A 144,179-nucleotide genomic window follows, 5' to 3' on the forward strand; every position below is an offset into this window, starting at 1 on the left:
GGCCCACAAAGCAAGCCATCACCATGAGCAGAACTACTGTATACTCCATTGCTCACTATGCAAAGTAAAATCAATGATGCAGTACAAGGCTATTTCTTTCTCGCCACCCGTAAGGTATTTATATCTTACAAAGAGGATATTGCCACCAACTCTGATGGATAGCGTACCGACTGATGCAAACTCCGATTTAATGCCGACGAGACTGCATGGTAATCAATTTTTAGCTAAGAGAATTTTGCATCGTACTGCGGGAAAGGAAGATATGAGATTTGGAGCACATCTCGATGCAGCGCTACCTTGTCAAGTAAGGCAGTCATTTGCCTCCTAATCAATCCTCTTGCTCGCACTTCATTAACCAGCCCTGCACACGGCTCGTGGGTAAGGCCATGCGGCCCAAGGAGGCACGGCTGCGTGGTGGCGTAAGTTAGGGACCGAGCAGTGTGGATGCAAGGTGTTACAATCAAAGGTTAATGGTTAATAGTTTAACGAACAATTAATAATAATGTGAGGAGAGGTGAAGATCTAACAATCCATAGACAATGTAGACCATCAATGAGATCACTATATCCCAGGCAATATGGCTTGGACATATTGTCCAAGTATGGTATAACAAATAGATCTCAAGCTTATTTGAGTGCTATTAGAGTAGAACACTAAGCTTTCCATTAATACAAGTGAGCTTTTAAAGGAACCCACTATGTACAGGTGCATAGTACAAGGTAGTTTGATTTACATACCATTACTAGGCTAGATTTGAGCTATGTTGTTGGACTTATAAGTGAGTTTGTGTAGAGCCTCAGGATGCCACACTTGGATGTGGCTAGACAGATTATGAGAGATACATAAAGTCCACTATTGATAATGGACTTTTCTATGAGGCTGGAAGAAACATACAGCTACATGGGTATATACATGTTGATTGGGACTGGCAGTGAAGATCTACCACCGGCTTTATGTTCTCTTTTGGGAGTGCTATTGTGAGTTGGAAAAGCAAGAAGTTCCTTATCGCGTAAGAGACAGAGTATAGGGATGCTACTATCGCGCAGCTTGTGAGGTAGCTTAGTTTCAGAAGCTATTTAGTGATATGGAGAAGACACTGTGTATAGAGAAGCTTCACAAGTTTAGGAGCTTACTTAGAGTGCACTGTGTAGAATTGAGCTTGAGGAGGAGTATTAAGATATCGAGCTCAACTAGTGTTATGGTAATAGCTTCCACACTCATGTCACTGGTATGGTTAGTAAGATTATGGGTGATATGTTGCCAGTGGTTTTACAAGCTATGTGACAGTCACTTTGGTGTACTAGAGTTATGGCATAGTTATAGCACCAGTTCACAATATGGACAGATCATTGTATGTCATAGTAGGAGAGTAATTTCTCTCATAGCGTATCTCTTTATGTTATGGATGTAGAGAAGGGAAGAGAAGAGAAGAAAATTTAGCCATCCATCTCTCGTGTATGCTTGTCTACTTTTGTGTGTGTATGTGTCTTGCAACGAGGAGCTCAAGATCATCTTCTCTCCTATATTCTTCTCACTAAAGCACTAGTCCTTTTAGAGTTTCTATGTAATAACATAAATTTGTATGGTGGAGAAAAGATTGGGGGAGGAGAGAGAGCTTGAGCTCTTGCAACAAGCACACATAACAAAGGATAAGACACACACAGAGATGGAAAGTTAAAATATTCTTCTCCTTGTTACTCTCAAAAGATGTCTATAAAAGATAAGTAAAAACCAACATAAGTACTAGAGTACTATGTACAAGTAGTCCATAATGTAAGCATGCCAAGTAAGTGAGCTGGCAAGATAAGTATGCCATAACTCGATTAGACTAGGTAGGTGCAGTCTGATTGTAGAATCTTTGGCGAATATCAATCGTGTCTAGCTACCAAACGCGCCCGTTGTGTAAAGATAGAACAGTCACCTAGGCACATCATGAGTGTTAGCTCGTGTTGAGCTTGATATCTCAACACTCACCCTCAAGCTCAACTCTATCTCCAAGACTCTAAGCATAGTACAGAATCTGCAAAGCTTCTCTGCTCCCAAGGCCTTGATAAAATGTCAACTACCTACGCCTATGTGCTGACATATACATGAGATCAATATCTCCTACCAAGACCTTCTCTCTAATGAAGTGATAATGGACCTCTATATGTTTGGTCTACATATGAAACATTAGGTTCTTGGACCAACTATATACTACTAAGATTGTCACAATAGATGACAGCCTGCTTGTCCACATGTAGTCTCAAATCTCCAAGTAGCTTACATAACCAAGCTACCTCACATGATGCCATAGCACCCCTACACTCTACCTTTGTACTCGATAAGTAATTGTCGACTTCTTGCTACTCTATGTAATAGCACCACTCTCTATTGGAAGCTCACGGTTGGCCCTCTATTAAAAATCAACTTGAAAGAAATACTCAAGCTCAAAATAGAAGAAAACTATGCATGCGACACAAGAATGGGTTAAATTTTCCCCGCCATGAGAGTGGATCGTGTCCTCTTCATGGTGTATTTAAATATATTTCCTTGTACAAAATCAAGAGCCAAAAATGCATGTAGCCAAAAAAATGGATCTCCACATTGGGCTTCCATAAGCCTAAATACAAAAATATGAACACTCTAAGGTTCACTCATGAAATAGAACTAACTTATATTCTCCTTCACCTAAACCAGGCTTTGATACCATGAAAAGATTAGGGGAGGAGAGAGAGCTTGAGCTCTTATAAGCACATACACACACACTCTCATAACACTGGGATAAGACATACAATGGCTACATGCGATGAAAAAGCATTTGCCATCAAAGCACTTGTGACACTTATATTCACCATATGACTAATGCAAAGAGTGCAACTTGTAAGGTTCCTCCTTAGCCCCTAAAAGATATATAAGTTCTCCCCTCAGTCCCTTGTAATCATCCCCTATTTCAGAATGCAAGAAAATATTCTTTTCTTTTGTTTTTGGTCTAGAGAGAGAAAATATTCTAGAGAGAGATAATACATTTTTGAGATATTTTTGGATATAAAGTTATCCCTTTTATTAGGATAAATTTTCCTGAAACAAAAGTTTAAAAAGAGTTTTCTAATATGCATTAAAAATTAATTGAATATGTGCATTAGACACCTTAGCCTAAGGGTCCACTTTTCATGCACAATAGGAGAAAGAATGGTCCTAGGGCCATTCTTGCGTGGCCCCAAGGCATCAAGGTCATTTTGGGATGGACATGGAGGCATCCAAGAATGGCCATAGGGCCATTCTTTTCATGCACTAGAAGTGTAAGAATCATTCCTACATAACCCCAAGGCCTCAAATATCCACCATTTTACTTTAAAAAGTATCACAGTGCGTAGAGTAGTGGCCACTAAGAGTGTTCTAAAGGGCCAATGGAGTTAATCCAAGTGTCAGAATAAGAAAAATGCAAGAACAAAAGAAAATCCACCAAAAATGAGTAAATTCTCACATAAGATGAAGAGTTGACTAGTATAGGTACTTTTAATAGTAAAAAAATGAGGATTTATTAGTAAAAATTTAGAATTTGGACACCTCTGGAGCTCATGAAGGAGGCACCTAGAATCTCATCATTATCTCTAATTTTTAATTCAAAAAAATAAGATATTTTATCTCTCCTCTCTCCTCTTTCAAACTAGATCAGAAAAGTGAGCCTAACTGGTCCAAAACTTGTCCAAATTGGATCAAACTGAAGCTGGAAGCCTCTAGATCCTAATTGGACTTGGTTGGTGGCCTCCCTCTCCTATAAATAGAACCTCATTCCTTTGTATTTTTATCTTAGAGTATTTACATGCTAATGTAATTTTTAATTTAGTGTAGTTCTATTATCCCTCTACCTTGCCTCTCCATTGTGAAGCTTTGGAGCTTCACTAATCCTCTTCTTTTCTTGGAGATTACCCTCTTCTACTTAGTGGCCAAGCTTCTTCTTGAGGGCTTCACTTCTTTCTAAAGAATCAAGCCAAAAACTAAGGGTAAGCCTAAAACAATGGTGTTTTACTCTCTTCTTGAATGGTAATCTTCTTCCCAACCTCTCTAATGCTTGGGAAGCTTTTTAATCCATGGTTTCTTCTTAAAACCATTCTTTTATTGATTTATGTTGTTTAAATGCATTAATGTTAATCTCTTATGCTTAAAAATAATATTTTTGAATTGTAAATCTCTCTTTTTGAAAGAATACTCACCTATATGGCTAAATCCTTCTTGGAAGGATAGATCTTAGTCCTAATCTCAATTTCTTACCCAAAACTCTAGGCTTAACAAGCTAGAGATGGAGATTAAGCATTTTTATGATTTTTAATCTAATGAAAATGAGGATTAATTCATTTAAGCTTGTTTTATATTTAAAAAATTCATATTTATTCATTTTAAGTTGAAAGAGAGTTTATGCTAACATTCTTGTAAATATTTTCATATGGGAAGTGATAATTGGATATTTTTAAAAATAAACAAGATGCTTAAATGTAATTATGCTTATAATTATGCTTAGGATTATGCATAAGAATTTTTATATTAAAAGAGGAAGTCTCACCATATTTTTATGTAATTATGGCTATGCATAAATTTGATAATACAAAAAGAGAAATTTTCATCATATTCTATGCATGAATATTTTAATGCTAAAAGAAGGATTTTTGTTACATTTTTTCATAGTATGTGCATGCATAAAAATCTAGATGCAAAAAGAGGAATTTTCATGATATAATGCATAAACATTTTAAATATTAAAAGAGGAATTTTTGTCATATTTTAAATAGGTATATATTCATGGTATGTACATACACGGGTATTTTTATTTATCAAGAGAGGAATTTCCATCATATCTTTAAATAGGAAAATGCATAAATTAATTTTGGTATCAAAAGAGAAAGTTTCATCCAAAATAGAAAGGATAATTAAGGCTCTTGACCCCGTTAGATAAATTCTCGTTAGAAGATTTTCTTGGAGGAATCGCCCGTGCTTTCTGAAGAGGAAAGTTTTTTCGGTCTTGGTATTGGAAGAACCGCCAAACTAGTCCCTTGCCCGGACATCGGGTGGGAAGTTCTGCCCTACGACGTGAGGTTGCTACTTCCGTTGCTAGCAATCCTGAGTTCAATGCACAGAGGGGGCAAGGGTCTCACACAATTGAAGCTTGGGACACATTAGATAGGATCTTTGGGACTAAGGAAAAACATTCAAAGATAAGCTTAAAGATTTAAAAAAATAAAATTAAAATTAACTCCACTCACACCACCTTTCCAGAGTACTTGAACACAACATGAACACACCACCTTTCCAGAGTACTTGAACACAACATGAAGAGCCTAGGACTCAATTAATAGGAATTAGTGCTACAACTAATGAAGAAGATGCCATAGCAATACTCTTAAAGAGTATGCCTAGTGAACACTATAGTCAACTTGTCACCACCTTGCAAAACTTGCAAAAGATGCATTATATGAAGAGAACAAAAGAAAGATGTAGCTCACCAACTCATCCTACATCTACAACAATGAAGTGTAAGAATATGGCACAGTGGAAAGAGATAGCAAGACAATGGAATAGATACACAATGGAGAGAATTTAAAATTCTGATTATACCAAAGAGGTACAAGTGATGGTGTTGTCCACCCGTGCGCTCTCAAGTAGAGCTTAGATGGCGATCTAGAAAGACTTTGGATGGAGTATGTATGAAGTTAGAAGGGGGTGGATACTCATAAGCATTGGATACCTTAGCTCATGGCAACCATGTCCATATATAGTACTGTAGGTGGTGTGGTAGATGCATATACAACGAGGGCAGTTACACTGCATAGACACGATCACCACCCGCATATCAAGAACGCAGTCCACCGACCACTGCCCACGAATGCTGGACCTAGTATCCGAGGTAATATTCTAGGAAATATTCCTCGTACTTTCGCCTCGGGTCATCCCAGAAGTGAATCATCTATTTGCATGTCTGAGATGATTCTTCTTCGATAGACTCTAGTATGGTTTCTCTCTCAAAATTTGCTAGTTCCGGTCTCTCTTGAATAGTAGCAAATTCTTCTAATGTTGTTTCCTTAATTTAAATAAGACACTGAGGGCCTTAGATGTACCAACATAATTTTGTGTATCTGTGTCCAAAAAAGAGAATTCGGTCTTAAAATCCTTCTAATCTTCCACATCTCTAGTCACATATGTGCAATAATAGCAAAATAGTAATCTCCCTTATATTGTTCATATATTTGATAGCAAGACAAAGTCGTTGTCATTGATACTAAATGATGGTAGCAATGGCAAATTCAATTATCTTTCTAATTCTTGCCCACTAACATTCTCCTCCTTAATTATTATGTTTACTTTAAGTTCTGCAAAAGTCAAGTCCTTTATTGAGATCTGTCTCCACTTCAAGCTTCTTCAGAGTGTTCACTCTCTCCTCATCTTCTACTACATATCTAGTACATACATTAGTTTGGAGAAGCATAGTGGCGTCTATATTATTATCACTATTTTCATCTCTCATTAACTTTCAAGTATACTAGTATTGCACCCGCGCATTGCTGCAGCCAAGGTTCCAGAAAAGAACTATTCCCTCTCTACAACCATCTCTCTCTCTCTCTCTCTCTCTCTCTCTCTCTCTCTCTCTCTCACACACACACACATGCACATGCACATGACCCTCTCCCTCTCTCTGTCACGTACACACACTCTCAAATGTTAAAACTCTCTCTCTCTCTCTCTCTCTCTCTCTCTCTCTCTCTCTCTCTCTCTCACATGCACACACATATACACATCTGCTCTCTCTCTCTCTCTCTCTCTCTCTCTCTCTCTCTCACACACACACACACATACACACACACACACACACATGCACACACTCCCTCTCTCTTCTTACACTCTCCCCCACACATAGAAGCTCTCTCTCTCTCTCTCTCTCTCTCTCTCTCTCTCTCTCACGCACACATACACATACACATATGTAAATATATAGTATATACAATATTATGTTTTAGATACATAAACCTATACATAGACACATATAATTATACATATATACATGTATTTAAAAATATAAATACAAACATCGACATAATTTAATTAATTTTGATTAAATTTTAATGTGCTATATATATATATATATATATATATATATATATATATATATATATATATACACATATGTATGTATGTATATATAAATGTAAATAAAAACACACACACACACACATGCATACACACATATACATATATGTTTTCTATTTAATTTATATTTTATTAAAAGATACTTTTTATTCTCTATCTCTCACTCTCTTTCTCTCTCTCTTTTCACCCTCCCTCATTACATCTCTCTCTCTCTCTCTCTCTCTCTCTCTCTCTCTCTCTCTCTCTCCAGGTCTGCCCCATCTCACTCTCTCTCTCAAGCACATTCTACACATAGATGCAGATGTACGCACATGCATGCATATACTCTCTCTCTCTCTCTCTCTCTCTCTCTCTCTCTCTCTCTCTCTCTCACACACACACACACACACACACTCTTCACGCACACTCTCTCACATAGAAACTCTCTCTCTCTCTCTCTCTCTCTCTCTCTCTCTCTCTCTCTCACACACACACACACACACACTTAAATAGATTTACACACATATATATAATTTTAATTAATTAAATTTTAATGGTAGGGATGAGTGGTGAGGTGTGCTCACTCTCAAATAAATGCATCTTACATGTAATCTCTCTCTCTCTCTCTCTCTCTCTCTCTCTCTCTCTCTCTCTCTCTCTCTCCTCTCTCTCTCTCTCTCTCTCTCACACACACACACACACACACATGCACATGCACATGCACACTATTTATATATACATGCTTACATACCTATAGATACACATACATACATAATATATATAAGTGTGTGTATCTATAGGTATGTAAGCATGTATACAAAGATTTCATTGAAAGATGTGAGATGAGATCTTCTTAGATTCAAATTCAAAATTGCATTGGAAGATGTGAGATTTGGCTCCTCCTCACGCTTGCAGGAGGAGTGGTTATTTTGAATTAGCCCCACCTCCTTTGCCCACGTGGAGGGAGGTGGGGCTGTCGTTAATCCTGTATAGATGTAGCACATTAGTGCTACATCCTCCAATAGAAACTTGCACCTTCTACCTCCATGTGCAATACATGTTTGTGTACACTTGTTGACATCCTCCAGCAAGAAAATATATCTTTTTTTTATTCTTAACTTCTCATTACTAGTCTGAAATCAGTAACATGAACATATTCCTTAGGTTCAATAATGAATGACCATATGTAATCCTATGAAAATTTGAAAAGAGGTTTCATAGTAAGAAAATTTTTTGTTATTAGCTCAACAAGATTAATCTTAGAATTGAATATAATTTCTCTCATAGTTGTAAACCTTTTTTTTGCCCCAACTTTGTAAATCCCCCCACAAGTCTCTTTTTCGATTAATTCTTTAATATCCTCCGACTCCATCATGTAAAGCATCACACTATCACACTAAACCTATGTTTAAACAAATGTTTTATATTGTTCGTATCTTTCACTTGAAGGAGGTGTCACCATCTAAAAAGAAGAATTTAAAGGAACCCATGGGCCTTCTCTTTACAATGGTATAGTACCCATATTATCTTTAGGACTAGATGACCCATTGTGCAGAGAGGATGCCTCCAAGCTTTATAACATCCTCTTTGCATGATAGGGTATCCATAGAGTGAAGTGCATCAAACTCATATATTAAAGTGCCTACCAAAACGAGCGAAAAAAAGGACTTCAAAATTAAAAATCGCATACCTTATCCATACAAAGTGGATGAATATTTATGATTTGACCTCCTATACAAAGTGTGGATGTTCATAGTCTGAGTTTTCATGAAGCAAATTTAGTGAAATTAGGCCAAGACTCTTGAAAGCCTGGAGTACAAACAATAAATAAAATCCAAATCATGAAAGTTGTGATACACACACACTGACACAAGTTTTAAAAAACTTGCAAGAGTAAAAACATGACATGTTTTATGCATAGTAAACACAGCTCATAAAACAAAATTCCGTTATGGTAGATTATAACAAATTATAGGCTAAGGTTTAAGGTTCACATAACTATGGTTACTTTGTGGTACCATGGTTAGTTAGGTCCACTTAAGCATTCATGGCACCTCTAGTTGGTGGAGAGCACATGGCCAAGTGGGCAAGGCAAGTGGATCTAGGCACCTCATCTTGGTGAGCATATATATGTGAGAGTAGATGTTTCATATGTGTGATTTCTCTAGCTTTTATAATCTCTCTTTGTGAGATATTCTAAGTGGTCTTTTATGGATATCTTGTCTCTTGAATGTTGCTAAGCTTTAAATCTTGTTGAGTGTGATGCTTAGTTCTAATCGTATAGTTACCATCTCTCTAGTTGGTTGTCAAGGAATGCTAATGACTCATGTCTAATTAATGATTGGGTCATTTGGCATGCAATAATCTTAGTGATTATATTTTAAAACTCCCACCTCGAGCTCCATCCAGTAAGATGTTCTCTTGTTTTGCTTAAGTTAGTCCAAAAAAGGATATTCAAAAGTTACATACACAACTATTTTCTAGGAGGTTCCACTCTCTTGTTTTGCATTATGTTAGACTAGAAAAGTATGTTCAAATTTCCATATTTTGGCCAATTCAGGCTCCCCAAAAAAATACTAGCACCCTCAACATGAATATATAAATCTAATTGTATGTAGATAATAGAACTCAAAATAGAGGATACTAATGCAACAAAATCTTAGAATGCAAGTAACAATTTTTTCATGAAACAACATTGTAGCCTAAAATGTGGGTTTGTGCAACTCATCACAACACCAAATTCTCTAAATTTTAGAGCCCTTGGATTTTGAATGAAGCCCTCTACACTTTCACTACACTTTGCCTTTCTCCAAACTATCTTTTCCCTCTTACAATTATTAAAAATAAAGATGTTATAGTTTTTAAAATTTTTCTTTTTAGTAATCAAAATTAACCATAGTGTATTTTTATGATGCGGTTTAAGTCATAATATAGAGAATAAAAGAGTTAACATGTGAAAGAGGATGAAAGAGTTAGCATATGAAAGAGTTAGCATGTAAAAATTCAAAATCAAAAGTCAACTTGTGAAAATTCTTCAACGATTGCCATTAAACATTAAAAAAATATCCCATGATAACCAAACCAGTGTTAATTAAATTAATAAACTAGATTTGTGAGGAGCCCTTGAAATATCCAACATCACAAAGTCTTGAGGGGGTTCACCTAAAAATATGTAAGTATAGCACGTGAGTTCAAATGAAGGGGTTTTTAATTCAGAATTTTAAGGTAAATTTACAAAAATACATTTACAGAAGGGGTTTTTAAATCAATTTTGAAAAAAAACGTTAAGTCCATAAGAATAAGGGGTCATTTTATTCATAAAAAATTCACAGGTAAGGGGTTTTTTAAATAGCTCTTGAACGCATGTGATAAATAGGGTTTCTTAGTAGTGTACCCCTCAAACATTGTACCAACATTATACCAATAATATTAAGAGGTTATAGTGAGGTTTTTGCAACAAATTTACAAAAAGCATAAAAGCTTCACTATTTACCAAGATTTAGTAAGGCATGTCATTTCTCACCTTAAAACTTGGCCATCTTTTTATAACGATCACCAAAATCATCCTACCCACAAGCATTATAGTAGGTTTGTTGAGGGAAAAATGTCAAGAACACAAAATTCTTGGGTTCAATCCCCTCCCATGACCACACACGTATTTCTTTTAATACCCTCTCCTTCAATGCCTCTCCTTCAATGCAATGCTTACAAGCTAAATAGATTTTTTTTAAGGCACATATTTTGTGATGAAAGTTATCTCCTATAAATCCACAAACACTTTTGACCATGTATAACATAATGTCATCAACTCTTAGAGACTAACCATGTAGACTAATGTCATCAACTCTTAGAGACTAACCATGTAGACTACTAATAGTGTACAACACAATGTAAATGAGTGGTCATCAACTCTTAGAGACTAATCATGTAGACTAATAGTGTACAACACAATGTAAATGAGTGGTCATCAAATCTTAGAGACTAATCATGTAGACTAATAGTGTACAACACAATGTAAATGAGTGGTCATCAAATCTTAGAGACTAATCGTGTAGACTAACAGTGTACAAATCACAATGTAAATGAGTGGTCAACAACTCTTGAGAAATTGTGTTTAAATGGTCATAAAAAAGTAGGAAGAGAGATTTCAATGCCTAGATAGAGGCAAGAAGAAATGGTCCTTTGTGATGATTCTCTCTCACAAAGGTGGGGGAAGAAGAAGAATCTACTTCAAGAAGAAAACCTACAATCAAACCTATTTAGCATGCTTCAATCAAGCAAGAAGAAGCTATTGCAAGAAGAAAACCTACAATCAAACCTTTCTAGCATGGTTCCATCAAGCAAGAAAGATTCAAAAGCATACAAGAAAGCCAGAAGAGGGAAGAAGGAGAGCTCACAATTAAACTCTTGCAAGGGAATGACTATTTCTTTCTTATTGTAAAAAATAACTTATATATAAGAGACTAGTTTTCACAATCAAACTTAAAAATAACTTATATACAAGAGACTAGTTTTCACACTAGAACAATCAAACTTAAAGGTGGTTCGGCCCCTATTACTAGTCTTAAGTAAGTATGTACACTAAGTCCAAATACTTCCCTTTTTGACATTAAGCTTATGGTAAGGCTGCTTTATATGTTCCAGCGCTGTTTACAAAAGTCAAGTGCATGTACTTTTATGCGGATAAGATGGCAAAACGCCTTATGGTAGGTGGAGCAAGTAAAAACATGTTAACCAATGGATTAATTAACATTAACATATCTCCCTTGCTAATGGTGACCACATCCTTACATCACCCAAGTCGATAACCCAAGAAGTGGATGTGTGGATGGTTCAAGATATGCCATGGAGTTGGCGGTCAAGGCTATATGGCTAGGTCGGTACCGATCTACATAACAGCAAGCCAAGTGCAGGACAAATTGATGGAAATCTTTGGGTAGCCTTGATCCACAGCCAAATGCAAGACAGAGTGATGGCAAAGTGATGGTAGGGTGGCATGGGAAGTGATAGGCGATGTAGAGGTGCTTCATGTTGGTGTGCTTCATGTTGGTGGGCCTCCGTTGGTTGTGGCAATAGTGTGTGGACCCTTTAACATGAGGTAGTAGAAGCAATCCACACCTTGTGTCCTAGCGCAATAGGGTAGTATGCTCGAATCTCATAGCGTGATAAGGTATTATGCTTGCATCTCATAGCATGATAGGGTATTATGCTTGCATCTCATAGCATGATGCTTAGATATTGGGCTTTTTCATGGCAAATATGTCAGGTTTAAGATTTTGTTGGGTTGAATTGCAGTCAAAGCAATGGAGAATATAGGCATGAAAGCTCATGGGACTCGGTACCTACAAGGTCAAGTATTCTCCAAACGATGGGTTGTACCATGGGGCACGCTTCACTTGTGCCACCGTGGTCCCCCCATCCAGAGATGTACCTAGAGGATTAGCATTGACAAGGTTAGTTGAAGTGCATGTATTTGTGGGTGCCATGAGATGCAAGAAGTGAAAAAAAAAATGTGATGCTTGTCACGAAATATTCAAGTGACATGCATGGGTAATGGGCAGAAGATGTGCCCATATGTGTACACTTCTCCAAACAAAGACTTCTCCAACTCGAGTGCTTTCTTTGATTGCCTTTGTTATTTCTTAGACGTGTACTTGATATCCCTTTTCTTGGGGAGTCAATGTCATTACTTTGATAGGGGCATGGCATGGACATGGTTGTGATCATAGCTATAAGGGAGTTGGGCGACCTCTATGGCTTGAGGGATTCAGTGGTGTCGAGCACTTGGGATAGAGCTAGGGTGGATTGAATGGGTGGTGGTGTTAAAGACAAGGCCATGGAAGGTTTTTGCTGATTTTGGGAAGGTCCAAGCCATGGGTCATACCATGAGCCAAGCCTACTGCCCCCTTACACTGCCATGGTCCCCCCATCCAGAGATGTACCTAGAGGGGTTGGGATTAATGAGCTTCACTGTAGATTTGTGTATGAATAGTGCCTACATGTGTCTATTACATGTAGAGCCTATTGGATATTATAGGTGATGCATGGGCTTTAAGGTAAAAAGTGAGCCCATGTAGAAGCTTCATTCGGTGAAAACTCCAACACACTGCTTTCTTTGACATTTTTTGTATGCTTTCTTTGACTCTTATAGATGGTTTGAGATAGGGAATTGGTGGTGGATGTGTATTGAGGTTGGGCAATACGAGACATATAGAAATGACAACAAACTTTCTAAGTAGTGAAAGGATTTCATGAGAGTCATGGAAGCCAAGGATAAAACCATTGCTCAACTGGAACGGCAACTTACAGAAAGGAAAGCCAGGCCACAACTCGTGTCTGACTTGTCTTTTCCAAAGTACCTATCCAGAGATCAGAGAAAGAAGTTGACTCATTCATGGCGGTGGCTGGGCAGCTCTACATGATGGGTGTTAACCAGATACTGAGCAGATGCGTCCCCGAACACTAGCAACAGGTTGTGCTATGGCAGAAGCACACCAAGGCATAAGCGGTGGGAATTTTTCTAGAGAGGTTACAGGGCATAAGGTGTTCTAAGCAGATCTATGGTGGTCAATTGCATTAAAAGACGCGCACAAGTTTGCAAAGGAATGCGATATGTGTCAAAGGCTGAGGCAACTAAATGATGTAGATATAATGCCACACACCCCAGTGTTGCCCCTAGAGCCGTTCCAAAAATGGGATCTAGATTTTGTGGGCCCATTCAAGCCAACAACGCAAACAATAGGAAACAGATACATCCTTGTAACAACGGATTATTGCACCAAATGGGTAGAGGCCAAGGCCTTCAAAGACTGTAAGGCATCATCGGTCTATAAAACCATAATGACAAGATTTGGATGCCCAATTAAGATAGTCAGTGATGACCAAGGGACCCATTTCCTTAATAATGTGATCATCATGAAACTGACAGAGTAGCACATGATAATACATAAAAAGTCAACAATCTACTATCCATAAGCAAATGGGCAAGCAGAGTCCATAAACAAAATCCTGAAGGGGATACTAATCAAGATAGTGAATGAGAATAGGAACGATTGGGGCACAAAACTGCACTTAGTGTTGTGGGCAGTCCAGATAGTATACAAGAATGCGATAGGACTTACACCTTTCAGCATGGCGTATGGACTGGAGGCATTGGTGCCCATGGAGTTCCTAACATAGAGCCTTAGGATAGTTGTAGCAGAAAGACTCTCTCGAATAAGAGGTGCACAGGATCAAACAACTCCTCAAGATGGATGAAAGGAGACTGCACAACGCATGGACGATCAAGATCATGTAGAAAAGGAGAAAGTTGCAGGTGGACAGGAACACTAAATTTAGGATCTTCGAAGAAGGAGATGCAGTCTTGCTGTTCTCATCCTCCAAAATGTGACCCCACCCAAGAAAGTTAAAAATGAGATGGACTGGCCCATTTTGAATTGTCTGAAAAATGGGAACAAGAACATTTGAGCTGGCAAGTCTGGATGGGCAGAGCTTAAGGAAACTGGTGAATGGGTATAGGCTGAAGCCTCATTATGAAAAAATGCCAGAAATAGCAAGAAAATCTTGTCTCTTGAAGAAAGAACATGTCTAGATCTAGATTCAAATCTAGAGAACAGAAGGGGAGTGTGCCCAGATCCAGATTTGGAGAACAGAGGGGAAGGGGGTCCAAATGAAGATCCAGATTTGGAGACTGTCCACCAACAAGTTGAAATGTCCAATCAGGATTTGGAAGGTGCCCAAGAGAAAGAGCCCGAGTTCTATCAGGATGATCAGAAATCACAACAGGATTTTGGAGAAAATAAAAATAGAAGAAAAAATCCAAAATTAGGATGTGCATATGTAAATATGATTTCGGTATGCACAAAAATAGAGGAGCCAACTGGTATAGCAACCTGGATATAGCACGAAAAGCGAGGCTGCCACCCTGAAAAGGGCGCATGAATGGAAAGTGACATGTGTCATGTCGTCGTCGCCTTCTCCCAATCCAACAATTAATGACCTCGTAAAGGGCGTCGCAAGAACTCACGGCCAAATTGTGAAAGCGATTTAGGAAAATTGTGGAGAAGCCGAGCAGTTATGGTCGTACCCAGGGGAAGCGTGCACCACAACAAGCCGACTCCGCCTCTTCACCGACAGCCCAATTCAAAAAAATTTGTACAACAAGTTCTTACTACCTTATGCTATGAACCACGATGCTTCTGAGCTCTGCTTCCACCCTTCTCTCTCTAAAACCTAATGCAACCAAAGCAGATAGAATGGTCAAGTTTGACTACCCCCCTTCCACCCTATACAAGGAGACAGACAAGCGCGCCCAATAACTGGAGAAAATGGGCTTAAAAGAATTTGCAGAACTACCTTGGGAGGAGCTCCAACACAACTTTAAGGCCGTCGAGCAGCTAAAGCAATTACAAAAGTCCACTGTCATAACACTCCCATCAAATGAGAAGAGAACCTTTGACCCCCTATATGTAGGTGAGGTGTTCAAATTACTACGGCTGAATGAGAGACTAAGGTCAAGCCAGCTGAGGATGATGATTTGGTAAAGAAGTGTGGCCCGTTGAAGGGGAAGGCCAAAGAATTCAAGATAATAGGCAATGCAAATGAGGAGCGACAGAAGCATATGTGCTTCGTGGGTGGAGATGAATGTCAAGAAAAGCATATGGAATAGTGAAGGCAGTAGAAGCAGGAACCAAGGTGGCATGGGCTGAAGAATCGTATAATAACCTAAAAGATTAGATTGGAAAGATCAACCACTCGAATACCAGAACTAAGATTGGCCCATACTTAACAGCTTTGTTCAATGGACAATCAAGAGCCAAAAAGAAGGAGGAGAGCCAAAAAGAGATGACAAAATAGAAAGAGGAGGCAAAGCCTAGAGAGGAAGAAGAAGTTGAGAAGCCCTAGGGGTCAAGCTTTCGGATGAAAGGAATAGGCTGTAGGGAAAAAGAGGATCGTGGAGTTTGGAGAGAAAAGTCCGAAAAGAAGGGAACGATAGGCAAGGAGGGGAGCAGTGGGCCGGCTGAAGCAAAGAGTGGAAAACAGCTTAAGGAAGACTTGGCCAACATTTAACACAAGGTGGAGGTTTGGAAGCACCAATTCACACTCCTGAAGGCAGATGGGAAAAAGATAGTTGCATCAACAGGCAGGAAGGGGAAGGAGATGGTGATCTACAAAGGGTCATCCATGGACCTAATCCCTGTTAACGAGCTAAAAGAGCATGCATGGGCTCAACAAAGAAGCTAGAGGAGCAGGAGAACCATGAAAGCATAGATCAAAGAATTGGATGGCCTCATGGAGGAGTTCAAGGAACAACAAAGATAGGATGAGCTTACCATAAAGACCCTCAAGAAGGAGGTGGAATCTACAACCCCTACCAAGAATACAAGAGCAAAAGAAGGAAGAATGACAGTCACAACAAGCTGAACATCACTGTGACAACAGCACATGCTGACCTCCGGAAGAGATAGGATCAACTGGATGCCATGAGGAAGGGGCATACCAAGGAGATCAGGGCCAAAAGGGAAAAAAGGGATAAGGAAGAGTTGCAGAAGAGGGTCCACAAAGAACTAGGACAGCAAAGCATGGGCATTTAGAAGGGCACTATCCTGAACTACATGTAGACTTTAATCCAGACAGCCGATAGGCAGGTGCCCTGAGCCCTTCCAATTGGGAGGAGATTGTGAGATTCATGAACCACTTGGAAGGGTTGAGGGCCAGCAGTCAGGGGCAGGGCAGCTCACAGGTAGGTGTTGCATGACAAGGAAGAAGCCCCTCCCCCGGATCCATAGTGGTACGTGGAAGCAACAGTCTCTTATGACTCGCCGAAAGCAGTGGTCTCTCATGACTCGCCGGAAGCAGTGGTCTCTCATGACTCGCCGAAAGCAACAGTCTCTTATGACTTGCCGGAAGCAACAGTCTCTTATGACTTGCCGGAAGCAGTGGTCTCTTATGACTCACCAACGAACATGCCAAGGGAGATGCCAAGGCCCAAGCCTATAGGAAAACCATCGTATGGGTGGAAATGGGATCGGGGTAGGAAGAGAAGGCCCAAGGAACCAGAACAGACGGTGTTCGAAGAGGACCTCATCACCCCCGAACAGACAGAGCCTCATGCCTTTGCTCTGCAGGAATGGCAATGGAAACAATGCAAAGAGCAAGGGCAAGGCATCCGCATGCAAGGCCCATTAAAGTGCAGTTTTGGAAAGCTGACGAAAGAATCGACACAGGGAACACTTTAGTGAGCAACATAAAGAGAGCTTACGAGCCGGTATGCCCCCAATCACCCAATGTTAATCCAATTATAGAATTAACAAGAGCTACCACCATTATCTTATATCAAAGAGTCACAGTAGATACACCAAAGGGTCATACATTCATGATATGAAGCAATAATGTCCAAAGCTATAACTTGGACGGGCACCCGAAATGGTATGACGGAGTATTTATGGCCATTCCCACTTCAAGAGCGTGTGGTAGTAAGCTAGGATGAAGTCCTAAGTGATGTACTTCATGGATATATTATGAGAGTAGTCATTGTAATAGCATTAGGCCTCTTATGAGCCCAAAGTGCCTGGTCGGCCATAGTTTAAGTAAGTGTGAACAATTATGGCCATGTATATAAGTGAATTTCTCTTATAATACAACATACTCTCTCATTGTGTAATTGAGTCTTGCTCTTTCTAATCCTCTTACTGATCTCTCTCCCTAATGCATGCTAGTGAGTGTGTGTGAGTGAAGTGAGGTGAGAGGAGGGACGAGAACCCGTAATGCAACGCGGCAGTGTGACAATGCTCACGAGAGACGTGGTGGAATTGCTTCTCAAGGAGTTGTGGAGCTTGGAGACCTCAAGGGTTATGAGCTCGGCCATTGGAAAGATCCTCATCACGACAGTTGCGGTTCACTAGGTAATCTCTTTTTGGATAAGGAGGGTTAGGGTGAGCATAACATTTTTGGTGCCACTGTCGGGGAGCCATCCCTTGGCTTTTTCCATCATTTTGCCTCTAATCTACGCATAACCCATTTTCCATTATCTTGATTAATGGTTTCCCATGAAAAAGATGTGGATTTGATGGTGATTTGATGGTTTCCCATGAAAAAGACGTGGATTTGATGGTGATTTGTGTGAGATTTGGTGTAAAATAGCTCTCTTTTTTGTTTTTGAAAAGAATGCTTTTTGCTTAATTTTTAGATTAATTTGTTGTTTTTGTTGTTGTTTTGGTGGGTTTTCATGTTCTTAGGGCTTACACATAGTTTGTATTAGGCTTACACAGTTTGTATTAGGCTTACACATAGTTTGTATTAGGCTTAGTTTGCATCCATTGCATCAAACAATGCAATAGAATGCAATTTTTAGTGAATGTTAGCTCTCTTTAGTTTAAACATAGATCTAAGATCATTAATTCTAGTTTAATTATGTATTTTTTGTTGAAATTGTTTAGATTAGAGTGTTAGCAAGCATTAAGAGTAGCTTAATCTTTCAAAAAATTTCTTAAAACCATTAAAAAAAACCTTGAATTTGACTAAATCCTCTTAATGGACTGGTTTTTGTCATTAAGGGTTATTAATCCTATTCAAGAGGCTAAAATTTTAGAAAATATGTTAATTGCGGTTTAAATTGATCATATGAGTAGTCAAATTGAGATTTTTGAGTGTTTTGAGAGCATTTAGATGCATCAGAACATCTAATCACATCAATTTTTTGATCAATTGGAGAAATTTGACTCTCTTTGCTTAATTTTGCCTTAAAGAGGAGACTATAATTAAGAGTCTAATTAATTTCTTAAATTAGATTAATTTACACCATTGTTGATAGACAAAGATTAGCATTCCCATTCTCTATCCAATGATGTGCTCAATTGTGTGAATTAATTGGAGATTAATGGTTAATTAGAGTCCTTGATTAGTGTAAAAGAGGAAAAGATTAGTGAAAGGATTAATCTTGGATTAATACTGAATCACTTTTTTACATAACTCATTAAGCCTAATGAGCATTCAATGAGAAGATGCTCATGAGTTGTCAATTTGTCCATTTTGGGAGTCATTTATGAAGGGTGTAAAGGGTGTCATTAAAAGGTTGACTTTTTTTATTCCACTTACCTGGGAAAATGCCCATATCCCTTCCATTTTAAATTAAAAAAATATTTCCCCTCAAAAGAGAAATTCGTATTTTCCACTAGACTCCAAAAAAAAATTTAATTTCCACGTGAAGTCCAGTTCACACATGAAAACCATTTTACGACGTGAAATACCAGTTCATGCGATTTAAAAAAAACAAAATTTAAATTCCACGTGAAGTCCGGTTCACCCGTGAAACACCAGTTCACGCGATAAAAAATAAAATCAAAATTTAATTTCCATGTAAAGTCCGGTTCACGCGTGAACCGTTTCAAGGCGTGAAACACCAGTTCACGTGGCCAAAAAAAATCAAAATTTAATTTCCACGTGAAGTTCAGTTCACACATGAAAACCGTTTCACAGCGTGAAACACCAGTTCATGCAGGCAAAGTAATAATAATAATAATTTCCACGTGAAGTCCGGTTCACGCGTGAAAACCGTTTCACAACGTGAAACACAGTTCACGCGTGAAAACCGTTTCACGGCGTGAAACACCAGTTCACTCGGCAAAAAAAATGAAATTTAATTTTTCGTGAAGTCCAATGTAAAACACCAGATTCACATGAAAAAAAAATCAAAATTTAATTTCCACGTGAAGTCCGATTCACGCATAAAAACCGTTTCACGGCATGAAACACCAGTTCACACGGTAAAAAATAATAATAAATAATAAAAGTATATATATATATCGAAATTTAATTTCCATGTGAAGTCCGATTCACGCGTGAAAACCGTTTCAACACGTGAAACACCAGTTCACGCGGTTTTTAAAAAAAACAAAAAATAAATTTAATTTTTCGTGAAGTCAGACGTGAAACATCAAAGTTTCACCTAGGGAAAAAAAACTCTGGAAAACACCCCTGTTTGGAGGCCCGTATCTCCTAAACCTTATATCCGATGAGGCGCTCTAAGGCTCATCGAAAAGCGGACATCAAGCTCTTCGACTTTGGACTTGGTCGTCCGAATTCAAAATCGACCATTTTGACGTCCGACCAGCAGCCTCAAAATTTGACCCGACAATCAAGGCAAAAAACAATCCAAAAACCACGAAAAATCGTTTTAAAAAAACAGCGCGATGACGAGCCATATTCGAGCTACTTTTTGAGGGTCTAGAGACGACAAAATCACAGACGACTCAGGGAAACAAAGTTGTAGTACTCTAAAAATACAACTCCCTTATACATAGTTTTTCAAAATTCCTTTTGGAACACCCTACAAAAGGTGTGAAACAGGGAAAAAATTCTCGAAAATTTTTTCATCTTGAGACATGATGGAAAATAAGTTTTAAGACCTCCTCTTCCATCTGGGAAGTTCTTAGCATATGCTTTTTTCGAAAAAATATCTCAGAGGTCGTTCACGTGCGTATAGTACCTAAGCTAATTAGGGCAAACAAACACCCGTTTGATCCAACGAAGAGTACGCCAAGCCTCTTAAGGCTATAACGGGCTGTGGGAAAGTATAAAAATTTTTAAAAAAACTATGATTGCTCATTAAGGAGCATTTAGGCACTCTAACATGGCCACGATAGAGGGATTACTAGAGATCACACAAGGACTCAACCCAATGGCTGACATCTTCAAGCCATTGAGATCTATGCCACCAATTCACCTCCCCATACCATTGGCCATGCCTATAACACATGTGTCATTGGGTTTTACATCCCCTGTCACTTCGATTCAATTGGTCTTTGGTCCATTGCCTAACATTCCCGCAAATCCTATAAGTACCAACCCTTTCCTGGATGCCCACACCTTGGACATACTGACTACTCTAGGAAGGGGAATGGCCCAAGGACTCACTGAGTCTCTTCCAACAAGGGCACTCACATACGGCCTCAATGATTTATACAAAAATACGACTATACAAATTTTCAAAATTATGGGTAAATATGACAGAACAACCAACCCTGTTCAATTCATTCAAATGTTTGAATAGAGATGTGAAGCCTTTGGAAATCCCAACTACCCCACTAAGGTACATGTGTTGAACTTATGCTTAGAGAGAAAAGCTAGTCGATGGTTCATCACATTGATGCCGGCGATCAAGACCAACTTCAAAACCTTGAAATTAGCCTTTTCCGGACAAGGTGATCAATGGAGTGCAGTAACAGAATCTATTCAATTGAGCGTCAACCAAATGAATCCATTAGAGACTTAATCCTTCGGATAAAACTCTTGGACTCACGTTGTGAGTCATAGGAAAAATTAAACAACGTTCAATTGAGGAGATGTTTCATGATGGGCTTGAAGAATAACAGCTTACACAACTTGATCATTGTATCCAATCCGGAAACATTCGATCAATGTTGTAAAGAAGCAATACATTTAGATGACAACATGCTAGAAGATGATCATGCTACGAGGTGTTCCTCATCTAAACCAAGTGAAGCAATGGCAAAAGAAAGATCGATCTTGAAATTAACATTCTCAGAATTTTATACAGCCTTGCTTAAAACATTACAACAGACATCTATAAGACATGATGAAAACCTTCAAAACCAGACATCCTTAATGCCTCTAATAGTGAGGAGCGAAATGCCTTGTGTTGAATGCAATCAATATGACCATCCCAATCCTCATTGTGCATACAAGGCACCTGTTCTTCTATACTGCATATATTGTAAAACCTTTGACCATGATAGTAAAAAGTATCCCGCTTCATCCACAATGGACTCAAAACCTCCATCTCCCGTGCACCAAATAAAAACAGTCCAAAGGGTAGAAACTACTCAGGAAGCAGTTAACCGGACACTTCAGTGTTTCTATTGTCGTGGACCTCACTAGGTGGCAGACTGCATAGTTTGGAATACTTCCATGCCCATAGTCAATTGTTGGATAAATGTAATCCCAACTCCTTAGTCCAATTTAATATGTTGTTGATAGGCTAATGGTCAGTGGTTGGTGTGTAAAGCCTACAAATGGTTGGTGCATGTTGTTCATGCAACTCATGCAACTAAAAATAGGGTAGAGGAGTCTCTAAATAAGGTACAAGTCGTGATCAAGTGATTATGTAAGTTTGGTTCATGTCTAATCATAATTAGTGTCTTCTTGTGTTAATCTCATATCAATTTTCTGCATATACCAGATTTTTATCCCTCATATTCATGATGTTTTGTACAATCTTTGATCCACCTTGAGTATGTTTTGATCAATCTTCATAGCTTAGTTATCATATCCAACATCAATGACACCTTGTGACCAATGTGTGAACAGTGGGCATTGATCACATGTTCCAAGATTGCCCAAGACGAGTTGCTTCAATGCAACTTGTCTCACAAAATACAACTCTTAACATCAGTCAAAAAGAATGTAAAAGAGGACACCTCAACATGGGTACAAAACAGGCAATTGTCCACGGTACCCTTGAATGTGCTTACACGTTTACAAGCCAAGGCATGACAAACAGTCAAAAAGAATGTAAAAGACAACACCTCAACATGGGTAGAAGAACATGTTTTAAAATAGAACCCAAAAGAGAAAACAAAACCTTCTAAACCCAAGAAAAACAAGGGACAAAAAATTATCAAAACCAAGGTTGAGTTAGAAGACAGAGAAAAGGGGCCTGTAGTAGAGGACATAAACCCAAAAAGGGACATAAACATGAAAGAGCCAAAAGCTATACATGATGCAGAAGCATCCACCTCAAAGACCACCACGCAAACCACAACACCCATACGTGCAACACAGGATACAAAAATCCAAAAGAAAATCTGATCTCATCGCATGGGTAAACATAATGAAAAACTGACAAACCAAAGAAAGTCAGAAAATGAAACAAGTTCTAGTACATCACTAAGTGAGGATGAAACAAGTTCTTACTCTTCACTCAGTGCGCTACAAAGACCAATCAAGAAACTAGAGCCCACCAACCACCCCAAATGGATAATAATAATCACATGACATATACGAAAGGCAAAGAGCAAGCTCCTCATGAGAGCATGCTTAGCTTGGTTGAAAGTCTTACAGGGTCACCGGTTGTGATTGAACCTCATAATGCCAAACCTAAAACATCAACCAAGACAAAGCCTACAGGAGTACCACTTTTCCTTTCAAAAGGAATGCATACTCTCTACAGAAGAGTCATTTAAAATAGACTATACGAACTATAGGCTTGAGAAAGCACATGAGGAATTCGATAATTCTCTTACAAGATTAAAACAGTCTCTCAAAACCTCATTCGGAGGAATGCTCTTCTCTAATAATAAAGCCAGCATCACATCAACACTTGCACCTTTAATGGCTTAACCTGAGTTATACAAGGACATAACAAACTACATAAACTAGGATTGTGAGGATTCGCAAGTTTCCAAACAGCCCTCATTAAGAATTGTCAGAGGGCCAAGTGTGTCATTGTCATATTGGGTACTCTTGAAAAAGCTGAGACACAAACAGAGGATGAAAGTGAATGGGAATATGAAACAGACACAAGATCTGAAGCTAAGACAATAACTAAAACACCCATGGTTCCTTTGGAAGATTCTATCATGGTGTGGTTGGATGTCCCTACCGGAAATGATGTTTAGCGCCCGCAAACGCGCATTGATTAGCCCTCGAGCTAGTCATAACATCGTGACAATAGACACTTGGGTGTCATTGGGACAACCTAAACTCATTCCTGCAAGCAATAGTCTTGCAAAAGGAGCCAATGAATAAAACATCAAAGTTCCAGGTTACTTTAGATATGCTACTCAAACATGTTACCATATATATATAGGCAGTGATGTGTGTGAACACACTTAGGACCGCCGGGGCACTTTTTCCCTCTTTAGGAGGTTTTTTCCCCCGGCTTGTATATACGCCCATCCTTCCAGGGCTAACTTATCTTTGTACATTGACACAATCTAATACACTTTGTGTTGTGTGCATTCTTGCTTCTTCTTCTCCAAGCTTTGTGTGCTTTCCTGCAACCCTAATTCCAACAATTGGTATCAGAGCAGGCATCGGCTCCCAGGGCTACACCGTCTTGCAGGTCTCTATACTCTGCAAATAAGCCCGTAGGGCTTTTGCGTTCTCAGAATTTGCATCTGAGGCCGTTTCGGGCTCCGTTTTTGCATTTCAAGTTCTGCACAGGTGTTTTCGTCATTTTCTGCAGAAATTTCGACAGTGCAGTTTTCTGCAAAACAGGCATACGTACTCTATTGTGGACTGTGCTACATAGCACGAGTTGTTTTCTATTCAGTCTTTGCTTCATTACAGGCAGCTTTTGCATCAGTTTCAGTCAGTGGCCATGGCTGATAACAGCAATGATGTATTTCGCATGTTGTCTGCTGAAGACAAACTGGATGGAGACAGCAACTACCCACTTTGGGCATACATGATGCAGCATGTTTTGGTTGCAAAAGGAGTGTGGAACATTGTGCAGGGTATGGATGTACGTCCAGGTTCTGTGGATGTAGGATCTGTTGAGGATGTTGCAGGTTCTAGCAGCTCTACTGTTGGTGCTGTTTTACCCACTGCTGAACAAGCTCGTTGGGATGGTAAAGATGCGCAGGCTCATGCCTTGATTGCACTTTCTGTCAAACGTAACATCACCCCACATATTCGTTCAGCTAAAACAGCAAAACAGGCTTGGGATATTCTAGCTGGTTTGTATGCAGGTCATAACGAGGCAAAAATCGCTTACCTGCGTAAAGAGCTAGAATTGAAGATTATGCAAGAAGATGATGACATGAATGTTTTTCTTGCTGAGATTAAAGATCTCAAAGAACAATTGATTTCTGCAGGTGAGATTATTCCTGATCATTCTCTTGTGCAGACTGTTCTTGATGCTTTACCTGAGACATATCAGACTTTTGCTTCCACATGGAGACTTCTTAATGAGGACAGACCTGATGCTGTCAAGTATGATACTTTAGTCAACAAGCTCTTGCAAGAAGCGCAGTCCAGGCAAAACAGGGCCAGGCAGCGTGCAGTTGATCAAGCATTTATTACTGCCCAGCAGCAGAGAAGAAGTGGTAAGGCAGCCCCTTCCACTGTTTCTTCTCCTATTAGTAGGTCTGCAACTTCTTCTCCTTCCACAGGTAGTAACAATAAGTCTGAGAAGGCTCTTGATAAAGGCAAGAAAAAGACCAGGTGCAACTATTGTAAGGCAAATGATCATGTCATTAAGAATTGCCCTAAGCTAAAGGCTAAAGAGGCAAAGAAGAAAGCATCAAATGCAGCCACAATAGCGGATGCTTCTACAAATGCAGATTCTGCAAATGTTGTGCAGGATACAGAATGGGCGTTTAGCGTGTATTGCCAGTATGACCCATCTGTACATGATGCATGTTTGGCAGTTTCTGTTGACTCTCATGTTTGGTATTTTGACAGTGGTGCTACAAAGCACATTACCTCGCATCGTGATATGTTCACTTCTCTTGAGGCTGTCCCTAATGGGAATACTGTCACATGTGCCAATAATGCTTCTTACCCAGTGAAGGGCGTTGGTAAAATTATGCTTACTGCTGCAAATGGCAGCGCTTTCACACTTTCAGATGCTTTGTATGTGCCAGGGATAAAGAAGAATCTATTGTCTGTCTCTTCGCTTGCTAGACTTGGATTTGTAGTCAAATTTGTGGATGACAGATGTACTGTTCATGATTTGACTTTTGGTGATACGATTATTGCATCTAGAATCTTGTTTCGTGGGCTGTATAGGCTCAATTCTTATGACAAGTGTGTGGAAGATTCAGCAAATGCAGTTTCTGATGAAAAGGCAGTTTCAGATGCAAAACTATGGCATGCTCGTTTTGGTCATCTGAACTTTGCTAGTTTGCTGCGTTTGCAGAAATTTGATATGGTTGCTTCATTGCCCCCTCTTGAGGCACCATTGAAACATGTTTGTGAAGGCTATATTTTGGGCAAAATGCAGCGTTCTGCGTTTCCAAAGGATGGTTCTGTGCGGTCCACTCGCAAATTGCAGCTTGTACATAGTGATGTATGTGGGCCTATGCAAACTCCGTCATTTGGTAAACACTTGTACTTCGTGACTTTCATTGATGATTACTCAAGGCATGCATGGGTATATCCACTGAAGGCAAAGTCCAAAGTGTTATTGTGCTTCAAACAGTTTTTTCTTATGGTTGAAAATGTATCCAATTGTACTGTGGGCACCCTCCGTACTGATCGAGGGGGGGAGTACATGTCTAAAGAGTTTGATGCATTTCTGGCTAGTCGTGGGATAAAACACCAATGTACAGTGCCATATACCCCTCAGCAAAATGGTGTTGCTGAGAGGAAAAACAGGTCACTTATGGAGATAGCACGATGTATGGTCAAGAGCCAAGCTTTGCCACATGCGTTTTGGCTTGAGGCTGTCATGTGTGCTGCATATGTACTCAACAGGTGTCCCACTAAGGCCTTGCAGTCTATTACTCCATATGAAGCTTGGCATGGCAGGAAGCCTTCTATTGGTCACTTGCGTGTCTTTGGTTGCTTGGCCTATGTTTTAGTGCCTGTGCAACAACGCAGAAAATTGGATGATAAGGCTGTTAAATGCATTTTTGTTGGTTATAGTGCTGAAAGCAAAGGTTACAGATTGTATCATCCACAGTCAAAGCGTATCTTGATTAGTCGAGATGTTGTTTTTGTAGAAGATGCTGTGCAGCCTTTGTTATCATGTACCAAAGAGACAGGTGTGAGCTCACGGGATGTATTTGATACATTGTTGCCTCTGTTTATAGGTGGGAATTCAAATGTAAGTCCTAATGAGGCAAATATTCAGCCTATGCAGATTTCAAACGACATCATAGATCAGCCTATTTCTGATGCAAATTTACAGGATGTAATTCATGAGGATAGGGCTGAAAATGAGCAGGCTAGAGGTATGCCTAAATGGCTGGTGCAAACCTTGCGTGATAGTAAGATTGATGCACCTATGCCTAGTCGTACTCGTTCAGGTTTTCAGCATGCCTCTTATGCATCAGATTGTTATGCTTTGGCTGTGTCTAGTATGTGTGACGAGGAAGAACCTCTTTCATTTGATGAGGCACAAAATTCAGAAAATTGGTTGGCTGCAATGCAAAGTGAATATGATGCTATAATGAAGAATGGTACATGGTCTTTGTGTGATTTGCCTATTGGTAAAAAGGCCATTGGATGTAAGTGGGTTTTTAAGTTGAAACGAAAGCCAGATGGCAGTGTTGATCGCTATAAGGCTAGACTTGTTGCAAAGGGTTATGCTCAAGAAAAGGGCATTGATTTTGATGAGACCTTTGCTCCCACTTGTCGTATGACTACCATTCGTAGCATTTGTGCATTGGCAGCTCATAATGGTTGGAATGTACATCAGCTGGACATAAAGACTGCGTTCTTAAATGGAGATTTGCATGAGGAGGTGTATGTATCGCAGCCTCGTGGTTTTGTTCAAAGAGGGCAGGAAAACAAAGTGTGCAGGTTAAAAAAGGCTTTATATGGTTTAAAGCAAGCTCCACGAGCTTGGTATGAAAAAATACATGCATATTTGACTGCACATGGGTTTCAGAATAGTCCAACAGAAAGCACTTTGTATGTTAAACGTGTGGATGGTGTACATCTAATCATTGCTCTCTATGTCGATGACATGCTGCTCACAGGACCAAATGAGAGTCATATTGCTGATTTTAAGGCTGATTTGAATGCCTCTTTTGAGATGTCAGATTTGGGGCATTTGCATCATTATTTGGGGATACAATTTAAGCAGTGTGATGGAGGTATTGCTTTGTGTCAGACAAAGTATATTGAGACATTATTGCGGAGATTTGGCCTTGAAGACTGCAAGCCTATTGCTACTCCAATGGAGACAGGTTTGAAGTTGAGTCTTCATGATGCTGGAGATCACTTTGATGTCACACTCTATCAGACAGCTGTTGGTTGCCTCATTTATGTATGCATTACGAGGCCGGACATTCAGTTTGCAGTCTCACAGGTGAGCAGGTTTATGCATAGCCCAGGGTCTCAGCATTGGAAGGCAGTTAAACGCATCTTTCGCTACTTGAGTGGCACCATACATCTTGGGTTGTTTTATCCCAAGGGGGGATCGTTGCCGCCAGATTTACATGCTTTTTCGGACTCAGATTGGGCTGGTTGCTATGACACAAGAGTGTCCACAAGTGGTTTTTGTTTCATGCTCGGTAGCTCATGCATATCTTGGTTGAGCAAGAAGCAACCTACTGTGGCCACTTCTAGTTGTGAAGCTGAGTACAGGGCAGCTTTCACAGCTACGGTTGAGTGTGTGTGGCTCAGACGGCTTATGGCTGACTTGGGTGTTGGACAGGAGTCTGCCACCTCTATCTTCACTGACAGTCAGAGTGCATTGGCAGTTGCGAGAAACCCAGTTTTTCATGCTCGCACAAAGCACATTGAGGTGCATTATCACTATGTCAGGGAGAGACTCTCAGCAGGAGAGATCAGCTTGGCCTATGTGCCAACACAGGACAACCTCGCCGATCTTTTCACAAAGGCGCTTCCTCGTGAGAAGTTCGAAGCTTTCCGCAAAGCTTTGGGCTTGCTTCCCTTTGTGGACTGATCTACTTCGGGCATGGCACTCCCCTATACATGAGTGCCAGCTCTCGTTCACACCATCACTCCCAGGGGGGATTTGTTACCATATATATATAGGCAGTGATGTGTGTGAACACACTTAGGACCGCCGGGGCACTTTTTCCCTCTTTAGGAGGTTTTTTCTCCCGGCTTGTATATACGCCCATCCTTCTAGGGCTAACTTATCTTTGTACATTGACACAATCTAATACACTTTGTGTTGTGTGCATTCTTGCTTCTTCTTCTCCAAGCTTTGTGTGCTTTCCTGCAACCCTAATTCCAACAAAACAATCAATGGCGATATGGAATTTACATTTCATGTTACCTTAGATTCCCTTGAGTATAATGTCGTCTGGACCTTGGATAAGTGAATCATTGTATTCACTAGATGAATCCATGCAAACAGTCACCTTGAACACTCTTGCAGGCAATATACAATTGCTATTACAGGAGAAAGAAACCTTGCAGGAGCTGGAACTTCCAACATATCTTACTGAAAAGATCCCTAGGATTTTCATTGGATTAGAAATTGCAAATAAAATCACCACAGCTCAAGCACAACTTTATCCAACACAAGAACACAATCTCATGACCCTCGAGCTATGGGATTTGTTAGGTTAACCAACACTCACGGCACATTCTGAAAGAATTACCTTTACACAACACTTGAACATGCCATGTCTAGGGTACTTTGAACATACAATGTATATTGAAACTAACCCCCTCACTTCCAAGTTTTTTGTGGTTGAGTATGTGTTGGAAGTAGATTTAATCTTAGGGTTTAAATGAACTGTTGCTACCCAAGCACCATTGTGCTTTGCTAGCGATAGAGTCATCATGATGGTCAACGAGACAATACCATACTGCGAGGAAGAGGATCCAACTTTAATGGATTTCTATGATGCTAAACGCAAACGGATACAAGCCTCTTCCACAAAAGCCCCTCTACACAAGGACCTACCATCTACGTCAATGACTGACTTAGATAAAGCATCAACTCCTTCAACCCCATCCTCACCTATGAAGTTCAATGCCAAAACCTCGCAATCAGCAGCTATTCCTAAAGAAGTTCCCAAAGCCCAACCATCTATCTCTAACAAGGAACTGAAAGGAAAGACCCTAGAGTCTATGCATTTTCATCGACAAATCTCAACAAAGGAGACAACCACATGCTCAAAGGCCTCATCATCGATAGCCACTCCACAAGAGACTCTAACCTCATCATCATAACAAATGCCATGAGTCTCAAACCCACAGCCTCAGCACTAGCCAAAGTCAAGGAAGGCCCCAAACCTTCCACACCAACCCAAAAGAAAACTCCACCAAGATTCCCACAATCACGATATCTTAATAGTATCAAAAAGTAGGTGGAAAAGCAGCTACTTGTAGCTCAAGGCTAGTATGAAGGTGCCAATCAAATTTGGGTGCCTTGACAGTCAAAACCTCTCCCCCTCAAAAGCCAAGGAAGAAAAAGAGCACTCCACAACACCGTCCACAAAAGCCTATGCGAGTTTCTCAAAGAAATCCACCAATGCAACAAGTGTGGGTACCAAAAACACTGCTGCAAGCACAAGGATACTACCAAAGAAATACCAAAGCTTGGGTCCCCAAGCGCATCACAAAGTCCCCTAAGATTGCACAAAGAAGAAAGCCTCATCACCAAGCACATCGGCAACCAAATTACAGTGTTCATCAAAGATGGGTGCCTGTGCATGTACTTCAACAACAAGGATACTATGATGGTAATTCCATCATATAGTTACCAAAATCAAACAATGTGAAGAAAACCTCACCACCGACTTCAACCCTAACAACTTCACCTACAGTTCAACAAGAATGAATCCCAAGCACTAGCAAGCAAATCCCTCCACCACTCTCGTCGTGCACTAGCAAGCAAATCCCTTCACCTATAGTTCAACAAGAATGAATCCCAAGCATTAGCAAGCAAATCCCTCCACCACTCTCATCGTGCATTCAACACCAACATAAGATCTTGTTTATTCAAGCAAACAATCAGCAGTCTTCCCTACTTCCTTGATATCATTTTAGCAACAAATTCAAGATCAAATACGGAGACTTGGGAGAACATCAAGAACAAAATAACAATGCTCTTTTCACCCCTCTGGTAGTAAGAAATGAGCGCACAAGAAGCTGTTGCTTGCAAGTCGTGACCTAGAAGACCAAAAAAAAACACCTCTAGGTCAAAACCTGTAAATTCACAGAGTTCCATCTCACGACTTAAGGACCTGCACTTTCACATTTAAGCTTCATCTCATGAATTAAGACATATCACACAATAGCCACTATATATTTGTTAAGCTTATTGCTTACTATTCTTTTAGCTAAATTAATGTAGCAGCTGCTCCATGAGTACATATCCATACTCATGCACTGGAGCACATTTGCACCCAAAGCCTCACCATCAACAAATTCCAAGTACATCTCTGGATGGGAGGGCCATGGTGGGCGAAAGCCTGGTCAATGGTACAACCCATCACCTAGAATTTTCCTTCAAATTACAAACCTCTCCAAACAACGCCACCATATTCACAAATCAATGATCTTCAATTCTTAGTGAAGATATCTATATTAGCCTCGCAAGTCGACGTAATTCTTTCAATCCTCCCAACAACAAGTGGCTACTTCAACACATAGGAGTTCAATAAGAGTCTATATGACTCAATTCTTGTACTTTATGAAAATATGCCTAAATATGCATAGAAACATAAAAAGCACATGGGCAGAAGAAGACAAGATTAGGTCCTACTCAACAACATTTGACAAGAAGACAGGATTAGGTCCTACTCAACAACATTTGACAAGAATCCTGCCACACAAAGGGACATCATCACAAGCCAATTACTTCAAATGATGAATGTCACTTCAATGAATCAAATAAGGAACTGAGAATCACCATCTCATTCTGATGATTAAGTCTACGTTCCTCCAAATCCTTCTCTCTCTTCTCTCCCATTATTAACATCTCTTAGTGTCCCCACTAACAAAAACCTTGCCGATGATTGCCAACAACAAATTGAGCCAAAAAAGGGGGTCACACAAAAATAAAAATGCAATCATTCGCAAAAGCCCCCCACCCCATTAGGAATTCCCAATACACCACTAACCTCTTCATTCGTTAACTAGCTTTTCTTATTCCTTCCGGAGAAATAAAGACCATTGAACGTCATTTAACATTAAAGCCATCGACAAAGCTTGTTCATTCTCCCCATACAACGATCTTTAGTGTGTGTGAGTGAAGTGAAGTGAGGTGAGGTGAGAGGAGGGACGACGACTCGTAGTGCAAGCGGTGTGACAATGCTTGCGGGAGACGCGGTGGAATTGCTTCTCAACAAGGAGTTGTGGAGCTTGGAGACCTCAAGGGTTACGAGCTCGACCATTGGAAAGACCCTCACGACAGTTGCGGTTCACCAAGTAATCCCTTTTTGGATGTGTTTCAAGGAGGGTTAGGGTGAGCGATAACACCCAATCAAGTTCATCTCAGGGGGCATAGCCACAGAGGAGTTACCAAAAGAAGGCGGATGGAATAGGCTGTAAGGAATCTGAATGGGAGGTTCTGGACCAAGTGGCAATTCAGGACCAAATTTTTCAAACTATAACTGTGGGCTTCGCTTCTGGCGCTAGGTGTTGGCAGCCAAACAGCCCATCTGGCCACCGCCTAGATTGCGGCTGAACTGACTGTTGTGCAATAACTAGGTCTTCTTGTTTCGTAACAAACTTGTAACAGCTTCTTAATGAGCGGGTATTACGCGTGGTTGTAATGGGAAGAGGAGGATTAGTCGGATAAGGGGAGAAAAAAGTGAGCGTGAGTCTAGGCTACCGAGCTAAGACTGTAGAAGGGCATCACTATTTGGCTAGAGATACATGCAATTCATGAGCAAAGTTTTTCTAAGGCATTGCACAGTAATATTCAGGAATGGATTGTGTCTCGTCTCATTGTTGTTTACTCGTCTTGATTTGTGTTGTATTCAATCCTGTGTTAAGTTATTCCTGTTTGGATGTGATAGTAGGTGGTCTGGAATTTGGATAGCCATAGGAACTAACTTTCATGCTTAATCGCACTTAGGTAGATGGTAGCTCAACAATTGCATGTTGGTTTATCTCATTGGGTATAGCTGCATTAGTCGCGCCTCCTCCAGAGCCGACTAGGTGGTCTGGAACCACACAAGTGCCAGGTCCTAACCAGACACCGACATAGATCAAAGGATCAAAAACACAAATTCATTGCAATATTAAAGCCTACTCTTTGAGCAGAGATTAATATGTTCCAACTACATTCTCTTTCCATGACAATCTCTTTGGCTTATAATTATGAGCGAATGCATGGAGTACCAAGGAACAACAAACCACCTCAAGATTCTCAAACTAACATATTGAAAAGTTTGTTCCTTTTTGTAAGTTTGACATGTACACCAATGATACCAAAGATGTTGTTTCCAACAACAACAACAATCGTGGTGTGTTCTGTTGAAATATATGATGTACAAGTGATAAAGGGTGAGAGAAAGAGGTTATGTAGGTCTGAACACACCCCAAATAAAGTGGGCATGTGGGTGGGAAAGGGATCTAGGGTTGGCCCAACCCTAGCCCTTGGTGACCACGCTATATAAAGGGTAGGAGGCCTCACTTTTTGTAACACAAGTAACACATTCACAAAGGAGAAGGTTAAGCCAACTTTGGAGTGGCTGAAATAGAAGGTAATATAGAAGCTTTCTATACATCTTATGTTCTTGCTCTCTCTCATATATGTTGCTCTATCATGCCATCAACTATTACTTCTGTTGTGCATACTCCCCATAATCAGAGCCTTGCAAGGACCAAGTTCCCCTTCAATCCCCTTCTCTCTCTCTCTCTCTCTCTCTCTCTCTCTCTCTCTCTCTCTCTCTCTCTCTATCATAAGCCATTCACATCCTCATCAAGAAGGTGAAAAGAAAATGAGAAAAAAAGGTGTCAAGAACGAAGGCAACAAAAGAGCTTCATCAAAGAGGATCTTTGCAAGTGAAGGAAGCCGGCAAATTGAGAAAGCGAGAAGAGAAGAATGGAAAAAAACACAAGAAAAATTGGTAAAATTTCTAGTTTTTTGGTGTTAAGGTTTCCGTTGATTTTTTTCCGTCAATCTGGTTCCATCCGTGTGTTTTTTCGGCCGCCATCTATTGATTTCTCTGCCATCGGTCCACCTTGCCTTTCATCGTCGCTAGTGGGTACGACTGTCGCCTTGTGTATGGTGTTATTGCTTAAGCAACAGCCTTGTTTAGCTACAACAAGCTCTACCTTAGCAAAGCTTCTTCAATGGCCAAACACGGTAGCAGGATACAAAACGCAAGCAACAACGCTTCAACATCACCGCGTTGCATCACAGGTGAAGCAAAACGTAGCGCGTTTTTTCAGTAAGAAAAAAAAGCCATTATTTAAGGTTAAAAAACCTCTCGCTTTTTTTCCACATCAAAGAGTTCTTTTTTACAAAAAAAAAAGAGGATACTTCAAAGGGATTTCAAACATTTCTCTCAAAGGTTTTACAAAGTTTTTTTTTTAAGATGAGATCCCTCATTTCTTTCAAGCTTGAGGTGAGTGGAGGAAGAAATTATTTTTACCATTCTTGCTTGGGAAGTGTAAGGTATGCATAATTTTTGAAACCAAACAAATCAACACATCGGGCGCATGAAATCCGACCCTAATTTTTTTTTATGAACTCATGTGCATGGAAATTGTCTACCGTATTGTAATGGAGGTAGACATTTCCCTTGTGTTGATAAACAAGTGGTAAGGCCTCTCCTAAATCAATGTTCACATTGGTGTATGTATTTTTGCATCATGATGAAGTGGAAAGGTGGAAACAAGAAGCATACTGAGAAGCACATGTATAAGCTGTTAAAACATGAGTGGCAGCCATGTGTTGGTCTATGTGGTAGCTGGATTAAGGAAGCTAGCATGATTTGAAGGAGACATGTACACATGAATGTAAAAGCCTAATTTATAAAGGCTACCTACCTTGTCATGTATCCTATGGTTGAGAGGGGGTCATTTTGTTCTTGTATGTCTAATGCTCTCCTTGCTCCATGTTTGGCATTGTCCCATGGTGGCATTGAGAGGGGGTGTTGAAATATATGATGTATCAGTGGTAAAGGGTGAGAGAAAGAGGTCATGGAGGTGTGAAAACACTCCAAATAAAGTGGGCACCAACCCTAGCCCTTGGTGGATCCTATATAAAGGGTAGGAGGCCTCACATTTTGTAACACAAGTAACACATTCACAAGGAGAAGGTCAAGCCAACTTTGGAGTGGCTAAAATAGAAGGTAATATAGAAGCTTTGTATACATCTTGTGTTCTTGCTCTCTCTCATATATGTTGCTCTATCTTGCCATCAACTATTTCTTCCATTGTGCATACTCTCCATATTTTTGACATGTTCACAACAATAACAACAAGAAGGGTGAGGACATGAAGAAAAAGCCGGATCGTGTACCTCGAGTTGTGACATGTTACAATTGTCTCGACAAAGAGGACATATTGCATCCAATTGCTCGGAGAAGAAGAAGCAGTCACACAAAGAGGACATATTGCATCCAATTGCTCGGAGAAGAAGAAGCAGTCACAAAACAACCGCATGAGTCAACATGATTGATGGTGAAGACGATGCAGAGGACAACATTAACTTCTCTCTTGATCAAGAGGGTAATTCCAAACAAGGAGTTGAAAAGCAAGTTTCACCTCATATGATCCATGTATGCCTAAACCTATTGAAAAGCAAGTTTCATCTCATATGCTTCTAAAAATGAAAGGACAAATAAGGGCAAGGAAGTAAATATATTGCATAATGATAGTAGTACGCATGATTTTATTTTCAAAAAGCTTGTGCATGCTCTTAAATTGAATGTTATTCCTTCAAAATATAAAATCAAAACTGCTTTTCAAGGAACAAAGTATAATCGTACTAAGGAAGTGAAAGATGTAGTTTTATTTATTGCACCATATAGTCAACCTTGCACTTTTTTAGTTGCACCTTTGCATTCATATGATGTTATTCTTGGTATACCATGGAGACATGAGCATAATCCTTGCATTTACTATAAGTCTCATAACATATCTTTTGCAGTCAATGGTGAGAATATATATTTGAAAGGATTAAAGGGAATCTAGTGGATGTGAACCCCTTAGCCATATCCAAGCTAAGTGAGCTATGCGAAAAAAGGAAAAGACTTATGTAGTCAAGGTTAATGAGCTTCGTGCTTCTAAACCAATTTAAAGGACACCTCACACAAGCCGTTCCTTTCACAATTTTTGAATTGTTTAATAAATGAGTTACCTCTCCTGCATTACCTAATTCTAGGCCGAAAGACCATAGAAATCTAATCTCAGATTGAGGACCTACTTGATAGGAAATGTATTAGGCCTAGTAGTTCACCATACAAATCAACTCTATGCCAGTCCAAACAAGAGTGAGTTCTTTCAAAAATAAATTAAATAACTTGGACATATTGTATCTGTAGAGGGAATTCATGTCAATTCTCCCAAAAAGATAAAGACCATTAGATCATGGCCTAGACCAAAGGACATTTATGATGAGATCATTTCTTGGTTTATGTTTTTACTATAGAAGATTTGTGAAATTTTTTGCTTACAAAGCACATTATTTGACTGAATTATTGAAAAAGGCTAAAGTTTTTCTTTGGACTGACATGCATGAAAAATCTTTTAATGCACTTAACCATGCACTTATATGAGACCTATATTAACATTATCTGATTTCATTAGACTATTCTTTGTGATAGTAATAAACTGATGCTAGTGGACATGATATTTATGTTGTGCTTATACAACATAGCCATCTGAAAGTAGAAAATTGAAGTCATTTCTCTTGATAACATGAAGGAAACATATGAAAATGATTCTGACTTTTCTGATACATATAACAAGATGAAATATAATAATTAGTTACCTCATTCAGATTATTCATATGATGATGGTTTTCTTTTCTGTCAAAAGAAATTATGCATTACTAGACCATTTAGGCAAGCTATTATCGAACAATCTCAGCAAACTAGCTTTTGTTGGTCATAGAGGAGCATCATCTACTTTACAAATAGTTGCCATAGATTTTTCTTTTAGCCTACTATGTGTAAAGATGTTGCTAATTTTGTGTCTAAATGTGTTATTTGTCAAAAGATTAGGAGTCATAAGGGAAAGAAATTTGGTTTGCTTATGCCTTTACCTATTTCCAAGGAACCATAGGAACAAATAAATATGGATTTTATGATTGGTTTTCCTTTGATTGCTAGTAAGAATGATATGATTTTGACTATAGTAGATAGATTTAGCAAACATGCTTACTTTATTGCTTGCAAAAGATATCGACTGCTTATCAAGTTGCACATGTTTTCATTAAACAAATGTTTGTACATTATAGTTTACCAAAGATCATTGTTTCTAATAAAGATAGAAAGTTTTGTAGTAACTTTTGGACTACTTTGTTTGATAGTCTTGGAACAAATCTTAATTTCTCTACTACTTTTTATCCTGAATCTAATGGACAGACCAAAGTAACAAATGATACAATTCTTAACTTGCTTAGATCATATGTCTCATCTTAAGTATTTACATATTTTGCAATTTGCATACAATTCTTAACTTGCTTAGATCATATGTCTCATCTTAAGTATTTACACATTTTGCAATTTGCATACAATAACTGTCCTCATACTATTGCTAAGAAAGCCCCATTTGAGATAGTATATGGTAATGCTTTGCCAAGTCCTACGACTAGACTTTCATATTCTATAGAGGCTGCGGATTTTTCTTTGGTAGAGAGTTTGATCAAATTCATGAGTTAGTAAAATTGAATATTCAAAAAGCTCAAGAGAAGTACATGAAGTATGCAAATCGTAAACGTAAACATGCCATCTTTAATAAAGGCGATTATGTACTTCTTCGTATTGCGAAAATAAGACTTAAGTTTGTAAAGACCAATCCTATAGTAAAATTAGCTCTTAGATTTTATGGATCTTTCATAATTGCAAAGATAAATGATAATGCATATAAGTTGGAGCTACCCTCTAATTATAATCCTTTTCATATTAGTCTTTTGAGACCTTTTAGAGGACCTCTACCTTCTCATCCTTCATTAGAACAACCTCCTAAATTGGTAGATGAAGAAGAAAATCTTGTGCCTGAGTCTATCACTGAGACCATCACTACATGCACAAGCAACACTTATGTTAAATATCTTGTGACTTTCAAGAATCATCTCTTCTCTATATATTATTATCTTAAGGAAGAGTTTCACAAAGCTGTCACATGGCAAGAATTTGGAGGTTCAGGAAGGAGAAGAGGTTTGGGTAAAATTTGAATTTGGAGTCTCAAAAGACGTGCACAACACAGGTTGCCCACTAGTCCTATATTGAAGATGCCAAATGGATACTAGTAAGCGAACCCGTCGTCTCTCGAACCTTCTCAAAAACTCTTCATTCTTGAATCGCCACTATAAGCCCAATAAAGATGATATGAATGTGAATTAACCTCTCCAACCTAAGACCTATCCCTTTGGGGGAGGGTAAAAAAAGCCCTTGTGAACAAAAGCAAGAATTTAAGGCTGAAGTACCCATCCCATCTCGTTGTGGGTCAAAAATAAAGCCATGGTGGAGCTCTAAAATCCAATTTACAGAGCTGTGAAACTTAAGCTACCTAGTACCTGATGGATGATGGCGAGCAGAAATTTGGTACACAGAGCTGCCCTATCGAACTGGAAAATGAAGAAGACGAAATTTGGGTTTTCGGACATAGTCCCCCTCTGAAAGTCTTAGTGCCGGGAAAATTTCCCGGGGCTGGGAACTCGCCGGGAAATTTCACAGTCAAGGCAATTGCCGAAAGCCCTCGAGCTATCAAGATGATGGAAAGTTCTGACTCTAGCCTCGAAATGACTTCTGATGTGCAGCACGTTCCTGAAAAGGAAATTTCGGCCCTGAAAGAATCAGAAAACCCTAGAATTGCAGAGCCAGGAAACCCCAGCGTTGAAAATTCAGAAAACCCTACAGCTGCAGAGCCTGGAAATCCTGTAATTGCAAAGCCAGAATACCCTAGAACTGCAGAGGCAGAAAACCCTAGGACTGCAGAGGGTCTATGTGCTTTGGATGCTACTGCACATGGCTATACATCTTCAAAGCTCCATGTTTCGGATAGTGGGACAGTGGCAAAAGGCCATGGAACTGCAGGTGAAGTTTATACTGCCCACATTGATGGTGCTGATGCTGGGACATTACAGAAGACTGAACTTGAGAGGGAAATGGAGCTTTTTGAGGCTGCTGAAAGAGAGGAAGAAGCCCGCCTCCTCACGTCGCTTCGGAACAATCAAAGTGGTGAGCTTAGCCCATCCCCAACGAGCCCTAGCTCAATGGAAAACTCGCAGGCTGATCGGAAACGTGGACCGGACAGCGCAATGGCGGAGGAGCATCGACCCAAACGCGGGCGTAAACCTGCAATAAGTTATCAGGCACCAAGAAAGGAGGAAGATGTGTGCTTTGTTTGTTTCGACGGTGGGAAGTTGATTCTTTGTGACAAAAGGTCAGTAAAAGATGGAAGCTTCATTGAAAGCACTGATGCAGCTGTTGTGATCATGAATGTGGTACCTGCTTTACTGTTTCAATCATTATGCTTTTGCTTGATGTGCTGATTTAGGCTGGTTACACAAATCTCCCTGCCCATAGGACGGGCAGAGAGTTGGACAGGTAAGATTGCCCACCCACCATTGACGGGCGACCCTTGTTGATGGCGGTGCACCCTTATGCATAACCAGCCTTCTTGTTGCCTTCATATGCTCTTGTACGCTGTTTTTAACACTATTTACTATTATTAGGTTTGTAGATGTTTTGATGGTGCATTGCTTAATGGTTTGCTTCTTGCAGGTCTTGCCCAAAAGCTTATCATATGGAATGTACAGGAAGAGAGTCCGAGTTTTTCCGCAAAAAAGGACAATGGCTTTGTGGTATGATGCATGCATGCATTTGTGCGTATGACTGGGTATATGCAATGTGTGTGTGTGTGTGTGTGTGTGTTTGGGGGGGGGGAGGGGTGTTTAGAGCCTTACTGTGAAACTTTGCACAAGGTGTGTATAAATCTGATTTATTCATAAATTTGGTGTCTCAGGTTGGCATGTTTGTGCACATTGCTCGAGGTCAGCAACCATGCATTGCTACACGTGCCCGAATGCTTATTGTAATGGTTGTGTGAGGGAAGCAGATTTTCTATGTGTAAGGAAAGGCCGAGGCTTGTGTGAAGTGTGTTACCCGATTGTCAACATGATTGAGCAGAATCTGTCAATCAATTCAGAAGGAGTAAGCTTTTTTTCTACAGACGGCCTATTAGTGCATTCAGAATTATTACCTTTTTTGCTACAGACGGTCAATTAATGCATTCAGAACAGTGTTCTTCTCTTGAAAAGGCCTGTTTTGAGTGTTGCCTTTTGGGCTTCTCTACCTATGGTAATCATGTGTGACATAGGGTAATTGGGTAATCAGATGCCTAAGACTTTCGTTCTTCATGTAGCTACCTGGGGTCATCATGTAAGGTAGCTTAGAGGCCTGTCAAGTCTATTTGAAGATTATTATAGTGGATGCATTTTTTACTGACTTATTGACATGGCAGGTCCAAGTAGATTTCAATGATGAAGAGACGTATGAATGCCTATTCAAGGAGTATTGGAAGGATCTCAAACAAAAACTCTCACTTACGTGGGCAGAGCTTGACAATGCGTGTAAGGCGAAGGATGCAGGTGAGCTGCTTGGCAATGGTCACGTAGAAGGGTTGGTGGATGAGGATGATGATGACAGCACGGACTCTGGTCGCAGACCTGTTACACGGCAGTCACAACGTTTGAAAAGGAAGAGAGTAGCCAGGAGTGCTCTCATTGAAGATGCAAGTGGCAGTGAGTATGAGGAAGAGCAAGATGATGATGATGAGGATGAGGATGAGAACAAGCCAAAAAGAGGTCGACGGAGGGTGCGTGAGTTTGTTGGGTGGGCCTCAAAAGAGCTGGTGGACTTTCTTCAATCGATAAGAGAGGACTCGAAGAAGCCCTTATCGCTTCTCTCACTCAACAAGCTCTTGTGGGGCTATGTAGAAGCAAACAAGCTCATCAATCCTCGACGGCGTGGTCAAATCAGGTGCGACGAGAAGCTGCAGAGCCTCTTCGGGAAAAAGCACATGGGTAAGTATGAGATGATGAAGCTGTTAAGTGTCCACATCGCCTCAAAGAAGACAACGGCTGTAAAGAGTTGGGATTTCCCATCTGGGGGTGACGATGATGTGGAGCTTGACAATAGTGACGACAAGCGGCAAAAGCAGCGGAAGTCGAAGAAGAAGTTGGATGACGCTAGGCATTCCAAGCCGGATCCTTCTAACTATGCAGCAATTGATGTCAAGAATATCAATTTGATATACTTGAAGAGGTCTTTGCTCGATGATCTACGTGAACATCCTGATTTTGAGAGCAAGGTGGTAGGGGCTTTTGTGAGAATACGCGTCCCTGGCATGGTAAACAAGAGTGACACATGCTACCGGCTTGTACAAATCGTAGGTGATTACCTATCACAATGTATTCTTTTGTGTGTGTGTGTGAGAGAGAGAGAGAGAGAGAGAGAGAGAGAGATTAATGTCTCAAAGGGTCTATCAGACCAAAAGTAGTATGTGACACATGAGAGACTGAAAGTCGGGCTGTCAAAAGATGAAGCTCCCGAATAAACAAGACACTCTCAAGCAGAACAAAATATGCTATGTACTACTTTTAAAACTATTTATGTGTTGTGGGTATGCAATGTGCATGCACGTGTGTGTGCTTGTGTAGGTCTTGTATTTCAAAGTCCAGGATTTTTGGAAGCTGATATGGACAGGATGAACACAAGCCACAAAACGTGTGAAAATGTGACTTGAGTTTGCTTTATGCCTTTGTGTACTGCTAGGAATCAAACAAGTGCATGACACACAAAATACTGCAAAGGTGACTGATGTGATCTTAGAAATCCTGAATCTGCAAAAGCGCGAAGAATTAACTGTGGATTTGGTTTCGAGCCAGGACTTCACTGAGGTAAGAGCATATTTTTAGTCATTTTTGGCTTGTGTTGTTATCCATGTCTTGATATTGGTTAATGTGAAAATGGGTTTTTTGCTCAGTCTCTAATGACCCAGTTGTTTGTGCATCGAAGAAGTTTGCCTAACTGGTGTATTAACATGCTAGAGACAGCTTGAAACTGGCCGAGCCAATTTAAAGTTAGTGTTTGTGAGGTTTCACATACGGAACAAGGAGGATTGAGGCCCCCAACTCTTTCACCTAATTCTTTGAGCTTGCCAAGCACTTCTTACTTTTCCTAATCTAGATTCAGCTCGAGGCCAGGTGATCAGCTGGCAGGTAGTACAACACCACTTACAACGCATACAACAGTGTACAAATCTCTATTCAGCAATAAAACAATCAACATTGAACTGCGGATTACCATTAAAAGAGTAGAGAATGATACAAATGAACATACAGTGAAATCTTGATTAAGATAACTCTGGAGTTTGCGCAAAGCGCTACAAGTAAAGAAACCAATACAACAAAAGAGACGGGGAAAAAACCTCTCGTAAAGAGAGTAAAAAGTGCCCCGGTCAACCTAGGTCCTGCAAAGGCTACTCATCATCATCAACACCTGATGATGAAGCAAGCCGAATCAGATGGGACATCTCTATCGGTAAGGATATTCCCATCGGAATCATACTCGGGCTCTACAAAGGGTGCATAAGGATCACCCTGAAGTGAGGATGCCCCTCTCTCATGATCATCTAGCCTCTTCGAGAGCCAGGGTCAGTTAGTTAGTTAGAGTCTCGTGAGGCTATGCGAGAGCTCTGCGGCCAGGAGCTTGGATCTAGTGCAAATGGGCATCTGCTTCATGCAGCCGAGGCTGACAGCAGTCTTGAGGCCCACGAGGGTAGCCTCATGGTGGTATGGGGCGTCATGGGGTAGAGGTTGGTCGGTACGTCTAGATAGTTAGCTCAACTCGTGGCTCAGTGGAGACAACCAAGACTTGTGGGCTTTGTCCACGGCTGTCGTGGTTGGGTGGTGTGTCGAGCCTGCACCCCCTTCATGGTTTAATGGTTTTGTTTTGCAGGTTTGGAGTCTTGTTGCATGTATGCTCTACGAGGAGACCCTGGAGGTTTGACACACATCAAAGATTGATGCCACTCATGTGATACTGTGGACTTGGCTTTCTGTTTTGGGACTTGTGTCTGTGTCTACATGATCGGTGTTCCATTGGGTCTGGTACCTACATAGTTGTAGTGAAATGTGTTTCATTCAGTTTGAATGAAACAAAACGTTTCGTAAACGATTCACATGAATGAAATGCGTTTCATCCGTGTCCACCTAGAAACTGTACGATTTAAACGTTTTTTTACCCTGATTCTTTAGTTTTAACTTGAAAACATGTTTTAATGTGTAAATGATGCATGTTTAATATTGTTTTGCAGGGAAGGCAACATATTTTTTTACATATTATAAACTTATATATAAATTTTGGGGCTTGTAACCCCCCTGTTTTGTATGAAATGTTTTTGAAACGTTTGGGATTTGAAAGAAACGTTTATGAAATGTTTTTGAAACGTGTTTCATGAAACGCCTGACAACTATGGCTACCTAGTGTACTTGCATGGAACTCGTCTATTTTGGTAGTCTCATGAATAAGGATTGTCCATACCAATGTTGCATTGCATAGCATCTTTATGTGCTTGCTTGCATTTGAATTTGCATGCTGTTTTCATGCTTGCCCGACCAATGTGTAGTTCCGGGTAAGCGTGAACCATGCGTGTGAAACTATCTTTGACATGGTTATGTGGCATGTGATAGGTGGAAGGGTTGTTTCCGTACGGCGTACGATGGCTTATCGTACGGTACGATACCGTACGTACTCGTACGGATTTGTAGGGATTTTTTTGAGAAAAAATATTTTTTTTTCAAAATTTCTTGTTTTGGGAGGTAATGGTCTTTTTTTTGCTTATCTATGGCTGTTTGAGCTTCCTCTGTACTATGATGCTTCCCTCCTTTCTGAAATACTCCATATCTGGACTTGGAAATACCTAAGTTTATAAGTATTTTTTTAAAACACCGTATTTTATCGTCCGATAAGAAAAAAATTTATATCGTACCGTATTTTCCCGTACGGTATCGTATCGTACGAACTGTATGGTATCGTACCTAACAACTATGATCGGTGGTAAGTATTGGTCAAAAACCTAACCTTAGGAATTAGCATTAATTTATAAGTGACTGTGATACACACTTCATTAAGTTTTGGGCAACCAAAACTCACTTATAAATTATGACCAGATGACTAGTCTTATGTTTGCACACTCGAGGTGTACAAAACTCAATGTCCACCGCCCAGACCTTATCCCCTTTGTACAAAGAGAGCAACCAGCCATGTGTCCATCCCAACTTGCACCACAAGTCACTTGTCCTCTTTGCCTGACACTCAAGGTGGACATCTCATCATCTCTCTTCCCTCTCTCTCTCTAGAAGTAGACGCTCTCCTTTATGAGCCTCTTTGGCTGTATTTTCTGCACTTTCTCCCTCCCAACTCCCTATCCAAGCTTGCTAGTGTATTTTCCAAGCTTCCAAGAGTGTTTCGAGGTGGTATTCACTCTCTTACACACTCCCAATGACTGAAATTCAGCAAAACAGCTCTTACATTTGCTGTAATTTCTGGTCGTTTGGTTGAAAACTCTAATTTCAACATTTTCCTTTCTCAAGTTGAACCTGTAGGGGAAGCTTTCCCAGGGTTCCCTTCATCCTCTTGAAGACTTTTGTCGCGAAGAAACGTTACAAATTAAAGATTTATACACTCTAGACGCTTCCATCGCGAAGACTTCCGCTATCATCGACTCTACTTGCAATTGGTAAGCTTTAATGCTTAATTATGGAAGCAAGGAGCAGGAGGGAGGATCACGACTCCATGTTCAGATACCTTGTATAGTGTTCTCTTGTCCTACGTGCTCTCTTGCAGATTGTTGCTACCATGTGTTGGTGGAACAATAGAGAGCAGATCCAGAAGAGTAGCAACCAGAAATGGTTGATAAAGCAGAAGTGATAAGAGCCCAAGCAGATCCTTCTACATCGTTAGAAGCACGGTTTTAAGACGACAACTTCACCAATTTTATACCAAGTTCACAGATCGAGGGACCCATGAATCCATTTGGCTAGATGAAGAATTCTTTCTTGTGTATCCACAGTTATTGGCGGACTACCTCGAAGCCATGAACCTGCCGCCAAGCTAAGCAAGAGGGAATGTCACGTGCACCCATGCACTGTGGTAAATGGTGACTGGCTCATCAACAATGCAAGAAACATGTACAGAAGTAGTACCTTGACAAGAGATTTTGTCATATGCCGTGACCCCATTATGAGCCCCAGTCTCCGGGACATGTCAGGCACGAGCTATGTAGGTTAGTCTTCTAGCCATAGAAGTCTGTCAGGTTAGTCCTCTTAACCGACTTTGGAGAATTCACCTAGTAGTCCTCATGTAGGTACATGTAGATGTCAGCCTTAGGAGTAGTTGCATCCATATAGTAGGAGCCAGCCATTCATCCCCAGTTTCTACTCATTTTTGGAGTTCCCTTTTGGTCCCTTTTTCATGGCCCTTGGTTGTGGGCTGGCCACCCTATTTTTCCATATTTTTTTGGCATTTTTCCCAGGTCGGGTTCATATTTTCAATCGGCCAGCTTCATGTTGTCCAGTTGGCCAGCTCTAGGTGTCCAGTCAGCCAGCCCTCTTTACCTATTTATAGGTGGGCTTGCCTCCCTCATTTTTCATAGTCTAGTCTTCCTTTTGTATCCCTCACTTATGAGAGCTTTTATGTCTCTTGCTCGGCACTGGTTTAGTGCAGTATATTCAGCTTAGTTGCTTCATATTTCTCTGTCTCTTGCACTCTCTCTCAGCACACTCTAGTGCTTGTATGCTTCCGCTCTGTGCACTCTTTCATGGTATCATCGCTCCTGGTTCAACATTCCTCTGTTGGCCTAGTCAGCGTTTCTCAGCTTCTCCTCTTGCTCGGGACTGGTTTAGTGTAGTATATTCAGCTTAGTTGCTTAGTGTAGTATATTCAGCTTAGTTGCTTCATATTTCTCTGTCTCTTGCACTCTCTCTCAGCACACTCTAGTGCTTGTATGCTTCCGCTCTGTGCACTCTTTCATGGTATCATCGCTCTTGGTTCAGCATTCCTCTGCTGCCCCAGTCAGCGTTTCTCAGCTTCTTCTTAGTTTTCAGCACCTTCATCTCTGCGTTTTTCTTCTCAGATCTACTGCTGGTCGGCTGGCTTCTTCCGGCGCTTCTCCATTGCAGATTCAGGTCATCCATCACAGGTTTTGACCACTGAGACCCCCTGTACACCTATCGGCTAGTCTGTTTCAGGGCAGCAACACTTGTTGTGCTGCATTTTTTCCTCTACAGGTGTTTCTTGCAGTTGATGGTGTTCTGATTTAAGGATTGGTGGCATCCGGTTCCTGTGGTGGACACTTCTTTTGAGATTGTGCATTTTTTCTTTTGAGATTGAGCCCGAGGTTTTGTGATGGCTACCCCGACTACTCTTCATATGTTCTCTGGGTCTACAAAGTTGGATGGTTCCAACTACACTTTGTGGAAGGTGAAGGTGAAATCAGCCTTGTGTGGAGTGGATCTCTGGGATTGGCTTGTTACAGCTGCCAATGCCACCCCTCCTACCCTTGCGAGACTGGTGGTGTGACTCAATCACAGATTGATGTTTGGCGGGCAAATGATTGTCGTGTTTTCTCTTTTCTGATGTTGAATTGTTAGGTTTCTGTTCTCTCATGTGCGTACAACAGATGCTGCACATGAAGTTTGGAAGGCATTTGCAGATCTTTACGAGATTAAGTCTCTGGGTCAGATTTTGGCTTTGGAAAAGCAACTTATGAATTTGTTAGTTCATCTCGAAGATGAAAGATCTCTGGGACGAGCTTGCTGTTTGTGGCAAGGATATCTCTACAGCGGATATGGCTATTCGGCTTCCTGCAAGCTTCCTGAGAGGTTTGATGCTTACTTTCAATCTCTTGTTTCTTCTCCTTGTCTTGTTCGAGTTTCTTGGGAGGAAGTTCTCCCCTCATTATGCAGATTGAGTCTCGCTTTCAGGAGCGGACTGGCACCTCTGGTGGTTCTGATGGAGCTTTGGCTACACGAGATAAAGGGAAAAATCAAGAGAAGAAAGGGAAAGGGGGTTCTGACAAGAACTCCAAGGATAACGACAAGGACAAAGAGAAACAAATCTTCTAAAAATAAGGAGATTGTCACTACTAGGGCAAGAAGGGTCATAAATCACCCCAATGTCACAAGAAGCAGCATGATGAAGAAGCAAAGAACTCTACCTCTACAGCGGTGCTCAGACCAAGAAGGATGATGGTATTCTTCTATTAGCAGGTACCCGTCGTATACTTGCTCTTGTGACTTCTCAGTCGCGGTCGTGGATTGTGGATAGCGGTGCTACTGCTCACATGACACCTCATCGGGATTGGTTCGTGGACTTTACTCCCAGGACAGGTAATATCACTTTGGGTGATTCTTCTTCTGTGCCAGTTCATGGACATGGCACCATCCCATCTTCCGCTCCTCCGAGGTACTTCTCTAACATTCTGTACATTCTAGATTTAGCATTTAACCTCTTCTAGTGAGTGCTCTTACAGTTTAGGGTGTTGTAATATGCGGAAGCTTTGGAGAAGAATCGGTAACTTCAATACTTAGAATTCAGCACTCTTTTCGCGATGGTAATTAACGCACAAACTGAAAGGAGATGTGCATAAAATAGAGAGAGAGAGAGGGAGAGATGGAGAGGACACAATATTGGGTCCCAATTACCCTCTGTAGGGCCCCCACCATGGATGGTGTATTTACTTTATTAGAATGATGTGAATTTGAAAGAAAATACAGCAATCTTGGACCTTTCTTGGCTGGGAATTCCTTGCCCTTGACCTGCAGTACTCCATCCCGTTGCTTAGCAACTTCCTTGGCTTGTCTAGCCCTTGTTTGCTTGAGCTCTTGGTGAATAATCAGATGATTGAATGGGATTGTGGGCTAGGCTATTTATACTACCCACACAAGAGCAGTCGGCCAGTGCTACAGCAGGCGGCCAGGCTTAAATACTCCCACAACCAGCAATTCAGCAATAAATGCTGAATTAAATCCCATAAAATGCTGCGTTTTTCCCTAACAGGCTGGAAGGTAATGCGCCTGATTCCAAGGGGTTGCGTAAAGCTTTTGCACACATCCCAAGGGCTGGGCAGCCTGTATGAGCTGCCCCATACTTGCCCTACAGCCATGTAAAGGCTGTAAACTCCTGGAATCTGCCTTATTCTTGCCCTAGGGCTGTCCTACAGCCTCTCCATGGCTGGTGGGTTCAGCTTGGGCATTCCTGGCCCTCATGGGGGTGGTTTCACACCATTCCCATGCCCACACTAAGACCTGGGGTAGCCCTATGGCATGGCCCCTTGTTCTAAACACTAACTACTCAGTGATCTGGCATCCGGTACCATACGAGATACACAGAGTCATTGACATCGTTCCAGAGGGAGACTCACAGCGCGGACTGGCACTGTTTCATGTGAAGACAGTGCACACCTGACCTTGGACTCGTGTGCAGGACAATGCACACCTAACCTCGGACGATTGAGAGGGATCCCTGGTTGACTCGTCCGGGACTGGGCTCACATGGGACTAGTTCACTTTCCCAGGTCCTGCACCTTCTGTACAGAAATGTCTATGTGGCATCCAAGTGCGGGATGCACGTGACATCCCCTTGTGCTTAACTTGATGAAAGCTGCATAGCCTCCAAATAATCCGTCAATAACGCCGGATAGTCTTCGAAAAACTCTTTGTCAAGCCATACCGCTTCATGGGTTCCTCGGTCCTGAGACTTCGTGAGGAACTGTCGTAGTCTTCGGCGTGAGCCATGCTTGAAACGGTGGAGAAGGATCTGTTCTGGAACCATAACTTCTGCTTCATCAACAATGTCTGGTTCCGCTTCGTCTTTGACCTCTGAAGGGGTTGGATCTGCATATGGCTTTAACCAACTAACATGAAATACAGCGTGCATAGTCCAACTCGGAGGTATCTTTAACTGCATAGACACCTCATTAATCTTTTTCCTGATGGGAAAAGGTCCGAAGCTCCTGAAAGACAACTTTGGGCATCGCTTGCCCACCTGTTTCAATCTTTGCTTCATAATCCGAAGATAAACCCAATCCCCTTCCAAAAACTTCATATCCCTTCGGTCTTTATTGGCCTGTCGCTTGCGCTTTAGTCAATCTGTCTTTTACCGACTCTAAAATCTGCTGATAAGACTCCGTCACTCTGTTCGCTTCAGGTACTGAAGACGAAGTCCTGGTCAACAACGACTGGAAAGGTCTTCCAAACGCTGCCTCATATGGAGTCCGCTAAAGAAAAAGAATCATTCAAAACAGCTTGAACTAAAGGCAAATACGATTCCCACTTACCTTGCTGATCGTGGACATAATACTTCAGCACATCAAAGGCCAACTGGTTGTATATCTCTGTTTGGCCGTCTGTTTGTGGGTGGAATGCACTGGAAAAATTCAACTTAGTACTAAAATGATCAAACAATGCCCTCCAAAATGACTGGTAAACTTGGCATCTCGGTCTGACGCTATGGTCCTAGGAATCCTGCCAATCGGGTACCAATGCCGAATGAACAACTGGGCAACATCCTCGGCGGTCACAGTGGCTCTGCAAGGAATAAGCATAACAAATTTGCTAAACCTATCAACAATAGTTAAGCACTGCGTATTACGCTTACTCGGACTGGGAGGCATATTCGTGACAAAGTCCATGGAAATGTCTTGGAAAGGATCCTCAAGAATTGGCAAGGGCTGTAACAACCCTATCTTCTTTCCACGAGGAGCTTTCACCTTTTGACAAATGTCACAGTGTTGTACATATGTAAACACATCACGCCTCATCTTTGGCCAATAGTATTGTCGTTCCAATTTCTCCAGAGTCGAATTCATGTCCCTATGACCACCTGTAATGGGGTCATGGACGTCATGGAGAAGAGCTGCCCTGAACGACTTCATGACACATAATCGGAAAAGCCAACCATCGCGTATCAGAAAGTGGCATGGTCTCGTGGCATCCAATGCCTGTTTCCACTGTGTACCGAATTCCTCGGAATTATCTAGTCCTGTATCAACAAGATCAAGTCTAGTGGTCTGAACGGTAGACACTTGTCCCTTCCTGCTCAAAGCATCGGCCACTGGATTGGCCTTTCCTGGAAGGTACTCAATCATACCACCGAACTGTTGGAATATGTGACTCCAGCGGTGTTGTCGATCACTCCATTGTGCACTTGGCATTGTCTGAATCTAGCGTAATGCCTGATGGTCAGTGCGAACTTCGAAGTCACGGCCATACAGAAAATGTTTCCAATGTTTCAAGGCTTGTATAACTGCTAGGAGTTCACGATCATAGACTGTGTAGTTCTTCTCGGCGGGCAGTAACTTACGAGACATGTAAGCTACTGGATGACCATTCTGTTGCAATACACCTCCAATTGCGATGTTACTCGCATCGGTGATCACCTAAAATGGTTCGTCCCACGAGGCAAGTGCTAAACAAGGCGCTTCTGATAAAGCTACCTTGAGGTTCTGGAATGCTTCCAACGCTCGTGGAGTCATTCGATTCTTTTTGCCTTCTTGTCTTCTTTAGCAAATCGGTGAGATCTGCCGAGAGGTCAGAAAACTTGTCGATGTGGGTGGAGTATGCCTGGCATATACCCACAAAGGATCTAATGTCGTAGGTTGTTTGAGGTACTTCCTAGTTGACAATCTCGGCCACTTTAGCCGGATCAAGTCGAATGCCTTCAGCACTAATTATATATCCCAAGTAATGCACCTGGAACATATAAAATTCCGCCTTCTTTTCGTTGACGTAGAGCTCGTTGCTTTCTAGCAACTTAAGGACTTTCTCCACATCAATGTCGTGTTGCTCAACCGTAGCTGAAAATACGAGTATGTCGTCCAGAAATATGAACACACACTTTCCAATCAAATCCCGGAAAACACGCATCATCATGCGGTTAAATGTAGCTGGGGCGTTCGTCAAGCCAAATGGCATGACCACAAATTCATAGTGGGCCCGTTCCGTACGGAAGGCTGTCTTGGGGATGTCCCCCTCCACAATCCGCACCTGGTGGTACCCACTCTTTAAATCCAGTTTTGAGAACACCTTTGCTCCATTCAGCCTCTCTCGAGAATATAGTCAATTCGAGGCATTGGGAATTTGCTCTTGATAGTCAGCTTGTTGAGTGCACGATAATCGACACACAAATGGGAAGACCGATCTTTCTTCTTGACAAATAAGATCGGTGCTGCAAATGGCGACACATGGGCGGATGAAGCCAGATTGCAACAATTCTTGGAGTTGGCGGTCCAACTCCGATTCCATTGCCTTAGAAAGGCGATACGGAAACTTGCTCAGGGGTTTTGAGCCTGGGAGGAGGTCAATCTTGTGGTCCTCCGGTCAGGACGGGGGGAGTTGGGGAGGGAGGCTGTCCTGAAGAAAAATCTTCTGGAACTTTTCATGGAGAACCGAGTACTTCTCGGAAGTACTGGCCACCGTCTGGGCTGACTGGATGTAAATCATCGCACACTGTGCGCCTTTCCTGACTGCTCGCTTAGCCTGCAAGTGGCTTATGAGCGGAAAGTTCGGGATTCGTGGCTCACACTTAATGGTCACTGGGGCGTTTGACACATTCCGATTGATCTGGAACGTGTGCTTGTCCCACTTGACATCAGGAAGAAACTTGTGAAACCACTGAATACCCAAAATTATGTCTGCTCCGACAAGAGGGGCAACCATAAAATCACGCGCAAACTCTATGCCGTGAATCACTAACTTAGCACCTAGAGCTTCATACTTGACGCTCGTTGTCATGCCTGTGCTAAAACCCTCAACCTGTTTGTCCACCGAAGTCAGCTCGAAACGGGCACGCCTAGTGGCCTGTTCCGTGACCACATCCTCCGTGCTGCCGCTGTCAAACAAGACAACGACTCTCTGGCCACCTATGTAGCCAAAGGACTTGAGCAATTCATTGCGCTCATACTCGTGGTCATGGGCGCCTTTTGCTTATCTTCGAGCTCCCGGCTAATAATTGCTCCAACTGAAGCACCGGGGTTTGAAGAACTAGGGGTAGCCACTGGGGTCTGTGTGGGAGCGGACCTCACCACGGAAGCTGTGGAGGCGGCGGCGGCGGGCTTTGGAGGCTTCTTCGGACAATCCCGAGAAGTATGTCCTTTTGTATGACAAAAGAAACATCTACCCTCCTTGTACTGAGAAAGCTCCTCGGCACTTAACTTGCCACCTGTCTTGCCTGCCTCCGCTTTTTGGTCTGGAGTAAGCTTAGACACATTGTTCGAGTTCTTGGAGCCAGAGGCTCCTGGGCTCTGTCCTGGGGAAGACCCCGTCTGGTTCTGGCTTTTGTCCCCCGAGGCGGTAGCCATGGGAGAAGCCGACTGGGAAGTCTTGGGCTTGCCACCATTGTGTTTCATTTCTGCACTCTGCGCAAGTGAGAGTGCGTCTTTAAAGGTGGCTGGCCTAAACATACGCACCTCCCGTTGGATTTGCGTGTCCAGGCCATACAAAAACTGCCCTTTCTTGTCTGTGTGTCAGATAAGCCTAATTGCAGACATAAAGTCGAAATTCTATTGGCAAACTGAAGGACTGGTTGCGCGTTTTGATGCGCTCCCCTGAACTCGTCTTCGAGTCGCTCAAGGTAGTGGGGCAGTAGAAACCGCTGCTTAAGGTCGCGGACAAACTCGTCCCCCACATAAGCTGCCATACCTGCTCTGGTGTGGGCATGAGCCCACTGAGTCCACCAAGGAATGGCCTCACCTTCCACGTTCCAACTGGCTAAGATCACTTTGTCAGTATCTGTTTTCCTAACTGCGGTAAAGTAAGCTTCAAATTGATGTAACCATGAATAGAGAGTTGTGGGATCGAGTTTACCATTATACTTACTGAAGTTCATTTTCTCGGGAAAATGATTTGAGGGCGCCGCCGGTGTCAATTTGGCATCCAATGCCTTGAGATAACGCTCGTGTTCCACGAGTCGCATGGCTTCGTCTTCTCGTTGTCGGATCTCCAATGCACGTATCTGCAACTCAAGCAAAGAGCTTGGCTGCGGCTGTGACCCTGTGAGAGGGTTCTTGAGTGGAGGATCTGGTATCTGGGATACGGAAGGAGAGGGAGGAGGAGATGGAAAACGCGACCCTGGAGAGCGGGTACGCTTCTCCAGAGCCAAGATGTCACCAGGAGGTGAAACTTTTTGCAGTTGTTTTCCTTATTTACATTTCTTTATAAATATATATTTTTCTTTTCTTTCTCTTTGGTTGCTGTTGTTTTCCCCCGGGATCTCTTGGAAGGGCTTGGGCCATTGCAATGTCAGAATGGGTCAGCCAGTGGGACTTTGGACCAGTGGTTGGCTAAGCCTGAGAACTGCACTGAAAGATGAATGACAGTGTCCAGGACATGGGCACTGGATGAGGGCATAGGCTGGTTTACACTAGTAAGTGGCTGCCACCGAAATGTGAATGTATCTTGAATTCTAAGCAAATTCTGAAGTGACCGCAGTGGTCAAAGATGGTCAGGAGACCAGAAGGAATGCAGATGACATCATCCCTAAAATCTAGGGAACTGCTATTTTGGGCAGTGTCGGAATTGAAAAGTGTTCGCGTCAGTTTGTGCAGAATGTCAAGGGGACCAAAAGCTGGCAAAAGACTGTTGTGAGAGTGTGAACCAGTCAGGAGATTTTTAGCTTGGAAGATTGCATGTGGAAAAGGCTTAAAAATGTGCCAAGTGTCAAATTTATGTGCATTTTTCCACACTGGGAAGGGGGAAGCGTGGGATTTTGGGCTGAATGAGGCTCATTTGCAGCCATTATGGTGGATTGTTGCAGGATAAAAGCTATTGTGGTGCATTCCCTTGCCCTGCAACTCATGTATTGAGGGTTGAGCTTGCTCCCCACAGCCTCTCTCTCTCTCTCTTGCAGACTATGGTAATGCTCTCATCAGATAAAATCAGGTACAATTGTGTGAATTTCATGCTTATATACAGAGGCTAGTTGCCTCCTTGAACAGGAACCGGTGTAGTTGGTTCCTACACCAAAGCAGGGACGGAAGAGGGTAATAACCTCTTCAATACAACGCTGTTTCAGCACTGTTTAGGTGCTGTTTTTGGGCTGTTATGTTGCCCGGTTGATGCCCGAATGCAGTAGGACTTTGCTAAAGTCTTCCAGGACAGTACAAGGGTTAATTTGGGCTGAAAACAGAGCTGAAAACAGGTCTGTGCAGAAAATTACAGCAAGCCGAATTGTGATGTTTTGGACTCCATTGGGTAGTCTGATGCCTATGGAAGTGAGCCTGTCAGTTGGGACTCATTCTGAGATGTTATGGAACAGTTTTAGTGCAGTTATGTTGGCAAATTTCTCCTAGAATTTGTAAAACTCAGCTGGTGCAAGTAGAGTGCTCTGTTGCACTCGTGCTTTGTATTTTCCAACTTTTTAACAATAAAGAAATACCGCAAGGGGCGCCGGACTTCGGGGCCAATGTGTTGTTGAGCGAGGGAGCGAGGATTTTGTGATTGTGTGTCTGAGTAAGTCCAGGTTATTTGTGAATGAATTACCGCTTTATGTGTCCATGGACAGGTTTTATGGTTCCATTGCCGGGACAGGGTCCTCTTTTCTGCAAGAGCCCGGACACGGATTGGATTTGGTGAACAGGAGACACACATAGTGAGGAACAACTGATTACAGGTGAGAAAGAGTACGGTCTCTTTCTTTGGATACAGGTTCCCTTAAACTTTAAGTTGACAGTATGACAGATAAAGGGAAAGGCAAGCTCCCTGCCGAAGAGAGTTCCTCTTCTACTCGCAGACAGCGTATAGAGGTGACAGGTGCCCAGGTGTCAGCCTCTGCTCGGACGGAGCCAGTAGAATAGCCAGCCTTGTTAGAGGAAGAACAGAAACATGAGGATTTGTTTCAGGCACAGCTTCTTAGCATGCTTGGAACTTTTCAGCAGCTAGTTAAGAATCCCAGAATGAAGAAATTTTTGCAGTCACGTACAAGGGATTCCCAGGTTGAAGCATCCCAGCATGCAGTAGAGAGGGCACAAGAACAGTTGCAAATGAGGGTAGAGCATGTTGAGCAGGCACCTTTGATACTAGCTGATCCAGTGCAACATGTTACCTAGGCACAGGTACAGGCATTTAATGGCCAGGGCAGTAATGTGCAAAGGGTCATGCCGACCATTCCTCCATTCGTTGCTTCCCAGCCTGGCTATTTTGGTGGTGGGTCTGTTTTCCAAGCCATGGCTAGGCCGCCCACAGTTTTGCCAGGACTGATGTCAAGAGGGTCACCAGGAATGATGCCTATGGAAGCTGTGAACCCTCTTTATGCCAATATAGGTGTGCAGCTCGGATTTCAAACTTATTTTAGTCCAGCTTTGGGGCCCGCAGCACCTGTCAGTGCGGCTGAATTTTCTCAACCTAGTGGACAAAGAGCAGTAAGGATGATGCAGAAAAGGTGCAAAAGGATTACAAAGAAGGAGGTCAAGCAGTAAAGTTTGAGACTTTCAGTGGGATGCAGGACAAATTGGAAGTGCTAACTTTTATTCAGCAGTTTGATGCAGCATACACTTGTCATGTGCATAAGCAATGCCATGGACCTTCTCAAGGCTAAATCCAGAAGGGGCAAACAGATAAAGACCATGAACCAGTAGAAGATAGGTAGAACCAGAATGATCAGAGCTTCAGGTGTCTCATCTGAAGTGGACGTGGAGCAGGACAAGTGGGATCCAGATAAGTGCAGCAGGCTGGCTGCAGAAGTGAGTCGGTTGCAGGACAAGAGGTGTCGGCTGCCCATAACAGGGTCGGCTGAACCAGCAGATAAGGGGGGAGCAGCATGCGCAGGAGGATATCCAGTCGGCTGGCTTAAAAAAGGCATTAATGAAGTATGAACTGGCCGACCAGCAGTCGGCCAGTTCCCCATGTAGTCCAAGGGGCTATAAATAGCCCCTCTTGCTCAAGGTTTCATTCATTCAAACCCACTAGGGGTTGGGATCACTAGAGGTCCCATAGGGGACAAGTTTTGGTGTTTTACCACCTTTTTATGAAGGCAGCCCATGGCTGCAGATATGTACCTTTTTGTACCATAGTATATACTGAATTTCCAGCACTTCTCTCTCTCTCTCTCTCTACTCTCTCTCTACCTGCGTTTTTGCATCAGATGGTGCGTTTTTGCATCAGAAGGTTTCCAAGAGTGTTTAGGGCTGAAAGAAGACTACCCAGAGCTTCCGCGCGTTACATTGGTATCAGAGCATCAGGCCCAGCCAGGCTAAACGCTGATTCAGTCCCATATGATGGTGTACAGGTCCAAGGTACAGGAAAGTACACGGATTCAAAGCCCACGGCAAGAACACAGAACGGAAAGAACTCCCAGGAGGTTTGTTGGTGGTGTTCCACAGTGCCAGATGGGGATGGCAGTTCCGTGAGCCAGATAGGTTCTCAGGTAACGGTCCCAAGGGAGGTTGATCCTCCAAGGGTGATGTGCTGTAGGACAGGAGGTGTCGGCTGCCCATAAAACAGGGTCGGCTGAACCAGCAGATAAGGGGGGCAGCAGCATGCGCAGGAGGATATCCAGTCGGCTGGCTTAAAAAAGGCATTAATGAAGTATGAACTAGCCGACCAGCAGTCGGCCAGTTCCCCATGTAGTCCAAGGGGCTATAAATAGCCCCTCTTGCTCAAGGTTTCATTCATTCAAACCCACTAGGGGTTGGGATCACTAGAGGTCCCATAGGGGACAGGTTTTGGTGTTTTACCACCTTTTTATGAAGGCAGCCCATGGCTGCAGATATGTACCTTTTTGTACCATAGTATATACTGAATTTCCAGCACTTCTCTCTCTCTCTCTCTCTCTCTACTCTCTCTCTACCTGCGTTTTTGCATCAGATGGTGCGTTTTTGCATCAGAAGGTTTCCAAGAGTGTTTAGGGCTGAAAGGAGACTACCCAGAGCTTCCGCGCGTTACAACACTGGGGGTAACTTTACAGAGTCTTGTAAGGTGCGGAAGGCTGCTACTTTCTTGAAAGGCAATGCATTGCAGTGGTGGACCTCACTGTTGATGCAAGGACAAGCACCTGCTACATGGGTTCAGTTTAAGCAGCAGTTCTCCTTTGCCTGGCTTACAAATACTTTTGAAGTGGATGTTATGACAGCATGGCACAAACTTGATGCAGCCAACTGTGTAAATTTGGAAGAGTATAATAAGAAGTTTTGGGATGCACTCTTGCCAGTAACTTCCTACAGGACAGTGCCATTGTCAGAGCAAATAGAGAAGTATTGCTGTGGTTTGCCCAAAGAAATCAGGGATTATTGCATTAAGACCAATGTTTCTAATATGACTCAGCTCATTGAGAATGCAAACATGGCTAATGCATTACTACAGGGAGGTTCACGTGGCTTTAAGAACACAGTGAACAAGGAACCTCAGGGCAAACAGGAACCAGTTGTGAAGAGGGATTTCCCACCTAGACCATTCTATGGAAAGAAGCCATTTGAGAAGAAGACTTGGCAGTCACAGCCTCAGAAAAGTGCTGGTCAAGGCAAAGGACAGAAGAGGCCACTGTATGGCAAGTCATTTGAAGAGAGAAAGGCATTGATGCAAGCAGGGAAATGTTTCATCTGTGAACGGAAAGGGCATATGGCTGCAAAATGTCCACAACAGCCAGCAAAAGATGCGGAGGATAAAGAAGGGCCACCCAAGAAGAAGACAATGGCGAGTGCAGGATTGGTACGTGACATGGTTGGTGACCAGCCATGTGATAATGCTACAGAATTGTGCAGAGCATGGGGTAAAATCAGAGATGCTACAGTGCTGATTTTCTTTGACCCTGGTGCTCAAGCCAACTTTTTTTCACTGGCATTGGCAGCCAAGTTGGGAATTCGTGCTGAAGAGATGGGACTAGTTGGACAGGTTGATTTGGCATGCCCTGGGCATTCAGTTCCTGTCACTCCTATACTTGGCAAACTTCGCATGCATTTACAAAGTTATGTGGACACAGAGGAGTTTCTTATCATGCCCTTGGAAGGATGTGATGTCCTGTTGGGAATTCCATGGTGTCATAGGAAACATGCAGTGTTGGATGCTTTCAATAGGAAAATCACAATTGTACATAGGGACAAGACTCATGTTCTGGATGTGAAGCTGAAAGGAGAGTCTGTTCCAGTTATTTCTGCTTCTGCCATAACTTCAGTAATGAAAAATCATCTTTCTGCGTACTTGGTTTTTGCAAAGCAAGTGAATGAAGTTGAAACTGATTTGTCTACACTAGACGAAGGTAGAAAAGCTTTCTTGGATACGTTCAGAGACTGTTTTTCAGAGTCTTTACCAAGAGAGTTACCCCCTGAGAGGCTAGAGGATCATGCCATAGATCTTATTCCAGGGTCTAGTCCGCCCAATAGGCCACCGTACAGAGTTAGTGCAGCCCAGCAGAAAGAGATTATGACATAGGTTAATGAGCTGTTAGAGAAGGGACTAATTCAGCCCAGTAGTTCCCCGTTTTGTTCACCTGTGTTACTAGTACAGAAGAAAGACGGTTCATGGCGAATGTGTATTGACTACGGAGCCTTGAACAAGAACACGATCAAGAATAGATTTCCGATTCCGCGCATAGATGATATTCTTGACCGTTTGCAAGGAGCAGAAATGTTTAGCAGGATAGATTTGAAGAGTGGGTACTATCAGATTAGAATCAGACCCGAGGATGTGCACAAGACCGCATTTCGCACTACATTTGGTCTCTATGAGTTCTTAGTCATGCCCTTTGGATTGACAAATGCTCTTGCCACATTTAACAAAATGATGGACAGAATTTTCCGTCCTTACAGAAGCTTTGTGGGCACATTCTTTGATGACATGATAGTCTATTCAAAGAGTGAAGAGGACCATAGAGACCATCTGACAACAGTCTTTAATGAGCTGAAACACAACAGATTGCTCATTAATGGCAAGAAGAGTGAATTCTTTCGGGAAGAAATTCACTTCCTTGGGCACATTGTATCAAAGGATGGTGTCACAATGGATCCTGCTAAGATCGAAGCAATCGTTTCATGGCCAGATTTACAGACTGTGCATGATGTTCGCAGTTTTCTTGGCCTATGCTCTTACTACCGCAGATTTGTAAGGCATTTTGCAGAGATTGCTTCACCGTTACATGCGCTTGAAAAGAAGGCCATTAAATGGCAATGGACAGATAAAGAGAAATCAGCATTTAGATGCCTGAAACAGAAAATGACTACAAATCCTGTGTTGATATTGCCAGATCTGTCTAAGTCATTTGTTGTGCAGTGTGATGCATGTGGGAACAGCATTGGTGCTGTCTTGATGCAGAATGGCCGAGTCATGGCATATGAGAGTAGAATACTCTCTGGCACTGAGAAGAACTATCAGATTTATGAGAAAGAGCTGCTAGCTGTGATCCATGCACTTACTAGTTGGAAGCACTATTTGCTTGGTGCTGATTTTGTTGTGCAAACGGATCATCAGACGCTCAGATACTTTCTCACACAGGCAAAGTTGTCAGAGAAACACATGCGTTGGGCAAATTTTCTGTCAATGTTCCATTTTCAGATAGTGCATGTGGAAGGCAAGAAGAATGTGGTTGCAGATGCATTGTCTCGCAAACCACAAGTGTCAGTTGTTTCTATTTCTTATCACCAGGAATTGGATGATATGAAAGAGTAGTATGCCAGTGATGAAGATTTTTCCAGAATCTATGAGCAGCTAATGAATAATCAACATCATGATCATTATGTTCTGAAAGACGGCATTCTCATGATGCATGGAAAGCTATCTGTGACTAAGCAGTTAAGGCCGAAAGCAATGCTAGAAAGTCATGCTCCACCGTATGCTGGACATCGAGGCATTGATGCTACAGTGAAAGCGGTTGAGACTTTCTTTTATTGGCCAGCTTTGAGACGTGATCTTGATGCTTATGTCAGATCTTGCCTAGTATGCCAGAAGGTCAAGTTTGACAGATAGAAGGCACTTGGGTTATTGCAACCACTGCCTATTCCAGAGAGACCATGGGAAAGTATTGCCATGGACTTCATTTTTGATCTTCCAAGGACAACGACAGGGAATGATGGAAAATCTGGACTGTCATATGCAGATTCAGCAAGCAGGCACACTTCATTCATGTTAGAAAGAAGATTAAACCAGAGCACATGGTTAAGATTTTCATGCAGAATATCTTTAAATACCATGGTGCCACAGTCTATTGTCAGTGACAGAGACCCAAGGATGACTAGCTTGTTTTGGAAAGCATTGTTTGAGAATATGGGCACGACCTTGAAATTCTCATCTTCTTTTCATTCTTAAACTGATGGGCAGTCTGAAGAGGCTAACTCTACTGTCTTGGATCTGCTGAAATGTTATGTGTCAGAACATAAGGCAGCTTGGGAGCATTATTTGCCATTAGTAGAGTATGCTTACAACAATACAGTGCATTCCTCTACTGGCAAGGCGCCTTTTGAAATTGTTGAAGGTGGCAAGAAAGTACCTCCCATTCTGCAAACAAAGGATAAGATATTTGAAGCAGATCGGTATGTTGAGGGATGGCAAGAAGCGTATAACAAGGTCAAATATGCCTTGGAAAAGTCACAAGCTAAGCAGAAAAGAGCTGCTGACATGCATCGTCGAGAGCTCTTGTTTAAAGAGAATGATTGGGTCTTATTGCGCTTTGAAAAGGCACGACTGAGAAAAAGAAAGGGCAAGGAACGTCTGTTTCCTAAGCTCAGTATGCGATATTATGGTCCTTTCCAAGTCTCAGAGAAGATCAGTGATGTGGCATACAGGCTGAAATTGCGAGATACTTGGAAGATCCACAATGCATTTCATGTGAGCCTGTTGAGACCTTTTATTGGCAATGTGCCAGAAGATATGGTGCCAGAGGAACAGCCTGAAGTGGAGGAATTGGATGAAATTCTGGTTCCTGAGCAGATTCTGGCCCATAAAGACAGAAAAGTGAAAGGACAAGTTGCAAGAAGATACTTGGTGAAATTCAGAAATTATTCACCAATGGATGCTAAATGGATGGATGAGGTTGAACTGGCTGATTCACCTCAGTTGATGCAACTTTACAAGGAAGCCTTCCTGTTAGAACCTGCAGTGGTTTAATATGCTTTTTGAAGCTGAATTCTGAATGACCTGTACATTTGTATTATATGTTTGGCAATGTACAGTTTTGACATTTGTTGTCAATGACTTAATCAATGAATGAACTTTCAGTGCTTTGAAGTTGTATCTGTTACGCTTCAAATGAATGATTTATATGTTGTGACACTAATAGTACAAGATATATGCTATCGCCCTGTGTTGCATCCGGAAACATGTATTTGAAAGGCTTCAACCTGCGATGGCACAAATGGTAGTGGGGAATTCCTATCATCGCCCCGTGTCATCCGTTGGCAGGAGATACATGCGATGACACTAATCACCTTGGGAATCTTGTGATCGTCCTGTGTCATCCGTTTGCATGTGGACTTGCAATCGAGGTCGCTTGCTTCTTTCAAGAGGAGGGTATGTCACCAGGAGGTGAAACTTTTTGCAGTTGTTTTCCTTATTTACATTTCTTTATAAATATATATTTTTCTTTTCTCTCTTTGGTTGCTGTTGTTTTCCCTCGGGATCTCTTGGAAGGGCTTGGGCCATTGCAATGTCAGAATTGGTCAGCCAGTGGGACTTTGGACCAGTGGTTGGCTAAGCCTGAGAACTGCACTGAAAGATGAATGACAGTGTCCCGGACATGGGCACTGAATGAGGGCATAGGCCGGTTTACACTAGTAAGCGGCCGTCACCGAAATGTGAATGTATCTTGAATTCTAAGCAAATTTTGAAGTGACCGTAGTGGTCAAAGATGGTCAGGAGACCAGAAGGAATGCAGATGACATCATCTCTAAAATCTAGGGAACTGCTATTTTGGGCAGTGTCGGAATTGAAAAGTGTTCACGTCAGTTTGTGCAGAATGTCAAGGGGACCAAAAGCTGGCAAAAGACTGTTGTGAGAGTGTGAACCAGTCAGGAGATTTTTAGCTTGGAAGATTGCATGTGGAAAAGGCTTAAAAATGTGCCAAGTGTCAAATTTATGTGCATTTTTCCACACTGGGAAGGGGGAAGCGTGGGATTTTGGGCTGAATGAGGCTTATTTGCAGCCATTATGGTGGATTGTTGCAGGATAAAAGCTATTGTGGTGCATTCCCTTGCCCTGCAACTCATGTATTGAGGGTTGAGCTTGCTCCACACAGCCTCTCTCTCTCTCTTGCAGACTATGGTAATGCTCTCATCAGATAAAATCAGGTATAGTTGTGTGAATTTCATGCTTATATACAGAGGCTAGTTGCCTCCTTGAACAGGATACGGTGTAGTTAGTTCCTACACCAAAGCAGGGACGGAAGAGGGTAATAACCTCTTCAATACAACGCTGTTTCAGCACTGTTTAGGTGCTGTTTTTGGGTTGTTATGTTGCCCGGTTGATGCTCGAATGCAGGAGGACTTTGCTAAAGTCTTCCAGAACAGTACAAGGGTTAATTTGGGCTGGAAACAGAGCTGAAAACAGGTCTGTGCAGAAAATTACAGCAAGCTGAATTGTGATGTTTTGGACTCCATTGGGTAGTCTGATGCCTATGGAAGTGAGCCTGTCAGTTGGGACTCATTCTGAGATGTTATGGAACAGTTTTAGTGCAGTTATGCTGGCAAATTTCTCCCAGAATTTGTAAAACTCAGCTGGTGCAAGTAGAGTGCTCTGTTGTACTCGTGCTTTGTATTTTCCAACTTTTTAACAATAAAGAAATACTGCAAGGGGCGCCGGACTTCGGGGCCAATGTGTTGTTGAGCGAGGGAGCGAGGATTTTATGATTGTGTGTCTGAGTAAGTCCAGGTTATTTGTGAATGAATTACCGCTTTATGTGTCCATGGACCGGTTTTATATCTGCGCCTTCTGCTAATCCAACTTGGCTGTTTGTTCTGCGATTGCTCGCATCATCTGCTGAAACACGTCTGTGACACTCAAGCCTGGAGCCCTAGCTGGGCTGCCTGGTGCACTCTGGTCCCATGGTTCTTGGTCTCTCTCGTCGTCGAAGCTCGCCATAGCAGGAAAATGCACTTCCTTTCCGGAACGCAATCTAACCATCCACTATCTGTGTGGGAGACGTCCGGAGGCTAAAAACCAACCGTCCTTCGAGGGACAGGAGTCACTCCGAAAGGGGTAGTCCACCGGCGTCTAAAAACCAACCACACGAGGGAGAAAAAATTTTGGTTTCTTTGCTGAATCTTTGTACTTGAAGTAGGCTCTGATACCACTGTAATATGCGAAAGCTTTGGAGAAGAATCGGTAACTTCAATACTCAGAATTCAGCACTCTTTTCGCGACGGTAATTAACGCACAAACTGAAAGGAGATGTGCAGAAAATAGAGAGAGAGAGAGAGGGAGAGATGGAGAGGACACAGTATTGGGTCCCAATTACCCTCTGTAGGGCCCCCACCATGGATGGTGTATTTGCTTTATTAGAATGATGTGAATCTGAAAGAAAATACAGCAATCTTGGACCTTTCTTGGCTGGGAATTCCCTGCCCTTGACCTGCAGTACTCCACCCCTTTGCTTAGCAACTTCCTTGGCTTGTCTAGCCCTTGTTTGCTTGAGCTCTTGGTGAATAATCAGATGATTGAATGGGATTGTGGGCTAGGCTATTTATACTACCCACACAAGAGCAGTCGGCCAGTGCTACAGCAGGCGGCCAGCCTTAAATACTCCCACGACCAGCAATTCAGCAATAAATGCTGAATTAAATCCCATAAAATGCTGCATTTTTCCCTAACAGGCTGGAAGGTAAGGGGCTGGGCAAAGCTTTTGCACACATCCCAAGGGCTGGGCAGCCTGTATGGGCTGCCCCATACTTGCCCTACAGCCATGTAAAGGCTGTAAACTCCTGGAATCTGCCTTATTCTTGCCCTAGGGCTGTCCTACAGCCCCTCCATGGCTGGTGGGTTCAGCTTGGGCATTCTTGGCCCTCATGGGGGTGGTTTCACACCATTCCCATGCCCACACTAAGACCTGGGGTAGCCCTATGGCGTGGCCCCTTGTTCTAAACACTAACTACTCAGTGATCTGGCATCCGGTACCATACCAGATACACAGAGTCACTGACATCATTCCAGAGGGAGACTCACAGCGCGGACTGGCACTGTTTCATGTGCAGGACAGTGCACACATGACCTTGGACTCATGTGCAAGACAATGCACACCTGACCTCGAACGACTGAGATGGATCCCTGGCTAACTCCTCTTGGATTGGGCTCACACGGGACCAGTTCACCATCCCAGGTCTTGCACCTTATGTACAGAAATGTCTATGTGGCATCCAAGTGCGGGATGCACATGACAGGTGCGGAGATGATCTTCTCGCGTTATGAGATTACTATTCGTGATAAGGAGACTGGTAGCACCTTGGCTCAGGGAGTCTAGGATAGTGGCTTGTACAAGTTGACCGCTTTGCTTTCTTCCGGTTCTTCTTCAGCTCTTCGGCATGCTCGGTTTGGCCAATTGAGCTATTAGTTTCTACAGCGAGCTTCAAAGGATGGGTTGGTTGTGGGTTTACTGACCATCAAGGCTCTATCTTCTGCTGGTTCCTCTTGTTTACAGGGGAAGCAACACCGGGCCGCCTTTCTGAAGGAGGCGACACACATATCTTTGACATCACTTGCTCTTGTTCATGCAGACTTATGCGGTCCTGTGAGTACCGCGTCTTTGAGTAAGGCGTTGTACATGCTTGTGGTGGTGGATGACTTCTCTAGATATATTTGGGTCTTCTTTTTGAAGTCCAAGAATGAGGCTTTTCAGCACTTTTGTGATTGGAGGGTTGAGGTGGAAAAAGAGACCGGTTCTTCGGTCAAGGTTCTTAGGGCCGACAGAGGGGGTGTGTTTACATCCCAGGAGTTTCAGCAATATTGCAAGGATCACGGCATTTGGAGACAGCTTACTACAACATATACACCATCACGGAATAGAATTGTAGAGAGGAAGAATAGGACCATCATAGAGATGGCCTGTGCTATGCTTGAGCATTCTTCATTTTACCCACGTCTTTGGGCTGAGGCGGCTTCTACTAAATTGTCTACATTCAGAATAGGTCTCCTACTGTTGCTCTTCCAGATAAAACTCCACATGAGGCTTTCCATGGTGAGAATCCCTTTGTTGTTCATTTTCGAGTATTTGGCTGTTCGGTGTATTTACATGTGCCTATGGAACATCGCTCTCCAAGTTGGACTTGAAGTCTCAGCGCATGACATTTCTTGGATATAGTCTTGTGTCCAAGGCATATCATTTATATGATCAACAGGCCGGCAAAGTAGTTGTGAATTGTGATGTGGTATTTGATGAGACTCCTACATCTTCAGAGGGGGGTGGTGAGCTTCTTCTTCCTCCGCCTACTTCTCCGCCTCCTCCTTCTCCTCCCCCTGCTTCTGTTACGTGAAACTTGCAGGCGGTGGGCAGTGCCCGAGGGACTAGGGCCTTTGACACACTTGTTGATACCATCAATGCACATTAAAACATTTAAACATGGCCACAGCCTTAACACATATCCATCATTGTAGAGCTTTTATAGCTTTATTAACATGATTAAGACTTAATTAACAAACATAAGACAAATGCTGATAGAAAGATTGAGTTGTTTGCATTGAGACAGGGGCCTTTCTTAAATAGAGGCCGAAAGGGTACAAGTGAAGAGACACATCCTTGGGAAGGGGTGTGGCTCTTGAGTCAATGGTTATGTCCTTTGGACTTAGGGGTGTGTCTTTTAATGAATAGACATGTGCTTTGATAGTGACCCATGTGTAAGGGTGTGACCCTTCACAGGTGTCCTTTCAGTTAATAAGAGATTAAGGAGTAATTAAGGAAGATTAAGAGAGTTAGTCACAATCGTGACATTCCCTCCCACTTAAAATAAGACTCCGGCTAAGAAGAGATGGTTGTCTTTGAAAGAATTCCGAAAGAAGTTCTGGATATTCCTGTAAGTCTTTATCACTTTGCCACAAGTAGAGTCGAAATCATCAAGATCTCTCCATTTAACCAAAAATTATGTAGTGAGTTTATGTCGTGTTTCTTTCTGTCTGACATCAAGAATTATCTCTGGAATTAAGAGTATGTGTTTATCTTCGATTTCTGGAATATAATCCAAATGATCTAAAACTGGAAAATCACCGTCCACAAACTTCTTGAGCCAAGAAATGTGGAAAGTTGGATGAATTCTACCCCAAGAAGGTGGTAACTCCAACTTATAATTGAGAGATGAGTTCTTCTTAATAATACGAAAGGGTCCATAATATCTTGGGCGAAGCTTTGGAAAAACTGATTTCACTGTCTTGTATCGATGAGGGGCAATATATAATAATACCAAGTCTCCTTCTTGAAATTCAATGTGACGACGACGCTTATTAGCTGTGCGTTGATATTGCTCTTGGACGCTGATCATCTTATCCTTAATCTGTAATAGAATGTCTTGCATTTCGTGAATGAGGTGGTCTGCTAAAGCCACTTTATGTTGAAGAACAAAGTTGGCAGGAATAAGGGGAGTATGGCCATAAGCTGCTTGAAAAGGTGTCATTCCAATAGCTGAATGATAAGAATTATTATAAGCAAATTCCATCAAAGGTGACGCTAATCGAGACTGAACATAATGTCGCAGCATTTCTTCCAGAATTTGATTAACTCGTTCCGTTTGTCCATCTGTCTGAGGATGATAAGCAGAGCTAAAGAGTAAATTTGTACCAAGAGACTTGAATATCGAAGTCCAAAAATGTCCTGTAAACTTTGGATCTCGATCCGAAATTATAGATTTTGGCAATCCATGAAGTTTGAAGATATACTGTATAAACAGTACTGCAATATCTGAAGCTTGGGCTGCTTTCTTGCACGGGATAAAATGTGCCATTTTAGAAAATCTATCAACCACCACAAGAATCTATGTATTGCCTTTAGAAGAACGTGGCAATGAAGTGATAAAATCCATACTAATACTTTCCCAGCGTTCATTGGGAACTGGAAGTGGTTGAAGAAGATCAGCTAGAACTTGTCTGCTAGATTTCATACGTTGGCATGAGAGACACGCTGTAACAAACTTAACAACATCTTGCTTCATTTGAGGCCAATAGTATGTAGCTGTCAAAAGACGATAAGTCTTGTTGATGCCTGGGTGTGCAGCATAAGTGACCTAGTGATGTTCTTTCACCAATACTCTTCGAACATGAGTATCATGAGGTACACAAATATGGTCCTGATAATATAATAAACCGTCCACTATTGTATATGCTCCATAAATCTTTAAGTCGGAAGGAGTTGCATTCTAAGAATTGAGAATTCGAAATGCATTTCCAAAATCACGATCTTTTGAATAACGGTCCTTGAAACTTTGAGGTATATCCATTTCAACTATAGAAATAGCCAAGACTGAAGCTGACAGCATATGACTGAGGGCATCCGCAACCACATTGGTAAGACCAGGAACATACTCAATTGTCATATGAAAATTGGCTAAGAATTCGACCCAACGTGCTTGCCTAGCATTCATAACTGGCTGCGTGAAGATATATTTCAAAGAATGATGATCTGTTTTTATCACTGAATCCGCACCAAGGAGATAATGTTTCCTTGCACGATAGGCATGAACAATAGCTAAAAATTCCTTGTCATATACCGGGTATCTTCCTTGAATTGCAGAGTGCTTATGACTGTCAAACGCAATAGCACGTCCTTGTTGCATTAAGACGGCACTAGTGGCAATATCAGAAGCATCCGTGTAAACATCAAAGGGGAGAGTAGGGTCTGGAATAGCCATGACAGGAGTTGTTGTCAAAGCTGTCTTTAAATTTGCAAAAGCTTGTGTTGCAGCTTCAGTCCATTGGAATGCAGGAGCGGACTTTAGAAGTTCGGTGAGAGGAGCAGCTATTTCGGAAAATCGATGAACCTTTGTGTGATAGAAGTTGGCAAGTCCCAAAAAAGAACGAACATCATGGATGTTTGTGGAAGTTGGCCAATTGACAATAACCTGTATTTTCTTTGGATCCACGGAAATATCGTCTGCTGAAACAACATGTCCAAGGTATTCCAAGGATGTCTTGAAGAATTCACTTTTGCCTGGATTAATATAAAGAGCATTGTCTCGAACAACCTGGAAAACGATCTTAAGATGTGCCTTGTGGTCTTCCATATGACGACTGAACACCAGGATGTCGTCAAGATAAATAATGACGAACTTGTCCAAAAAAGGACGAAAAAGATCATTCATCAGACTCATAAATGTTGCAGGGGCATTGGTTAACCCGAATGGCATGACCAGGTACTCGTAATAATGACCATATTTTGTGCGAAAAGCTGTCTTATATTCATCACCTTCGCGAATGCGAATTTGATGATATCTAGACTTAAGATCAATTTTGGAGAAGACCTTTGCATGGAGCAATTGATCAAACAATTCATCAATGCGTGGAAGAGGATACTTATTCTTGATAGTTAACTTATTAAGGACACGATAGTCGATGCAAAGACGCATAGACTTATCCTTCTTTTTTCACCAAAAGCACTGGAGCTCCAAAAGGGCTTTTACTTGGTTGAATATGTTCTTTCTCCAAAAGCTCGGTAAGTTGTCGCTGTATCTCCTGAGATTCCGTAAAAGAAACTTGATATGGAGCACGAGTAGGTGGAGCACTGCCAGGAAGAATATCAATAGCATGGTCGACTAGTCGACGAGGTGGGAGGACCGCAGGAAGCTCCTGAGGAAAAAGATCCAAGTATGGAGCAAAGAAAGGTTGCCTGAGATACGTCACCTTTGTATCTATGTCTTCGGGAGGGTCGTTGGCTGAATAGACCATCAAAAGTGCTGAGGAACAACCACTCTTGCGGACCCACCGTTTCACTTGAAGAGCTGAAAGGGTTGGTGTAGAAGGTTGGTCTCTGATTCCTTCGAGAGCCACAAGCATACCATTTTGAGCAAATTGTATAGAATGGTTCCGGAAACTGATCAGGGGATCATATTGATACAGCCATTCTTGACCAAGGATCATATCATAATGTGCCAAATTCATGACTTGGAAATCCAATTTGTCAGGATAGTGCTGAATTCGAAAGGAGAGGTGTTTGGTAATGGTGTTACACGAGGATGTGGAACCATCGGCAAGCTCTACTTCATAAACAACATTACTTGGAGAAGTCCGAATCTTCAATCTCTGAGTCAAGGTGGTTCCCACAAAATTATGAGAACACCCACTATCAATGAGCACCTGAATAGGGTGACTGGAAATAGAACCTTGAAGAACCAAAACCTGAGTAGACCGTTGAGGCAACGGTGAAGAGGCAGTTTGTGCTGTAGCAGTAGCGGTAATTATTGAAGCATGTGCAATAGCATGGTGATTAACTGCACGCTTTTCTTTGTCAGCCACTAGGGGTTTCTCCGCAGAAATGGGGGGTTCAGCATTAGAATTCTGTCGATGGGTTGGTCTTTTGGGGCACTCAAACCAACGATGAGGTCCATTACAAATTGTGCACAATCTTGTCTTTTGTTGATCTCGTCTAGAAGGAACAGTAAAAGGACGAGGATTGCGAGATTGGTCACGTCTTTGGTCCCGTCCACGATTCGAATTGCGTGGTTGGAAGGAGTTAGAACGTCGGAACCGAAAAGAAGACGATCCTTCTGATCGGCGAGGGTGTTGAGAATTATTCCATTGGGGATTAGGCCGGGAGGTAGAAGAGTCAGATGACTCGTTGCGACTATCTCGGCTCATACGAGATCCATTGGTTTTCTGAAAGTCATTAGCTCGACCGGAAGAGGCCGGATTTCGAGAATTAATGTCTGCAACGCGCTCGGCATATCGTATGGCATTGGCAAGATCGACAGGGTTATACTTCTGAACATCGGTACGCAGTGTGGGGTTAAGCCCTTCAACGAAGGCATGAAGTTCGTCCGCTGGGGACAAAGAATCAATCTCCAGTATCAAGTTGGTGAACTGGGAGATATAAGAGGCCAAGGAACCAGTTTGGTCCAAATGGCGTGAGCGAGTACGGGCTTGGAAATCCGCATTGGCAGGTATGAACTGCTTACGGAGGACCTGCTCGAATTTTTCCCATGTTGTAACCGTTTTTCCAGAGTGCTGTCGTTGTTGCCACCATAATAAAGCAGTGTCTTTGAGGAGGGATACCGCAAAAGTCACCTTTTTGAAGTCAGAAAGGGTCATGGTTTCAAAGTATAACTGCAGTTTGCAGAGCCATTGGTCTAAGATGCACTTATTGCGCTGACCACCATAAGAGTCAGGGGGTTTAATTTCCAATTTCTTTGTTTTACTGGCTTGTAAAAGACGATAAAGAGTTTTAAGGTCGTCGCCTTCTACCTCGGAAGGAATGACGTCTTCATCTGCTGGTACTGTTGCTGAAACATCTGCTGCTGGTACGGAACTTGTGTAGGAGTGGCGATCCGTGTGGAGCTGCTGGATCTGAGAGGCCAAGGATGCCATAGACTCCTGGAGTTGCTGTTGGAACTGCTGTTGAAGTTGTTGCAAAGCTGACTGCCATTCCGGAGGGGCTGGTATGTCAACAGGTTCTGCCATGAGAGGAGATGTTGATGTAGAGGCTTCAGGGTGATGAGGCTCTGGGGGTTTTTGCTGCTGATGAAGCCGCTGGGCTCTAGTAAGAACCATCGGCTGGAGGGTGCGGCATCTATAAATCCCGAGAGGAGAGGCTACGTACTGGTGAAGCGGCTATAGACCATCCAGTATAGTAAGGGCGATCCTCTGGGACTAGGCTCACACGAGAGTCTGCTACTGGAGAAGAAGGTACACGAGTAGAGGCAGCTACTGGTGTCAAGGGTGTATACTCCGGTGTAGAGGGGCGCACCGTGAATGAAGATGGATGAATGTCCTCAGAATAAGTGCAATATTCATGAAAAATGATGCTACACTCAGGGAGGATAGCGCCCAGATAAGGATGACGCCTGAGTATAAAACAATAATGATCCAGATCTTGTGCAGAAGTACGAACACGGATCACCCACACGTTGAATTCTCGGAGGTGAGAAGTCTGTGTGGCTATCTGTATGCGGTAATGAGTGGGCTGGAAAAACGGGGCACACTCACTGGAACAGGGGCTGGGACTGGTGGAGAAACACGGGTAGGAGAGGGCACTATGGACTGAGAGGGTGTATCCTGTAAATAACTGAAGTCATAGGTTTCCTCTGCCATAAGCCGTCGGAGAAGAGGGTAGTGTGTGTCCACGTGATCCCGTAAAAAGGGGTATTGGCCCCGGAGGAGTGGAGAGCCCGCAAAGGAATGAAATGGCGGGTTGCTGATATGTTAATACTCCACTTTATGTGAAATGTGTATACTCAAGAAAATGGAAAGATCACACCTGACGGAGGTTGCCATAATAAATAGTTTTGCTGGAGAAGAAGCACCAAGGTAGTAGCCGTCAAGCCACGGAAAACACCAACATAGACCGCAGGAGCCTAGCAATGAAGAAGGCTGCTTTTGAGGAAGGGGGGCGGCATCAGGTTGGCGCGCAGAAGACCAAGGCAGGCGCCATTTCGTAGGAACCCGTAAGGTAAATATATGTTTTTTTTTAAAAAAAAAATGCGTTGGTCGGCTGGCCGTTGGGTTCTCCTTAAAAAAAAAAAAATGCGTTGGTCGGGGGCTGGCCGTTGGGTTCTTTTTTTTTTTTTGGTTGTTTGCGCTGGTCGATGTCGGGTTTCCTTGCGCTGGCGGGTTGCCGTTCGCTAGTTGGGTGGCCGTTGGGTGCTGGCTGCCGGCTGCTCACGTGGCTGATGGAAGCCACGTGTATAAAAGGCTTGAGGCTTTTTTTTTTTTGGGTGAAACGTCACGTTAAAAAAAACGTGAACCGTTGCTTTGTGAACAAGAAAGGTCGCACCCCTTGGCTTGGAGAACGATTCAGCCCGAAAGGATGCGCTCAAGGCCTCTAGAGGAACACGGGGCAGCATGCCAGCACATTGATGCAACCCTTGTGTGAGTCTCTGCTTCCCATCGTTTTTTTTTTTGAGAAAAATGGGGAAAAATGCTTAATCAAGCAAAATTGGCAAAATCGGGTAAAATTAAATGGGGCATTCTCTCCTGCTCTTCCATTCAACACTTGCTACACCCAATTTTAGGGTTTGGGCGGGCTGATTTTAGGGTTAGGGTTTGGACTGATTTTAGGGTTAGGGTTAGGGTTTGGGCATCTCACAGGGCGGAAAAAAGTTTGCTCTGATACCACTGTGGAGCTTTTATAGCTTTATTAACATGATTAAGACTTAATTAACAAACATAAAACAAATGCTGATAGAAAGATTGAGTTGTTTGCATTGAGACAGGGGCCTTTCTTAAATAGAGGCCGAAAGGGTACAAGTGAAGAGACACATCCCTAGGAAGGGGTGTGGCTCTTGAGTCAATGGTTATGTCCTTTGGACTTAGGGGTGTGTCTTTTAATGAATAGACATGTCCTTTGATAGTGACCCATGTGTAAGGGTGTGACCCTTCACAGGTGTCCTTTCAGTTAATAAGGGATTAAGGAGTAATTAAGGAGAGATTAAGAGAGTTAGTCACAATCGTGACAATCATCATCACTTTGCATGAAACATAAAAGCTAGACAAAATATCCACAAATGCTGAAAATGGAGCTTGCACGTGTGACACCGCATAGAGGCCGGAATGGGCCGACCCCCCCCCCCCCCCCCCCCCTTGGAGTATTTTAGTACCCAAGGAGAATAATATCATGTACAAGCTTTGAGGGCCTTACTCTCCCCATGGGAGATGCCGGATTATCCATATACAAATGCCATAACACAGCCCAACACGAGGCTACACAAGCTGTAGAAATGCCGAGCCAACAATATAATCCATATACTTCGTGTGGGTATTGATTCTTCCCCAAAAACCACGGGTCTTCGTGCAATAGAGCTGGTACAGCAAGTACAACTCTCCATTGAGCCGTTACAACCGGTATTGTGGTTGGTACAGTAGGTACAGCAAGTACAAATGCTGGTACAGCATGTAGAGTGACTAGTATAGGGAGAGTTAGGCACGAGCTACGCAGGTCAGTCTCCGAGCCATAGAGGTCAGTTTGGAGTAAGTCCTCTTAACCCACTTGGAGAATTCGTTAGATAAGTGCATGTAGCAGTCAGCCTTAGCATTTGGTTTGCATCAGAAGCATGTAGTTAGCATATAGGCTAGAAAGGCATGTCTATGGGCCAGCCAAAGGCCAGTCCATGGCTTGTTGCCTTAATTGGCAGCTTGGTTGGGGCTGTTTACAGCCCTGAACCTCAGGTACAGCCAGCCGACAGCATAAGGGAACACTCATGTCCTTGTCGGCCAGCAAAGGACAACATGGGCAGCAGGTCATAGCCATTGTGCAGTCGGCCAACAGACTGGGCAGCAGCAGAAGCAAGCGCGGCGTGAAATGCTTTTTATAGCATTTTTTTTTCCAAAAAGGAAGCAGATTTCAGTCATCAAATCAGCCTACAGTCTCCTACCTCTTCTAGGCAAAACCATGAAGTTCTCTTCAGCATTCAGCCAGTATATGTGCAATCCTACAGCTATCCTGGACTTGCATAAGTGGCCCAGAGGAGTCTTTTACAGTGACCTTGGATCGGTGGATTCTCAGCTGACATACGGTCTTCCTCGTCCTTGCATTGGGCAGTTGTTCTAAAGCATTGTACAACAGTTCTCCAAAGAATTAATATAAGCAAATACTCGTCCTTGTTGAGGGGGAGGGGGGGGGGGGGGGGGGAGGGAAGGGGGCCTGGGGGCCCTTTAGTGGGTATTTGGGACCCAATATTCTGTTGTCTACTTTCTCTTCTATTCTCTTTCTCTCTCTCTACTCAGTGAATGGATGCTAAAGATCTCACTAAAGTAAAAGTTTAAGAAGGCTTGTTGTGCATTACCACGATCAACCTTAACGCATCATGCATGTAACATTGGTATCAGAGCTTCAGGCTGGTTTTGAGATATTGTTGCTGACTATGCCGACCCGGATATATTTCAATCTTGTAAAGATGTATGCCTTGGGTGCTGAATCTGGACTTTTTAGGGGGGGGGCACATTCCTCACACTCGGCAGCACTGGTTGAAACAGGGTATGACAGGCCAAGTCCCGTGGAATTCTGGGACTTTTCTTGAGCAGTTCCTGCCACTAGCTCTCTCTTTAAAAAAAAGGAGGTTTTACAGCTAGTCATGGTCTTTTGGCTGGAGCCTATATGATAGATTTGCGTTTTATCACAGAGTACCCTTAATAGTATTTATTTTGAGGACAGATGGAGGCGGGCCCTGTTCTGCACTAAGGGCTTGGCACCCTGCTTAGAGTTGCATTAGTGTCATCCATGGGGCCATGACAAAACCCCTGATTCCCTGGGCCTCAACCACAGCATACGATTCTCGGTGGGAGATGATGTGGCAGGCTGGGGGGACACTGTCACGATGCTATAAAGGGGAACACTCCTTGGAGTCCACGAGCACCATTTGGACTGATCACATCATATGTTTTGGGGAGGTTTCATATGCATACGAACCTGGGGCCTTTTTTGTCTGGTGGTGGGGATGGATCAAACAGTGCTGCATGCCATATCCAACTCTTTTCTCATTCATTTTTGTCTGATATGAACAACAGGAGGAATGCCAACGGCTGCGGCAAAGTGTAAAATGTGGTCTTTTGAAGGCCATGACAGTGGTTAGTTATGTTCCACTTTACTTGCTTGTATTTCAAACGGAATGTTTTGAAAGTGGAAGTACCTCATGATTTTATGACTCAATTGCTTGCAGGGTGAGTTTCAGGCAAAAGCTAGAGCTCTTCGAGAGGCCAAGGTTAAGGATGTAAGTAGCTCATGCACAATGTTATCATGCTAAGCTTTTACACTTCATTGGTTTTTCTTCTGTTGTTGGCCACATGCGAGGACAAGTGAGTTTGCAAGGCACGGTAATCCACATATGGTTGGGATGAAGTGTCTCTCTTCTTGACAAAGAGAATGAGGGGAGCAAAGGACAAGTGAGCAGTCTGAATACAACCATTTCAGGACAACAACACCAAGTGTTCTCCAATTCCTCCATCTTGCTGAGGTGACAATTGACAAGAGAACTTATGGGCTGAGCATTTGACACCAAGTTGATGCTTGTAATCCTCTAGTTGGGATGGCGGCCAGTCAGGTAGAAATTCTGATCCAAAAAGATGCCTGCAAATGGTCCCAAAGATCATTTTAAACTGGAGCTTTGATCCAGCCCAGCATGGCACTCTGGGAGGAGGATCATTCACTTGCCCTTTAGCGGGTGAGGATAGTTGGCTTTCATGACCCTAGGTGGTACATTGGGTTGTGGTTTTGGGAGAACCGTCTCCTTACTCGGCTGTGGTGGGACCCAAGAGAGTGGCAGTGAAGGGTTCCCACCATTCGGCTGGAGGCCCAGGGCATCCCCTTCTTCCAGTACTTGGCCCGGCTAGACAGCCACATTTTGCTTCAGGAGATCAACAACACACCTGCTACTGCCAGCCACTGGTGGGCCCAGGGCCTCCCTTCCGTTCTTCATTGACTTTTGGCATCGTCTTTGGGAGAGCTTCCGCCTGTTGAAGATCACCTCCTTTGGCTGCTAGCTCACAGGAGCCTAGTAGGTGGGACTGAATACTTTGACGGCATGGGCCTAGCACTCCAGCACACTCATTTACGGATTTTGACCATTCCAGCCTCTTCGATCTAGGTGCCTCCTTGGATTTCAAAGCCCTGTGTGGATGAGAGACGGGAGCCCATTAGCAGCATTGCTGGCATATCTTGGGGGCAAGGTGCTGTGAGATTATTGATGGTTCTGTTTCCGCTCCGGGCGCCCCCTACCCCGCCAAAAAAAACAAAAAAACAAAAACAAAAACTAAAAAAATCTTCATTTGGTGAGGCGTCATTCACACCCTTCGTGGATGATGGGAGCACCTAGTCACGATTTGGACTTGGCTGCAGCTGCGTCGAGCTGCTTTCTTGCACACTTGGAGCTTGGGCCTCTTCCCTTGTTCATTCAAGGGAATTGAGACTCGTTTGGCAGTACGGGCCACTTTGTGGTCCTTCCCTCCTCCCCCTTTGATGTAGCCTCCTTCCGACTGTGACCAGCCAAAGAGGGAGACCCCCCTTCCTTTGTTCTATGTTTGTTTTTGACCTCTCATGAGGGTTCTCTACAATCATGGAGGTTGTAGTTTGTGTTGAGTAGACGCCTCTTTCGACTAATAGGACCTTTTGTGTTGAGTAGATGCCTTTTTAGACTAATAGGATCTTTTCGTGAAAACAAAAACCCTGATCTGGCTTGTTGGGAGCATTATTGTAAAATTTAGGGTCACCTTATTGCATCAACGGTCTAAGTTGAATGGTCAAGGGCATGATGGATATTCCAGGATCACAATGAATTACCACTTCTAGGCTGAATGGTCAAAGGCATGGTGGATATCCCATGATCACGATGAATTACCACCTTTGAAACATATTGATATGAGGGACTGATATTGCCGCTAGTACGAGGGATCATATTTGTGGGAGAATCAAATTTTCAGAATGATGGTGGCTCCCTCTAAAGGTGGAATGTTGAGTGTCCTCCACTTTATCTGCAATATCTACCCCATTCTCCGAGCCTTAAAAAAACCCACAAGAATGTAGGGATGTGTTCAAGTGATCTTCAATGTAACCTATTTCACCACAGCTGGTGAGACTCCCTAGGTCAAAGACTGGGCCCTGTTCATCTTTAACCATCCCCTAGCATTTGAGCACCTCTTTCAAGAGAACTCCCATGTCTTTGCAGTTTTTTTTTTCAATTACTTGCATTGGTAATACCTAGTGTTGGAAGACGCTGCTTATTCATCCAAACCAGGTGCAACTGAGAGAATTTTTCTTGGAGCGTCCCACCTCATGGCCTTTGAAAGATTTGTTAACTTGAAATTGTTCATCTTAACCTTAGATAGATATCCATTTATCTTCTCTCCCTACATGGTGTGGTCTTGTCTTAAGTGTTGTTCTGATCACGGGGCTTGTTTAAAGACTCAACAAAATCCTTTATGTTTGTATTCCTGAGCCAAAGGAGACTTAGGAAAAGTAGAAGGCTCAAGCCTATACGCATAGCACTATTTGGGCATACAGTTTATACCTTTTGAGGGTGGTATCATGTTATCTCAGTGCAGATATGTTGAGCAGCTCCTTGAGCGTTTTCACATGACAGATTGTAAACCTGTTTCTACTCCTATGGAACCAGGTCTAAAACTGTTACTTGAGCATGCTGGTGAGTCTTTTGATGTTGCCACCTATCAGCAAGCTGTGGGATGCCTTATCTACTTATGCTCTACTCGTTTGGACATACAGTATGCTGTTTCCCAGTTGAGGAGATGCATGCATTGTCCGAGCACTATGCATTGGCAAGCGTGTAAGCGTGTCTTTCGCTATCTCAAAGGCTCTGCAAACTTTGCCTTGTTTTATGGTAGTTCTTCTACACTATGCTTGCTTGCATTTACAGACAGTGATTGGGCAGGTTGCTATGGCACACGAGTGTCAACAAGTGGTAACTGTTTTCTTCTTGGTGACTCATGTATCTCATGGCTCAGTAAGAAGCAGCCTACAGTGGCCACTTCTAGTTGTGAAGCTGAATATAGGGCAGTCTTTACAGTATGCGACGCCTTCTAGCCGATCTTGGTGTTGGACAGCAGTCCCCTACCACCATTTACACTGACAGTCAGAGTGCTTTGGCAGTTGCACGAAACCCAGTATTTCATGCCCGCACAAAGCATATTGAGGTTCACTATCACTATGTCAGGAAAAGGCTCCATGCAAGAGAGATTGACTTGGCTTATGTGTCTACACATGCTAATATAGCAGATGGGTTTACAAAGCCTCTTTCGAGGAAAAGTTTGAAGCTTTCCGCGAATCTTTAAGCTTACAGCCTCTTCCACGGTAGTGTGCTACACCCTATCCCCGTTCACACCATTCACTTGAGGGGGGTTGTTGGTCATGACCACTCCCGGCTAGTTCAGGTGTGAACACAGCTTACTCACGGCGGGCACTTTTTCCCTGTGACTGGACACAGGTTTTTTCCCCGTGTGAACACACTTATGTGTGTTGGGCACTTTGCCCTAGGCCTTTTAGTACTCACTTGTACTTTCATTTTCATATCATTATTGAGTACATCTTTTCAGCACTCTTGAGCTTCACTCGTTTTCTCTCTCTTGCAGCTGTGTGTGTGTGTCTGTGTGTAGGCTTCTCCCCCCATACCCAACAGTCACCAGCCTGGACATTTCCCAGTATGAAAGGAGTCTGGTGGACTCCAGGATGTCTAAATATTTGGAAAGTACAGGGGATTATCCTAGAATACAAAGGACCACACTCCTAAAATTTAGGAGAGTTGCTATTTTTGGCCCGACTCCGATGGAAATTCTGTTCACGTCACTACATCTCGAATTGAGCAGATACCAAGAGTTGGCAAAGTGTCTATGTGATAGAATGTCTACCAGTTGGGATATTTTTAGAGATAAAGTTTATGGAAGGACCCATCTCTTAGATTGGGACATGTGGCAAGAAAGTGGATCAAAGTGAGACAAGTGGCTTGACACTTGTTAGAAAGTGGATCAAAGTTAGACAAGTGGCCTCACACTTGTCACTTCAGCTATTGTGTGGCTCTCCACTTGTCATTGTAGCCTTCTCTTGCCATTTTAGCTCATGGGAGGCCCAAATCTATAAATTGGAGCCCTCTCTCTTCATTAATAGAGGCTCTCTTGGTGTACACTAGCCTCTACCACCGTTACAGGCTGCCCTAATGATGGCTACTCTCTTTCTCTCTATCTTGAAGGCTGCCCATGAAGAATACCGGCTGTTGGGGACTGTTTTGGAGGCTTCCATCGCGAAGAAATACTGAAGGCAAGGGTATTTAATCATTTGTTATGATTTCTAGCCATTGTACTTGTTGTACCAGCCCTTGTATTGGCTATACCAGCTTTTGTACTTGTTGTACCACCCATTGTACCGATTGTACCAGCTTCTATACTTGCTGTACCACCCATTGTACCGGCTTTATCAGCTTTTGTACTTGTTGGACAAGCCAATGTACCTGCTGTACTAGTCACTGTACATGCTGTACCAGCATTTGTACTTGCTGTTCCTACTGTACTAGTCACCGTATCGGCTGTACCAGCCATTGTACCTATTGTACCAGTAACTGTACCGACTGTACCAGCCATTGTACCTGCTGTACCGGCTGAATGGAGAGTTTACTTGCTGTACTAGCTCTATTGCATGAAGACCCGTGGTTTTTGGGGAAGAATCAGTACCCACACGGAGGTATATGGATTATGTTGTTGGCTCGGCATTTCTATAGCCTATGTTCCGGCTAATTGCCTCGTGTTGGGCTGTGTTATGGCATTTGTATATGGATAATCTGGCATCTCCCATGGGGAGAGTAAGGCCCTCAAAGCTTGTACATGATATTATTCTCCTCGGGTAATAAAATACTCCAAGGGGGGGGTCGGCCCATTCCGGCCTCTATGCGGTGTCACATGTGCAAGCTCCATTTTCAGCATTTGTGGACGTTTTGTCCAGCTTTTATGTTTCATGCAAAGTGATGATGGATATGTGGTAAGGCTGTGGCCATGTTTAAATGCTTTAATATGCATTGATGGTATCAACAAGTGTGTCAAAGGCCCTAGTTCCCCGGGCACCCACCGCGAGTTTCACAAGCTCCTCCCACGTGATGGTGTTGAGCCTGCCACCCACTGGTGATCAAAGAGGAGTAAAATGTTGAGTACTGAGAGGGCAAATGGGACAACAACGTGATGGCCATGTCCTCTGAAGACATCTCTTTCCCTGCCTAAAGCACCTCCTGTTGAAGAGCCCGCAACTTGTTGATGTGCTCCCACGTCGTCAATGACTTTGTAGGATTCATCACCCGCATCTGAACTTCCAAGGAGATCCTTTTCATGGGTGATACCCTATTGTACAGAGAAGCCAAATGCTGCCAAATCCCTCTGGCTAGTGTCATATGCTTTATATGGTTGATCACCTGTGGTGTGCAATTTAGGAAGATGAAAGAATGGACGTGGGCATCGACATGATCCCATAACTGTGCCTGAGCCTCCCGTTCCTTCCATATAGAGGGTAACTCCCCGTCTTCCAACTCCGGCCATGGAACACCAACTACAATGTAATCAGCCAAGTCATAAGACTCCAAAACGGACTCCATCATTACCTTCCATATGCCATAGTTGTTCCCGTCCAACTGTCGGTCCATCGGGAACGTGGGGAGTGTAGGGATCTTCATGTGCTTCTCAGCCATCTCAAGGTTTCACAAGGTCTTGTGAAGGGAGAGTTGGTGGGAAAAAAGAAGAAGAGGAGGTTGCAAATAATATGCAAGGTGATTGTCCAACGGTGATGGCTGCCTTCTATCCGATCTCCAAGTCCGGAACAGCCCAAGCAATCTAATCAGTACCTCAAATCAGTAAACCCTCGAGGTTCCATTGTCTCCAAGCTTCAAGCCACCTGGGGCTCTAATACCATGTTAGAATGCACAGCGGAAATGAAGACAACTACTATAGAGAGCAGAACGCAGATGAGAGAGAGAGAGAGAGAGAGAGAGAGAGAGAGAGAGAGAGAGAGAGAGAGAGAGAGAGAGAAAGATATATTAACGTCCTGTCGAGGCCAAAGCTGACCTATAGGACAGATCAGAATACATCTTTGGTTACAATCCACTTCGGGGTATCGGTGCTATATACACACAAGAAAATCCTGGAATCTACAATGGCAAGTGTGGGGGGCAAGGGGCCATTTTATATGGCCCCAGGCTGTTGGTCGGCCAGTCCAAAACAGGTTGACAGCAGCACATATGCTCACGACCAGCAGCAGCAGTAGCCCACGACCAGCACAAAACATGTCGGCCAGTGTTGCATAGGACAAGTCAGGTAGCAGACCAATAGTTGGCCAGCAAAAGAATTAGCTGACAGCCCTCCCACACCCAAGAAAATGGGAAAAAATACATGGAGAGTGAGGAAAAATGGGGAAACACCAAAACTGGATGGGCACACCCACAACAGAGGCCTGGGTGTACTGTACATATAGGAGATGACTGCTAATAGCCAGATCTTGAGGAAGGCCTCCCGATGCTTCCTCATGCGGTCTGAGCTGCCCTGAAGCTACCCCCCACTGACCTTGGAGGGTATGAATGATATCGAGCCAGATACTCCAGATAGACTCTGCTGGTGGGGTGAGGGTGCCTTCAATGGCTTCGTTGCATCGAGCTCTCCATATATGCCACGTAGCTATAGTATTGCAAATCTCCCATCTCTGGCTAGAACCTGGGGTCCAACGGCAGAGCTAGAATTGGCACTACGGAAATACAAAGGTGAGAGACCTGATGAGCTAGTTTCCCACCTTCCTCCTCACTGTCGTAAACACAACCTTAGGCTGACTAAACTTCACTTAATGATGCTTAAGAAATAGACAGATAGTGTCAATGCAATGCAATGCACCTGTTGGGCCTTTAGGTAGTCCCAATCCATATTGTTCACCCATCCTCTTGGTTCAAAAGAAGGATGGATCTTTTCGTTTGTGTGTGGATTATAGAGCTTTGAATAAGCTCATCATCAAGAATCGGTTTCTGAGCCCACGCATAGACGACATTCTTGACAAGTTGGATTGATCAGCATGCTTTAGCTGAATTGATCTCAAGAGCGGGTATCATCAAGTGCGTGTGGTGCCTGAGGATGTGCATAAAACTGCTTTTAGGACAACATTTGGGTTTTATGAGTATCTTGTTATGCCTTTTGGTCTTACGAATGCTCCGGCTACATTTAATAGAATGATGGATCACATGTTCCGTGGGTATAGGAAATTTACAGGTGACTTCTTTGATGACATCCTAGTCCTCTCGAAGATTGAAGAAGAGTATAGAGCTCATTCGACTATTGTTTTTAAAGAATTCCGTAAGCATAAACGCTTTATATGTACAAAGAAGAGTGAGTTCATCTTGTCAGAGACACTATCTTGGGTATATTGTGTCTAAAGATGGAATACGGATGGATTCGTGCAAAAATTGATGCAATTCGGAATTGTCTTGAATTCAGATCGGTGCATGAGATCCGTAGTTTTCTTGGACTATGCTCTTACTACCAGAGGTTCATTCGGCACTTTGCATGGATTGCTTCTCCTTTGTAAGACGAAGGCTATATTTAAATGGAACTTAGCTTATTTTCATGTCATGTTATGGAACATGTCATGACAACACATGGATGATGACCCATATGATTTTAACATTAAAAAGTACGTAACATTTTTTACGTACTTTATCAGTTGACAAGTTCTATACCACATACTAAACTCGTATCATTTCGTACGTTTGAAACCACCTTGGGCCCCATGCTGCCCTCATGCCATACCTAACAAAGCTAACGTATGAGCTACTAGCTTGTGCAGTACACATCAAATTAGCATTAATCCAGTAACTAGCACACTGTTATGGTGATGTAACCTTTGCGTTTGTGCTCCTCATCTTCAAGACCCTATCAATTGTCTCATGAGCCTATCTAATCTGTTGATACTTTTGAATTATATATGCAGTGGTTTGAAACTGAGCTCCTTAGGCTCAGTCATCTTCGAGACAGAGCAAGTGAGAAAGGTCGTAAGAAAGAATATCCTTCTGTTTATTGTCCACTGAAGGGGGCAATGAAAACTGCAGTTAAATAAGTGAAACATGTAATGCTCTAATTTTGACTCAGGGCCTTTACACATACAGCCCAGATTTTGCAGACGGGCAGGCTGTGGACAGGCTAGATTGCCCATCCATGAGCAACACTTCCCCACCTGTCGTAAGTTCCTCTGACAATTCAATCGAACGGGCTGTATGTGTGTCCCCCCCACTCCCAAAAAAACAACAGGTTCTTTGTTGCTTAGTTATTAGCCTTGTTTTATATGTAGATTTTCCTTTTTCGGCAATAATTCCTTAACCCATGTTTTCATCGCGCACGCTTAGAGAGTGCGTGGAGAAGCTCCAAGTCTTGAGCAGTCCGGCAGAAAGGGAAAGACAACTGAGGGCTCCTATTGAAATCAATACAGATCCTCATATGGACCCTAACTACGAATCAGATAACGTGGGGGTTCCATCAAAGAACAATCAAGGTTTTTAGATCTTTCTTCTGATTAGGACTTTGCTGGTTCTATAACTTTCTGCTAATCAGTTGAGAAGCAGCAGAAGGGAGTGAAGCATGATGGTTTCCAATGACTGCTGCTTTATTTGAATCCTGCAGGAACTCAAAGCCCTTGGGATAGAGCGTCTACCCAAAAAGCATGGGAAAAGAGTGGTGTTACAGAGAAGCCTTACAATCATTCTGACAATGGCAGCTTGGCTGAAGCCAACCCCTATTCAGGAATATGGGAGAGCAAACCAAAAGCGGCAGGGTGGGGGAAAAAAGACTATGGTAAAGACAACCTTGGCCAATTTGCTGAAAAGCAAGTCCAGGGCTGGGGCTCTGCAACCAATGACAGAAGTACTGTTTCGGGGGAACTCAAAAGGGGGTGGGCAGATGATGCAGGAAATGCAGACCACAGTGCTGCTGGCTGGAATCGCCAGGGAAGTTTCCACCAAAAGGACGATGGTTGGGGGGAAAATGCAGAGGGTAGCAAAAAGGATGATGGATGGGGGGATAATGTAGGGGGGCATTTTGGGGGTAACCACAAGGAAGACGATGGGGGAAACAATGTAGGGGGTATCAGGAAGGACAGCAGTTGGGGGGGCAATGTAGGAGCTAGCAAAAAGGATGATGGTTGGGGAGACAATGGAGGTCGTAAAAGAGGAGATGATGGTTGGGGGGACAATGCAGGTGGCAACAGTAATAATGATGGTTGGGGAGGCAATGCAGGTGACAACAGAAAGGATGATGGTTGGGGGGGCAATGCAACTGGGAATGTAAAGGATGATGGTTGGTGGGGCAATATAGGTGGTAACAGAAAGAACCATGGTTGGGCAGCAAATATAAGTGGTGAAAGAAGCCCTGGTTGGAACGGTCAGGCGAACTCTAGAAGTGATGGATTCTTAGACAAAAGGGAAGGAATGTACAGAGCTGATTCAAGGCCTCCATACAACCGAACAGAAGGATCTGACATGGTATCAGGGGCGACGAACTTTCCACTAGTTCATACTACTGGTGCTGTGCCTGTTCCTCCTACCATAGCAGTAGCAAGCGGCACAGGGATGGCCATGGACAGTGAAAAGGAAAAGGTCTGGTATTATCAGGATCCCAGCAAAACCACCCAGGGCCCCTTCTCAATGGAGCAGCTGCGGAAATGGGAGAAGACAAAGCTTTTCCCTCTGGATTTACGAGTTTGGCGAACTACAGAGAGCCAAGATGCCGCAATTTTATTGACAGATGCTCTTCTGGGTAAACTGCGCAGCAATTTCCCCCCTGGTTTTGCACAGGGAGGACGACTGAATGTGGAAAGTTATTCTCAAGTGGGACCTTCAGCTTCTGGGGGGGATTTGAGGAACACTCCTGTACCAGGCGGTGGCAGGCCAGGAAGCAGTTGGCAAGAGGGAGGTGGAAGGGCGGGGTGGGATCAAGATGGCTCGGGTGGTGGCATATCAATAAACACCCCCTCATGGGGAAACAACTGGGTGGCAGAAAAACATCATGTTGGTGACGATGGTAGTGGATGGGGAGCAAGGGCTGAAAAAGCTTGGGGATCACAAGGACCAGGCAAGCTGCTCTCTCATGACGGTGGCAGGGATGGATCTTTCAGGGGAAATTGGGGCCGGGGAGCCAATTTGAGGGGTCCTGCTGATCATCATCGTTCAGATAGGCCAGGTAATGATGGCAGGTTTAGTACAAAAAAGAAAGACTTCCCATGCAGGTATTTTGCAAGAGGCATATGTAAGAAAGGTCAAGATTGCGATTTCAAGCATTAATGAGGTTTCTAGTTCATGAACAGTGTACCAGTCTTTTTCTGCTTCTGCATTCAAGTGCTGATAAGGGGATGAATAGTGTTTCTGCTGTTGCATGCAAGAGCAACAACGAAAGGAATGAGCATGGTTACAACACCTGACGTGATAGCAGGCATCTTGAATGACTGATGGATTTTCAAAGCCGCATCAACTGCATGTAACGCGAACTGATCACATGTCTCATATTTGTTGCTTAGTGCTGAAGGGGAGTCATCCATGTCAATATTTAGGTTCATCAACACCTTCAACAATGGTTTTAAATGTATTGACTGCTTCCATTATTTACTTTCTCCTTGTCAGTAGCTTGCATTATACTTGAAAGATGGAAGGGGATTTATGTTTATTTGTCCTTTTTCATCTCCTTGAGGTCAAATACTTTCTAGAGGTTTTTTTGAGGCGGTGTCCTCTAGTGGCAAGTTATCAGTTTGAATTCAGCAGTGCACTTTACGATGAGCTAGAATGATGCAAGTATGCTTACGCTGCAGCTGAAATCTTTGAAAAGATAGGAGACGAGACCACCATGACTCCCTTAATTGTGCCTTGTACATGGTTTCGAGGGAGGTGTGGGAGAAAAGTTCTGTTGTTTGCATATGCTTGGATAGGCTTGAATTCTCTGCTCTCAAATCTATTTTTATGCACGAGTTAAGGGTATGTGTCGATTTAAGCTCTTCGATTTGAGCATTGTAAACATTCTCTTGATGATGATAATCAACCGTTCGGGAGTTGTCAACTCTTCCAGCCACGGGTGTTGTGTGGATGGGCCGTTCGGGAGGAGATGCCATTTGGGTTTCTGGGGTGCATCTGTAAACACCAAGCTAATGTACGTGACGGTTTTACCAGCAGCTTCATGGTTTATTATGCTCTTGATTGTTAGACCTGCTACACAGGTATTCAAATTGCTTTATGGTTTTGTGCCCACCACCACCATGAGAGTAGAGATGCATTTCCCTAAATCTACAATTGGGGAAGTGCAAGGCTTTAATTTTTGGACAACAACCGGGGGTGTTTTTGAATAAAATATGGAGAGGATGCAGGCCTACTGTATTCATCAATTACATGACTTGTTTTTTGTGTGTTTGTTTTCTTCTTGCCTTCTAATTTCTACATTTTGTACCCTCCAATAAATACGAGCATTGGGGGCCTATGCACTGTAACCATTAAGTTAGATATTAACCGTAGTGCAATCTCATGTATTTATTATTTAGGATGCTTTTGGTCAAGAGCAGATGCTAGTCTATATCGAGCCTGAAGTATCTCCTATAAGGAGTATTGTACATGTTTTTGATAATAATAGAAAGTTATTTTCTTCTTCTCTCTTGTGTATATGTGTAGCCCTCCACAAGATGTCCTTCAAGCTTTTTTTGGTGTAGAGTAGGGATAGCTTAACTTTTGCATGATAGCGTTGGAACATATAAAGCAGCCTTCCCATGCATTTAATGTCGAATAGGGAAACTCTACGGATTTAGTGTACATAGTTGCTTAAGACTAGTAATAGAGTTTGGTCGGCCTAGTGTAAAATTGTATATACACTATTTTTGATAATAAGTAGTACATAATCATTCCCTTGCAATAGTTTTCTTGTAAGCTCTCCTTCTTCTCTAATCTCGCTTGCTTTCATGCTATTGAATCTTGCTTGCTTGATGGATGCATGCTAGATAGGTTTGATTGTAGGAGCTTCTTTTTTCATCGCCTTTTGTGAGAGAGAACCACCGCGAAGACTGATCTCTTCTTGCTTCCATTTGGCATTGTGAGCTTTCCCTTCACCCTTTGGGCAAAAAGAACTTCAGTGTGACAATGGAGTGAGAACATGATGGACGAGCTATTTGCTGAAGAATATGTTGTTGGTTCTTACCTTTGAGCTGCAAATGCAACTTCCCATTGTAGGTGTGCTAGCTTGTCGGTTGCGTTCTCACTCCGTTGCCACAATGCTCCTTGGCATAGGAGTGAAGGGAGAGCTCTCAATGCCTATATGGAGGCAAGAAGAGATAGTCCTTCACGATGGTTCTTTCTCATAAAAGTCGGGAAAAGAAGAAGCTAATGGAATTAAGCAAGTAGAAATACAAAGAAGAAGAGCTCACTGCAAGGGAATTATTGTGTCTTGGTTATTGTAGAAAATGACTTATATACAAATGAGTAGTTTTCATATTAGGCCGGTCAATCTTAAAAAATGTTTCGGTCTCTATTACTACTATGTATATGAAGTTCTTAGACTTTTCTTATTTGACATTAAGCACATGGTAAGATTGCTTTATATGTTTAAACGTCGTCTTGCGTGGATAAGATGGCAAAGTGTGTTACGGTAGGTTGGACAGTGCAACCATGTTAACCAAGATTAGTACATTATTTGAGGTATAGCACTGAACCTTGTGCAAGGTTGTGCCCATAGCTGCAGTGGAGCTGGGTGGCCTCTGTGGCTCGAAAGAGTTGGCATTGTAGAGCACTTGGGATAAAGAATGTGTGGGTCAAATGAGTGGTGTGGGTGAAGACGAGGACGGATCGGCTCCTTCTTATCGTAGTAGGAAGGTCTGGACAATGGGTCATAAGATGGGCTAGACTTGTGTCCGCCATGGTCCCCCTATCCATAAATGTACCTGGATAGCTATCAGTGTTGAGGCTCAATAGAAGGTTATGAAAGAACAGTGCCTGTGTGTCTATTACATGTAGAGTCCATGGATATATTGCAAGTGATGTGTATGGGCATTGGGCCTGTATAGGAGCTTCTTTAGGTGAAAATTCCAACACTGCTTTCTTTGACACTTTTCCTTTTGCTTTCTTGGACTCTTACACTTGATTTGAGTGGAGGAATTGGTGGTTTATATATAATGAGGCTGGCCAATAAGGTGGGTGTGAAAGAGTTTATCCATGAGAATAGAAGAATTTAGGACACCCATTGTGGCAAGGACATTGGAGATTGTTAGAAACTATTGTAAGAAGCTTAATCATCATTTTTTTTCAAAAAAAAACATGAAAAAGCTTTTGAAATTTACTAATTTCTCTTAATGGACTAGTTTTTTTCATTAAGGGGATCATTAATGAATCTTAAGAGCCAAAAAATTGAAAAAATGTGTTGTTTGTGTCCATTTTGATCGTATAGGGTGTTGAAACTAGTGTTTTGAGAGCATTTAACATGCATCAAAACACCCAATTACATCATTTTCTTCATCATTTGGTGAATTCTTGCTCTCTTTTGCCTCATTAGACTAAGAAAAAAGGGCATACATTAATCCTAAATTAACCTTTGATTATTAAGTTAATGACACAATAAACTATACAAATAGTTTAGCATTTTCATTAATAATCTAATGAAATGCAACATTGTGTGAATTAATTCATGATTAAGGATTAATTAGAGTCTAAAAATTGAGCCATAAAGAGAAACTTAGCATGTGTTAATCTTGGATTAGTATTTAAGCTAATTTTTACACAACTCATTAGTGTTAATTGGAGCTTAGTTATCATGTATTCAATGCATGTGTAAGAGGGAAATGGGCATAAACCAAGAAAAGGTTGCAAGTTGTCTCATGAGCATTGAATGAGGTGTAAGAGGGAGTGTTGACTTTTGTCCCACTCACCTTTTTAAGAAAACCACCTTTTTGAACTTTTCTACTTGTGAAAACCAAGAAACCACCTTAACCAAAATGGAAACTAGTCATGAGTAGGGTTGTGTGTGCCACATGGCAATCCAAAAAAAAGTTTTTTTAAAAAAATGCCGCCACTATTAATCACGGTTGTGATTGCCATGTCACCAATCACGCCGTGATTCTTGCCATGTCATCATAAAAAAATCTCAATTTTTTTTAAAAAATCATGTCGCTATGTCACCAATCATGGCTATGAATGCCACATCACCAATCACATCGTGATTCTTGCCACGCTATAAAAAAATATTGGGAAAAATATAAAAACCCGCCACATTATCAATCACGGCGGCATGACTGTCACATTACCAATCACACTGTGATTCTTGCCATGCCATTAAAAAAAATCTCAAAAAATTCTACCACATCATCAATCAAGGGTGTGACTACCACGTGGTGACCAATCACGCCATGGTTCTTGCCATGTCATCAAAAAAATCTTATATTTTTTTAAAATTCACAGTGCATATCATCAATCACGACAGTGACTGCCACGCCACCAATCACGCTGTGATTCTTGCCATGTCTTCAAAAAAAACTATACTTTCTTTGTTGATACGGGCTTCATCGACACATCTTTTGATCTTCTTCGGCCTATTGTGCTTCATTATTTTATCTCTTATACTTTCACCTTAGACATCCTTTCCCCCATTTGACAAAACTAGATGTGCATTAGAGGTGGGGGGAATGTTAACTCTTGAGGTTAACACCTAGGCCGACATTGAGCTTCATTGACCACTCTAGATGTGTATGCACATTGTAAACATTGTATTATTTATTTGTTGTACATAGCCTAAGGTATTTACCCTACTGTGATGATTGTTACCATGTCATCAATCACGCAGGGGGTTAACACCTAGGCCGACAATGAGCTTCATTGACCACTCTAGGTGTGCATGCACAATGCACACTTGGGGTTAATACCTAGGCCGACATTGAGCTTCATTGACCACTCTAGGTATGCATGCACATTGTACACATTGTATTATTTATTTGGTGTACATAGCCTAGGGTATTTGCCTTACCATGATTGTTGCCATGTCATTAATTACGCCTCTTGGGTTTAACACCTAGGCTGACATTGAGCTTCATTGACCACTCTAGGTGTGCATGCACATTGCACACATTATATTAGTTATTTGGTGCACATAGCCTAAGGTATTTCCTTACCATGATTGTTGCCATGTCATCATCATGCCTGGGGTAACACCTAGGCTGACATTGAGCTTGACCACTCTAGGTGTGCATGTACATTGCACACATTGTATTATTTATTTGGTGTACATAGCCTAAGGTGTTTGCCTTACCGTGATTATTGCCATGTCATCAATCAAGCTTCTTGAATCATGATCGTAAAAACTCAACTTGCAAAATCACGGTGCAAGAACATGGTTTAAAAAGGTGGAAGAATGGCTAGTCTAGAATGTCAAAACTTACCCCAACACATGCAGATGTCTAATTTAGACCTCAAGTCTGGCCTTATGTAGCCATTGAGACCCATGCCACAAATGGAAGCCTCACACTCATTAGGGACTTCATACCCGCATTGGACCAACACTATACACGAGTTCTCCACCGGGTTTCACCAAACCTGTAATAACTCCAATACTAACAATCCCAAATCCCTAGCAGAACACTAATTTCAACCCAATCACTTCTTAAATCTCTTTCTCCTTTAGTGAACAAACTCTTTCTATGCTGAACTATTTAGGAAGGGGGGTCACTCATGGGTCCTAGGCTAACACGGAGATGCACATAGCTTAAGGGATGCTCTTAAACATGTTGCTTGGAAAATATCCAAATATATGAATAAATTTAATAATTCCACGGACTCATATGAGTTCATGCAAGTGCTTGAACAACATTGTGATGCTTTTAGAGCTATTAACTGCTGGTCTAATGTTTAACCTTTCACATTATGCGTAATGGGCAAAGCCAGTCGACAGTTTATCACACTGCAACCCGAGATCAAAGTTGATTTCAGAAGTTTGAAGGTTGCTTTCATCTATGGGTTCTTGAGGCAAGGTTCACTGGTGGTGTGCATCACGTGAACGTTACTAAATTGAACAAAAAATGGATGAAACCATACAAGATTTTATCCTTCGGATAAAAACTCTGGATTCACAATGTGAACCATGGGAAAAATTAAATGACGCTCAATTGAAATGATGTTTTATAATGGGGCTAAAGAAAAATGGCCTGTAAAATTTGATCCTTATATCAAATCCTAAGACCTTTAACCAATGTTTCAAAGAGGCTATCCGATTGGATGACAACATGCTAGATGATGACTTGCAAGTTGGGAGTCCCCCCTAAACTAAAAAAAGGGTAAACAGATTGATTTCGGGGCTTACCACTCCACAAATTTACACTGCTTTGACGGGAAGAGAAACCTAGGATGAAAAGGGAGCTAAATATGAACAAAATATGAAACCTCTTCCACATGGGGGCATAAAGTCAATGTTTTTGTATTGCAATCATTACAAAAAAGGTCATGAAACCACACTTTATCTTAAGATTTGTGCAACGGAACCAACTAAATGACAAACACTCATTGTGTAGCAGCACCAACCTTGTTTGATTGGTACATCATCTTTAATGCAGCAAAATATGGCACAAATGAATCAGCATGAGACACAAAACTCTCAAACCCTGCAAATCCAAGAACTCACATTAGAAAGTATGGTGCCCTTGGAACAAAATGAGACCAAATTGGGGTTAGAAATTGATAATTACATGATAAGACCATCACTCTAGTGTTTCTACGGCCCTGGACCCCACAAGATAGTAGATTGTCCTATTTGGAATACCTCATCTCCAGCGACCCTTTGAAACCTTTATGTGCACAATGTGTGTCACACTACTTGTTCAAAGGTTGTCCAAAACTAAACACAAAAAAACCAGACACAAAAAAGCTAGACACAATAGAAGCTACACCACTCAACATTGTTAGTCTGCAGAACGGATGGTTAACCACCGTACCATTGAATGTGCTAACACGATTGCAAGCTAAGGTGTGAACCAAAACAAAATCTCCCAACACAAACTTCAAAATGGGTCAAAGAAAATATTGTGCCACATCAGACAACCGAGGATCCAAATCTTAAAGATAAATCCCAAAAATTGAAACAAAAACTAAACGGAGACAAACAAGTATCGAACTAACCAAAATATCAACTATAAACAAGGGATTTGGAAACTTAGAAACCAAAAAAAATGGAGGGCAAGAAGAATGTGGAGGTCAAAATGAGCTCAAATGAGGATAGTGAAATCAAATAAGTTTCACCAAAGGGACTTAAGTCAACTCAGAATGTAGGAAACATCCACTGCACAAGAAACTGTTGAGATATTGAGCTCAACTAGTGTTGCAGACATTGATGACGTGCCTGGGTGATAGTTTCTGCACTTATGCCACTGGCATGGTTGGTGAGATTATGGTTGATATGTCACTGATGGATGACAAGCTGTGTGAGAGCCACTTTGGAGTACTAGAGTTATGGCATAGTTATAGTGCCAGCTCATATAATCGAGTTTACACTATGGACAAACCACTATATGTTATTGTAGGAGAGTACTTTTCCTTATAGTATGTACTCTTGTCTTTTTAGTTGCATGGTAGAGAAGAGAAGAAGATATAAAAAAATTCAGCCATCCATCTCTCTTGTGTCTTGCTCTCTCTCTTGTGTGTGTGTGTGCGTTTGTTTGCAACAAGGAACTTAAGCTCTTTCTCTCCCCCGCATTCTCTTTATGGTATTAGAGCCTGGTTCAAGATAATGAGCTGAGTGGCAAGCAAAGGAAGCTACAAAGGCAAAGGAAGCAGTACACAGGTAAAAGCATCATCATCTCTTCCCCTTCTTGTTTAGGTACGACACTCCCTCTAGGAGTTACACATTTTCATTAAGGAGTTGTCTTCATAGCGTGGAGATGCCTGTAGGGTGCATAGTACTTTGTACTAAAGTTTGGGGCCAAATCGTGTGTTGGGCATGTTTTGGTCTTTGTTAGGTCACTGCAAGGTGCTTTCAGGTAGTTCTGGGAAGTTTTGGTAGAGAACTGTCTCTGCTGGAAACCTGGTTATTACAATGTATCAGTGCATTTTGGGAGTGCAAACAATGTTTGCACATGTATTTGTGATCTTGGGTATATGTATATGTACTTTGGTCACATCTGGTGACATATAGGTTATGCAAAAGTACCGTTGTGGTAGTCATTGAAGATACTATTATGTTACAGGTTGTTGTAAGTAAACATGTCTAATAGACTCAATTGGACAAGAACAACTTCCATGCTTGGAAGCTTAGAATGACTAATTTCCTGTTGGGTAAAGGATTTTGGGATTATATCGAAGGAGACAATGAGAAGCCTCTAGAGTTGTCTGAAGAGAATGCCATTCCAGTAGATGTAAAGCCATTTAAGTAATGGAACAAAGGTGCAAGGAAAGTTATGTATTGGCTTTCAATCACAATGTCACAGACACAATGATAGGACACATACAAGATGTTAACACTCCAATAATTGCATGGAAGAACATGGTGTAGATATTCCAGACCAACACAAAGACAAGAAAACTACAACTAAAATAAGAGTTGCATACTATGGAGAAGAAAAGCATGTCTATCAGTGAGTATGCTTTAAAGATTAAGGGCATTGTTGAATCCCTTAGGTCTATAAATGTATTGGAAGATGATGATTTAGTGAGCGTTTGTTTGAATGGGCTTGGTAAAGAGTACAAGCCATTTAAGAACTCCGTTGTAATCAGGGAGAATGCTCCTAATTTTTAGGACTTAGTGTCTATGCTGATCATAGAATAAAAGTCTCTTGGTGAGGACTCTTCTTCACAAAGCAAGAACACATCAGAACATGTCTTCTACTCTAATTCAGGTAAAGGGAGAGGTAGAGGTCGTGGTCGAGGCCAAGATGGTGGCTGAGATGGAAACCAAAATTATGGACAACAACAGTTCAATGATTTACAATAATAGGAACAATCATACACACAAGTGGAAGAGGCTAGTCTAGAGGTAGGGGGAGACAGGGGAGCTGAGGTGGTTGGAAAAGAAATCAGAGTACAAATAGAATAGAGTGCTATTATTGTGGCAAGGCAGGGAAAATGGCAAAAAAAGGATTGCTTTAAAAAGCAAAATGACATTAAAAGCGAAAAGTTACAAAACAAGGCTACTATGCATCATCTAGTAAATAGGGTGGTAATGACGTAAGTGAGCAGTTGTTTGTGATGATGCTGCACATGCTCATTTCCACAACAAGAGATGTGTCAGGATCTAAAGATATGTGGTATGTAGATTTTGGCACCCCTAACTACATGTCCAATCACGGTAAGTGGTTTAGAGATGCAAAAAATAGGTGATGATACTGTGCATCCCATTGCGCATGTTGGTAAAGTGCCATTGTCTATGTAGGATGGCAAAATGAAGTACTTGGGAGATGTAATTCATGTTCAAAATATTACAAAGAACCTAGTTTTTGTTGGACAGATAGTTGAGCAGGGTCTGTAAGTTAGGCTTAATCCTTAAGGATATTTTGTGGAAGACTTCAAAAATCATCATCGCTTGGTTGTAAAGGGTAACAGAAATGGCAGGACGTTTACATTGGATGTGAACATGCCTGAGGTAAAGGTATCCATATTTGTGTATGGAACATGCGTCATTATAGATATTGACATATAGCACAAGCGCATTGGTCATGTGAAGATACAGCCAGCAAGCTGAAGTCTATGCACGCCTAAAATATTATTGCAGGTTTGCCAAAGTTTAAGATTGATGGTATGCATAAAGGATGTGAAGCATGGCAGCTTAGTAAAAGTAGGATAAACATGATTTTCCACATGAAAAGCATGGCAGCTTAGTAAAAGTAGGATAAACATCATTTTCCACATGAAAAGCATGTCAGTGCAAGGTTATCAGATGTTATACATTTAGATGTATGGGGACCAACCAAGACTGCAACAATTGCAGGTTGCAGGTATTATGTTATATTCATTTAATGATCACACTAGGAAAGTGTGGGTTTATTTCATGAAGGAGAAAAGTGAGGTGTTTGCTCACTTTCAGAGATTTAAAGTCTTGGTCAAGAAGGAAAAAGGCATAGGAATAAAATGCCTGAGATCAGATGGTGGGGGAGAGTATTTCTTCAATGAGTTCAAGGATTTCTTGAGAAAGCAGGGAATCAAGAGAGTTTACATGCATGTACACAACATAATGGTGTTACAAAAAGAAAAAATAGACAAAGTGCAGAAGTGGCAAGTGCCTTGATGTCTGAAAAGAATATGCCACATTATTTTTGGACAGAAGCAGTATCAACTGCTGTGTATATTATGAACAGAACCCCCACTATAGTTGTTCATGGTATGACATCTGAACAAAGTTTATAGGAATAAAATCAGATGTGTCTCACTTGAAAGTGTTTGGGAGTATTGCATATGTGCATATTCCCGATGCAATGAGAACAAAGTTGGATCCAAAGACAGAGAAATGCACCTTTTATTGATTATGTTTTGGAGCAGAAATGTTATACATGTTATAACCCTACCACTCGTGAGATGCGAGTAACCAGAGATGTTTTCTTCGATGAGATGAGTAGATGGTATGCACCAGTGAAGGCAACAAAAGATGTAGATGTTAGAATTTTTGATGCTGCACCATATGTAGAGCAACAATCACAACTGCTTAGTGGACCTCGAGAGTCATCTAATAGTGGATATAGTGTTAGTCCATGGTCAAGAAGGCTAAGCACACAGATATAGGTACATATGTATTATGTAAAGAACATGAAAAGAATTAGGTAAAATATGGACTATCATTTTTGCCCCTTAAGGATTTCCACACCTTCTCTCTCTAGAAAAATGGGGTCATGGTAAAATTTTTACAAATCAAATTAAAAGTTGGCGGAGATTGCACATTTAGAATCTACTCATCGAGACCTTTCCAATGATATATAGCATGATGGAAAATTTTGATTATTTAAGAAGTCCCCAAATTGGTGATGACATGGCATGTTACCTTAAGGAGCAAAAATGAGAGTCCATATTTTGCCTAACGGTAGATCAACCTTTTGTGCTTAATTTTTCAGTAGGTTACTCATATGTGGATGGTGACTCTAGTGGCTCTGAGTAGAGCCTAATGAGGAGCTTGGCATTCTGTCTATGGGGTTACTCCTAGTGTAAGGAGAATCAGAGCCTTGATGAGGAGCTTGGCATTCTGTCTGTGGTTACTTCTAGTGTAAGGAGAACCAGAGCTGTTTTTGAAGAGGACACCTGGCTGATCCAGGTGTACGCAGGTCTACGAGGGTTAGGTACCCTATTGATAGGTTGAGATATGATGGATATACAACCCATCATTATGCCTAGATGGTTAAAGTAGTACAAGATTTTGAGCCCACTTGTTTTGAGCAGGCACTTGGAAATAAAAAATGGGAAGATGCCATAAATGAGGAGATGGTAGCATTGGATGCAAATGTAACATGGGAGTTAGTGACTTTGCCCAAGGAAAAGAAGAAAATTGGATGTAAGTGGCTATATAAGATCAAGCATAATGCAGATGGTTCAGTGAGCGGGTATAGGACAAGATTGGTTGCCAAGGGCTTTGCACACACCTATTGGCAATGACTATGAGGAGACATTCAACCTGGTTGCAAGAATGGAAATCGTGAGAGCTGTCATTGCTATGGTTTCAGAAAAGGATTTCTCTTTACATGAGATGGATGTAAAGAATGTCTTCTTGCATGATGATTTGCAAGAAGAGGTATACATGATGCAGCCCACCAAGTTATGAGAGTGATGCACACCCAGATTTTGTGTGTAGGTTACATAAAGCCCTGTATGGCTTGAAGCGCCTAGAGCATGGTCAAACAAGATCAAGGAGTATCTTATTACCATTGGATTTCGGATATCCAATGTAGATTTTTCACTTTATGTGAAAAAGCAGAGAGAGATCATGCTTTTAGTTATTTATGTGGATGCCTTGATTATCACTGGTGACAGTGATGCTTATATACATGATGTCAGGAGGATTTTGAAGGAGAAGTTTGAGATGAAGGATTTGGGTGAGCTACGATATTTCTTGGGCATAGAGGTGGTGAGATCACCTCATGGCATTCTGATCTTATAGAGGCAGTATGGCTTGGACATGTTATCCAAGTATGGTGTGATAGGCTGTAAGCTTATTTCAGTGCCATTGGAGTAGATTTCATTTCTTTAAGAGAAGGATTAGCTATGTGGAATACACTCTAAAACCATGAGCACCGAGCTCCATTAGATTGAATTAGAGTGGGATTATTAAATGTATTTCAAAAAGTTTGAAATTTATTCACGCACTATCAGAATTAGTAGATTAGAAGCATGCAAAACCATTAAAAAATAGTAAAAAATACTTAATTAGTTGTATCATAATTATTAATTAGGATTAATACCATTAATCATACCCCTAAAAAGTCTAAATCTCTCAAAAATTAATAAAAGCCAAGCCAAACCAGCTCTCCAGTAGGAGACATGAGTCCACGGTCCCATGCAAAAAGGCATGTATACATGTGAACCATGAGTCTAGACATGTGAGCTGTGAGTCTAGACACGTGACCATGTAAAAGATGTGATCTTGGAGATGTGTCTAGAGGTTGGTATACATAATATAGTACAGGCCAACTATTACTGCCATAAAGACTCAGTCAAGCTTAAACATGAGTCGGCATGAACCTAGACATCTAAGTCTAGTAGTAGCTAAAAAGTCTAAAACCATTTTTAGACATGCAATTGGAGACACCATGGACCTTTGATTATTGGAAAAAGACAATACAATCAACGCTATAGTGCATTAAACCACACCTGATCTATACTAATTATTGGAAAAGGATAATACAGTCAACACTATAGTGCATCAAACCACACCTCCAACCCACAACAAACAACTAGCACTTAGTAGAGTGCTCCCTAGTTAAGAAGGTTAGATTCCTTCGGATCCACCACATCAAGAAAGGAGCTTTGGGAAAAAATAAACCAAGCACAGAAATGAGTGGAGAAACCGTGGAACACCTAAAAACAAGTGTTGCCACCATATGCCTCAGAGCTCCATATTCAATTTGCTTTGTTAATTGTGCCTTAAGTTTTATGAACAAGGCTTTCCACTGCCCTATCTTTGGGCACAACTCTAATTAAGGAGCAAGAGTTTGACTAGGAACTTTAAGGTTCTCTCCCATAATAGTTAAACCATGTCAGGATGCCACAATGTTTCAAACATTTAGTGGTGATCTTGATTAGGTTTATCCCAAGCCAACAACCATGACCAAAAACGACAATCAGGATATGTCAACTGCCTTACTGCTGCAGAAGGCTCTAGACAAAGTTAATCCAAGGCAAAAAAGAAGATAAAATCTCAAGCTTTAACCTTTCAAAGAAAGCTCATGGGCCAGAGGTAATAAAGAAGCTAAAAACAAGCTTCAACCTCTCAAAGCAAGCACAAGAGCTAGAGGTAACAAAGAAGCTAAAAGTTCAGCTTTAACCTCTTGAAGCAAGCCTAAAAGGTTGTAACGCATGATCAATTATCAAGGGCAATAATGTCATGACCATTAAAAGTGGTGAAGAAGAAGAAGAAGACCACCTGAAAGAGAACATGGAAGGGAAATAATGTTGCGACCATTAAAAGAGTGGTGAAGAAGAAGAATAAGACCTCAAAGAGCACATGGAGGAAGACCTCGAAGAGAACGTGAAGAAGAAGAAGAAGAAGAAGAAGAAGAAGAAGAAGAGGAAGAGGACGAAGTCCTTGAAGAGCACATGAAAATACAATGCATGATTAGTTATCAAGGGCAATAATGTTATGAGCATTGAAAGTGGTTCGGGAAATAGCTCTAAAGCACCTCCTTTGTGGAGATAGCGAGAAATATCCCATTCAAACTAGCCCTTCCCAAAGAGAATAAAAGCATTGACTATGAAAACCTTCCAAAGAAATACAAAGAGTATCCTAATCCCATGTGGAGGAAGAGAGAATGAAACAAGTCCAAAAGTTTGTGAGGAATCTGCACGGGCTAAAATAGAGGCTGAACTAGAGCCAATACTTGAGCAAGTGATTGAGTACAAACCCACTGATCCCATGTGAGTAGATTCCTATCCCCATTTCAGAGCCTATCATAGGAAACGAATGAGTGCACCTCAATCCCTTCCAAAGGCCTTGATTGAAACCATAACCATTCCTTAGCACACACAAAAATAGCTTGTTTTGGAGCCTCTATCTCTCAAACCAATCCGACTAGATTTTGCATTGCTAGAGGCAAGGAGGAGGACATAGTGGGAAGTGAAAGTTGGCCTTCCATTGGTCATCATAGTCACCATAATATTTTCTCTGATGATGTGATAGGTGACGACTTCATTTCAACCTCATCAGAGGCACTGCCTCCTACTAAGAGGGATCAATGCACATCCCAGAAATAGTGGTAGGACCAAGCTCACCCCTAAGTAAGTATAAAAACTAAGTGAGTGTGAATATCACATGTGAGGGACATAGAAGGCCTCACATTCTTCTTATCCTCAGAAGTTTGAGTGTTGATAAGTTGATAAGTTATCTTTTATAAGAAAATTTAGAGAGACATATCCCGATTAAATGAAAGGGAATTTAAGCCACCACCATAGCCAAAGAGGATAAGGAGCTCTAGTCAGAAGTTTGAGTGTTGATAAGTTATCTTTTATAAGAAAATTTAGAGAGACATATCCCGATTAAATGAAAGGGAATTTAAGACTGTTACATCCCGGTAGCCACCACCATAGCCAAAGAGGATAAGGAGCTCTAATCACCACCCAACCATAGAGGAATGTGGATAAGTGTCTACACTTCCAGGCTTATATAGTGGCTGTGGCCTGCTTCACTAGCCCAACTACCATGGTCCTCCGACTCGGGTGCCTCACCCCTGAGTCCTAGACACTCTCGCCACACATGCTCCAACGTGTGGACTCCATGTCTAGTTGAGCGTTGCCCGCCGCTATAACGGGAAACTCACGCATGCCGTTATAGGCTATGTGACATTACCCCCCCCCTTTTCTAAAGAGTTTTCGTCTGCAAGAAAACAAACTCGGAAAAGTTGTTAGTAAGCATATGTAGTTGTTCTCACTTGAGACCTTTTCTACTTTATTCTTTAACTTAACAAGTGAATATCGTTACACAGTAAATCTTGTGTTCCAATATCTTAAATGCAACTTTAAGGGAAATTACGTGCCTTGGTTTTTGCATGCCAATAGCACAAAAGTTAGATGTACTTGAGAGCTCTCCGTGAACTCAGGTTTGTAGACTATGCTACCAAACCATTTATAGACTACGCTACTAAATATTTGTAGACTACACTACCAACTTGTTGGCTCTTCTCCTTGCATAGCTCTACGGCCATAGGAGATCTAGAATAGAGTCCATAAAAGAACACAAATGGATCAAATCTAGTCATGAACAACAAAAAACAAATTCTAAAGGTTATCTCTCCACTTGATTATTCATCTATGCACACCAGAACCTCTTTGGTTTTTCACTTTGATTACCATCAATCTATGGAACGGATGGTTGACCTCACTCTTACTTAGAGTGATATTAACCTTTGAAGAGTTTTCTTCAAAGATGACTATCAAACTTTATATCTCTACCCCACTTTAGATGTTTTCACACCTATTAGTTGGTCAAATGTTGACCTATTTACTCCTCCCTTCAAGAAGAGTTTTCATCCATGAAAACAATTGTAAAAACCATAAACAAGTGTTTGTGTACATAATATATGGTCCTTTACACCTATACTTTCCCTAAGTATAGTATGACAAGGAAAGACAGACACACATCAAATATTTTCCTTAAGTACTACGACCAAGGAAACATGCAACACTTGCAACTATGAAAGATGTCAATAAAACACAAACTGTTACTAAGGCATCGAATAACATCATGCCTTTAGTATATGCTAGAAGTTCTCAAATCCTCAAGAACTTCACAATGAATATGCTTTGACATTCAAGGAATTCCTTTGCATGTTCTATGATATCATAGATACTTATCTCTTGTGGTTAGAAACCACATGCCAACTTTAACTCAATAAATTTATGCAATTGTTATAAGTTTTTAGCAAATTGTTCTATAATGTGGTAAAGTTGACCTCACACATAGTCTGAGGAAAGCTACACTTTCCTCTATCCAAAAGTTCTTGTGTTCTTCCAAGAACAGTTTACACATCTTTCAACAAAGATGATTTTTATATAGATAGTGTTCATGTGAAGTATAGTGTCTACGCACTACTAGAAAAAGTTCACCATACCCAGGCTGGTCAAGACCTGGGCAGGTTTTTGCCACGTGAGCTGTCCCTCGAACACTCCCCACCAGCTGTTGCAACCAAACTTCCCTTAGATAAACATATATGCCAAATGCTCCCTCCAGCATTCTGGCGTAAGACATTCCTTTAAGAAAACAGGGTTTCTATGCAAGTTTTTCAGTTTTGATTTTGTTTGAAAACCATGAATAGTCATAAATCCGTATCTCAATACTTCTAGATCCAGGTCTGAATTCCAAACAGAATTTCTCGAATTCTGTTAACTTGATCCTCAGATCAAAATCAAAAGTCTTAACTTAGTTTCAGATTCGGTGGGTGTTTTGAGTGCATTTTTTCTGAACTGAGCACATCGTCATTGACGAAGGAATTAGGTCTTGGTCAATAGTCTAAATCAGAGTTTGGGTCTGGAAAGGTTCTTCCTAAACTATCTTTCTCGAAAGGTACTATTTCAATTTCTCTTTTTCTAAATTTCGTTCGACGAATATTTGCTTACAGATTTCCAAAACATGAATTTCTTATGAGGAATAAAATAATCATTTATCTCGATCTCCGACTTCGATAGTTTAATTGAATTTTCTCATTACCATCTTAGTGAATATGAAACGCTAGCATTTCTTCTCACTGATTATCTACTTATTTATTTTTCTAATTTTTATGAAAATTAAACAGAGGATTAAGGAGATCCCTTATTTAATTATAAAGATTCTATATGCATCTAATTATGCATAAAATCCAATTCTGAGAAAGTCACACTTTTATCATCATAAAAATCCTTTATGTTGAAAATCACTCTTTTATCTCATGAAAGACTTTCTTTTATGCATATGTTTATGCATATAAATCATTTATGATGAAAATCTCTCTTTTAATATAAAAGAATTTCTTTTATGCATATGTTTATGCATAAAAATCATTTATGATGAAAATCATACTTTTAATATAAAAAATATCTTTTATGCATATGTTTATGCATAAAAATTATTTATGATAAAAATCACACTTTTAATAAAAAAAATATATCTTTTATGCATAAAAATCATTTATGATAAAAATCACACTTCTAATATAAAAAAATATATTTTATGCATATGTTTATACATAAAAATCATTTATGATGAGAATCACACTTTTAATATAAAAAAATATATCTTTTATGCATATATTTATGCATAAAAATCATTTATGATAAAAGTAACACTTTTATAATAAAAATATTCTTTTATGCATAGAAATCAATAATGATAAAAGTAACACTTTTATAATAATAAAAAATTTCTTTTATGCATAGAAATCAATAATGATAACAGTAACACTTTTATAATAAAGAAATATTCTTTTATGCATACTTTTATGCATAGAAATCAATAATGATAAAAGTAACACCTCTATAGCTAAAAAAATATTCTTTTATGCATACTTTTATGCATAGAAATCAATAATGATAAAAGTAACACTTTTATAATAAAAAAAATATTCTTTTATGCATACTTTTATGCATAGAAATCAATAATGATAAAAGTAATACTTTTATAATAAAAAAAATATTCTTTTATGCATACTTTTATGCATAGAATTCAATAATGATAAAAGTAACACTTTTATAATTAAAAAATTATTCTTTTATGCATACTTTTATGCATAGAAATCAATAATGATAAAAGTAACACTTTTATAATAAAAAATATTCTTTTATGCATAAAAATCAATATGATGAAAGTAACACTTTTATAATTAAAAAAATATTCTTTTATGTATTATTTTATGCATAAAAATCCATAATGAAGAAAGTAACACTTTCATAATAAAAAAATTTATCAATATGTATCTTTCTATACATAGAATTTAATTCTATTGAAAATCATTCTTTTATAAAAATTAATCAATATGCATCTTTCTATGCATGAATGAAAATGACACTTTTTAGAATACGTTAACGATGGGGATTACTCTTTTTGATTAAATAAAGATGAAATTTATTTCACAAATTTTTAAAAATTTCGCCATAACCTCCTTTGTATGGCTGACCATTTTTTAATTTTTAACTCACTGAAATTAATTAGAAGTTCACCAAGAGTATTTAAATCATTCTAGTGTAAACATTTTCTACTTATTTAAGAGAACATTATGAAAAAATTGATTTTATCCAATAATCAATAATCTAGGATAAAGAATGGTTGGATTTACTAAAGAAGAAAGGGGAATGCCTTTTTTCAATGAGGCATAACATCCATTCAATTTAGAGAAGACAAAAATCATAAAAAAAACCATAAGAAAATAGAAAAGAGAAGAATCTCCAACTTACATGGATAATTTGAGAGCTTTCCTTTGGCTTGATGGTTTGAGGGTTCTACTCTTGTTTGAAACAAGAGTGGCCACCAATCTTTTAGAAGAGGGGAGGTCAAAAACTAATGAATTATGAGTAAAATTCACAGTTTTTGGCACTTGGGAGAGGCAGGGTAACAGTGCAAAACACTATTGAGTTTCAACAAAGGGGAAGGCTTCTATTTATAGGAAAAGGTGAGCTTCTAACCAAGCCAACTGATTCTAGAATTTTTCAGATCGGTTTGGTCAATTTTTGACCATTTTTGGGTCAGTTTATTCCACTTTTTGGATCTAGTTGAAACAAGAGAGAGGAGAGAGAAAAATATCTCATTATTTGGGAGTTTAAAATTCATTCAAGCATGTGAAATAGGCACCTCCTTCATGAGGGAAATTCCCCCATACTGAGGTATCAAAAATGCATCATTTCACCTAAACATCTTTCTTTTTTAACTATTAACGTTGTCCTTAGTCAACTCTTCATCTTATGTGAGTATTTACTCATTTTTGGGGGATTTTCCTTTTATTCTTCTATTTATCTCCTCCCTACATTTGGATGAATCTTATTGGTCCATAAGAACCTTAATTTAAAATTTTGAAAAAATCTTGACTCCCAGGATAATGCCTCTTGAACAGATTGAACAAATTATACTTAATTTCTAATGCACCTTCTGAAAATCTTTTTGAACTTCTGTTTCAAGGAAACTTATTTTAATAAGATGAGATATTTTTCTATTCAAAAATATTTAAAAACTAAATTATCACTCTCTAGAAGATTTTCTCTCTCTAGGCCAAAACTGGTAGAAACAAGATCTTTTATATTTCTGAAGAGGGATTTGATTACAGGGGAAGATGCTGGACATCTTGAGAGGCTAGGGAGGAATCTTACAGAATTGCATTTTCTGATGATATGGTAGTTCCGTCTTTAGTTCTTCCCTTTTTCCTCAATGAGTTACCCTTGTTTTTGCAGTTTAATAAAGTGCCAGCTTCCACATGAGAGTCACTCTGACCATGCCGCTCATGTAAAAATATAGAAAAGTACATATAAACATGTAAATAAATGACTTAAAAAACTTAAGAAGTAATAAATATATAAATACCTCGACATCTGTCGTTCGGTATCAATCGTGAGAACAAGCGCACCATGTGCTGGATGCTCTCCGTGGTGGTACTCCATACGTCAATGTGCCAACCTGGGTGCCAAGAGCCTCGACTGTCAACATAGGCACAAATGAAGGATTTGTAGGAGCTACACGAAGGGCTGGTGGAGGCCGCCTACCCTGGTCCTGGAGACGGCCTCGGCCAGCACCACCACCCGGCCCCGATGGCTAGTGTAATCCACCTCCTCCCCTAAGACAAGCTCTGCATATAATTGCTTTGCGAAGTATATGGGAATCTGGCGGTTGTTCGGCATCCTCCCATATGCGGCAACATATCGACTATAGATATACGCCGCCATACGAGGATGCGAACACTGCGAAATAGTAAGGGGCTTGCCCGCCCCAGGACTCATCCCACGACTATCGAGGAAAAGATCTAAGTGGGCTCCATCCCTAATCGGACCAAGATCACAGACCTGATGATATGTCAGGCCATGTGACACAGGAGCAGTGCGATGGTGGGCTATCCGCTCATCTACATAAACAATATCGTAAAGGCTACGAAGGGACGAAAGCATCGCCTCCAAATCTACCACGATATGTAATGTAGACGGTGTGTCTAGCACTCCTACGGATAGCTGCTAACTCGCGGTCTATCTCCGCGATGAGGTCCACAATAGACGAGCGGCCCTCCTTGTGTGACTCCATGCTAAAACCTAAGCCTAAGACAAAGGTCCAATGTGAAAGGTCCAATGTGAAGGGTCCAATGAATAATTCTCTGGGACGACGGGGAGTGCATCGACTCAGATCCTCTTCCTTCACAAACTACTTCCACAAAGGGTATTCTCACACCCTCCCCAACCACTGGTAAGTCTTCCATTGCCCCTGAACTACCCAAAGAATTAAACCCACCAAGAATATGGATTGGACTCCTGACCAAGAATGGTCTACACCAGTGGCAAGTCTTCCATTGCCCCTGAACTACCCAAAGAATTAAACCCACCAAGAATATGGATTGGACTCCTGACCAAGAATTAAACCCACCAAGAATATGGATTGGACTCCTGACCAAGAATGGTCTACACCGGTGGCAAGTCCACATATATCCTATGGTCCACACCAATCTCATATTCTTGGAGGCGTGGAAAGCTCTTGGAAAACCTACACTAACAAAAGAAGACACTTACATTCAAATATCACATGAAATGCGTCTCATGAGTGTTGGGTATTTCATTCTTAAAATTTCTATTGGAAATAACCATTTGGAGTGAAGATTTTATGTCATAGATGCAAGTGCACTCCAAGCTCAGAGTATCATTGGAAAAGAGTGGATTGATGCCACTCATTGCCAAATCAATTGGCGCGAACAAAAGGCCACCATGGAAATCAACGGCAAAAAGGCCACTCTCCTCTTGTGTCCCCAAGAGGAAATCATTCACACACCCTCACCCTCGACTGCCCTACCACCTCATGCCCCCTCCTGATCACTGGCATTCTCCCCTATTCCCCCACCCCATGTCTCACCTAAGCCAGTCGATCGGCCATTGTCGACACCACCCACCAATGACAAACAAGCCTCGTTTGTCGACATTGCCTCTCAACTCTACATCCTTGACCACCCACACTGCAAGCACCCCGACCTCATATCTTTATCATGACAATCAATGGTGGGTGCCCAAGAATCTTTTAGCTGCTCAGGGATTCTACGATGGCTACACAAATCTATGAATCCCCAGTTGGCCATCTCAACCTCAATGCCAACTAAGCCAACAACCACAAACCCTAAGATGATAAAGCTTCAATGTTGTCTAGTCCCCAACCACTTGTTACGAGCACAAAGCTACTACACTCACCTCTGGCTACCCAAGCATACTGCCTGTGCTCATCCCCACCACAACTCTCCAAGAAGCCATGACAAAAGGTCCCACAACCACAAGTTCAGAAACCCCAAGCATAGCAAAGCTAACAACCTTGAGTACGTACCAATGTTCTCAAAGCACAAGGCTTCCAAGAAGGCATTACACACATGTGGCTCCACAAGCCACAATCAAAAGCCTCATCTCCACGTCGACAACCACCTCATAGCTCAAAGCCTCGTCGATAAAGAAGTCGGAAGCCTCGCCAACCACGGACCTTCATCACTCGGCAACGTTGGGTGCCCAAATGTCTCTTAGAAGCCCAAGGCTTCCATGATGGAAATTCCATCATTTAGCTCCCAAGGCATACCCCTCAGTAGTTCGCCCAAACCACACCCACCACGCCAGTACCTGTCTAATCGACAAAGATGGTTTGGCAACAACCAATGGGTAGACAAGTTTGCTCCTCCTTGACAGGATCCTCAAGACTTGCCCACACCAACCCATGGGCACTCCAAAGCTCGATTCTCCCAACCCTTTCAACCCACGGAGCCTTATCCATAAAGCTCCACCCCGCCCCTCAACTTCGTCACACCAAACCAAGGGGTCGTGCTACACATGGTTGAGCTTATCCAACCACTCAAAGGTAAACTGAAAGGTAAGCTCACAACTCTAGCCACATGGGCCACTATGTACAAAACCCTCTTTAGGGGTCGTGACCAATAAACACATGTCAAAAAATTTTATCTAGGTGATTTAGGACCATGGACACACTTTTTGTCCTTGACCATGCACAACACTTGCAAATCTGATTGGGCTATGTCCTATGTGCACACACCGCATAAAGCTTCATCATTTGACAGCCATCTAGGTACATCTCTGGATGGGGGGACCATGGTGGGTGCAAGCTTGGTCCATGGTATGACCCATCGCCACTAGATCTTCTTGATCGCCCCTATTGCACCCGAATAACTGCGCTTCATGTCTAATCAATTCTACCCAAAACTTCTTCTTCGGCTCAACACCTATGGATCCTCAACATCGACTACCACTTCTATCAACACGAGATCACAAAGCTCCAATGACAGAAGAAGACAAAGCATAAAAAGAGAGAACACCGCAACCTGATGTCTCAACATCCACGGGAGCCAAGATACCCATCACAGTGTCTTGACAAAGATGCTAGAGCTTTATGAACATCACCCATCGGCATACAACATCTCAAAGGACAATCAATCTCCATGCGTGTTTCCTTCTTGTCCCCTTCAAAATTCCCCCCTTGCTATTTTGTAAATCCCATCATTTGATGAGGGAAATGCCCTAAAGATGCTCCCAAGTATTGAGCTTCAAAGGACAGATAAGAGGATCTTGGTCAGTTGTGGCAAAACCATAGAGAAAAGCTTTGTAACTATGTTTTGGGTGCCCCGAGTCACTTACTCTTGGGTGGCCTAGTGGAAAAAGGCTTGGATTTATAAAAGCCAATTTCTCTTATTCTCTCATTTTTGCAATAGAAGTGGTGTTATCTCTCTCCCTCTCTCTCACAACTCTAATCTAGCATGTGTGGTATGTTTAGGGTTAGGGTTTGGGAGTGATTAGTGCTAATCACTTGTTCCCTCTTGCTTTCTCTCTCTCTCTCTCTCTCTCTCTCTCTCTCTCTCTCTCTCTCTCTCTCTCTCGTGATTAGGCTAACCAACGTGATCCTCTTCCATGGAGATCCCACACGATCTTCGTGGTGAGAGAGCGTGCATCACCCATTGGATTAGAGAAACCACCTTGGCGTGACAACGAGTGCGGGAGGACGACAGTGGTGGCGAGCGGCTATGGTGGAGCTCTTGAGCCATGCTCGAGCTCAGCGGATAGGCAACTTCCCATGACATGGTTAGGATAGGCTTTCCTTAACATAAACACATCCAACAAGAAGATTATTTGGCAAAATGCAACTATCATCAAGATATTTCTAACGGCCGAGCTCGTAACCCTTAAGGTCTCCAAGCTCCACCACTCCTTGAGTAGCAATTCCGGCGTAGCCTCCTGAGTGTGTTGTCACCCTACCACATTTCACTACATGCACTCCCTCCTCTCATCTCATTTTAATCACACACACTCACTAGCATACATTAGAGAGAGAATATAAAGAGGATTAGCAAGAGTAAGTCTCTATTACACAATGTGAAATTTTTACAAATCAACTCAAGATTCCAAATGTCCAAACTCCGCTCACTTTTGAGTTGATTTGTAAAAATTTCACATGAGCCCATTTTTCTACAGAGAGGAGGTGTGGAAATCCTTAAGGGGCAAAAATAAGAGTCCATATTTCACCTAATGTCTTCACACTCACTTAAACTGTGGTAGATCGGGCATTGTAGGCTCATAAGAGGCCTAATGCTTAAAATGACTACTCTCAGAATATATCCATGAATTACATCACTTGGGACTTCATCCTAACTTGCTACCACACGCTCTTGAAGGAGAAATCGCCATAAGTATTCCGCGAGACCATTATGAGCACCTATCCAAGTTGTAGATTTGGACACTGTTGCTTCATATCTTGAATATATGACCTTTTGGTGTGTCTACCTTGATCCTTAATGTAAGGTAATGGTAGAGCTCTTGGTAATAACCCTAGAAATGGGTTAACAGTGGGTGATAGTATGTGTGTGGGTAGGTAGGTGGAGGCATATGTATGCTTCTCCTAGAGGAGTTCAAGTTTACTCAGAGATCCATGCCACATGGCTTCCATGGTTGTGTATTTAGTAGTTTGGATGGACTCATTTGCCCTAGTGCCTTGAGTGGGTATTGTGGCCTCTATATTGATGTTTAACCTGAATCCTCGTACACTACTCTTAATGGGGTTAAATGTAGTGAAGCTAGAGAGGATAGTGGGTCTACAAGATGTTTTAAACACACCAAGGTTCGTGCTCTCTGTGAGAGCTCACCGAGCCAAAAGATGTTGAAGTAGTTTTTGTCTCAGCAACCATTTCCATTGTGGTTCTAGGAAGGATTACTCCTTCCCCTATAGGATTGATGCTTCTCATTCCTAAGCTAAACTAGCTAGTGTCCATATTAGGAGTGGATGCCTCCATGCTTAGTCTTTCTTCTTGATGGCGGTCTCTCACTTGATGGTGGTTGGTTTGATGAGTCTTTCTTGTTGGCAGGTGGTCTCTCACTTGCTAGTCGGTTTGATGAGACTTTGAGTCCCACTCCTCAATTGGACCACTTGTGAAGATATTTCTAATGATGTCTACAAAATGCCTTTGAGTAGTTGTTGCAGGGCAGTCAAGCACTCCAACTTCTTGGTCCATATGTGTCTCTGAAGAAATAGGTTGCCAAGAATATGTCTCACTCAAGCTAGCATCCTTGGTATTGCTTAAATGCTCAGTTTCTACTAGGGTTGCTTGGCTTCTGTGGGGTTCTAGGGATTGTGAAGTGTGTAGAGCTTGCTCTTGAGAGGGTGCTCTTGAAATGGTGTCATTTGAGGTTCTCTCCTCAAGTGTGGGATTAAGCCTAAAAATCCTACCTGATCTCATGTTTACGTAAGGGTGATTAGCTAAGAACACCCCTCCAACTAACACAAGTCTCACAATGGTCATGGATATTCTGGATTTTGCTAATTCTTTTGAGTTTTTATTTTTGTTAGACTTATGAATGTATGTTTACAAGTTGAGTATGTACATGGCTATGTGAGTTGAGAACGTGCATGGCAAGGTCCCAACAATTAGAGTTACAAATGTGCATTCGCAACATTCATATCATGCATGGGAAATTGAGAGTGTGCATGGTCAGGTGAAATCTATGGAGCGAAGAACGTGTGTTCCGAGTTAGGAATGTATATGGCTAACAAGGTTAGAAATGTGCATGGATAAGGACGTATATGGCTAACAAGGTTAGAAATGTGCATGGATAAGGACGTATATGGCTAACAAGGTTAGAAATGTGCATGGATAAGGACGTGTGAATGTGTGTTCACTCGTGAGCATATGTTCCTAATTTGGCACGTATGTATGGAATTATGTGACAGGTCTTCCAGTTACGGTGGTAGAAATTAGGGCCATGTGATTTTCAATTGTTTTTATCATTATGAGCATTTATGTGAAAAATATTTTCTAACCCTTCCTTAATGAGAATATTGTGTAGATTTTTCCTATCAAACTTGTGAAAATGCATTCCGACTTGCAAACATGTGAACCCAGGCACATGTATGAGGAAATGAGAATGTGCATGGTCAGGTGAAATCTATGGAGCGAAGAACGTGCGTTCCGACTTAGGAATGTGCATGGCTAAGAAGTTTAGAAACGTGCATGGCTAAGGACGTGTGAATGTGTGTTAACACATGAGAGCATGTGTTCCTACTTTGGCACGTACATATGGAATTTTAACAGGTCTTCTAGTTTACAGTGGTAGAAATTAGGGCCACATGATGGTCAATTTTCAACTGTTTTTATCATTATGAGCATTTATGTGAAGAATATTTTTTGAACCTTCCTCAATGAGAATATTATGCACAGTTTTCTTGTCAAACTTTTGAAAATACATTCCGACTTGCAAACATGTGAACCCAAGCCCCGACGAATACATATGTAGGCAAACTAGGGAGTAATTTTCTATGTTTTGGCCTAAAAATCTAGATTTTACGCTTTACTCCTTAATGATGTATTTTTTGATTTTTGATTGTCATATGATGAACAAAAACTTATAAAATTGCAATACAAGAAAGAATAAACCAAAATCAAAGGAAATTAAATTAGAAACTTATTTGTAGCTATGCAACTTGAGCCCGAAAGGTTGCTCGATGCTCTATTACATCAAGCTAAGCAAAATAAACCATAAAACAACAACAAACAAAGGTTAAAAACTGATGGATTTGCACTCCAAATGGGCTATGACAATACTCCAAATATAAAGTATAGCAAGGGATTCCTAAACAAAGGCACTTCCCTGACAACAACACCAAAGATGTTCATGACAGAGAACACTCTTGAGCCTTGTATAATAGAGAGAAGGAGAGGAGAATGCAAGGGTCATACTGGTTTGCACCTCAAGTCCCTCTTGGTAGGGTAGCTCTCTCTTGTGGAGAGATAGGGTCCTCAAACTTGTCTACCTTGTTGTTACCATAAATGAGCTTTGTAAATGGGTGGGGAGCAAAGAGAGAGAGAGATATGGAAAGCTCAACCTCTACTTCTATGCAACGGTGAGTGAAATCATGAGACAGTAGACACAAGAGAAGGAGAGAGGGAGATGAGATCATACATCAACACCATCACTCACCCACACAATCCCTAAGCATTCATGCAACAAGGAAGAATACAACCAACTCAATCACAAGAGCAAGAAGACTCAAAATCAATTGTGAGAATGGGATTGTGTTTTCTCATTAGTCAAAATGTCTTATATACAATACTCATTTGTATAATGCTCGGCCCCGCCCAACTACTGTTCGAAGGCCTAATAAGCTAGTCTAGGCTAATTTCCTAGCCTAAATGTGCATCGCCGACATTGTAAACACAAGTTGTAAGCTTGGAGATTTCCCATAATTTTTTTACATGAAGAAGTGCATTACATAATACAAAAATATGGCTTGAAGAAGTTGTTGTGCATGGAGTAATGTTAGCCAATGTGGTTAACATTGTGCCTTTACAAACAACACACCATATCATTTCTTGTCTAGAAGCTAAATGAGGATGGCTAGTCTTCTCTTAGTCACTCAAGATGTATGATGCCTAAATGCATCATTGCATATCCATATATCAGTATCCTACAAGTTACTAGTATTCTTTGCATTATATTCTTAGCTCTCCACTCTTATGATTCCCCATCTTAAATGGATTGGTAAAACTCATTCAACTAGGTATATCAAGATGATCAGGCTCTTTCTAAAGGTAAAATTTCTACAAGGGTTCTCATACCAACAGAAGCTGGATTTTCCTTCCGAATAGGGTGTTTAATGTGGAGGGAAGCCAAACTTTGGCTTCAAATGTGCGAGTAGTTTCCTTGGCAGAGTAAAATTAAATTTTTCCTATTGCCATGGAGCTTCCTAGTCTTGAAGTGATTTCCTTATAGGAGAATTCTTTTCTTCTCTTGGCCTCAAAGTTCTATGCTCTAGGTCTATGTTGGATGGGAACACTCCCCCCGCCTAGACCTATATGTACCTTTTAGAGACCTTTAACTTCTTGGGATGTATGCTATCCTCCTCATTTGCATATGTAGTTTCATCACTAGTGGGATGATAACACATGCTAACTATGGGTGCATCTAGAAACTTGTGGTTTCCATCCACATCCCTTGGTAATATGGTGATGGTGGTGAAGAGTTTTTCATGGGCATCCTCATATAGACCTATATTAAATCTATCTATTACATTTTTCATGGACTTTATAAGTCCTTATGCTCCAATTGGCTCACCAAACGTCTGATATAAGAGGAGTTTTATGTGGAGATATGCATATTTCTTCCATCTCTAAATAGAATGCATATTCATCACACAAAGCGCTGACGACTTTTGGGTTATTTAGGATCTCTGGTTCATGACCTGGCAATGCAAGAAGTGACCATCACTCCAAGAGCACCCTGTTTGTGGTCAATGTAGAGACTAGGACTTTTGCAGTCTTAAGATAATCATAATGTTGTAGCGATCTTGTCTCTTTGGTTGTGAAGGACTCTTGGTCTCCTTGCGATCTAGTATGTGGGAGGTCAACTCTATGCATGGTCCATTATATCACTCTATGCATGGTCCATTATATCACTCGCTAACATTGGTGCATGAGAGTCTTTCAAAAATAACAGCCCTCTATTTATTAATTTCTTTTTTTTCCTTTTCCTTTTGATTTTTGATTTTTCCTTTTGCTCAACCCTCCCCCTCTTCTTTAGTTATTATATAGATAGATAGGTAGGTAGAAAGAGAGAGAGAGAGAGAGAGAGAGAGAGAGAGAGAGAGAGAGAGAGAGAGAGAGAGAGAGAGAGAGAGAGAGAGAGAGAGAGAGAGAGAGAGAGATACATACATGTGTGTGTGCGTGCACACGTGTGTGTGTGTGTGTATGTTTATATACCTCCCTTGCTTTTTTTTTCCTTTTATACAAACACACACACACACGTGTGTGTATCTCTCTCTCTCTCTCTCTCTCTCTCTCTCTATCTCTCTCTCTCTCTATCTATCTATATATATATGTATATATCTATATACATGTGTGTGTGTGTGTGTGTGTGTGTGTGTGTGTGAGAGAGAGAGAGAGAGAGAGAGAGAGAGAGAGAGAGAGAGATACACACACACACACACACACTGTGTGTGTGTGTGTGTTTGTATAAAGCACCTCCCTTGCTTTTTCTTTTTAATTTTAATTTTTTTAATTTAAAACATTTCCTTTTTTTCTTTTTTCTTACTATTCTTTTTTAGTATTGTTTTAAAATAATAAAAAATCACACCCCTCGGTAACATGATCAACAAGTCGACACACCAACATCGATGCCAACACAACTACAAGAAGCCAATTAGTCTACCAAAATCCACACTAGAAACAAGGAAAAACCACCGTTGGGCACGAGTAGAAGATTCATGTAGCCGCTACTACTGCTGGCATTTTAGCAAGTGATGTGCTAAATGTAACATGAACATCCATGCTCTTCCCAAAAATCGATAAGTGCAAGTAAACACTTCACCCTCCTTTTATTGCTTATTTTGTCTCCCCACTAAGTGGGTAGAAGGATCCCCACATGGAGGTAGAGACGGTACAACTAGGTTTACTTGTGGATACATCGCTCAGATAGCCTAATTTGCCAAATCACCTATTGCAAGCCCAATAGAAAATCCCACTAAGACCAAACCCAAATTCACTTCAACTTACAATTAGACCCTCACAAGTTTTCGGTGTGCATCTGTTCAATCCCCTTCACTCACATCAAGTTTCCACTTATAACCAAACCCTTGCAAGTTTCTTGTGTGCACATTCCATCATCTTCACGCAAATTAGTGTCTTGCCAAAGCATGTGTCATTGTTTATGCCTTAGAGCCACAATCTACAACTTCCCATGTGGGTACGCTAGCTCATTCGTCGCTTCCTCACTCTCTTGTCACACTGCCAAAGGGATGAAGGGAGATCTCTCAATGCCTAGATAGAGGCAAGAAGAGATAGTCTTTTGTGATGGTTCTCTCTCACAAAATGGGGGAAAAGAAGAACCTGATGTAAGAAAAAAACCTATAGTCACATCTATTCAAACAAGCATCCATCAAGTAAGTAAGAACACAATAGCATGCAAGCAAGCAAGAAGAGGGAAGAAGAAAGCCCTACAAAAGAGAACTATTGCAAGTAAGAAACACAATAACATGCAAGCAAGGAAGAATAGAGTGAAGGAGAGCTTACAAGAAGAGGGAAGAAGGATATGTTACAAAAAACTATTGCAAGGGAATGATTTTGTATTTCTTATTACCAAAAAGTACTTATATCACAAGTGATAAGCTTATATACAAAAAAACTATTGCAAGGGAATGGTTATGTATTTCTTATTATAAAAAATGACTTATATAAAAGTGATAAACTTTCACACTAGGTCGATTAACTTAGAAACAGTCCTGTATCTATTACTAGTCTTAAGCAACTATATACATTAAGTCTATAGACTTTCCTTAATTGACATTAAGCACATGGTAAGGGTGATTTATATGTTCTAGTGCTGTATTACAAAATTTAATTACACGTTCATGTGCGTAAGATGGCAAAGTGAAGCATCTTGTGATAAGTTGTGGGTGGGTGAAATAATGTTAGCTGATGGAGTGGTTAACATAACCCCCTTCCTAATAGTGACTGCATCCTCATGGGACCTAAGTCGGTAGTGAAGTTGTGGCCATGAAGTGGATGGTGTGAATGATCCACGATATGCCATGGAGTTGGTGAAGGTTCTTACTGATTTGAGGAAGGTCTAGGTGATAGGTCATACCATGGGTCAAGCTTGCGCTTGCCATTGTCCCCCTATCTAGAAATATATATAGACAACTATCAAAGATGAGACTCAACATAGAATCATAAACAAACAATGCCTATGTATACAATATATGCAAAGCCCATGGATGTTGCAAGTGACGTGCATGGGCATTGGGCAAAAGGTGGGCCTGTGCACAAAATTCTTTTGGTGAAAAATCCAACACTCTACTTTCTTCAACACTTTTTAGTCTACTTTCTTTGGATCATACACATTGTTTGAGATAGCGAATTGGAGGTCAACTTGATGTGTAAGTAGGCTGACCAATAAGGTGAGTGGGGAATGATTGGGTTGTCCATGAGAATGGAAGAATTTTAGGACACCCCAGTTGGCTAGAACATTGGTAAGCCGTGAACAATGGGTTGGTGGACATGGCTGAAGGGTATAGGTGGCTCTTTAGCCACTTTGTGAATAGTTGGTGGCTATTTGCTTGCTTTCTTGAAGCATGGAAATGTCGGCAAAAACAAGGGATGCATTATAGAGCACATCTGTCTTGGGGTGAAATTTTGGAATGTTAGACACTGCTTACCTTGTGCAAGAGGTGATGCTTTGAACTTTTGGGAAGCTCTACCCTGCTTGAGTAGCACAGGTGTAGGCATGGATCTGACAAATCCATAGACCACGATTGGGATGCCCAATGCATTGCGCAAGATGGGAGGAATATTTGATGGTAGCTTCATGAACTCTAAGCATGCCACGCATGGATGGAAGGCATGTAGTCCTTGTGAGTGTGCAAGCACCCAAATTGTGAGTCATAGATGGGAAGAAGGCTAGACTGAACAAGAACGAGACTCAATTAATGAAGATGATACAAGCCAATAAGCATTGGGGCATGGATGGTGTGTGCAAGAATGGGATCTGGTGTTGGAGTGCCTTGGAAGGTGCGGAGATTGTGGATGTGATTGGCGAAAGGCATGAGTGCCTTGATAAGGTGCGGAGATTGTGGTTGTGATTGTGGCGAAAGGCATGAGTGCATGGGTGTAGGTAGCTGGATGGACCATTAGGTAGAAAGGGTTGTTCAGGTGATGAACCAAAGTGCCAGTGGGGTAAACAAATGTAAGTGAAGAGGATTGGATACACACCAGAAACTTGCAAGGGTTTATATGTAAGGAAGCTAGTGGTAGCAAGATTTTATTTTAAGCATGCAAGTGGTTTGGCAATTGGACTATCTGGGCGAGTACCTGCAAACAATCCCAGCTATGTACCAACTCTACCCTCCATGGGGAGCCAATATAAGCAATAAAGAGAGGGTGAGATGTTCACTTGCACTTAGTAGTTTGTTGGGAATGTATGGATGTCAATGTTGCATTAATCATCTCACATGCGGAATGCCGATAGTGGTTGAATGAGAGCATCTTCTTCTTGTCAGTAGATGTTCACTTGCACTTAGTAGTTTGTTGGGAATGTATGGATGTCAATGTTGCATTAATCATCTCACATGCGGAATGCTGATAGTGGTTGAATGAGAGCATCTTCTTCTTGTCAGTGGCTTCTTACCACCAGCGCGGCAGTGTTGCCTTGTTGTCAGTGTTGGGATCAGTGCACCGATGGGTTTCTTATGGTTGTGTTGGCTTTAGGTTAGTGTGTTGGTGTCTTACTATGGGGAGCTTGTACCTATGTCGACAACGTCAATGATGTTGGTTATTGGTCATGTCAATCGTGTCAGCATTGGATGTGGCAATGTTTTTGTAGTTATCGATGGGATGATGTGTGGCCAGGTGCCTTGAGGACGTGTTGACAGTGTGGTTGGGATGCCAAGATCTTGTTATGTCTTATGGTGTCTTACTGGGGGCTTGTACCTTATGTCGACAACGTCGATGATGTTGGTTATTGGTCATGTCAATCGTGCCGGCATTGGATGTGGCAGTGTTTGAAGTTACCAGCATGATGATGTGTGGCCAGGTGCCTCGAGGATGTGCTAACAACTTGGTTGGGACCCCAGGATCTTGTTATGGCTTATGGTGATGTTGGTGTTGTTGGGGGTATTGGTATGCCGGTGGAGGTTTTTGAAGAGGCTAAGGTTTATATTGGTGAAGAGGATGGGGAGGCCGGCCTCTTTTTGGTCGTGCACAAGCGTGAGTGCTAGCCTACTTCACAATGATTGTTACATCATGAATGTGGCTTCCTTAACCATGTGTGGTCTTGCTTGCGCTATATCGCCAATACAAGGCATGCATAGTCTCACATACTTTCTAAATCTCATGCTCACAATGCCTCTCACTCTCACACACACATATGCATGTACACCACACCATTAATGTCATTTAATGGTTTAGAACATTGGAAGAAATTCGGACTCTCTCTCTCTCGCCCTCTCAAGGAAAAGAGCATTAGAGCCATATATTTACTTCTCAACATTGCATGAACTTAAATGTGGTTCTTTATTTGGAGAAACTTTTTCTCTGCATGTATCTTGTTGTACAAAATTCTCATGACCACATATTGAATGCAAGGTCGTGCCTGGCTACTATACATGTGTAATTAATGTTCCAAAACCATTTTGTCTACCACTCTGTAAGGTTCCTCCTTAGCCTCTAAAAGGTGTATAAGTTCTCCTCTCAGTCCCCTGTAATCATCCCCTATTTCAGAATGCAAGAAGGCATTGTTTTCCTTTGTTTTTGATCTAGAGAGAGAAAATATTATAGAGAGAGGTAATACAATTTTTGAGATATTTTTAGATATAAAGTTATCCCTTTTATTTAAGATGAATTCCCCTGAAATAGAAGTTTAAGAAGAGTTTTCTAATATGCATTAGAAATTAATTAAATATGTGCATTAGGCACCTTAGCCTAAGGGTCCACATTTTCAAAAAATTATGGATTAAGGTCCAAAGAGTGTTTTAAAGGAACAATGGGGCTAATCCAAGTGTTAGGATGAGAAAAATGCAAGAATAAAAGAAAATCCCCCAAAAAATATTAAATTGTCACATAAGATGAAGAGTTGACTAGAACATGTACTTAATAGTAAAAAAATGAGGATTTATTAGTAAAAAATTAGAATTTTCACACCTCAGGAGCTCATGAAGGAGGTGCCTAGAATCTCATCAATACTCCCAATTTTTAATTCAAAAAAATGAGATATTTCATCTCTCCTCTCTCCTCTTTCAAACTAGATCAGAAAAGTGAGCCAAACTGGTCCAAAACTTGTCCAAATTGGATCAAACTGAAGCTGGAAGCCTCTAGATCCCAGTTAAACTTGGTTGGTGGCCTCCCTCTCCTATAAATAGAACCCCATTCCTTATATGTAATACTGAAAATTACACTAGCATATTTATCCCTCTACCTTGCCTCTCCATTGCCTCTAGGAATGGTATATTTATATTATCCCTCTACCTTGCCTCTCCATTGCGAAGCTTTGGAGCTTCACTAATCCTCTTCCTCTCTTGGAGATTACCCTCTACTTCTTGGTGGCCAAGCTTCTTATTGAGGGCTTCACTTCTTAATCAAGCCAAAAACCAAGGGTAAGCCTAAAACAATGGTGTTTTGCTCTCTTCTTGAATGGTAATCTTCCTCCCAACCTCTCTAATGCTTGGGAAGCTTTTTAATCCATGGTTTCTTCTTTAAAACCATGCCCTTATTGATTTATGTTGTTTAAATGCAAAAGAGAAAGTTTCATCACATTTTGATATAGATAAATTATGGCATGTTGATGCCTAGGTCGAATTGGAGAAAAGAATATTTTAGTATCATTCTATGTGAATATTTTAGATAAATGATGTATGCATATTCATTAAAAGGATCATTGGAAAAAGAAATATCCTTGTTAAATCCCATTATTTATGATGAATAGAATTATTTATAGTTCTATTATATCCAAGGAAGAATGAATTTTCATAATTTTGATATTTACCTTTATGATTAGAAATCACAATTATTTTATCAGATAAATAGAGAATTATCTTTAAGAAATTTCTTTAGGAATAAATTCGAGTAATTCGGTGCTAGACCATGACCACATGAGAAGGGGGGTCAGAAAAATGATTGCCCATTTCTTGAATCATAAATTAAGCCAAGTCTTGTGACCAATCCCATTTCTTCAGTACAAAGAATGGATAACCGACTGATTCGACCCAAAATCATCTAGAATAAGTTAGAAAGTCATTGTTGTGATCGATGGATGGATCACCGAGATACGAGATTCGTGATTTTCATTGAGAAAGTATGGTTTTGATAAAAGGGGGTCTTGTGAAATCAAACTCAATGGAAAAATCTTACTTGCATAGAAACTCTGTTCTTGTAAAGGATTGTCTTACGCCAAAATGCTGGTTGGAGGAAGCATTTGGCTTATTGTTTTAATCTAAGGAGAGTTATGTTACAATAGCTGGCGGGGAGTCATCGAAGGACGTCTCTCGTGGCAAAGCCTACCAAGGTCTTGTGACTAGCCTCGGTATGGTTAAAAATGGTGTGCTTCTGGTATGATGGTGGGTGAGGGCCGACGAGCAGTCGTGGAGTGAAGTGCTAGGACACCTAAGGAGGATTTTAGAGGGTTCTGATCAGGTGATGCACAGGCTCGCGACTGCTAGGACTACCATGCATATGTTGAGGAAGATATTCATGGATTGGCGACCGAGGAATTATTTAAGTGAACTAGAAAACTATGAAATTGGATCTCATTGATTGACTAGTTGGTCTTCAAGGAGAGTCCGGATTAGACTTGTTTGTAAAACAATGGAACCGAAATATTTAGAATTATGATGGAAATACTATGGTTTTATTCTAATTCTATCTTGAAGATAGTTGAATCTGAGAAAAAGGCAATTTCATATTGGATGTGTAAGTGGTCTGTCTGTTTAATATACTTGCATGAGTGCCGACTAAGAGGCCTGGGAAACTTTTTTCCCTGGTACCCAGACAGACACAACCTAATTTTTATAAAGAGGGATCCCACCAAAACAGTGGTTGGGCGGTTGGCTAACCCATGGGGCTGGTTGGGGTTAGGCTGGATTGGTGGATTCCTATAACAAAATTCAGCTAGGTTTAAGTTACGATAGTTAAAGTAACTCATAGGGAGATTCTTGTTCTATGGGAAAGAATCAACGGTTGTGCCTCGCTTCATGGGAAAAAAGCGATGATTTCTATGAACCAAGTGCAAGTCCCTTCCTTGATTCGGCCATGTGACCTACGAGTTCGGTCGGAATAGATAGGAAAGATAAGGCTCTTGATCCCGTTAGATAAATTCCCCCGTTAGAAGATTTTCCTAGAGGAATCGCCCGTGCTTTTTAGGCGAGGAAAGTTTTTCCGGTCTCGGTTGCAAAGGACCCGCCAGACTAGTCCTTTCCCGGACATCTGTGGGCGAGGCCCCAAGTGGGAAACCCTGCCCTGTGCGAAAGGTGGCTACTTCCACTGCTAGCACTTGAGAGTCAACGTGCAGAGGGGGCAAGGGTCTCACAGCTAGTACAGAGCTTTGTTGAAAGCTCAAGAATCGAAGATGAATTTTGTCTGAAATTTATAATAAAATCTTAGAAAGGTGCATTCACATGTTGTATTTTCATTCAAATTAAGATTCATTGTTGATGAAGACTTGTAATTGATAAATTGGATTTTATAGATGGGCACCCCGTACTTATCTGGTATCCCCAACCTCACCCAGAATCAGGATATGACTACCTTTGCTTTTGAGCATATCCTCTCCTTCGCCAGGACTCAAACGAGAAGGGCGAGTCTTGCTAATCATTTCAAGGAGTTGTATTTTTCGGACCCAGTGGAGAGACGACAGCATATGCGACAGCATATGTGGTACTTAGGGCAATATGTCCATGCCTGTTACAATCAGCGAGACAGATGCTGAGACATAACGTCTCTTTAGGTTCTGTTGAGGATAGGGGTAGTTCGTGGTGTTATACTTTATCACCCCTCACCTTGAGATTTTAAAATCACTTGTCATATTTTCAGGCTTCTCAACCGTTTTATCCCGAGGAGTAGGATTGTAGCACCAATGGTGGTAAGGGCACAATTGCATCATGGCATTCCACAGCATAGTATCGTCGTTTCATACGTATGCAAGTGAGGCATTGACTTTTTGGAGCCATGTTGCTCTCTATGTATATATTACAAACCTTATGTTGCTCTATGTATATATTACAAATCTTATGTAAATAAAGAATGTTTTGCAAAATTCCAGTTGTCTAAGTGATTATGAGCACCAGATATTGAGTTTAAAGTAATAAGTTTTATTTTCTCACGACATATGGCATGGATCTATAGTAGAACGATCCCCTTATTGGATGAATTAATTTTGAACTTCTTGAGTCTTAGAATCTCAGAACGAAGTCGAATAGAAAATTTAATGATATATCATTTTGGCAGAATCATGAGACATGCGAACTGTGGTAGACAGCCAGATCCTCACAAGGATGAGGATGAGCTTGACCCTCACGTTTGCAAAGCTCTACACAGGTCTCAACTAGGTCCCTTCAAGGGTAAAGATGAACACTTAGGTGAGGTTGTAGAAAAGTGGATCGAAGCGATGGAAGAATACTTCGATATGTCATAAGTTACAAAAATGAAAAAATTAAGGTGGCTCTTTCCAAGCTGAAGATTGTAGAAACAGCCACAGTAGTGTGGAGGAACCACTGCAAGACAAACCGCTTGGATCAGAACACCCAGACGTGGGATGATCTCAAAGCATACCTCGGGAAGACATTCTGTCCTCCTCCAGACTTCTTGGAAACAAAGATGAATGAGTTCCTGGGGATAACCCAGAGAAGCCGAACCATGGAGGAGGAATATCACCAGGCATTCTCTCTCCTCCTCAAATAGTGAAGTGCTAGGACACCTAAGGAGGATCCTAGAGGGTTTTAACCAGGCGATGCACGGACTCGCGGGCTGCTAGGACACCCATGCGTATGTTGAGGAAGATATTCATGAATTGGTGAGGAATTATTTAAGTGAACTCAAAAATTGTGAAATTGGATCTCGTTGGTTGACTAGCTGGTCTTAAAAAACAGAGAGTCCGGATGAGACTTGTTTGTAAAACAATGGAGCTAGAATATTGAGGATTATGATGGAAATACTATGGTTTTATTCTAATTCTGTCTTGAAGATAGTTGAATCTGAGAAAAAGGCAATTTCATATTGGGTGTGTAAGTGGTGTGTCTGTTTAATATAGGGGGCCTCGAAACTCTTTTCCCTGGTACCCGAACAAACACAACCTAATTATTATAAAGAGGGATCCCACCAGTACAGTGGTTGGGTGGGGTTTAAGTTACGATAGTTACAGTAAGTCATCACAGGGAGATTCTTATTCTATGGGAAAGAATCAACGGCTATGCCTCGCTTCAGGGAAAAAAAACGATGATTTCTAAAGCAGATCCTTGAGAAAAAGTACATTTTGAAGATAAATATCCTCACCACTTGTAGTAGTGATAACTATCTTACCAATACCTTTGACAAATATCATAAGCACTTGTAGTATAGTGAGAACTATCTTACTAATACCTTTGACAGGATAAGAGGCATTGTTGGCACATGTAACAATGTGACCATCCTGCGCAATGTGATAGTCACATATAATAGTGTGACTATCTTGTGGAGTCTCTATATGTTTGGCCAAACTTCTTTGAGAAGTTATGTGCTTATCTCAAGAAACTAACTGTCAGAGACAGTTGCACTGAGACATACATCCTATGCAAGATTATAATTGCAAATAGCCATTAGTGCATTGAGATATACATCCTATGCAGGATTATAATTGTAAATAGCCATTAGTGAGAAGCCTTGATAGACAACAACATTAGCAAATTTCTTTTTTGTTAAAACTTTGAGTGTGAGAAGCAGAACTACTGCAACCCTTGTTGGATTCTTTTTTCTTCTTTTCCTTATTTTGAAGTTTGAAGTAATTCTCAATTGTATGGTTGGGCTTCTTATAATATTGGCAACAAGTAACCTTCTTTTACTTTTCAAAATCACCCTTAGGCCTCATAAGTTTTTTTAGAATTGGTCCTTTAGCTAAAATTTCTTGCTCTTATCCTGGGCTGCTAGAGCCTGATCACTCCTTAAACTCTCAAAAACATTCTTTTCCTCCTGAAATAGGAAGCTAACAAGATATAGGTAAGAGGGACTACATTTCCTCTCAAAGAAATACGGAGGGAAGTATTGACACCTAGATAAGATTTAGGTAATGACTTAAGGGTGATGTTAATCATGTCCTTTTCAAGAATGACTTCATTAATATTGAGAAGTTGTTATCTCAAGTCTTCTTAAATGTTCATTCATGGTTTCCTTTTCTTTTATATTCTCTTAGAAAGGCAATCTTTGTATCATTTTTAGCTCGATACATAATTTCTAGAGTGTTCCGAGCAAACATGGATGTTTTACAAGAGTGAATGTGCAAAACAATAGACCTTTTAACTGACAAGGCAATCGATGCCAAAGCTTAAGTATCATGTGAATTCCATCTTCTTTGGTCACAATGGTAATTTGAGGAGCTTGATGCTATATCTATTTTCCTTGACCTCTTGGAGGAGTATCAGGTGCAATTGTGCTAGGGTGGGGGTCGTCATCATTGATATAACCCCATAAGCCCTTTGCAAACAAGGACATTTCTGACCATAAAACTCCATAGAGAATAATTTGGACCATCTAATTTATCGTCTTTAAAAAGAATACCAAAAAAAGAATAATTTGGCCCATCTAATTTATTGTCTTTAAAAAGAATACCAAAAAAATCATTTGATGAGTTCTTGGGGCCATACCTGACTGCTTGAGAATTGAGAAGGAAAGATGCTAATAAAATAAAGCTTCAATTGAAGTTAGCAACGACCTTGCTATTGAACTCGCTGGAAAGCTATTGAAAATTATCAATAGAATCATCGATGATTGGAGGCTTGGATAAGTTGATTACAGAAGAAGAATCGACTTGGGAGAAATCAGTGATTGAACTCTTGGATTCCCGCGGGTGGAGAACACCGATGATCGGACGATTAGAGATGACCGATCGAGGATGATTGAAGGTCACCACCGCAATCGAAATTGGAAAAGTACAATCGGTGGACGTAAAGAAGCCACGATTGGAAAATTAGAGCAATTTCTCTGATTCTATGTAGCGCAACAATCGGAGAAGCTATAGTGATTGGAGAACGGCGATTAAAGAATCACCAATCTCTAGTCTTGTATGAGAATGTAGCGATTGAAGAAGTTGGCGATTGGAGAAGCTAACGATTTGTGAATGCAGTGATTGAAGAAGCTACCAATTGGAGAATGTAACGATTGGAGAAGCTAGGAATTTGCAGTGCAATCACAGTATGACGATTAGAAAATACGACAGGGAAATTGGAGAAAACCAATTAATTGCCAATTTCTCATAGACCTAGGACAACTGCTCAGACTAACAATTGCTTAGTCGCCGGGTGATTGCACAAACTTATCTACCACATGGCGCTTATTTGCCACATGTCAATAGTAGTACATCATGTCATGAAAACTGTCGGATAGATCTGGGTGCATGTTGACGTTGATTGATTGATAGGGTGGTGCAGACTGCAGCATTAAAAATGAGAACGCTGCCTGCTGTTGATGTTGATGAATTGAGGTGCCAATTTACTTCTACTAACTGTAATGCTACCGCTTTTAACCCGACTACACCCAATTGATTTTGATTGCGTGACTGATGTAACCACCCAACTATCAGCTATTTGTAATATAATTGAAGTTTAGAAATCTTCAACCAATTGAAACCCACACTATTTCACTATTTTGCAATAGAATGGAAGCTATGGAAAGCTTAGAGCAAATAAGGTATGAAAAGCTTGGAAGCTTGAACAAAAAACCAAGCTATGCAAAACTTAGCTTTGATACCACTATTAGCTTTGATGAAAGGAAAGTTGTAAACACTCACTTGCTCAATGTCCACAAATCAAGAACACAAGAGAGAGAGAGAAAGTGAAGAAGGCTAGTTCACTAGGAGCCTAATGAAGTACAATAATCCTAAACTAAGAATCAAGTTTCTTATATAATAGCTAACCATAAGACTCCTGTTTCTTATATAATAGCTAACCATAAGACTCCTGTTTATACCTCGATGGCCATGATAAAAAACCCAATGGGATAAAAGTCCCCATGGCATAAGTGCATAACCTGATAGTGTAGTACTACCAAATATCTAATAACCTAGTGGGATAAAATTCTCCATGGCATAAGTGTATGACCTGACAGTGTAGTACTACCAGGAAAAACCTAGTGGGATAAAAGTCCCAATGGCATAAGTGCATGACCTGACAATGTAGTACTATCAAATATCTAATAACCTAAGGGTTTGAATGTGTTCCCACCATTAGCGAATCTTGACCACAAGGCTTGTGCCTATGAGTCATGGGCTTCCCTAGGACTCCCAACAATTCTTGGTTATTACACTAGCACCAACACCACCATCCAAGATTTCGAAGACCATCATTACTTTATAAACAACATGTAGCATTCATTGCTTTCAAAGTAGTGCCCCATCATGTTCATGGACACTTTTGGATATCCTTTCATCTTGTGTATAGAGGGAGAATGCTCATCCTCCTTCTCTTCATGTTCAGGTTTAACTATGTGGGCCCTTAAATTTATGTTCATCGAGTCGATTATAAGTCTCTCCAAAGTTAAGAATTTTCTTGTAAAAGAGAACTTATTAGGACTCTGAATTTTGAGGATAACAAGGTTGTGAGGCTTGTTATGTCCCTCGTGCGATATTCGTGCTCACTGGCTGGGAGGTGGTCAATGTGTAAGGTCTGTGAATTAATCCTTCCCTAGGAGGCCATGCCTTTGACGAGGATGAGATAAAGTCATCCATTGATTACCTCAAAAAAGATGTTACATCCAGGTGACCCATGGAAGGCCAAGTTTCCCCTCCCACTAATTCCTGCCTCTCACTATCTAGCAATGTGGGGCTTGGTTGAATTGGTTCCAAAGGTAGAGACTTCCGAATCGGTTATGTTTGTGGCCTCTCAAGAATGGATACGGGTTTGTTTGAGACCTTGGGAAAACTATGAGGTTCGCTCTCACTGGTTCTATGATTGGCTCTAGGATAGGTTTTGGGATACCCTCGGGCGGGGTTAGTGGTTCATACTTGACCACTTGCTCTAACACTGGCTCTAGTTCAGCATGTACCTTCCTCGCAATCTCTTGGTCTTACTTCATTATCTCTTTTTTCAACATGGGGTTGGGTACTCCTTAAGTTTCTTTAGAAGTTTCTCATACTCTATGGGTTTCTTCTCTTGGGAAGAGTGGGTTTGAGTGGGAGATCACTAATTGTCTCCCCCGTAGGTGGCTTTGGAGCTCTCATTTGAACCACTTTCAAAGGTCATGACATCGTTTCCCTTGACAACTAATTGTGCATTTACGCACGTGCTCTTCAAGGTCTTCTTCTTTTGGACCTCTAGTTTTGGTTCATTAGCCTTTTTAGGGCACCTCTAACTATTTAGATGCTTGCTTTGAAGTTAAAGCCTGGGTTGTCTGCTTATTGGTAGGCTTGGATGTTCCTTTGACTATGCCACCCACCTCTTGGCTTGGAGACTTGTGATTAGTACATTAACAAGGATTGTGTGAATGAGTCCTCCTTATACGCTTATTAGGCTAAGGCTCATCGAAGTGGAAGCATATGCTTATGCCACCCACCTCTTGGCTTGGAGACTTGTGATTAGTACATTAACAAGGATTGTGTGAATGAGTTCTCCTTATACGCTTATTAGGCTAAGGCTCATCGAAGTGGAAGCAGATGCTTCTACCATGGGGGAAATTGTCACTTGGTTGGAAAAATCCTTAGAAGCATGTTCAAATCCACACTTATAACATATGCCTTCGGGAATGACATTGGGGTTTGGTGCTTAACTATTCGGATGCAGTTGGGAAACTAGGTGTGTGGTTCTATTAGGACACTCGACAACATGGTGCAGTTGGGAAACTAGGTGTGTGGTTCTATCAGGACACTTGACAACATGGTGCAGATCCTTACCGATGGAAACATGCATCAGTGGCCTACGTGGTGAGGTCCCTTGCTCTTTATTGCACCATGGCCTTGAACATAGAGAGGTGTATTCTATGGTTGGAGGTTTCTTTTGATAATACCCATATGAATCATATTGCTCATATGACTCATAGCTTTCTTGTTGTAGACTCCTTGAGTCCGCTAGCAAAGTCACTGAGTACGGTTGTATTGTGCGGTTCTAGGAGGGACCAATTTGGGTGGTAACACCAAAGGTGGGTATGGCATTAGCGATGGTGTGTACGCACCTCTCGGTATAGGGTTTTGATGTATGGGTATAGGGTTATGCACAACAGACCGTGTGGCAACTCTTGTTTCCAAGTGTTCCTCCACTAATGTTTGTGTTTCGCGGCTCATTTCTTCTCAAAGTTCCTTGTGCTGGTGGGTTTAAGTAGGTCTAGTTTGACGTACTTAACAATTGACTATATTATCGTTTCCAACAATTAGTCTAGGTCACGGGTGATTCTGGAAATGATATCAGATATTCTTCTTCTTCTTCTTCTTCTTCTTTTGTTGCTAGGCTCACATGTCCAGGTTCATGTGTCTGGGTTCACATATGCAGGTTCACGTCTCTAGACTCACGTGTCCAAGTTCACATATGCATATTCACGCCTCTAGGCTCATGTGTCCAAGTTCACGTATGTCAGCTCATGCCTTTTTGGATGAACTTCCCTTGCATGAAATAGGGCTATCAGGACCACACGAAAATCTAGGAGTTGGGCCTAAGTGTGCAACTATTAGGTAATAATAAGTGTATGTAATTCCCAATAATTACGAAGGACAAGAATTTTCCTTGGAATTTATAGCTGATATAGATTGTATGACAAGAAAATCTTCCAAGGATATGGGTAGATGTATTCGTATACAGGTCTTTATCGTCGTATGTACTATATTAAGCATACCTGCCTACAGGCTCACATCTACAAGTTGACATATCCAGGATCACGACTCATGTGTCCAAGCTCACATGTCTAGATTCACGTCTCTTTGCACAAGACGGTAGGCTTTGTGGGATTACGTCCCTTACCCGAGAGCTGGTTTGACCTATTTTTTGGTGGTTTTGTGGTTTTGTAGACTTGATGGGATGAGATTAAGGATCTTGATCCTAATTAATGGTTGTGATGCAACTAATTAAGTGTTTTTTTATTGTTTTTAGATGGTTTTGCATGTTTCTACTCTACCAATTCAATAATGCATGAACAAAAAATGAAAAAATGCATAAACAAAAATTGACAATTTCACTCTAATTCAACCTAATGGAGGTCAATGCTCATGTTTTCAAAGCAGATTCCACTCCTAATCACAATTGACAATTTCACTCTAATTCAACCTAATGGAGGTCAATGCTCATGTTTTCAAAGCAGATTCCACTCCTAATCACAATTGGTAAGATATCTCTTGGATCAAAGTAATGAAATCTGAGCGTCTTGGACTCCAATTTCATGCACATCACCAAAAACCCAAGCTTTTGTCCTACCAATAGATGGACATAGAATGCCCTGATGCAAAATAAAAATCCAAAATCAAACAACAACTACATCTAATGCTCCAAAATCGTATGTTTTTCGCAGTGTAACCTCTTAATCAACACCATGAAATATTGGGTGATTCCAATAGCTTGGAATGGATGGAAAAATGAAGCTAAGCCCTAGGCTATTCCTCGACACAACGATGCCAAATATGTTTAAATCAAGATCTTACCTTAGTCTCCCTCCCCGCCCCCCCCCCCCACACACGTGATCATGTGTGCACATACATACATGTGTGCGATTGTGTAATGTTGATTTCATGCATGCATGCGTCATGTAAGTGTCTTGATGGTGTGTATGGTGTGACTGTGTATACATGGTGTGTATGTTTATGTTTGTGTGTATCCATGTGCAAGTGTGCATGTATGTGTGTGTGAGCATGCAAATATGTGTGTACATCTTTATGTCTATGTGTGTGCATGTGCACGTGCATGTATGCATGTAACAGGTGCAAATGTGTATGCATTTACGTTTATGTATACATGTGTGCATGCATGTACTTGTCTGTGAGTGTATGTATGTGCGTATATGTATGTGCTTATGTGCATGTATGTGTATGTGCAAGCTTACGTGTAATTATGCATATCTTTATGTGTGCACGTGTGTCCATGCGTGCAAGGGTGTGTGTGTATGTGCGTATCATGTGTGTGTGTGGTGTGCGTGTGTGTATAGATCTATTTATGTACACATGCTTACATACCTACAGATACACACATATATACTTACATAAATACACAATATATATACGTGTGTGTATATGTATGTATTTATCTACATATGTATAGGTATGTATATTCTTTCTGATACACATGCACACTATAAAATTAGAAGATATATATATGTGTATATATATGCTTACATACTTACATACATAATATATATGTGTGTGTATGTATTTATTTATCTATGTATGCATAAGTATGTATATTCTCTCTTACACATGCACATAATATAATATTAGAAAATATGTGTGCATGTGGAGGGGTGGACACTTTACTTTCTAATGTATTACATATATATATATAAGAAACTCATTCATTGAGCAAATAACTTGATGGTGACACTTTACTTTCTAGGCCTGCGGAAAAAAAAACCCCAAACACTTGTCTTCTCTTCTCCTTTCTCCTTTCCAAAAATTCTCTCCTTTCTCCACGTAAAGGGGTAGGCACTCTTGCTTTATCTTGTATAGAGTAGAGAACCCTATGGAACTGTGTTACAAGAAAATCAAGCCATGAATGAGATGGGGGAAACTAGTGCTTAGATTTCCGCCAATTCCGTAGTACACCTCATAGGAGAGGACACCTCCACCATTGCTAGAAGAGCTTATACACCTACAGCTCAGCAGGATATATATTGTACATCTTAGAGAGCTCTTAGAGAGCTCCTACAGAAGGACATATGAAAGAAAGACTTGGCAGTACAACTATACGTTCAGCGCATACATGGCCTTACATCACACAGCACCCACATCTGCATTTTGCTTTCTTTTCCCGAGCACCTTTTCTCTTCTGGTGCACTTTCTCTGTTGCTCGTGTGGCCACTACCTCCTCATTGTTACCTATCACTGCATTTTCGATCCTGTCCATGAGACTCTCTCTCATTGCAAGAGACTGAGTATTCTGATGGACCATCCTTAGTTTCTGCACATGATTGACTGTCTGCTGTACGGACAAGCTGCTGGCAGGCTGCCGTTTTCGAGTCGGCCCCCCTCTTGATGCTCTCTGGGGACTCGTGCTTCTGTACTCTGCTCCGGATAGGCCGAAAAGCCTTGCAAACTCCTCTGATCCAGGAGGTTTCACTGCACATTTCTCCTCCTCCTGTGTGGCCAATGTAGCAACTTTATATACAATTTCATGCATGATAGAGCTACAAAACAAGATGGTGTCAGTAGCTTCTTCAAGCGTTACGTTGCGCTTCCGGAGTTGGACACCTGGCTGCGCTCTCTTCGATTTATCATCTGCATTATACAATAGCGGTTGAGTATCCAAAATTCAATTCTGTGCAAGTACTTAGTTGCTTGTGCAGCGCGCGCGCATGTCATCACTCAATAGACCAAAACGAAGAGTAAAAATAAAACCTTCTCTAAATTAAACAATCAGCTCATCTAGTAACTACAGAGACCAAAACACAACTCCACATAAATAGAATTCGTGTTGATGCGACATACATGAAAACTAGTCCGATACAATTACCTGGCCACCCACATCACCAAGCTCTAGTGTGCGCCCACACCTTGTATTAAGGTCTGCTAAGTTCTACCCTCAATAAATAATTAATCACCTGCTTCTGCAACGACTTCTTTGTTGCCATCATCGTCTCTTGCTCGGCGACTGTCTCAGATCTCCTCTTCGAAATCTTCAGAACGGCCGCCATGAACTCCAGTCATCTCCGCTCGAGAGAGTCGAGTCTCGAGTCTCGACCATCTCGGAAATCTGACTACCGCGTCGTCCTCATGCTGCAGATTTACATCTCCTTCGAGATCCTCCCGAGTCCCCATCTCCTCTTCGGGCTACGGTCCCTACCCTTTCGATGTGCTCACACACTCATCAGCAGATAGAAACACACACCCGTATGCATTGAAAGAGCGCTCTCTCTCTCTCTCTCTCTCTATATATATATATATATATCAAAACACGCACATGTCACACACTTGACCACCTGATCTCCTGACTCCCGAGATCCTCTTAGATTCCGCTACATCTCACACTTGTGTTCTCTTCCCAAGAACTTCTGACGTTAGCTACCAGCTAAGAGAACCCGTTGGGGCAGTTTTACAACAAATCCCCAAACACATTTATTTGGGCCCTTTTACATAGGGTACTCTCGAGTCTCCACTCAAGCAGCCATATATTCACATTGGCTGTGGAGAGCCATATGTTCACATTGGCTGTCGGGGTTGCCTCCACAACCCAATCCACAGTAAACTTCCAGTTAAAAAGCGATGACCTTCAACCCCGAAAAAAATGCACAACCCCAATCAATCGGTTTGATTGAAAAAAATGCATAGACTTGGTTTTATAACTAAAACTAAAAAATTTTGAATCTTTATATTCAAGGTTGTCCTTACTGTAATTTTCACAATTGAAATTGAGGAAAATCAGTTGGGGTTGATTGAAAAAATGCAGACTTGGTTTTATAACTTAAACTTTAAAATTTTGAATCTTTATATTCAAGGTTGTCCATAGTATAATTTTCACTATTGAAATTGAGAAAAATCGGTTATAATTTTGCTTGGTTTTTTTTGACATTGATCCATATTTGATGGCAATTATGTTTACACGTCTATGAGCTAGCCGTCCATGAGCTGACATGACAGTTCAATACGGAGGACCTTCACAACCCAATCCACACTTGTGATGATGACGACGACGATGAATCTCAGTGCTCGAAAAAAATATATTTTTCAACCAATCAAAATAAAAACAACTCGTAAATCTATCTAGTTTTTGTTTCTTAAAACTCTACTATATACCGATTTTATAACTAAAATATATTTAAAAAATCATTTTTTAAATAAAAGCACTTAAAATTTAACAGTTATTATTATTTTTAATTAGCCCATACAAATACACTAGAATGCTGTTTTCTCCATGGTCTATGAGGAGGCTGGTCACAGGCAGTGGCGGGGTCCCTACAAATCCAAAAGGACCAAGGGTGGCCCCTACAAATCCAAAAGGACCAAGGGTGGCCCTTCCACCCGATGGCCAACGCCCCACTCATAAGGCATTTATGAGGGCACAAGGCTGAAATACCACAAGCCAGTGGTGGCCTGCAGGCTGGAGAAAGAGGAGTATTACAAGGGAGGGAGAGAGAAAGAGTGAGAAGAGAGAGAAACCAAGGTATTACCACTATTGTCAGAATGGAGGCACAGTGCAATCGAATGTATTGCAGGGCCACCAGCAGTGGTTACTCACTGGTTAGCACATGCGTGGCCCTCAGGACATTAAGCTACACTTGACCACCAGTGGCCAGTGCACCAGCCACTGGAGGCCACCGTGTGAACAGCTTGGAGCTCGCCAAGCAAGTAGGCCACGCTTGACCACCAGTGGCCAGTGCACCAGCCACTGGAGGCCACCGTGTGAACAGCTTGGAGCTCGCCAAGCAAGTGGCATCACCAGGCCACGAGGACTCACCCACGAGCTACTGTGGCAGCTCGTTACAAGACGAGGAACGGACGGAGGAAGGGAGGGACATGATGGTCAAGAGGATCCACATAGCCAGCCTAATTAAAGTAACAGAAGAAATGGAGGGTTTTTCCCATAGCATAGGTATGCTGTGCTCCTAAATACCTTGGATGTATTTATCAAAGAAAGCGGCATATAGATGGACAACCAGAAAACCTGTAGTCAATGAACATACAAAGTAGCTCAAAATAGCGACACCACACAACGACATGCTTTATCATGTATATACACAGAAGGAAACACAATGTTTTAAGGCCTAAGGTAATCAGAAAAAAAAACATCAATAAGGACAAACTTCTAGTACAGGGACTTCCTTAATGGCTTGAGAGAAAAGTTGCCTTACCAGACCTTCTTGTCTCTTCCACCACTGCCTCATCAAAGGTGGAGTTTCTAGAATGTTCATCACCATCTTCATTCTCTGCTGCAAGCGTCAAACTCGAATGCATTGTTGTCATATCGCTTGAATGGCCAATGGTCACGCCTTGCTCCATGTTGAATTTCTTATCTGTCACCTGCCTGCTCTCCGTCATTTTCATGGTGCATGCAGCCACAATAGAAAGAGCATCTTCCATGCCAAGTTTATCATCCACATCTACCACAGCCTGTTCACTAGAAGATGTCTCAAGGTGAGGTACATCTATCATCAACAATGCTGGTCTTTGCTTTGCAGCTTGTTTGGTAGGGTCCCCTTCACCACAATTTATGACTAACTCGTTTCCTTCCATAACATCACTTGCATTTCCCATAGACATATCATGCAGCATTTTGTCTTTCTCAATCGCCGGGTGGGTTTCTGAGTATGTAGCAGACTTAGCAGACAAAATATCGCAGGATATTTGATTGATTACAATAGTGTTTGGGAGCGAATATTTGCTGTAAGCCATTGCATCTACTTCATCCATCAAACCTTCAGGTGGATTCTTCCCAAATCTCTCAGTATGATTATCAATAAAGCTTGAATCTAAGCTTCCACTGCAGCTGTAAGAATCAGAAGTAGACATGTCACAGATCTCAGTTCTCTTTGTGTCCACCATGCCATCTTGAAACTTTATCTTTGCATTCTTAACATGTTGCCTTCGAAAACAATGCAAGTCTGTCGAGGCTTGTTGTGTAGCTCCATGCTGAGAGGTTACACTACTACAGTTCTTATCGGTCTGAATGGAAGAGCTCTCAAAGGGTGGTTCTAAGGGACCTCTGTTCCACCCATGCTTCGAACAGGAACGTGACTTCATGGTAGTGATCATAGTGTTGTCTTCTATGTGATGTACAATTGACTGCTCTGTACTAAAACCCACATTCTGCATTTGGCTCTCACCTGAAGATAAATGCATCCTCAGTTCTTGATTATGTTGTTCTCTGATACCACCTTGACCTGGAGGGTTCAAATCCTTCATGTCAGTATCTGAGTCAACATTCAAGTCTCTAATGCTTGCAGATTTATGGGACCGTGCAATTCTCCGGTGATTCTGTGCATGACCATTCCCTGTGGGCTCAACAATAAAGGTATGATTTCCATTCCATGCATCCACTAGTCCTTTGGCCTCTCCGGGTTCGGCTTCAATTTGCATGTGCTCCTTGGTCTCTTCTTCTGTTGACGTTTTCATTACAAAGCCACTACTTTCAATTTCTTGGCTGCCAAAATCATGATACCGATGGTGGTCGTCATCACCATCATTGTTGGTCACATGATCCCCTGATTTTCCAAGAAACATACCACTGGCCTGCTTATTTTGACATTCCTTACATTCTCCACCTTGATGGTTGCAATGACTCCCAGGCAAAATTTTCACACCACATTCTGGCCTTTCATTCATGGTGCTAGCAGGCAGTACTGAAGGTTTGGTTGGATCATGATGCATGTCATCAGCTCCAACGCTATAAAATGATGATGCAGGCACACTTGACATTAAAGGCCGAAACATGTTTTGCAAGTTCCGACGTTGAGGCTGTTCATGTGATTGCATACAGCGAAGATCACGGTAAGTTAGAAACCAAAAAACAGGACAGAAAACATTCATGTCACCAATGCTTTGTGAAATGTTCATCAGAAGGCACATTTGAAGCACATAAGAATTGAATGCATACCACTTGCCGTTCAAATAATTTTCTGTTTGCAAGACTAGAGATCATATCTCTAGAACTCATGGCAGGTCGTGTCTGCCGCTTGGCAGGTAAGATAGATCTCCCAGAAGAAGGATTCTCGAGCCTTGAAGGGGCTTTTGTAGCTTTAGAGGCATTATTAAAGCTTTTTTTCCTATTTCCTGGCACGGCCAGTTCAATGGTTTCCATGGCATCATCACATGAGGAGACCACAGAATCCTTGCTTGTATGAGAGCTGTTCTGGTCTAAACTGGTTGAAAGGTTACAGCTTCCAGTAGTGTCTGTTGACATACTGTGCCATTGTGGTGTGTTACAATCAGATACTGCTTTCAAATAAGAGCCATTAGTCCTAGTGCTTACCCCATGCCTGCAACCTTCAGACCTGCCCCTTTGAACTGATCGATTAGATGGAGATGTGCGAAGATTAGGCGGTGGTTCTGTGGAGAAGACAGACATCATCGGTTCCCATGGACATAACTTTGGGGACAGTGATCTTCCTTGACTTCTGCCATTTGAGTATCCAGCTCTATTTGCTGAAGATGGAGATGTATTATTACGGGATAGGGTGGGGGTTGAGGATCTCGAGGTTGACCTGCTTGCTGCTGCTGAGGACCTGCCTGTTGGAGTGATGGGTCTGCATGGAGAGGAAGGTCGCATGGTAGGACTAGACCTTGTGAGAGAAGGTGAAGATGGTCTTGCTTTGTTTGTGCTGCTGGTAGATGAGGCTGTACTTGGTCGGTGAGGACTCGGATTTCCAGAGAGCGCTTTGGAAGAGGGGTCTTGTGGATAAGACAGCTGGTCTCAGCAAACAAGATAAGTCGGTAGGGATTTTGACATAGCATGACGAGCCAGAGAGCTAAGTAGATTAATGCAACTCTTAATGAGTGTAGCCCTTTGTGTAACCTTACCATTGTCAGGGTGAAGCTTCGTACCTTGGAACTTTTTGAAGCTGAGGCTGAACGCGTGAGAACCCGTCTTTGAGAGAGGTTGATGATTGCTGTATCTTGATCCAGAGACGGAAACAGGGGAGTGCCAGGTGGGGTTAAAAGCCTGCAGATGCAATAAATAATTCAGGGGAATGTTTAGGGGGGACGAAGACTGAGGGTGTTTGTTTACAACACACACACACAAAACACCACACACACAACACAATTGTGCAGCAAACTCGTGGGTTCTAAACCACAATCGAATAGTGATTCAAGCTCCAAGCTTAACTCACCAGTCGTAATCACTCTTCTCTGTGTCGAGAACAAGCAAACCGCCGCCTTTTCTTGTCGGAGTAGAGGCTGAGATACGGAACGTAGATAGCCCATCATCATACTTGATCTCTGCAAAAGCCAAAGAGAGCCCTTGAATTTTAATGCAATGAAGAAATTAGAAGAAAATTGTGACTGAACGACCCAACAAAATATGGACCTAACTTTTGCCTCGACTCATGAGAGTCCCAATTACTCACAAATCAGTTGGCGATTAAATTTACGGTTTCAAAATCAAATAGCAACAGGTTTCGCAGAGCTTCTCAAGAGAATGTAAAGCAAAAGATACCTTCAATGTCATCCTTAGAATAGTTTAGAAGATTGTTGCGCTCGCGAGCTCTCATGTACTGGAACAAGGCGAGGCCTTCGTCTTTGTCCCGCTTCCAGCCCTCCATGCTTTGCTCACGCACGTGCGGCCTAGGACTTCCATTCATGTTGTTACAGTTCAAGCGACGGAGAGAATTTATTAGGGCATTTCCCTCTTGCATTCAGGGAACTCACACAATTGCTCACGTGCCAATCAACCAAGTGGGATTCACACGTGCAAAATGCAGAACCCCGGAACTCACAGCGGACTTCACACAAACGAGCACTTGCTAAATGCAAAGCCACTGATATGACCACAATGTAGCTACAGTGCTATAACTTGTGTGCGGGAAAAATCGCAGTGAGCAGAAAAGAGAAAGAGGAGGAAGACAAACAATCAGTGAAACTCTCATTCTCTCTCGCGCTCGGTTAGCTTGCTTGCCCGCTTCCCAACAGACAACCCCTGTCCACATCAAAGCTGCGGGGCAATCTCCTCATGAAGAGAACCCTTCAAAGTAGGAAAGGGAGAGGTGCAGGGAGCTCAGAAAGCCCATCGAGCGCTGTATGTGTGTGTGTGTGTGTGTGTGTGTGAGAGAGAGAGAGAGAGAGAGAGAGAGAGAGAGAACAGTGAGGTAGCAGATAGGCCATCATTGTAGGCAATGAAAATTAAAGTAGAAAGAGAAAGAAGCCACGTGGGAGAGCCGTAGAAAGAGAAAAACCGAAGCCTACACAGCAAAAGAGAGAGAAAAGTAGAAAGAGAAAGAAGCCACGTGGGAGAGCCGTAGAAAGAGAAAAACCGAAGCCTACACAGCAAAAGAGAGAGAAAAGCCGCTAAAGTGAAGCCTGGAGGCGGGAGTAGAAAGAGAGAGAGAAAACCCGCTAGATTAGATAGAGCGGGAAGGGGGACCACGGAGTGTATTACAGAAAGGGGTCACATGTGGAGAGAGGCCTCAAACAACCAAAAAAGCGCTTGCAGCACCCTTCTGAAGGGGTGGTTTTACTCTTCGCATGAAAGGTCATTTCACACATGGCGCTTAAAAAAGTTTAAAAACAGGAAAAATCGGGCTTGTTTGGTCCTGCCTTTGAGAGGACAGAAGCGTTTTTGTCAAACCTATCAGTGATCAACGGTTGAGATTAGATTTTTCCCCTATGCTGCAACCTCTGGCCGTTTTAATACCACGGTCCACCACCCTGCCCCTATATTATGGTGTAGAATCTGTAGATAAACTAGCAGTGGTAGCCTGTAGGTTGGCAAAATCAAAGAAATAAGTTGCACTATTTCTTCCTGGCTGATATATTTTTAAGGGTAGGACGCCATTTGCAAATCGAATGACAACTCGTTTAATTATCAAAAAGAAGGGTAAATGTGCATTTATATATGTATATATATATATATATATACATGTATATGTGTGTATATATACATACAATTAAACAATCACATATGTGTGTGTACATGTAGATATTGATATATACATATATATCTTATATATATAGAGAGATATCCATATATACATTTATATCTATATTATATATAGATATACATGTAGACATGTATATCTCTACACACACATACTATTGTTTGCATGGGATTACATCTATGTATTTGTGTTAAATTATGATTATTATTATTAATTTTTATATATTAATAATCAAATACAATTTTCTCAAATCCAAGATCCCAATCTACTAGCTCAATCTAAAATTCTTGACTGACTTTAAAGCTAGATTTAAATTTTGGGAATATATTTCTCAAGTTTTGGCATGTTGATTCAGCTTTAAAATGCATTGTAAATTTGGCCCAGACCATTGTGGTCTTTATCTTATATATGGTCTCATCATAGGCCATTTGGGCCTTCTCCAAACTTAAGATCTTTTGCCTTTCATTCCTCTTTTGCCTTTCATTCCTCTTTTGCCTTTAGTTTGGTTTAATTTTTTAGCTTGTAAATTTGGCCTAGACCGTTATGGTCTTTATCTTATGTATTGGTTTGATATGCCATTTTGGCCTGCTGCATTTCTCTCTCTCTCTCTCTCTCTCTCTCTCTCTCTCTCTCTCTCTCTCACACACACACACACACACACACACACACACACACACACACACACACATGCATGCATACATACATGCATGCACGTAGGGACACTAGTAAGTATATTTAAATGTGTAGTAATAGGTCAACCCAATAAAGATAGGAGGAAATTAAATTTGCATTCAAAATGCGCAACTGCATTGCAATTCAAGCGCATCAATGCATCGAATTCAGTGTAAGCATTGAAAACCATGATAAAAATGAGGGTAAGGAGACATAAGGGTAACACTTCTGCCAAATTGGAGATTGCAATTTGAATGGCCATATCCAAGGAGATCAAGATGGAAAAGCAAGAGTAAAGCAAGAGTAAAGCATAGTATCTGCACGAAGTGACACATAAAAACATTTTTTTCCCATGGGCATATCAAAGGATATGCCAAGATGGAAAATCATAGTATATGCATGAAGTGTCACATAAAAATAATATTTGCCCATTAAGGTAGTACAACCATACAAAAGCAAGCATTGCAAAATTCATGAATCATCAAAAGTACACAAGGAAGCCATTTCAAAACAAAAAGGTTTATAAAACAAATAACAAATTATAGAGAAACATGTTGAGTTGTTGATTGGATAAGGAGAAGGATGGAATGATAAGTGTAATGCAAGTTATATGTTGCAAAGAAACACACGCCATTAGTAGAGTCATTTGAAGAAGAATGTACATTTCACATGTGTATATAAAAACACATGCCCTTCATTAATGAATACTCCTACATAAACCCAAAAGCTGGTAAACATTTTCTTGAAGCTCACGTTATTAGAGGCATTTAAAGAAGAATGGACTTTTCATGTGTATATATAAAAATGTATGCCCTTCATTAATGAATGGACTTTTCATGTGTATATATAAAAATGTATGCCCTTCATTAATGAATACTCCTCCTACATAAACCCTAAAGCTGGTGAACATTTTCTTGAAGCTCTATACGGGTTATGTTGGAAGAAACTGAGAACAAATCAATGCAAGCAATGTGTACTCAATTTTATTGGATGAGAACTTCCATCTTGCATGCAAGAACCCAATAGAGCACAAGCAAGCAAGAGTAGAGAAGAGAAGAGCTCACAAGTATTCTATTGCAAGGGAATGAATGTCCATTACTTAGGTTGAAATTCACGATGGGCCAGCTAAACTAAAAAAATGGTCTATTCACTATTTATAGTAAGCAAGTATGTACATAATCCATGCACACCATCTCTCTCTCTCTCTAGCAAGTAGTGGCAATAAACAAACATCATCTCTATGTGGATCAAGCAAGAATCAATCAAGGCCACAATCCATGCACACCATTTCTTTCTCTCTCAAGCAAGCAAGTAGTGGAAACATGCATCATCTCTCTATAAATCAAGTAAGAATAAGGCCACTACGTAGATTGTAATAGATAGAGAGTGGGAGGGAGGGGAAAACAGGTGATGATACAACACACCCTATTATGCATGTTGGTAAAGTATATATGTGCAGGATGGCAAAATTAAATATCTTGTTGATATGTTTCATGTGCCAAACATAACAAAGAACTTGGTTTCTGTTGGGCAAATGATTGAGCATAGGGTCTACAAGTGAGGCTTAGCCCTCATGGCAAGCTCTCATCCAGTCAAATTGAGTACATATTGCTTGCATTATTTTGTTCTTTTAATTTCTCCAAACATAACCCGTATAAATCTTTAAGAAAATGTTCACCAACTTTAGAGTTTATGTAGGAGGAGTATTCCATTACAACTTCTAAGTCACTTTCTTTTAGCCTTTTCCCAAACTTGGTCAATTTTTTGGAGGCAAAATGTTGGGCCTTGCTGTCACTATTTTATATTATCATTGGCTATTAGGAATTCTTTCAAGCTGTTGTAATTAGTGAGGCTTTCGTAAATAATGACACTTTATAGCTGAAAAGATGCAGGGGGGAAGAGAGCTTGAGCTCTTGCAAGCACACACACACACTCACAAAACCCTAATAGAAAACACACAAGGTGAGAGGCTGAAAATCTTCTTCTTCTTCACTCAACACTCAACACACCATATACAAAGATAAGAGTACACATAATATGAAAGGTCTCAACCAATACATACGAGGGTTCTCTATAGTGTGAACCCAACTAAATGAGTTGGCGCTATAACTATGCCAGTCTCTAGAATGGCTATCACACAGCCTATCATCCCGCTGGCCGCATATCACCCAAGATCTCACCAACCATGCCAGTGGTGTAAGTGTGGGACCTATCCCCCAGGCGGGTCATCAGTGTCCACTGCCTCACTAGATGAGCTCGATATCTCAACACTCCCCCTCGAGCTCAACTCCATCTCATGTACACCAAGCGAAGCCCTGAATCTGCGGAGCTTCTTTGTACCCAATGCTTTGGTGAAGATGTCAGCTGCTACCAGATCCTCTATGAGTGCTGACATAAACAAGGTCAAGGTCTCCTGCCAAGACCTTCTCTTTGATGACGAAATGGTAGTGGACCTCTATATGCTTCATTCAAGCATGAAAAACTGGGTTCCTGGCCAGCTGTATACTGCTAATGTTGTCACAGAAAATGTCAACTTGTCTATCCACTGATAGACAAGTTGTCACAGAAAATGACAACTTGTCTATCCATTGATAGACCCAAATCTCCAAGTAGCTTTCTCAACCAAGCTACCTCACATGCTGCCATAGCAGCTCCTCTGTACTCGGCCTCTGTGTACTGGATAGAGCAACCGTGGGCTGCTTCTTGCTGCTCCAAGTCACAGCAGCACTCCCTAAAGAAAACATGAAGCCATTGGTAGATCTTCTATCTGAGATACTACCAGCCCAATCAGCATCTGTGTACCCATGTACACATATCTCTGTCCCAGTCTCATAGAATAGTCCACAATGCAAAAAAGTAGACCTCACATACCTCAGTATGCGTCTCAATGCATCCAAATGCGGTTTCCGTGGTGGAACCTGCATAAACCGACTCACCAACCTAACAACATAGCTCAAATCTGGTCTGGTGATCGTCATGTAGATCAAGCTTCTTACTATGCGCCTATGCATAGTAAGATCCTCCAAAATCTCTCCTGAATCTGCACTCAACTTGCCATTCTGATCCAATGGCACTGAGATAGGCTTACAGCCTTTCATACTATACTTGGACAACATGTCCAAGCCATACTGTCTCTGTAGTAATCCAATACCATGTGGTGACCTAATCACCTCAATGCCCAAGAAATATCTGAGCTCCCCCAGATCCTTCATCTCAAACTTCTGTCTAAGCAAGATCTTTACATCAAAGATCTCTGCATCATGGTCCCCCGTAATGATCAAGTCATCTACATAGATGACAACAAGCACAACCCCTCTATCACCATGTCTCACATACAACGAGAAATCTGCATTGGCTACATGAAAGCCAATAGTGACAAGATATTCAGAAATCTTGTCATACCATGCTCTTGGTGCTTGCTTTAAGCCATACAAGGCTTTCTTCAACCTGCAAACATGCTCGGGGTGACTCACATCCTCATAACCAGGTGGCTGCAACATATACACCTCTTCCTGCAAATCCCCATGAAAGAATGCATTCTTTACATCCATCTGATGTAAAGACCATTGCTTTGACGCAGCCACTGCTATCACAACTCTCACTGTTGTCATCTTGGCAACTGGGCTGAAAGTTTCCTCATAATCAATGCCATATGTCTGCGCATATCCTTTGGCTACCAATCTAGCCTTGTACCTGTTTATGCTTCCATCACTGTTATGTTTATACCTGTTTATGCTTCCATCACTGTTATGTTTAACTTTGTACACCCACTTGCATCCAATGGCTTTCTTGCCTTCAGGCAATTGCACTAAGTCCCAAGTTTCATTTCCATATAGTGCATCCATCTTCCCATCCATAGCTTTCTCCCGACGCACATTTCCAACAGCCTCATCAATGCATGTGGGCTCAACAACTTGCACAACTTTTGCCATATATGCATAGTGATGTGCCACATAACCATCATAGGTAAACCTCTGCACAGGGTTTTTCACTCTCCCAGATCTTCGCAGCTTTTCATTCATGGCTTCCATAGCCTTCTTTACACCAGGTGTTCTCATAGTTGGGATCCCAAGCTTCTCATCAAGGCTCATCTCTGAGCCACTAGACTCTTCATCAACATGAGAATGCCCTGCACAGAAATGTCAGGCATACCAAGGGACTCAACCACTTTCTCTTTTCCTTTACGTGATGTACTAATCACATTTGCAGGGCTGGTATTATGACGCAGCCTGCCACTCCATGGTCTATCAACGGACCCACTAGATGAGGACTCTCCTGGTCCACTCAAAGACTGTGATTGCTGACCTGCATTCTGTGCAACCACACTTCCATTCACATCAGCCCCAACAGCTTCTTTTTCAGCAGCATACCAGCTGCTCATCTCCTCAAAGACAACATCCCTGCTTACCCTCAACTCACGTGTAGCAGGGTTATAACACCTGTATTCCTTTTGCTCAAGGGAATATCCAATAGACACATTTTTCAGCTTTTGGATCCAGCTTAGTTCTTAGGTCATCTGGCACATGCACATATGCAATGCATCCAAAGACTTTCAGATGAGACAAATCAGGTTTTCTGCCAGTAAACCTCTCCTCTGGAGTTACATCATGTATGGCTGCAGTTGGAGTCCTGTTCATGATGTAAACTGCTGTAGAAACAGCCTCATCCCAATAGCTATGTGGCATATTCTTCTCTTCCATCAATGCTCACGCAATCTCAGCAATGTGCCTGTTTTTCCGCTCAGCAACTCCATTTTGCTGCAGAGTGTATCTGCATGTAAATTGTCTCTGAATACCATTCTTCTTCAAAAATTCAGAGAACTCATTGGAGAAGTACTCTCCCCCTCCATCTGACCTTAGGCACTTTACATATTTCCCTGTTTGCTTTTCAACCATAACTCTGAAATTCTGAAAGTGAGTGAACACCTCACTCTTCTCCTTCATGAAATATACCCACACTTTCCTTGTGTGGTTATCAATGAATGTCACATAATACCTACAGCCTCCCATAGAAATGGTTTTTGTAGGACCCCATACATCTGAATGTACAACATCTAGTGCATTTCTGCTCACATATCTGTTACGTGGAAATACATGCTTTGTTTGCTTTCCAAATTGGCATGCTTCACATATTCTCTGCATACCTTCCACTTTAAATTTTGGCAGCCCTGTCAATTCCTTTAGTTTGCATAGACTTCATTCTCTGCACATTCACATGTCCAATTCTTTTAGGCCAAATGTCTGTGTCTGCAACAATTCCTGGACCATCTGCAAACATCGCAGCACTTAGTTCAGGCATGTCTACATTCAACGTAAACATTCTGCCCACTCTGTTGCCTTTTGCAACCAACCTGCACTTGTCTTTAAAGTCTTCAACATAACAACCATCAGGGTTAAACTGAACCCGTAAACCTTGCTCAATCATCTGGCCAACTGAAACCAGATTCTTTGTTATGTTCAGAACGTGAAGTACATCTGCAAGGTACTTCACTTTGCCATCCTGCATAGACAATGGCATATCTCTAACATGGGCAATCGGATGAGCAGTGTCATCCCCTATTTCCATAAACCTGGTCTTTCAAGGTTTTTTCATCTCCTTGAACCACTCCCCATGACTTGTCATGTGGTTCGAAGCACCTGAATCCACATACCATACATCATCTTTTTGTGCTGCTTCAACATTTTCAGACATGGCATTCACGACATGCTGCATAACAAACAACTTTTCATTATCCTCATTGTTTCTGCTTGAGAA

The 144,179-nt window shown here is 41.6% G+C and overlaps 2 protein-coding genes across 2 annotated transcripts; one reads left to right on the plus strand and one right to left on the minus strand.

Annotated features, from left to right (window-relative positions):
- The first annotated feature begins 38,312 nt into the window (after window positions 1-38,312).
- LOC147632988 (uncharacterized) lies at window positions 38,313-85,412 on the plus strand. The gene is made up of 10 exons (XM_086806003.1): window positions 38,313-39,285; window positions 39,627-39,706; window positions 39,868-40,055; window positions 40,366-41,296; window positions 41,679-41,803; window positions 74,510-74,569; window positions 74,662-74,712; window positions 82,449-82,519; window positions 82,855-83,006; window positions 83,135-85,412. Exons 1-10 carry the CDS (start codon window positions 38,420-38,422, stop codon window positions 84,787-84,789), a joined length of 4,179 nt encoding a protein of 1,392 aa, XP_086662129.1. The 5' UTR covers window positions 38,313-38,419; the 3' UTR covers window positions 84,790-85,412.
- A 44,097-nt stretch (window positions 85,413-129,509) lies between these two features.
- On the minus strand, window positions 129,510-136,951 carry LOC147632989 (uncharacterized). Its single transcript, XM_086806004.1, has 6 exons — window positions 136,316-136,951; window positions 135,990-136,098; window positions 135,703-135,820; window positions 134,756-135,565; window positions 133,014-134,616; window positions 129,510-130,443 (listed from the first exon to the last, which is right to left on the minus strand). The coding sequence occupies exons 1-6, from the start codon at window positions 136,512-136,514 to the stop codon at window positions 129,935-129,937; spliced, it is 3,348 nt and encodes a 1,115-aa protein (XP_086662130.1). The 5' UTR covers window positions 136,515-136,951; the 3' UTR covers window positions 129,510-129,934.
- Window positions 136,952-144,179: the final 7,228 nt, after the last annotated feature.

Source organism: Cibotium barometz, chromosome 12 (assembly GCF_041138505.1).
Source record: "Cibotium barometz isolate CiBa-2024 chromosome 12, ASM4113850v1, whole genome shotgun sequence".
In the NCBI taxonomy this organism is placed as follows: Eukaryota; Viridiplantae; Streptophyta; class Polypodiopsida; order Cyatheales; family Cibotiaceae; genus Cibotium; species Cibotium barometz.

Coding starts and splice junctions, on each gene's coding strand:
- LOC147632989 (XM_086806004.1), bottom strand. CDS start 136,514: ATGCAAGAGGGAAATGCCCTAATAAATTCTCTCCGTCGCTTGAACTGT. Junction 136,099..136,315: donor TTCTAAGGATGACATTGAAG/GTATCTTTTGCT, acceptor TGGCTTTTGCAG/AGATCAAGTATGATGATGGG. Junction 135,566..135,702: donor CAGCTTCAAAAAGTTCCAAG/GTACGAAGCTTC, acceptor TGCTGAGACCAG/CTGTCTTATCCACAAGACCC.
- LOC147632988 (XM_086806003.1), top strand. CDS start 38,420: ATGGATGATGGCGAGCAGAAATTTGGTACACAGAGCTGCCCTATCGAA. Junction 41,297..41,678: donor CCGGCTTGTACAAATCGTAG/GTGATTACCTAT, acceptor GTGTACTGCTAG/GAATCAAACAAGTGCATGAC. Junction 82,520..82,854: donor GAGAAAGGTCGTAAGAAAGA/ATATCCTTCTGT, acceptor TTCATCGCGCAC/GCTTAGAGAGTGCGTGGAGA.